This window comes from Lepidochelys kempii, chromosome 7 (genome assembly GCF_965140265.1).
Source record: "Lepidochelys kempii isolate rLepKem1 chromosome 7, rLepKem1.hap2, whole genome shotgun sequence".
Classification (NCBI taxonomy): domain Eukaryota; kingdom Metazoa; phylum Chordata; order Testudines; family Cheloniidae; genus Lepidochelys; species Lepidochelys kempii.
Window position 1 is genome coordinate 57,268,638 of NC_133262.1, and position 144,179 is coordinate 57,412,816.

At 46.2% G+C, this 144,179-nt stretch overlaps 1 protein-coding gene and 2 long non-coding RNA genes across 3 annotated transcripts; 2 read left to right on the top strand and 1 right to left on the bottom strand.

Annotated features, from left to right (window-relative positions):
• Positions 1–8,920: 8,920 nt before the first annotated feature.
• LOC140915304 (uncharacterized) lies at positions 8,921–11,720 on the top strand. Its single transcript, XR_012160128.1, has 3 exons — positions 8,921–8,958; positions 11,375–11,410; positions 11,690–11,720. It is a non-coding gene; the product is annotated as an uncharacterized lncRNA (long non-coding RNA).
• A 2,534-nt stretch (positions 11,721–14,254) lies between these two features.
• LOC140915303 (uncharacterized) lies at positions 14,255–27,317 on the top strand. Its single transcript, XR_012160127.1, has 3 exons — positions 14,255–14,520; positions 25,640–25,705; positions 26,010–27,317. It is a non-coding gene; the product is annotated as an uncharacterized lncRNA (long non-coding RNA).
• Positions 27,318–45,750: 18,433 nt separating this feature from the next.
• On the bottom strand, positions 45,751–98,456 carry ALOX5 (arachidonate 5-lipoxygenase). The gene is made up of 14 exons (XM_073352987.1): positions 98,244–98,456; positions 83,350–83,548; positions 80,904–80,985; positions 72,281–72,403; positions 62,164–62,270; positions 59,176–59,348; positions 58,148–58,294; positions 57,860–58,063; positions 57,419–57,505; positions 55,332–55,510; positions 53,269–53,390; positions 51,828–51,928; positions 48,436–48,606; positions 45,751–47,655 (listed from the first exon to the last, which is right to left on the bottom strand). Exons 1-14 carry the CDS (start codon positions 98,391–98,393, stop codon positions 47,476–47,478), a joined length of 2,025 nt encoding a protein of 674 aa, XP_073209088.1. The 5' UTR covers positions 98,394–98,456; the 3' UTR covers positions 45,751–47,475.
• Between the last annotated feature and the right edge of the window lie 45,723 nt (positions 98,457–144,179).

The following is a 144,179-nucleotide window of genomic DNA, read 5'->3' on the forward strand; positions in this document are numbered from 1 at the left end:
GGCTTCATGTCTAGTTGGCAGCCGGTATCTAGCGGAGTGCCCCAAGGGTCGGTCCTGGGGCCGGTTTTGTTCAATATCTTCATTAATGATCTGGAGGATGGTGTGGATTGCACCCTCAACAAGTTTGCGGATGACACTAAACTGGGAGGAGAGGTAGATACGCTGGAGGGTAGGGATAGGATACACAGGGACCTAGACAAATTGGAGGATTGGGCCAAAAGAAATCTGATGAGGTTCAACAAGGACAAGTGCAGAGTCCTGCACTTAGGACGGAAGAATCCAATGCCCCGCTACAGACTAGGGACCGAATGGCTAGGCAGCAGTTCTGCAGAGAAGGACCCAGGGGTGACAGTGGATGAGAAGCTGGATACGAGTCAACAGTGTGCCCTTGTTGCCAAGAAGGCCAATGGCATTTTGGGCTGTATAAGTAGGGGCATTGCCAGCAGATTGAGGGACGTGATCGTTCCCCTCTATTCAACATTGGTGAGGCCTCATCTGGAGTACTGTGTCAAGTTTTGGGCCCCACACTACAAGAAGGATGTGGAGAAATTGGAGAGAGTCCAACGAAGGGCAACAAAAATGATTAGGGGTCTGGAACACATGACTTATGAGGAGAGGCTGAGGGAACTGGGATTGTTTAGTCTATGGAAGAGAAGAATGAGGGGGGATTTGATAGCTGCTTTTAACTACCTGAAAAGTGGATCCAAAGAGGATGGCTCTAGACTATTCTCAGTGATAGCAGATGACAGGACAAGGAGTAATGGTCTCAAGTTGCAGTGGGGGAGGTTTAGGTTGGATATTAGGAAAAACTTTTTTTTGGATATTAGGAAAAACTTCACTAGGAGGGTGGTGAAACACTGGAATGCGTTACCTAGGGAGGTGGTGGAATCCCCTTCCTTAGAAGTTTTTAAGGTCAGGCTTGACAAAGCCCTGGCTGGGATGATTTAGTTGGGATTGGTCTTGCTCTGGGCAGGGGGTTGGACTAGATGGCCTCCAGAGGTCCCTTCCAACTCTGTTATTCTATGATTCTATGAAATCTTTTTCAGAGTCACTGCTTCCCAAGATAGAGTCCCCCAGCCTGTAAGTGTGGCCTACGTTATTTGTTCCTAGATGTATACATTCACATTTAACCATATTGAAACATATATTGTTTGATTGGGCCCAATTTACCAAGCAATCCAGATTGCTTTGTGTCAGTGACCTGTCCTCTTCATTATTTACCTCTCCTCCAAACTTTATCAGTGATGATTATAAGTTTTCTTCCAGGTCATTGATAACAGTTAAATAGCATAGGGCCGACAACCAATACCTGCGGAACCCCACTAAAAACACACCCACTCAATGATCATTCTCCATTTACAATTCTCCATCTCCAGTATGACCTTCTTCCTCAATTGTGGGATTGTAGTTTTTTGGGCATCTATAAAGGTTTTTCTTAAATGATTCCTATTATTCACATTTTTCAGATTAAATTCTTCCTCCCCGCTGATTTGGCTCATAATTGTTTTCAGCTTTGTAAAATTAGCCCCTTTAAAGCACCAGCTATTTATATGACTGGCCTGAACTTTATTCAGCTTGCACATTATAAATGCGATCAAGTCATGATCACTTGTACCTAAGCTACCATTAATTTTTACTTCTGTGATCAGTTTATCTGTCTTTATCTGTCAAGATGAGAGTCTAATATAGAATTCCTCCATGTTGGATGCAACATTTTTTGAGTTAGGAAATTGTCATCTCTATCATTAAGAAATTCCAAGGATGTTTTAGTACTGGCAGCATAAATTGAACAAACTGAAGTCCAAATGCTGATGCTGCTTTTCTTCTTACACATTACACATAGGAGTGCAAGGAGCTCTTTCCCTGGTGTGATTTGATGGCCTGTAGCAGACACCAATTAATACCCCATCCTTTCTCTGTTAAGACACTGATATGTAAGCATTCAAGATGATTTTCTTCTGAGTTGTCAGTGACTTGGAAACAAGTAATGCCATTTTTGATATACCATGCCACTCCCCTTCCCCCTTTGCCCACTCAGTCCTTCCTAAATAGGTTATAACCAGTGATTTTAGCATTCCAGTCATGCAAATCATTCCACCAGGTTTCAGTAAAACCAACTAGATTGAATTTCTGCTCATAAATGAGCAAATCCAATTCCTCTTGGCCATTACCCAGGTTCCTAGCATCTGTGTATAAGCAACTCAAGAATTTCTTCTCTGTGTCCTTTGGTTCTTTGATGAATGTTGTTCTCAAAATATAGATTTTGTGCTAAATAAGTGCTCACATCTTTCCTCTATTTATCCTCCCCTTTTGTTGTTAGTTTAACACCCTCCAGTCTACTCTAGCCAGCCAGTACCTGAGAAGATTGGTCCCCCTTCTGATGAGGTGGAGGCCATCCAAATTATACAGCCTCTTCTCCCCATAGAAGGTGGACCAATGTTCCACACAAATCCAAACCTTCCACTCTCCACCACTTACCTAGCCAGCGGTTCACTTCCAGAATCTTTGGCCTTGTATCTTCACTTGTTCTCAAAACAGGGAGCATCTTGAAGGAGATTGCTTGGACACTCTTCTTCATTAGCACACTTCTGAATTCCCTGAAGTCCTGTACCACCCATAGCATGAGGAAGGTAAGCTGGAAATTAAGGGGGAATGTGAAGAGAAAATAGCCACAGCTTTAAAAATCAAAATCAAACAAGCACATGCATAAGTATTGGCAGGATCAAGCCCAAGTGAAACGGGCTGTGCTTGCAGGGGTGTGACATTCCCCATGGTACAATCTGGACTGGTAGGTAGCTGTGTCCCCTCAGTTCTCCAACCTGGGGTGCCTTTTACACTGCTTTGCTGTGAGAGCAACCACTCCTGGTGTGAGTTTCCCAAACACTCCAATCCAAACACACTGATTTAGATAAAACAATACGAGAAGTTTATTAACTACAGAAAGATTCATTACTGGTAATCACTTAAAATCAGGCATAAAAGTCAGAATTGGTTACAAGAAAATAAAAGTAAATGCAACTAATGCCTAACTTAAAAAGCTAAGTGAATACAAAGCAAAAGTCTATCTCACCACATCTTCATCAGCCTTACTGGCTGGATTCCTTTCTGCCAGGATCCCTTCCTCAGTCCAAATCTGTTTCTTTGTTCCTCAGGTGTTGTGGCTGCCATGGGTAGAGAGAAAATGAGGAATCACTTGGTGTTTTCCCTCTTCTTTGATAATCATCACCTGCTGGGGTTCGGGAGACAGAAAGTCTATGGGGACAGGAACCACCAGCTGTTCTTTGCCAAGATGTAAATTTCTCATTCACACCCTTTTTCCTGCCAAAGAATGGCCACTTAACAAGATACTGGTCCATTTGATTTCATTGACACTTGCCAAGGTGTCAATTTGCCCTTTGTTTCTGAGGAACTGGTTTGTGGCTGCTTTTCTAAACTTGGAACATGTCTCAGTAATGTCATACAGTAGAATTTCATAACTTTATATACAGTATTACCACACATATTTTACCAGGACAATAATGATCAGCGCATTATGAGTTTTCAAATGATACCTCACAAGGCAGACTTTGTACAAAATTTATCATAGTCTTGTAAAAGAGGTGAATATAGGGGTACAGACTGCCACAAGGGTTTTTAACTTTGCCTATCTGGAAAGTTTAAAGTGGGGCTGTTTTCTGAAATATCCTGAGGTCCCATGAAGGATTTCTGTTGGGACAATTACAGGCACTGGCTTTCTCCTTTCCCTGGGGGTGTTCAATCTCCACTATGCCCCACACTCCACCTCACCACTCCACCCCGCCCTGTCTCTTCCCACCCTTGCTCCACTCCAGGCTCCGCCTCCATTCCACTCCTTCCCTCAAGGCTCCACCCCCGCTCCGCCTCTTCCCATCCCACTCTGCCCGTGCCTCACCTCTTCTGCCCAGTTTTGCCCCCTCCCCCTGCCTCTGGCACACCACCAAACAGCTGATCGTGGTGAGTGGGAGGCACTGGGAGGGAGGGGAAGGAGTTGATTGGTGGGGTTGACAGAGGGCAGGAGGTGCTGAGGGGGGGGGGTGGAGGAGCTGGCTGCTGATAGGGTGCTAAGCACCCACAATTTTTTTTTTCAGCATAGGAGTCAGCACCTATGGGGACAGTCTTTGATCTGACATTCCCTCCACTTGCCAATACATCCAATATTTTCTACTGAAAATATCTTTGTAAATTTAAAGGGCTAGACTGTGGCTCTAAGACACAGCCCTGCCTCGTGGGGAGCTATGGAAATGAGCACTGAGATTCCTTGGGGTGTGGCTGGTGTACCACCTTGAAAGGTACGTCTGCACTGCGTATGGTGGCATGTAGGGTACAGACACTGCATGCCGCCCTAGCATGGGTAGAAATAGCAGGGTAGATGGTGACACACTGTTTCGGTGAGTAAAGACACACCAGAACCCTATGGTATATACCTGACATGGCTCTCCAAGAAGTGCCTCCCACGTCTACACTGCTGTTTTTAGCGGTAGTGTCCCGCTGGTGGAGCCTTTCTCCATTGCAGCAGGGAGCTGCCAGTGTCTTTCCCCACTGCACAGAAAGACGGCAGCAGGGAGCCTGTCCCGCTCCCACTGCTAGAGCCTTTCACTGCTCCATGTCGCTACACACCACCATGTGGACACAGCCTGCTCTTTGCTGCAGTGCATAGCTACACACACCCTACACATCACTGCCAATGTGTGCTGTGTAGGTGTAGGGTAAGTTTGTGGAACTTGCCTCCTGCTAGACCTCTTTGCAGATGCCACTAGCCTTGTGGGCTTCTCACGCTCTCTGGGCCCTGTTCTCGCACTCATGGGGAAAAGTCAATGGGAGTTGCTCTCTTGTGTCCAGGGACCTCCTCTGTCCCAGGGGAGAGACTACCTGTGTCCTCAACTTCCACCACCATCCCAACTTGCACCCCCAGCACAGGCACTGCCTGGACCTGTGTCCACATGCTTCCTCTGTCAATCACTGGAAATTGCATTTAGTTTCCAGAGAGGTGTGAACTTAAGAGCAACCCCACAATAATAAGTAGTGAGGCACACTGACGGTAAGGCTCGCTGGTCCACAATTCTTAAGATCACCTTTGGGTAAAGGAGTTGCCGTTAGCGTTGGATCATGTGTTCTTGTAAGCAGTGCGTACACACTCAACGTCCTAAAAGTCGAACAACCCACATGAGCATTGTAAAGTTAATGTCGGATACAAAGTAAGTAAATAATTAAAAATTGTTCCCATAAAAGTGCAAGGGCAGGAGATGGAGCAGGTACTTTGTTTTAGAGGCAGAATTTATGAAAGGTCTCGTGCTAATAAATTCATATACATAGCCAGGAGGAGCATGGCCAGACACCAGCAAGATAGGAAGGAAGCAGATTCCCACAGTGTCCCAGAGACCCTGCCTTTCAGATGCTCTGCCCTGGCAGTCTGTTTAAGGAACTGCTGTGATCAGCTACTTTGGGATTCAGCCAGGTTGTCCCTGGCTTAGATAAATGCCGTTGATTGTTCTCTTCCTGGACCGGCAACTTGCTTTGTGACAGAGCAATAAGTTCCACACAAGAAGAGTGCTAACTCCAGACTCGGCCAGTCAGCGTGAATGAGAGCCAGGCTTTCTCATGTAACAGTCTGACATGGTGAGTGAGAATAATTCCGTTTCTCTCGGGGTTTTTGCATTGCAGGCTGATCGATCGGAAAGGCACAGAAAATGAAAGAGGATTTAAGAGACAGGCACGCCCTGCTGTTTGTTCAAAGATTCCTTACCAGTGTTTGCCCGCTTGCTCCTCGTCTTGATACCTGACTGACCATTGAATTCTCTCACACAGGTCCTCCTTTTGTTCTTTTTAAAAAAAGAGATTTCCCAGACACTGATATTTTAAAGATCTGGTAAAACATATGCATTGTCAGGCGGCTTTCACCTCGGTCATTTTAGTTCTCCAAAGGAATGACAGAGCATTTTCTTCCTGTAAGCGCAATAGCTGAGCAGACAGAGCAAGGTAGCTACGCTGTTCATCCCGTTATGTCTTTTTTCTTCCTTAAGTTTGTTTGTTTCAGTTCTGCACATCTGGGTGTTTCGAGCTCCTCTCCAGAGTTTAGTGCCTGTGCCCTATGCCCCTGTATGATGACTTCAGTGGAGTTATAGCAGGGATGAATATTGGGCTCCTGGGGTTGTGCAGTTCCACTTGCCCTGAGAAGATTTCCCACCCTGCAGGGTGAATGCCATTGAATCACACGGGGTTCCTGTTTAAAAATGGAAGGGAGAAGAAGAAAAGGAACTTTTTCTCTGCATGATGGGGAACTTCACCCCAGGGCTGACCAAATCGCAGAACAAATCCTTTTTGCTTCCTTTTGTTTCCTTTCCTTTTACATCATTCAGGGAATCTCATCTGAATTCACCAAATAGTATTTCCCCGGCTATGGAGCAGGGCAGATACAACAAAATATGTGTCAAATGCCTGTCAAACTGAACTTAATAGATTCATGGATTCGATTTGACCAGCTCTGCTAGCTGCTTCTCCCTGGATTTATTTTACCTTCTTTCAGTTCCTTCCCCTCCCCACAAAACCAGAATCTCTCTGCATATGCAGCATATCTCTAACTTATTCTGTCCACCTCACTCTGTTGTTGTTATTATGGTAGCAGCTAGAGGCTCCATGCAATATCAGAATTCCATGATGCTGGACACCATACAGGCATGGAGTGTATCGTTTAAACAGATGAGAGAGACAAAGGACAGGAGGAAGGGAATAACATCATTTTACTGCTGGAACACTGAGGCACGAAGCAATTAAGTGACTTGCCCAAGAAGTCTGTGGCAGAGCTAGGAACTGAATCATGTCTCCTGAGTCCCAGTCTCATGCCTTAACCGCAAGACCATCTTTCCTCCATCTCATTCAGTCGCAGGCATTAGACATGCACATCTGAACGTGTGTTAATTGCATGTACCTTATTCTGACCCTGTACCTCACCTATGCGTTTAGTTCCTGGAAACTTTTGCAAATCCCATAAAGTGTAGAGTGATTCATCAAGAAAGAAGAAGTGAAATAAATTAATTAAGCCTCAGAGAAGAGAGAGAGATAAAAATCAGGAACCAAGCGTACCCTGGTCAGCCGTCCAGAGGGTTGCGATGCACAGCTCAGGGGCTGTGCAATGTGGGGTAGAGAGAGAGAACACACATTTCTGACCCAGGTATGGAGAGATTCTGTGCATATGTTTCGCCAAGTATTGCTAGCAGCTGCCTGGAGCCCCAGCGGCACCAGCTCTCCTAGAGTTAGCTGCCCTAGTATTAGTAAGAGAAAAGGCTAACGTAGACACAACCGAAGCTTCCTGGTGCCACCTTAGACTGTGAGCACTTGGGGTCAGGGACTGTCTGGGTGTCGCTTATTTGTACAGTGCCTGGAGCAATGGGGCCCTGATCCCTGACTGGCATCCACAAGCTCCATCACAACACAAATAATAATGATGATTACAGAAAAGCCTGGGAATGGCTTATGGTTTTCAGTGCCCCTTCTCTGGCTGGCTCACTGCATCCCTGCCTGAGTACAGATACCCCTCTGCTCTTTAGTCAGCAGCAGCTGAAGCTAACACACTAGGCAGCCAGCAGTTCGTTTGGGTACCTCTCCCTCCAGGCCTGGAAACAATTCAGTCTTTAAGGAGTTAAGTGTTTTAACCTATTGCAGGGACAGAGAAATTGGTCAGGTTATTAAACTTGCTAGTTTAGGGCTCGGAACCCAGGTTCAGCTCCTTACTCCACCATAGGCTTCACCTCAGTGACCTCAGGCAAGCCACTTTGTCTCTGTTTCCCCATCTGTACAGTGGCAATTAGAGCCCTGAACCACCTTCCAGGGACGTTGTGAGGAAAAATGCGTTAAAGATGGTGACATGATAGGACGCTAGAGTGGGAGGGCTCAGAGTTACTACAGAGAATTATTTCCCGGGTATCTGGCTGGTGGGTCTGGCCCGCATGCTGAGGATCTACCTGATCATCATAGTTGGGGTCAGGAAGAAATTTTCCCCTGGGCGGGAGGGTTCGCCTTCCTCTGCAGCATGGGTCACTTCCAGGTTCAAACTAGCATAAATGGTGGATTCTCTGTGACTTGTAGTCTTTAACCCATGATTTGAGGATGTCTGTAACTCAGCCAGAGGTTAGGGGTCTATTGCAGGAGTGGGTGGGTGAGGTTCTGTGGCCTGCAAAGTGCAGGTGGTCAGACTAGATGATCACGATGGTCCCTTCTGGCCTTAAAGTCCAGGAGTTTAGGTGCTCAGCTACTATGGGGATGAGGACAGTATAAGTTAGCCCTGGTCTACACTACAAACTCACAGCGGTATAACTCTGTCACTCAGCGGTGTGGGAAATCCGCACCCCTGAGCCATGCCGTTACACCAACCTAAGCCCTGGTGTAGACAGCGCTGTGTCCCGGACAGCTCTCCCATCGGCGTAGGGAGTGTCGTCACTAAGCGCTCCAGCTGTGTCTCTGCAGCACTTTAAGTGCAGATAAGCCTTTATACAGATTAATTCTCGTTCCCAGAGCTTAAATGCCAGGGCTACCTCTCCTGTCAGTGGCACACTTGTATGCAAGGCATGACCTGCCACATACAGTGTGTGCGAGGTAACGCTCTGTGGAGGATGCCATTTTGTTCTAGGAATGCTATTATCGTTATTGCTTGAGCCCGGGCACCTCTTTCTTTACAAACTAAGCACAGCTTGTTCTTATGTATTTTTCTCTAAATAATTTGAGGGCCTATTTTTTGCTGTCTTCGGCTGGAGCACTCACTGAGGATTATCCATCAGTCACAAGTGGGCATTTCCCACCCAGTCCGTTCCCTGTGGTTGCAAGGTAGAGAGAAGCAATTGGCCAGGGTCACCTGTCTTTCTGCATGTCCTTAATACCAAGCTCCTTTGTATTCAATGTTTTTTCTTACAGACTTCTGCGAAATCCACGTTTGCTGAAAACATAACTGTAAGTATGTTGGGTATGGGTGAAAGAAAGGTGATTTATCAACTCTCCGTATATGAGAAGGTTGAGAGTCTGCTTCCTGGAACAACAAAGGCGTGGAGGAATTCTGGAGAGGCTGGCAGAGTTCTGGTCTGAATGACAGTTTTATTGCTGCTGAGGTTACGTTTTAGTTTTAGTTGCGTGTGAGGGTGCCTAGAATCTTGCATTTGCATCATTGCATTTGCATCTCAGTGAGAAAGAAGGTGAAGAGTGAGCTTATCCATTAGAACAGGGATCAGCGGCAGGGAGTTACACAAATCTTGAGTTAAATGCACATTCGGACTGACTATAATACAGAAGACACACTTTTTCTCTTCTTGGAATCTCCCCTCTCTTTACCTCCTGCCCCCACTGTTTTATCAAAATCACATGCATGCTGGCCTAATAGACCTCCCACCCTTAGTTGCCATTATATGAAAGATGGCCTGACACCATGGCCTCTCTTTTTCCTAGGCTTAGCGGTTGCAGTTTGCCCAGCCAGGCAGCAGCCACAGTTAGCTGCTGATTTACAGGTGCTGGGTACAATCCAGTTTGAAGCCTCAGCTCTCCAAAATGGAACAGGCAGGTGGGAAGGGGCAATATTTCGGTCTACTGAATTACAGAGAAGTAGGCACAGCCACAAGGAGATGAGCAACTGCTGCTTGGGCACAGCACTGCCTGGAGGGTTTATCAGCCACATACCGTCGTTATTCATGGTGCAGTTTGCGTTGCCGTGGCTGAGCATGGCAGCTCAGAACCACTTGTGTGTTCAAAAGGCCAGAGAAGTTATAGGGTTTTGTTGTGACATCAGTCTCTGGCAGTGGACTGGGGAAGCAAACACGCTCAGCTGGGTGTGCTAGCGTTGCATCTGAGAGCTGACACAGGAGATGTAGGATTTTTGAGTCTGTGGGCAAGGAATCCCTTTACAGGACCCTGCCATTGGAGTTATGATGAGAACTGATAGCAGATGTAATCTGCTATGAGGACACGTGTCCTGTTCTTACCAACAGGAGTATTGATTGTCCCTTCCTGATAGTTTTCCCTCCATTGGAACTATCATGCATCTTGTCCTAGACACAGTTCCAGGCCCCGATTTGGGAATGAGCCAATTTAAGGAATATACCTCATCTGTGCCTCCTTTTAACGAGTAGCAGTTGGCCAGGCTGTTTGGATCTTACACACTTCCAGCAAAGGGGTCATACTGTCTAAATGAGCTTTGAATTTCAAATGCTCCTGATCTAATCAGCTAGAGGAATCTTTTGAGTCAAGCCTCCGTCAGTCTATGCGCAGTGCAGGAGTTGAACTGCTGGACCAGGCCATTGTTTCCTGCCTCATGTTAGGGGGCTTATTCCTTCACCCACTTACTTCCCTGGTCCGTCTCGCATGAACAGAGAGTGACAATACCCAAACTCCGAAGGTGCAAACAATTTGATGTTTATTGGGGTGAACTTCCAGCAAGCTTAAATCCAAGTTCCTTTTTCCTTATTTTCGAATCCCAACTTACTTCCTGTTTGCCCCTAATTTGTATAGTAGTAATCTCAGCTATACCTTAACCAATCATTTTACTGAAATTTACCTAACCAATCCCAACATATTGTAACATGATTAGCTAAACTTTTATATCCCATCACCTTAATTAGTTTACGCCCAGCAAAATTAATTATGCAGCAGACAGAAACTATCACAGATCCAGACAGAGACCATGCAAATAAACAATAACAAAGTGGGAACTATAATGACAAAACAATACAGAAGTGAGGATTTTACAACTACACCTATAAAGACATGAGGGTTTCCCAGCTTTGTCTATTGATAAGTGAGTTCTTACCAAACAGAAAACTATCAAACTAAATTTCCTTTTACATGTTCTAGGCTCTTCCCTTTCTCTGGAGGTGATAGATTGGATCACCTTTCTAACAGCCCCAGATTGCCTTATTTCAATATGCCTAGTTTGGAATGTAAGGCTGTGACCATATGCTTCCCAGTATATGGCTGCTCCAATGGCTTGGCCAAAGGCCTTATCTTAAGAACAGGGCCTCAGACTGTCACAGTGAGAGAAGGCCCTTACACAAGCAGACAGTGATTTTGATTCTTTCTTTTATACCTCTATAACCAGCTAAGTGATAAACATATACCTACATTCTTAAAGTCTAGGCCTTTACAGACAGGCCTGAATATCTATATCCTAACACCTCAAACGTGGCCATGCCCGGATGCTTCAGAGCAAGGTGAACCTCCTCCCATCCCAACTGTGCTGAGCCGTGCAGTGCACTGGGGCTGAGTGGGAAAGACGTTCCTGTCCGGCTCCCCGCTCCGGATATTATTAAGCTACGTGCTGCTTTCTCGCTGGAGTCTGGTTTGTTCTTTAAGACTCAATCATTTCATTTTCTCTCTTGTTCAGGAGTCCATCCTGGTTACCAATGCCACCACTATCACAGTAAGTGTCCCAGGTCTATGGAGCCGGCCTGAAGTTTTCAGACACTATGTTTATTCCCTCTTAGATCTATCGCAAAAATGATGTAAACAGCACTAAAATTCTGATTCCAGATCTATCCTCAGTGGAGGAAGATAATTTTTACAGCTCGTAGACAGAATGTGGCCATGTTTCAGATGATACCCAGTGTTGCATATGACCTTGTCACAGCTTGTACATCCTCTGCCCTCATTCAATTTTTACAAAACATTGTAACTGTTCTAAACTCTTTCTTGTTTTTAGCCTCCGACAAGTGATAGCACAAATGTTCAACCAGGTCCTTCTGCTATGGTAAGATTTGGTTTGCTGTTGAACTTGAATAATTATATACTCCCATTTCGCAGACAGTAAATTCCCCCTGCAGAATCAGTCCTCCGTGTCTCCTGTAAATACTGTTGTTTAGTGCTGATGGGAGCTGTACAGCATTTGCCGTGTTCCACCCCAGAGGTGGCTGTATTTCTATCCCTGGTGAAGTGCATAGACAATTATTTTTATAAGCCTTTTGGGATCCCTCAGGATGAATGGCAACATTTTATTATTCATATCTGTGTATAGTAGCAGGATTAGCAGTTAAGATACTACTAACAGCGATTAATATCTTGCATTGGCTTTTGACAAATATAGTGGCTATTTGTCATGCTTTGGATGAAAAAGGCAAAACATATGCACTAGTTACTTGCAGGCTTTTAAGGAAATAGTTTCCCTTAACAATTCTAGTAGCTGTGTTTAGATGATGCAGGAAGCCCTATACTAATGGTATGTTACACTCACAATAGACACACAGGGATTGTCTACACTGCAGTTAGACACCGGGGGCTGGCCCATGACAGCTGACTTGGGTTTGCAGGGCTTGGGCTAAAGAACTGTTTAATTGCGGTGTAGAAATTCACAATTTAGCCTTGCAACCAAGTCTAAGAAATGCTAGAAAACTGCAGTTCTAAACCAAATGAAATGTGTCTCTACCATGTTTTGTGCAACAATCACTTTTCAGGCCACTAAAAGACAGTTTACCAAGTATCAGAGGGGTAGCCATGTTAGTCAGTATCCACAAAAACAACAAGGAGTTTGGTGGCACCTTAAAGACTAACAGATTTATTTGGGCATAAGCTTTCGTGGTTAAAAAAATGCATTTGAAGAAGTGGGGTTTTTTACCCCCGAAAGCTTATGCCCAAATAAATCTGTTAATCTTTAAGGTGCCAGCAGATTCCTCATTGTTTTTTTTAAAAGACAGTTTGATTCCCTGGGTTGCAAACATGTGCTTCTGTTTATACCTACAGCCATTTACTCAGGCTAGGAAACATTCATCCAGTTAATCAAGCCAGAATTTGTAGAGTTCACTTCTATGCTAAAAGGCAAATGCTGTGCTCAATCAGTGTAAACTCAGAATGCCACTGATTTCTCCAGTGCAAATCCAAGACCACTGAAAGCAGAATGTGGCCTTTAATATTGAAGCTTTGTAGTATCTTTATGCATTAGAATAACAATGGCATTTGACCAGAGGAGTCAGTTTACAGTACCTGCAAAAATCTAGGAGGAGCAGCTCCATGCAGAAATAGCTCTGAGCTTCCTGCTCCCCAGAGCTAACCTGATCAAACGCCACCTGGGCACAGAGTTCCAGATTTAAAGAGACAGTGCAGTTAAAAAAAACCCTGGGGTTTCAGCATTTTGCTCATTGTGGCGTAGTTTCAACTGAAAGGAATATGCCACGTTCACTTGTAGCTAATGGTGAATGCCCCCTGGGCTATGCTGGGTCCCAATTTTGCAGTGGGGTCATTAGGTGCCGACTCCATGGGTGCTCTGGGGCTGGAGCACCCATGGGGAAAAATTGGTGGGTGCTCTGCACCCACCGGCAGCTCCTTGCCCCACCCCAGCTCACCTTCACCTCCTCCCCTGAGCATGCCGCATGCCTGCATTTTCCCCCTAGCTCCCAGTGCTTGGGAGGGATGGGGAATGCGGCGTGCTCAGGGGAGGAGGCGGGGGCTGGGGCGGCGATTTGGGGAGGGGTCCAATAGGGGCAGGGAGGGGGTGGAATTGGGGCGGGGACTTTGGGGAAAGGGTTGGAATGGGGGCGGGGAAGGGGTGGAGTCAGGGCGGGGGGGGCACGAGCACCCACCGGCACCATGAGAAGTTGGCGCCTATGGTGGGGTCAGCCCCCAAGAATCTCAGTGCAGAGAGGGGGCCCCTGGTGTCAGTTACACTGTACAGAGGGATGATGATATTGATTTCCTTTGTAAAATGCTTAGCGAGCTAAAGATGAAAAGTGCTATAAAAGAGAAAAGTGGTGGTATTCTTTTATTGTCAGTTCTTCTATAAACAGGGCCAGGACCTGAGCTCTGGGAACTCAGCAGTGAGATTTAGGCATGCGTGTATACTGACAACTTGCCCTCAATAATTCATAGATTTAAGGCCAGATGAGACGGTTAGATCATCTACTCTGATCTCCAGTATATCACAGGTCGACAGGTCATTCATCTGGTTTTAAGACGGCCAGTCCTGTTGTATGGTTTGTCCCCTGTCCAGTATGGATATAAAACTGGACGTGGTTGAGTCCAGTATCATGCATGGAGGGTGCCATTTGGCAGAGTGCACAGCTCTGGTCCTCCTCCCCTGGAGTGACCTTGCACATGCTGTGTGTGAAGTCATGCTGGCAGCACGGCAGGCTCTGCAAAATAGCATCCTCCACGTGACATGGTCACGCCAGCAGGTGTGGGGACAGCTAACGGGATGTTGTCCTGTGTTCTGGGAATGTCAGTGGCCACCCTAATCCCAGGCCATTAAATTTCACACTGTTACTCCTGGATTGAGCCCAATAACTTGTGTAGCTAACACATCTTCCAGGAAAGCACCTAGTCTGGATCTGAAGACACTAAGACATGGAGAATCCACCATTTCCCTTATGGAAGGAGAGGATGACACTGTGTGTGTGTTTGACCTTGCACTCTTTCTTCATGAGCTAGGTCAATCCCTTGGTGTTTGGACTAGCATCAGGGATACCCAGCATTGTGGCCCTAGTCCTCGGAATCATACTGGCTGTGACCTGCATTCGACAAAGGACACGCTGCAGCTGTAATAAGGTGACTGTATGGCATTGCTATTGGCTTTGTAACATTTCAAATGGCAATGAGCTCACATTGGAATCCTGGTTCAAAACTCCACTGAGCTTTGGGGAAAGTCGGATTCAGATCCAAGTGTCTCTGCTGGCCATGTGCTCCCACCCTAGAAGATCCAAACACCCCATAACTCATGGAAAAGTTGGAACTCAGATTAATGGCTTGGGGCCACTTCACATTTAAAGTGTAGCACCCCCTCTCCACCCTGTTACCTTCTTTAATGCCAATCTGCTTACAGGCTTTGATGGACAGGTCTGGGTTCTTTTGGATCCCGCCATCCACTCAGCAGAGTGTATCTTCTTTCTTTTTTTCCTATGAATTTATTTGTGGGTGCCTCCACCCCCCTTGCTCATAGACTCATAGATATTAAGGTCAGAAGGGACCATTATGATCATCTAGTCTGACCTCCTGCACAATGCAGGCCACAGAATCTCACCCACCCACTCCTGCAATAAACCTCTCACCTATGTCTGAGCTATTGAAGTCCTCAAATCATGGTTTAAAGACTTCAAGGTGCAGAGAGTCCTCCAGCAAGTGACCCGTGCCCCATGCTGCATAGGAAGGCGAAAAACCCACAGGGCCTCTTCCAATCTGCCCTGGAGGAAAATTCCTTCCCAACCCCTAATATGGCCATCAGCTGAACCCTGAGCATGTGGGCAAGATTCACCAGCCAGACACCCAGGAAAGAATTCTCCGTAGTAATTCAGATCCCACCCCATCTAACATCCCATCACAGGCCGTTGGGCCTATTTACCATGAATAGATAAAGATCAATTAATTGCCAAAATCATGTTATCCCATCATACCATCTCCTCCATAAACTTATCAAGTTTAATCTTGGAGCCAGATAGGTCTTTTGCCCCCACTGCTTCCCTTGGAAGGCTATTCCAGAACTTCACTCCTCTGATGGTTAGAAACCTTCGTCTAATTTCAAGTCTAAACTTCCCGATGGCCAGTTTATATCCATTTGTTCTTGTGTCCACATTGGTACTGAGCTTAAATAATTCCTCTCCCTCTCTGGTATTTATCCCTCTGATATATTTATATATATAAATATATATATATTTATATATCTCCCCTCAACCTTCTTTTGGTTAGGCTAAACAAGCCATGCTCCTTCATAAGACAGGTTTTCCATTCCTTGGATCATCCTAGTAGCCCTTCTCTGTACCTGTTCCAGTTTGAATTCATCCTTCTTAAACATAGGAGACCAGAACTGCACACAGTATTCCAGATGAGGTCTCACCAGTGCCTTGTATAACGGTACTAACACCTCCTTATCTCTACTGGAAATACCTCGCCTGATGCATCCCAAGACTGCATTAGCTTTTTTCACAGCCATATCACATTGGCGGCTCATAGTGATACTGTGGTCAACCAATACTCCAAGGTCCTTCTCCTCCTCCGTTACTTCTAACTGATGGGTCCCCAGCTTATAACTAAAATTCTTGTTATTAATCCCTAAATGCATGACCTTACACTTCTTACTATTAAATTTCATCCTATTACTATTACTCCAGTTTACAAGGTCATCCAGATCCTCTTGTATGATATCCCGGTCCTTCTCTAAATTGGCAATACCTCCCAGCTTTGTATCATCCGCAGACTTTATTAGCACACTCCCACTTTTTGTGCTGAGGTCAGTAATAAAGATTAAATAAGATTGGTCCCAAAACCGATCCTTGAGGAACTCCACTGGTAACCTCCCTCCAGTCTGACAGTTCACCTTTCAGTATGACCCGCTGTTGTCTCCCTTGTAACCAATTCTTTATCCACCTTTAAATTTTCATATTGATCCCCATCTTTTCCAATTTAACTAATAATTCCCCATGTGGCACCGTATCAAATGCCTTACTGAAATCTAGGTAAATTAGATCCACTGGGTTTCCTTTGTCTAAAAAATCCATTACTTTCTCAAAGAAGATCAGGTTGATTTGGCATGATCTACCTTTTGTAAAACCAAGTTGTATTTTGTCCCATTTACCATTGACCTCAATGTCCTTAACTACTTTCTCCTTCAAAATTTCTTCCAAGACCTTGCATACTACAGATGTCAAACTAACAGGCCTGTAGTTACCTGGATCACTTTTTTTCCCTTTCTTAAAAATAGGAACTATGTTAGCAATTCTCCAGTCATATGGTACAACCCCTGAGTTTACAGAGTCATTAAAAATTCTTGCTAATGGGCTTGCAATTTCATGTGCCAATTCCTTTAATATTCTTGGATGAAGATTATCTGGGCCCCCCGATTTAGTCCCATTAAGCTGTTCGAGTTTCGCTTCTACCTCAGATATGGTAATATCTACCATCATATCCTCATACCCATTTGTCATGCTACCATTATTCCTAAGATCCTCATTAGCAGAGGTGAAAGTAAACCGGTACGCCCCGGTATGGTGTACCGGTAAGAGCCGGTGCGCCGTACCAGGACTCGCTTTCCGAGAGGGCAATTTAAAGCCCTGGGGTAGCAGCAGCAGGGCTGCGGCGGGGATTTAAAGGGCCCCGGAGCTCCAGCCGCTGCTACTGTCCCGGGGCCCTTTAAATCCCAGCCTGAGCCCTGCTGCCCAAGCCCTGGAGTAGTGGCGGTGGGGCTCTGGTGGGGATTTAAAGGGCCCCAGGGCAGTAGCAGCAGCTGGAGCTCCGGTGCCCTTTAAATCCCCGCCAGAGCCCCGCCGCCGCTACCTCAGGGCTTGGGCAGCAGGGCTCAGGCCGGGATTTAAAGGGCCCCTGAGTTTCAGCTGCCGCTACTGCCCCAGAGCCCTTTAAATCCCTGCCTGAGCCCTGCTGCCCGAGCCCTGGGGTAGCGGCAGTGGCCGGGATTTAAAGGGTCCCAGAGCTCCAGGGCCCTTTAAATCCCCTCCTGAGCCCTGCTGCCGAAGCCCTGGGGTAGCGGCGGTGGGGCTCCGGCGGGCATTTAAAGGGCCTGTTGGTACGCGTACTTTGTTGGGGCCCTTGATGACCTATGATCACAACATTCTTCTCTGCAGTGGTTTAGCAGTGTGGCTGACTGGGTTCAGTACAGCCCAAAGGACTCACAAGTGGGAGAAGGTGGTAAATCTGTCCACAGGTTTAATATGCAGCAAGTTATAAAATCCCCAAACCCTTACTCCCTGGCTTGAGGACACAGCTCAGGGAGTAAGGGGTCCCCGAAACAAATTCCCTGACTGACTGACTAAAAGATGGTGCACTCACAAACTCCATGAATGATCCTCAGGTTCAGAGATAACTCTGGACTCTTCAGTCACTGCAGAGGGGCTGATCTCTGCTGGCAGGGATCCTCTTCAGGCAGGAATCTGGCTGCTTCGGTCCCAGGATTTTCCCCTCACCACAAAGGGGTGAAGATGACACAACTGTACTAAAATCCAAACTAATCTCCTAGCCCAGTGTCCACACACACACACACGGCAGCAGCCCTGGACTACCAGCCAGAGCAGAGCTGACCATGTGGTCACTGGTCTCACCTAGGGAGTTGGAGGGTGAACTCAGCCTGGCTGGGGAAGTTTCCCAGCAAAACTCTACAAACTGGGAATCATCAGTGGAGAAGGAAAAGCCCAGCTGCGGGATCTTGCTTTCAGGTCCCTAGAGGCCAGTTCTCAGGCGGAACCCTGCATGCAGGCCTGGGATTCACCAGCCCCCACACAGCCAGTCCTGCCCTTGCCCTGGCTGGCTCCAGACTGACTCAAAAATGGCTTCTCCCCTTTCTTGAACTCCCTGGGGCATCTCACTCCCTATTGGTTGCCAGGCAGACTCTGAGTTTGCCTTGGCTCCCCATCCCTACCAGGGACAGTGTGCCTCTTCCTTAGCTGCCAGCAGACAGAGCCCCAGCAATCTAGGTAATCTCCTTAGGGGTTACAAAAGGATGTGTTGATGGTGAAAATCCAGGAGGGAAAGGCTTGAGGTGAGGGAGAGGATGAGATATTAACTAGGATTGGTCACAATTTTTCCATTGAAACAGTCTTTCAGTGGAAAATTGAGTTTTTCATTAAATTATTATTTTTTCTGCAGAAAGTATCTGCTTTGAAAAGAAAAATATGCCCCAAACTTGAAATATTTTGATTTAGGAATGCTGCTGTGGTGCCTCATGGGAATTGTGGTTTGGTTACCTCATTTTCCATTCTCCTCTATGGACCAGGCTCCCCAGCTGGACTACATCTCCGATGATGCACCATAATCAGGGACTGCCATGATGCAACACTTCCTTTTGTTATACCAATAAAATAAAAACCAGCAGGATCTTATTAAAGGGAAAAAGGCAAAATACCACATTTATTGTGAATACAGAAAGAATCATAGTAAGCAGTTAGTTATAGTTATAACATTCCATCCAATCTCATATTTATTCACATGTTCATTCATACAAACACACACACACACAGGTTCTGCAAGGTTGTTATCACAGTTACCAGCCTTAGAGTTGCTCATGCCAAGCCACTGGCCGGGTGGCCTGGACAAGAGGAGGGAGCAGGGCCTTGTCAGATGCTCATCTGATGCTCCTGGAGGTTGGTTTGCAGAATCAGACCCCAAAGTTCTCACTTTTTAGAGTCTATTTTTATAGGAATTTCTTCCTATGCCAGTCTATGGGAATTGCTTCATCATGCTGTTGCTGAATCAATCAGCAGATAGCACATTCCTGACGGCTCCAAGATGTTATCTTGTTCTTTGGTTCTCCCATTTTTGAGGCTGTTGGGTGGATTCCAGTTTGCCCTCCGGGGGGGGTCCTCTGGTTATTTCCACTTGATGCCTTCTTCAGCCGATGGACACTGGATTCTTAGGCTGGCACCTCCCTGATCATTGTTATCCACACCAAGCATCCATCCACATACATCCTCTATCTCTATTTTAATCACAATTGTTAATACAACAAAAGGGCGGGGAGTTTCTGGGTGCTGTTTCTGTTGTTAGAGTATTGTTTTGAGTCTCTCTCTCTGTGAATTGCTTTGAGAACAGACTCTGTCTTAGAATGTATTAACACAGTTAGCAGCTTGCAAGTTTCACACACAGAGGGAGAGAAACAGTACCAAAAACCAAGAGACCTCTTAATTAGTAATACCCTGGAATTTAAACTCTGGGGAATCAAACTCATTTGTGATTTTAATACAGAACTTCTTTAATATGATCCAACACTTTTTCCAAGAGGGGAGACCCTGGTGCTTCATGGGAGATGTAGTACAACCAGGGAGGCCAGTCCCTAGAGGAGAATGCGGTCATGAGGCAGCCAAACTACAAATCCCATGAGATACCGTTGCAGCACTTTTAGAATTAAAATGTTTTGAATTTTTGCTGCAAAATTGAAATTTTCAACAAGAAACCCCCAAAACTCCATTTTCCAACCACATCTAATATCAACACAAACCTTGATTTCCTGCTGCCTGAGAGAGGGCACCTACAATCTTACCAAGAGCTATACTTTCTGATGGCTGTTGCTAGTTTAGATTTAGGGCTGTCAAGGGATTAAAAAAATTAATTGCGATTAATCACACTGTTAAACAATAATAGAATACCATTTATTTAAATATTTTTGATGTTTTCTACATTTTCAAATATATTGATTTCAATTACAACACAAAATACAAACGTGTACAGTGCTAATTTTATATTTATTTTTGATTACAAGTATTTGCACTTGTATTTGTAAAAAACCAAAAGAAATAGTATTTTTCAATTCACCTAATACAATTAATGTAGTGCAATATCTTTATCATGAAAGCTGAACTTACAAATGTAGAATTATGTACAAAAAACTGCATTCAAAAATAAAACAATGTAAAATTTTAGAGCCTGCAAGTCCACTCAGTCCTACTTCTGGTTCAGCCAATTGCCCAGACAAACAAGTTGCAGGAGATAATGCTGCCTGCTTCTTGTTTACAATGTCAACTGAAAGTGGGAACAGGCATTCTCATGCCACCGTTGTAGCTGTCGTTGCAAGATATTCACATGCCAAATGCGCTAAAGATTCATATGTCCCTTCATGCTTCAACCAGCATTCAAGGGACATGCATCCATGCAGTGCAGACAGACACATGTTCATTTTCATTATCTGAGTCAGATGCCACCAGCAGAAGGTTGATTTTCTTTTTTGGTGGTTTGGGTTCTGTAGTTTCTGCATGGGAGTGTTGCTCTTTTAAGACTTCTGAAAGCATGTTCACACCTCGTCCCTCTCAGATTTTGGAAGGCATTTCAGATTCTTAAACCTTGGGTCGAGTGCTGTAGCTATCTTTAGAAATCTCATATTGGTACCACCTTTGCGTTTTGTCAAATCTGCAGTGATAGTGTTCTTAAAATGAAGATGTGCTAGGTCATCATCCAAGACTGCTACAACATGAAATATGACAGGTTTCAGAGTAACAGCCGTGTTAGTCTGTATTCGCAAAAAGAAAAGGAGTACTTGTGGCACCTTAGAGACTAACCAATTTATTTGAGCATAAGCTTTCGTGAGCTACAGCTCACTTCATCGGATGCATACTGTGGAAACTGCAGAAGACATTATATACACAGAGACCATGAAACAATACCTTCTCCCAACTTGATTATCATACACATTGTAAGGAGAGTGATCACTTTAGATAAGCTATTACCAGCAGGAGTGTGGGGTGGGAGAAGGTATTGTTTCATGGTCTCTGTGTATATAATGTCTTCTGCAGTTTCCACAGTATGCATCCGATGAAGTGAGCTGTAGCTCACGAAAGCTTATGCTCAAATAAATTGGTTAGTCTCTAAGGTGCCACAAGTACTCCTTTTCTTTTAACATGAAATATATGGCAGAATGCGGGTAAAACAGAGCAGGGGACATACAATTCTCCCCCAAGGAGTTCAGTCACAAATTTAATAAGCACATTTTTTTAACGAGCATCATCAGCATGGATGCAGGTCCTCTGGAATGGTGGCCGAAGCATGAAGGGGCATATGAATGTTTAGCATATCTGGCACATAAATACGTTGCAATGCTGGCTACAAAAGTGCCATGCAAATGCATGTTCTCACTTTCTGATGACTTAAATAAGAAGAGGGCAGCATTATCTCCTATAAATGTAAACAAATTTGTGTGTCTTAGCGATTAGCTGAACAAGAAGTAGGACTGAGTGGACTTGTAGGCTCTGAAGTTTTACATTGTTTTGTTTTTGAGTGCAGTTATGTAACAAAAAAATCTATATTTGTAAGTTGCACTTTCATGATAAACAGATTGCACTACAGTTTTTGTATGAGGTGAATTGAAACGCACTATTTCTTTTGTTTATCATTTTTACAGTGCAAATATTTGTAATAAAAATATGCACTTTGATTTCATTTACAACACAGAATACAATATTTATGAAAAATGTAGAAAAACATCCAAAATATTTAATAAATTTCAATTGGTATTCTATTGTTTAACAGTGTGATTAAAACTACGATTAATCATGCTTAATTTTTTTGAATTAATCGTATGAGTTAACTGAGATTAATCAACAGCCCTAATTTTAACATGAGATTTAATTGTCAATATAAATGTGCAAATTTGGGGTTTTCCTTTATTAAGATGAATCTGTGTCACACCAATGGGGGCAGCTACAGGCAATCCGTGCACATCGCCTATTGTCAGGCATCGGGGCCTCACAGGTGTCAACCTGCCTGGATGAGCTTGCAAGATCAGGACTTCAGTTCTTGAATGGGTTGGGCCTGTCTCTCCACTGTGTTGACATCTGTGCTAAGAGGCTGCCTGTTCAGAATGGTAGCTCTTTACACTCAGATGACTCTCTGTAAGGTGCAAAGCAGAATCAAACCCATAGTATATTTTAGAAACACAAAGCACCCACTTCTTTAACTGTATGCTCTAAGTGCAGGTCTGAGCTGAAAAGGGACTCTCTAAAAAGTCATCCTGAAACGCTCAAAAGCACAAATGTGAAGTTTGCCTCAGTGCCTTAAAATCATATATGCTCCTCTTACAAGTGAAAAATGGGACTTCTAACCGGACAGCTTCTGAAAACTCAGCTTGAGATCTCAATGTCAAGCAGGGGTTCTTTCTGGCCAGGGTGAATTGATTTAAATCATGATTTACATCACCAAGTGGAAAAAACCCAGATTTAAATCATCGATTTCCCTTTGTACTTCAGTTATTTTCTAAAGAAAGGTACATTCTCATTGGCTGATATAACCGTTAAAGCATGTTGATTTATAAATAGAGGCTAGGTTTGGTACATCTTTTTGCTACACTATAACTAGTGTGACAAAGTTCCTGCTCTACCTTGGTGGGTCTCGCGCTTATTGGCGGATTTGCTCGCCTTGGAGCTTCATGGCAGCCCTCAGCTTGGCCATTTTTCTGAATTCACAGTCCAGGTCGACTTCTCCTGTGTCTGACCAGGAGTTGAGAGGATTTGGGGGGAACCCAGGCCCGCGCTCTACTCCGGGTTCCAGCCCAGGGCCCTGTGGAATGCAGCTGTCTAGAGTGCCTCCTGGAACAGCTGTGCGACAGCTATAACTCCCTGGGCTACTTCCCCATGGCCTCCTCTCAATACCTTCTTTATCCTCACCATAGGACCTTCCTCCTGGTGTCTGATAATGCTTGTACACCTCAGTCCTCCAACAGTCCGCATTCTCACTCTCAGCTCCTAGTGCCTCGTGCTCCCAGCTCCTCAAATGCACATCACAAACTGAAGTGAGCTCCTTTTTAAAACCCAGGTGCCCTAATTAGCCTGCCTTAATTGATTCTAGCAGCTTCTTGACTGGCTGCAGGTGTTCTAATCAGTCTGTCTGTCTTGTCTCCAGAAGGTTCCTGATTACCTTCCCTGTTACCTTACCCAGGGAAAAGGGACCTACTTAGCCTGGGGCTAATATATCTGCCTTGTATTACTCTCCTATAGCATCTAGCACAACCCTGTCACACTAGATACATGAATTTAAGCAGTTATATAGCTTAATATTTTCAGTGTTATGAAGTATTTGAACATTTTTTAGTATGTTTGAAAGTGGTGAATGATATCTTGCTTATTTACTAAATAATTAACATTTTGCTGATGAGTTGTGTCAAGCTGCATTAGAATGGTAACTGGAATTTAATTAATCATACAAAACAGCATATAACATTTATTTTTGTTAAACAAAACAAGCCCTTAATACAGTACATGACCTGCTGTGCTGTTAATGTTTTTCCCCTGATTCTTTCTTTATGTAGAAAAGCAGAGTTTAACTCAAAGTTTATGATGGAGGTGCATAGATTCAGCATATTTGTTTATTATTTAAATGTTTTAAAAGAGTATAACATGTTTAGGCCTTAAAATATTTTGTATTACGTTCAGATTTTCATTTTAAGCAGGTTTATTTTTTTTAAAAGGAAAACTTCTTATAATTTGAATAACAAAATGAAGAAAAATCTGATTATTTTGATTTTAAAAAAAAGATTTGTATCCACCTGGTTTCTGGCTCATGTATCACCACTAACAAAAGATTCTGTAAACCACAGTCTGCCCTCAGGTTCATTTATGCAAGCTCAGTGTGAAGGCTTGTTGTCTGATTGTAAGAGCGGGGGCCTAGGAACCAGAACTCTTGGGTTCCTAGCTCCTGTAACCCTTCTGCCAGGCCAAGTTGATAGCAGCACGGGCCGGGTTCAGTACACAGGGGTTCCCTCTCATCTAAGCAAATGCAAAACTGGCTCGAGCCCCCACCCAGTGACCTGGGAAAATCTTACACACCCCCTGGGCGCCTCAAAGAGGCAATACTTCCCCTCTCGCAAGCACAGAGTCTCGGTGTAGTAGAGAATCTTTAATAACATGAGGTAAACAGCATCAGCATTAAATTGGGGAAACACCACAACTAGTGTTCATTAACCATGAGCAAAGACCCACCCCAGAAAATTGGGCCACATCCTTTCCCTCGGGTTCTTGAGTCCCAGAACCCAAACGTCTCTTGAGTCCAGCAATCCACAATCACCCAAAGTCCAAAAAGTCCAGCCCCAGAGTTCAAAAGTTCATCTGCAGAGTGTTACTCCCCAGTCTGGCTAAAATGTGCCTGTGTGTGGGGGAAAGAGGTAAGGAGCACCTTACGTGTCCTGAAGCTGACTGCCGCACAGGGCTCTGCTCTGCTACGCTGTCTCACGAACGGCTCTGCTCCACCACGACCGGCTCCGCTCTGCACAGCTCGCCGTCTCACGAACAGCTCTGCTCAGCTTGCCGTCTCATGAACACACTGCTGTCTCACGAACGGCTCCGCTCTACGACGACCGGCTCCGCTCAGCTCGCCGTCTCACGAACACTCCGCCAGCCTATCCACGAACAGCACCACTGCACTCTAGTTCTTCCAGCTCCCCACTACTTGACACAGTGCTCAGTGATTTCAGCTCATAGTAGTGGGAGCCTTAGTGCTGGTGCACCATAAGGCCAAAGTGAATGCAGCACAGTACCTGTAGCAAGACTCTTAATAGACCCAAAATTAGCTCTGACATTCCACAGTGGAGAGAGACAGAGGTGCAATTGGTGCTTCAGGCCCTCACAAAGGGGCCCACACCACCAGGTACTAATACCTGTCTCAAGTCTCTCTCAATTCACAGAGTTTTGGAACCCAGGTTCCTTGCCTAGCGAGTGCTACTCAGTTGATGGTGAGTCCCTCCATCATAACAAAAGGCCAAGTACAGTTCCAAGCACAGTTCCCATAATCAGGGTAATAACAATTTATTCTTCCCGCCCCAATAACAGAGACACTGGGGATCCCACAACAGCCAAAGTGACCATTTGGGCAGTTATGGCCTCATTCTAGGCGGGGTGGGTGTGCCTATGCAAATGAGATCAGCCCCTGAAGTTCTTTTCCACAACTTGCCACACCTCACCACCAGATGTCAGGGTGGAGCCCATCCTGACTCTGCTTACACTCCCAGTGTGATCTTGGGCACTTTCTTGTGCCTCCTGTTTGTAAAGGACTTTGAAATCCTCGGATGAAAGATGCTAAAGAAGTGCAGAGTATCTTTTTTTAGAATAATGACCTAGCCAAGGTGTGTCCGGAGTTCTGAAGTTTTTTCCACAACAAACCATATTAGAATTCCCCATCGCTCCTTATGTGGATGTAGGTAAATTGTTATGGGTATTATCTGTCTGTGACATTTTGTTTATTCATTCAGGCCAAGCAGGGTCAAGAGGTGCTTGAAGAATGCAGATATGAACAGACCATTCCAAAGCTTCCGAAAGTAAGAATTCTTATTGGCACTTTCTAATATGTTGCAAATGTGTGCACGCTACATTGAGGAATGGCCCCCCGAGTTAGTGACTATGCAGAGTCCTCCCTGGTGGTTCGCTTAAGGGTAATTCAGAGCCAATAACATACAACTCGCTCTAAGCTCTCCCCGCAAGATTTCCCTCTATATTATTATTTATATCCACCTATTGCCGGGGCCTTTCCAAAGAGAAAAGCTGGGATGCCTCACATGTTGCACCCTGCAGAGCCTGGGTACTTTATGGCAGATGGCTATTATTGTGATGTTTTGCTCCTAGGTCTCCTGTGTGTCCATGATGAAGGAGCCAACAAATGTTTATGAAAATGAGGATCAAAAACCACCCTGCAGGCTACCAGCACCCATCCCCAGAAAATCCAGCTGGGCGAGGAATATAAAGCAGGACATTTGTCCTGCAGGGTGGAAATCCTCGGAATTAAGTCTGGAGGCAGTCTACGAAACTTCCATACCTTCCCCCATAACCGAGAAGAGGGCAAAGAGTATGGGTTGGGACTGAAATCAACTGGCCACATGCTCTGCTTGGACACACCCACCAATGCAGCTCCACTGCTGTTAGGAAGAGGGTAATTGAGCCTTTTGTCCTTGTGTATATTTGGACTGACCCAGAACAAAGAGAAGGCAGATGAAGGAGGACTATGTCTGGACTGATGCCTTCAGGACTCCGAAGCAAAGTGCCCCCAGCCCATCCACAAGCGATAGCTTTGCTTATCTGGCAAATTTTAATGGCATTTGAGTTGATTCACTCTAATCAAGAGCAGCTTACCCTTTGCAATGACACTGTGGATAGAAACACTTTGCCGTATGCAATGTATTCTAGTCTTCACCCTGTTTCTCCAAAGGGTCTGGTAAATACACTTGTGGTCTTAGCCCGTGTGCTATAAAATCAACTCTCATGTGACATGTTGTCTATTGCTTAGAGCAGGAATAGTGTCAGGACAAATGAACTAATCCTCTGTCCCAGCAACCCAACCCCTTCCAATTAAGACCTCCACTCTCCCCCACTCCCTCGGAGTTTGTAAGGCTTACAGAGTTTCGGGGATTCCTCTCCACTCTTTCCGGACTGTCCTAAATGAATGCAATAAATGTTTACATAAGCGCATTACATAAAGTCCTCTGTACAAATCAATGCATAACTCGTCCCCCAAGTAGAAGGCACTTTGTCATGGAGGAATTTCCAAATTCTTACTGAAATCCAATCCTCTTTATTTCCAAACTTCCTGGGAACTGTGAGCCATATCTCAGCTGGTGTAAATCAGCATTGCTCCACTGAACTCAGAGCTACTCCAGTTTATGCCAGCTGAGGATCTGGCCTTGCAATTGCAAGTAACTAATTGATCTTGGATTTCCAAACAGTTGGTGGCTCAAGAAGGCAAAACTCTATTTAACTCAAAGGGTTCTCAGTCGGGAGGCCATGATAGCCAGCTCTTCTCGTGGGGCTAAATGGGAGGAGGATCCAAGCTAAATCCCAGGGAGAGATTCTCAGTTGGCAGGGGTGGGTACTAGTATGGAAAAGGAATCATGCTGTAGCAAAGGTTGAGAACCTGCTACTTTAATTTATGGATTAAAAAAATCAGGTATGTTCATGTGCCTTATTAAACATGTTTATTAACCTAACATCTATCTGTTTTTTTCATTTCTCACTCGCAGGAAAAAAATCTTTAACTCATTTACCGTAAATGTCTCCTTTTTAATTCCATCCTAAAATATATACACAAAAATACATTTAATTGTGTGTGTTTTTTTGATATATATATATATATATACACACACACACACACAATCATTAAGATACATATATAAAACTCATAGAATCATAGACTTTAAGGTCAGAAGGGACCATTATGATAGTCTCATCTGACCTGCACAACGGAGGCCATAGAATCTCACCCACCAACTCCTGTAACAACCCCCTAACTTATGTCTGAGCTATTTGAAGTCCTCAAATCGTGGTTTAAAGACTTCAAGGTGCAGAGAATCCTCCAGCAAGTGACCCATGCCCCACGCTGCAGAGGAAGGAAAAAAAACCCCAAGGCCTCTGCCAATCTTCCCTGGGGGAAAATTCCTTCCTGACCCCATGCAAACTCTACATACAAATACAAGTGAATAGCTTTAATTTTCGGGATAGTTATCCTACTCAAGTTATGAGCATTACATCATCAGAACAAGCTCTCATTGGTTGATCAGACCCAGTGGGCGGGACATGCGCCTAATTGCAGAAGCAGGTGCTTTGCACAAATTAAACCATTTCAAGGTCATGGCATAGGCCACTAAGGAAGCAAAAGGATAACTACTTTATGAAGGAGAGCCAGTCACACCTGAGCTTCCCTGTGGACACTCCAAGCTAATCATACAAAACTTTGAAAGCCAGCTGTATATGATACGTCCTTAGGTTGTCCTTTTCTTCACTTACTAGTTATTTGCTTGTTACTTGAAAAGCAAGGCACTTTGTCAGTAGGTTTCATGCCAATGAACTCTGTAAGGGTGGGACATTTCTGGCATTGAAAGTCCAGCACTCACACCAATGCATAAACATATAACAAAATGGAGGTCATTTTAGCCAGGGAGACCACAGAGCTGGTCAGGTTGGGGCAGGTTTCCTTAATCGCTCTCTGCTAGGGGTGATGTCACTTCCCTTGGGATCAAAGAGAGGTTTCAAGGTCTGCAAAAGGGTGATGAAGAGTAAAAATATCTCTGTGTGAGCCAGCCCCTTTCCGAGGCAGCTCCATTTCCCTGAAAGGAAACAGAAAAACAAAAAGGACACTGCACCAATTGCACATTTAATGCAAATGTGTTTTACTGTTAACACGAGCGTAAAATCTCCAACTTAAAGTTAGTTGCAAAGAGTACTGCAGGGTAGTTGGGTGGAGGAAAATGTTGCTGTCTCAGAGTTTGGGATGGTATGAAAGTGCTTGAGAGATGGTCGAAGCCAAGGAGGGAACGTTTGACGAGTCAGATCAACAAATCAAATAACCTCTTTGAACCATGAGAAGATAGTGGCCATAGACTTGCAGCCTTGTTCTCTCCCTCGCCTCCCTTTCCTTGGCTCCCTGCATCCAGGCTGTTCAAACATTGTGTCCACTCTTCTTGTAGGTCAGGGATGAATCTGCCTCTGCCTCCACCTCCTTGCCCTGGACATTGCTCAAACCCTGACTCGCACCTTGGTGATTTCCCATGGCTCAATTGCTGTAACTTTGTCTCTGTGGTTCTCCCCTCCTCTCCTGGCTGGGCTCTGGAGATTCCCCATCTCCTTCCTCTTTGTCGCTCCCCACTCCAATCCACCTGCCAGTAATAGCAGCTAGAGTCATCTTCCTGCCCTGCAGTTCTGACTCCATTATTTCCCTTCCATCCTCGACTCCTTTCAGTGACTCCCTGTATCTTTCTGCATCCTTGTCTGCCCATCATTTTCTGTGTCCATCTTCTGCAATCTGGTGTTAACAAGCTGTCCAAGGAGTCCTAGCTAATTTGGGCTTGAGGACTTGAAGCCAGTTGGCTTAGATCCAGGACTGTCTTGTTGCTACGTGGATAAAAATTGCCTGGAATCCTGGAGAAAGCTATCAGAGAAAGAATGACAAGAGGTTCACAGCCACAGCCCTGAGAAGGAAAGGTGACAGTAGCTGCAATTCCAAGCAAGAAGAGGATGGAGACAAGGGTTGAGTTTGGGATCTAACATAAACATGGATCCTTTTACCTGCGGAGCAGGGCATGAAGAAGTCACGCTTTCTAAAAGCCCCATTTGCAGCCAAGAAATGTCCCGGGTTACATTGTTGTAAGTCTGCCGATTCCCTGCTGTGGTATAGGACAGAGTTGAGGATTGGGTATAGAGTGGGGCCCTGAATTAACACGCTCAGATAAACAGCATATGAAGGAAGGGAGGGATTAGAACACATGATCCGATTCTCTGCCAAAGCAGGGTTGTGCCTGACAGGATGGTCCCTAGAAGTTTGTTCAGTTTAGTTTCTGCCACTTCTCAAGGCAGACTTATCCACAGCTTGAGCTATTGCACTGCTAGAACAATCGGTACTGGCATTCAGCCTGTTTTTTAACCTCTGCCTTTCGTCCCATTGATGCGCTCCTTTGTTATGTCCCTAAGTATGACTCTAAATAATTCCTGCTGAGTATCTGCTCTTCACAATAACCCACAGGTTTTCTATGGCTGATTAGCTTCCTGAGCATATTTGGCTTCTATCTCCCCAGGTGTGTTAGCTGCATCTTCCCCACGTTTTGTTCTGTTTGCTGCTCACATTTCTAATCTCGCCAGGTCCCTTTGCGTTATTTCTCTGTTGGCAGATGGGGTTGGCAGCGTCTTGCAATTTAGTAGCATCATCAGATTTCATTAGACCAGTGTACTGCCTCGTAGGGATCATTAATGAGGATGTTAAACAAGCCCTGATGGCGCGCCAGTCCCTATGGTAGCCCACTAGACGCCTTCCACCAACTCAATCACAGCAGAGCCAGCCCTTGGAGCAGCATAATTTTCAATGCCTGACTTTACAAATGTTGATTAAGCCTCTCATCTGCCTGTGTGTTAGCACTGTACCCAAAGGCCCTGCTCCCACACTCTGAAGATCATGGCTTCAATCTGCATTGAATCAAGCTCCAGTTTTCCAGCAAGTCATAAGAATTGATTTGCTGACGCTCACCGAGCAAAGCAGTAGAGGAGGCGAGAAGAGAACATAGGCATTCTGACATCCAGTTTCCCCGGCCCACCTTCTCTGATCCTCTTGATTTAGGTTAAAGAGTGTGTGAACCGCAGTGTCCCATGCTGCAGGGGGCCTCTGGAGTCCCAGCTCCCGAACTACAATAAAGAATTTCAGGGCTGCATCCTAGAGGGACTGGAGCTAATTACACCAGTAAGGGATGGGCTAAGACTGTTCCAGCTCTAATTCCTGACAGATGTGAATACCACAGATGTGACATGTAATGTGAATCTGTTTTGCACAAGACCTCAGCCTGCCCAAGAAACACTGGGAACTGACCTTGGAGATAGTATATTGTCTGAATGGAGTGTCCTGGCTCATAGTATGGGGAAGAGTTAAGGGGATGAGGGACTGAATCTCTGGATTTCACGTGTCACAGTGAGGGGCACCTGACTTCGATTCCCCTAGGCAGGGACTCTGAGTTTGGCCAATCAGTCTCTTCCTGAACTTTCTTTGTCATGTAATGAAAGAGGTTTAGCAGGAACGAAAGAGAACAGGCCGCCCACAAATTTGTCCAAATCTGTCACTTGGTCTGCAAAATGTAAGTCTCATCTGATGCCTACTGGGAATGATACGAAACTGGCTAATTTGTGTCACCCAAATTGCATTATACGTCTGGCTACATACAACTAATATAATCACAGGGCAGTGATATTACTCAGCAGTGACTAGATTACCAATATAGCCCTATGTAACATACTAGCGTTGTAGGAACGGCAGGAGCCATATCCCAGTTTCTCTAGGCAGTGCTGCTGGTGCAGCCAGGGAAGATGAGCAGTTCTGAATTGTCCATGGGGAATGAAGATATCACTGGGACCTGTCCCTTTTGGTGGCCTGTGGAGGGAAGGTGATGCCAGGAGTGGGAGTAGCTGTGACTGGAAGGGGTGGAGGTGTCAGGCAAGAGCACAGCTCCGGAGCATGGTTGGGGGTGGGGCTGTGTCCACTGTACCTTATATTGCTGGGTGTCTGAGTGGAATCAGGAGTGCATATGTCAGCGTGGTGCTAGTCACTCTGATCCCCCAGTAAATAAGTTGAACGTGGTGGTTACAGGGTTCTCTGTGTGGCATTCAGACTTGCCATTCTGATTCACACAGGATGAGGACCCCTTCCCACCCCGCCCTGGTCCAACTGTAGTCATACCATTAGTCTTCTGCAGTATAGCACCGAAACATTAGGGGCTGACAACACTACTGGGCTGTATTGGGCTGTCACTGTTCTCAAGCAGTGGCCCATGCTCCACTGAATGGTCTAGTTGTTCTGGCTTCTCCTCCTGGTTTGCAGCTACTAAATTGTGTTAAAAGCCAGCTAGAATGAATAAAAATACTTTCCTAATGTTTTTTTTCCATGTATGCAACTGATCCAATTGCCACTGGGAAGTGATTAACCATGGGAGTAGGAGGGCTACTAATGAATGGGGAGGTGGGTCCTATGATTGTGGGACCACCTCTTTAATTGGAGGAGAAACTAAATTACTGTAGTGTTTTCCTAAGAGCAGAACCAGAGTTTCCCAGCAAGTAGGTCACAGATGTATATTCAGCACCAGAACACTTAATGCTAATAGTGAGTCTGTTATGATTGTGTTTATGATTTTATTTATATTAATTACATTGGCAGACTTCAGTGTACCTGTACCAGAGTAGTAGCCGTTGTTAGTTAGTTCTATTATTGTTCAGCCAAGCAGCCTCTTGAATTCAGCCCAATGTTTGTGCAATGCTGGGAAGAGGTAACATCCTTAGAGGTAAGTGGTAAGTATTGTTGTTGGTTTGTTTCTGCCCCCCTACTACCTGTTCTGTTTTGGTGAGGAAGCAATCTATCCAATCTCAAGGGCAGTGGGGATCTAGAGAGACTTCGGGTTGCTTCACTTCCTCCAAGATGCACCCTTTCACCATCTCATAGTTTTGTAAAGAACAGAAGCTAATTTGTAAGTCCCATGTGTCCTTAAATATCAATTTTTGAAACCCTGCTCTGAATGTGCTTTTTGTGCCTCTGTCTTCACGAACAAGGTCAGCTCCCAGACTACTGCACTGGGCAGCACAGCATGGGGAAGAGGAGACCAGCACTTTGTGGAGAAAGAAGTGGTTTGGGACTATTTAGAAAAGCTGGACGAGCACAAGTCCATTGGGGCCAGATGCGCTGCATCCAAGAGTGCTAAAGGAGTTGGCAGATGTGATTACAGAGCCATTGGCCATTATCTTTGAAAACTCATGGCGATCGAGGGAGGTCCCGGACGACTGGAAAAAGGCTAATGTAGTGCCCATTCTTTAAAAAAGGGGAGGAGGAGGATGTGGGGAACTACAGGCCAGTCAGCTTCACCTCAGTCCCTAGAAAAATCATGGAGCAGGTCCTCAAGGAATCAATTCTGAAGCACTTAGAGGAAAGTGATCAGGAACATTCAGCATGGATTCATCAAGGACAAATCATGCCTGACTTATCTAATTGCCTTCTATGACGAGATAACTGGCTCTGTGGATGAGGGGAAAGCAGTGGACGTGTTATTCCTTGACTTTGCCAAAGCTTTTGATACAGTCTCCCACAGTATTCTTGCCAGCAAGTTAAAGTAGTATGGGCTGGATGAATGGACTATAAGGGGATAGAGAGTTGGCTAGATTGTCAGGCTCAATGGGTAGTGATCAATGGCTCCATGTCTAGTTGGCAGCCACTATCAAGTGGAGTGCCCCAAGGGTCAGTTATGGGACAGGTTTTGTTCAAGATCTTCATTAACAATCTGGAGGATGGCGTGGACTGCACTCTCGGCAAGTTTGCAGATGACACTAAACTAGGAGGAGTGGTAGATATGCTGGAGGTATAGGATACAGAGGTACCTAGACAAATTAGAGGATTGGGCCAAAAGAAATCTGATGAGGTTCAACAAAGACAAGTGCAGAGTCCTGCACTTAGGACAGAAGAATCCCGCTACAGACTAGGGACCAAATGACTAGGCAGCAGTTCTGCAGAAAAGGACCTAGGGGTTACAGTGGATGAGAAGCTGGATATGAGTTAACAGTGTGCCCTTGTTGCCAAGAAGGCTAACGGCATTTTGGGCTGTATAAGTAGGGGTATTGCCAGCAGATCGAGGAACGTGATCGTTTCCCTCTATTCGACATTGGTGAGGCCTCATCTGGAGTACTGTGTCCACTTTTGGGCCCCACACTACAAGAAGGATGTGGAAAAATTGGAAAGCATCCAGCAGAAGGCAACAAAAATGATTAGGGGACTGGAACACATGACTTATGAGGAGAGGCTGAGGGAACTGGGGATGTTTAGTCTTCAGAAGAGAAGAATGAGAGGGGGATTTGATAGCTGCTTTCAACTACCTGAAAGGAGGTTCCAAAGAGTATGGATCTAGACTGTTCTCAGTGGTAGCAGATGACAGAACGAGGAGTAATGGTCTCAAGTTGCAGTGGGGGAAGTTTAGGTTGGATATTAGGAAAAACTTTTTCACTAGGAGGGTGGTGAAGCACTGGAATGCATTACCTAGGGAGGTGGTGGAATCGCCTTCCTTTGAGGTTTTTAAGATCAGGCTTGACAAAGCCCTGGCTGGGATGATTTAGTTGGGGATTGGTCCTGCTTTGAGCAGGGGGCTGAACTAGATGACCTCCTGAGGTCTCTTCCAACCCTGATATTTTATGATTCTATGTGAACTGGAGGATTCCATCTATTACACACCTATTTTAGACTGCAAGCTCTTTGGGGCAGGTGCTGTATTTCCCCTATCCCTTCTGTTTTCCTTGAAGACAACACCCGTTCCATGAGTGTTAGCCATTAATAAATACCTAAGCCTTTGTTAAATGGTGTCACCAACTGGCAGACTTCCTCCGGCAACGAATTCCTCTCCAGTGTTGCCTTCGTAGCCTGAGCCAGACAGTGCCACAACCCGCTCAGATCCAATGTGCTGCATGAACACTGGACTTCTCACTTAGCTGTAAAAATACAACCAAGCAACACAGTTAGGGTGGGTGGGTCTGGCAATGAGGGAACTCAGTAAAGCAGGAGAAGGCACCGAGAAGGCAGGGGCGCCTAATGGATTTCAGGTAACCTAGGCTCTATACCTGGATGTCTCACTATCCTGCTGGGTAACCATGGGCAAGTAACTTCACCTCTCTGACTCAGTTTACCCATCAATAAATTAGGGATAATGATACTGACCTTCTTTGTCAGCTGCTTTGGGATCTGCTGGGGGAAAGCGCCATGTAAGAGCTGGGCATTAAGACCAGGTCTTGTTTCTCAGTGTTTTAACATGTTAGAAGCAATTCGAATGTGTCTTTAAACCTTCCCAGCAGGACTACTAGGAAAGCGATCATCTTTGGAATTGAACTTTTATTGGAAAGACTCAGGTATGGGGTATAAGTGTCTTTGCTTTTAAGAAGTGGCCAGAGGCACTTTCATACCTACAGTGATGAATATGATCAGTCAAATTCCACACAATGTTTTCCCATCACTATGGGAGCATCAGACCCCAGCTATTGCACAGGTTTTCCATCTGCCCCTTTAACAAAACGGCTCAGAGGGAGAATGTGCCCCTACTTCATGGAGGGTTCTGGACAAGGCCTTGGTTTTCAGCTGCAGGGCATTCCCTATGATGGGGAGAAGAGCAGGTCCTGGTGGCAGCTTCCCATTTCTGGACAACTTTCTCCATGCTGTAAAGAAAAGAAAGCAAGAGATACAAGCCACCGGGAAATAGATTTGCTCCCAGAGGTTCCATTGCAGAGTGTAGCAGTTATTCTGGGTTCTAGCTGGAGTTCATTGGAATGCCAGAATCTGGAGTTGATATACTGCTTGGTGCAATGGCAAGTGACGGCAACTTAGCCAGTAGCAGTTCTTAGTTACTCTGTGTAAATAAAGGTTAACTATTAACTAGCTTGGTTTGCATAATATTATCAGACTAGGAATGAACTTCTCTGAACCCTTATTTATGCATCAGTTTGCATCTCCAGTTCCCCCACCCCCCACATCATATATATGCTCCCCAAAGACAACAGTAGTTCCACTGCTAATCCCTCAGCATGGTGTCAAGATTTGCATGACAGTATCTGCTCTATAAACCCAACACTGCTGCAATAGTCTTCACCTCCCCGGTGCTAGCTGGAGCCTGACCATGCCACCTCTCATTCACAGGACCTGGGCTTCCTCATTTGTAAAGCCCTGCTGAAGTCCCTGAGATGGGAAATGGGCGGGGGGGAAGATTCACTCCACCCACACAGGGTCCACAAATGCTAGTTGTGCTTATTCCTGAAGCTGGCTATAAGAGGTCACTAAACTAAACCCAGATGAAAAGGGTTCATGCAGATCTTCACAATTCCTGTGCCCTTTCTTGAGCATAGTTACAGTAAGCATCTATACAATCAGAACCTAAACAAATTCCAACTAAACCATCTAACTATAGGATGTGTAACAAAGTAAAAATTATTTCGCCATGCTAATTTTCCCCCATACTGATACTCACACCTTCTTGTCAACTGTTTGAAATGGACCATCCTGATTATCACTACAAAAGGTTTTTTTTTCTCCTGCTGATAATAGTCCACCTTAATTAATTGGTCTCTTTACAGTTGGTATGGCAACAACCATTTTTTCATGTTCTTTGTGTATGTATGTCTTCCTACTGTATTTTCCACTGCATGCATCTGATGAAGTGGGTTTTAGCCCATGAAAGCTTATGCTCAAATAAATTTGTTAGTCTCTAAGGTACCACAAGTACTCCTTGGTTTTTTTACTGATACAGACTAACATGGCTACCACTCTGAAACCTATTATAATTCTTGTAAATGAGGGTGGATGGTGCTGCCTTTTTTTGCCTAATAGAGGAAGCCTCTAAACTTTCATCTTCCAGTGTGTACGTGCCTATAGGAGGTCTGTCATACTAGGTGCATGCTAAGTGATGATTTAATCATTCGGATTAAAATCCTAGCATTATACAAAATCAATCTGGAACCTCGTAAATGTTTTGCAAGATGAATAACTGAGATCTCCAAACAGAGCTGTTAATAGGGCTGTATCAACTGGTTCTGTTGGGGGGACTGGTTTCAGCCCAATGTTAGTGAATATTTTTATCACTGATTTGGAAGAAAACATAAAATCTTTGCTGATAAAGTTTGCAGATGATACAAAGATTAGAGGGTTGGTTGACAACACCAAGGACAGATCATGGATATAGAGCAATCTGGACTGCTTGGTGAGTCAGGTGCAATCAAAAAAATGTATGTTTTAATGCAGCCACCTACTAGGAACAAAGAATGTAGGACATGCTTATCTGGGGCTCTGTAGCAGATTTTATCTTAGAAATAAGTGACTCTGACAAGGCCTTAGTGGTCTTGGTGGATAACCATCACCCAGTGCGACACTGTGCCAAAAGGGCTAATGTGGGGTATGGATGTATAAATAGGGGAGTATCATGTAGGAGTAGTGAAGGTACAAACTTACCAATGTTGACTTTATGACTAGCAAACTCTTCCCTTTAGGGCTCTGGGCTCTCCTGGTCACATGGACCCTGATGCTTTCCGGGTCATAGTTTGCTTCCCAAAGTCACTGACTGTAAAGGGGCACTATGTCCTGCTGTTCTACACCCCAAACACACCAATGCAGGGACCTACCTCCTCTTTGACCTGTCCTCCAGAATCCCTACCTCTCTGGGAATTTCAGGCAATGTTTCTTCTTGAGCTGCTGGGGCCCCCCAACTCCCTTTTCCTACTGCCATCTCCCAGATGCTCTCCTGCTGAGAGGTGTTCCTCTTTGGGGCCCAGAACAGTCCCAGACTTCTCCACCATAGCATCCAGAGCAGTCATACACCTGCCATGAGAACTCTGGTCTTGAGGAACCCAGTGGCTTGCTCCACAGAATCCCAAACACTCAGTAATGACTTTGGCTAGTTACTGGACACCTTCCCTCCATCCCAACATAGCTGGAGCAAAAGGATCCCACCAGTGGAGGGCTCCATAATGCCCAAAGTATCCTGGGGGATCCTCAGTGATGCCCAAGGGGGCCAGGCTCAAAGGGGGCATGAGAGCAGGAGCACCAGCCTAGAAGCTGGTGGCAGAGGGAGGCTAAATTGGGACCGGAAGGCTGACAGCCAGGCAGAGTGACACATGGTGCCAGCAGTAGCTGTAACAGGAAGGATATGGGCAGTGGCTGGCAAAGGGCTGACAAAGAAAAAATGTTACCCTTAGGACCGGTTGGGAGACACTGTGATTCCAGTATTTGCACTTTCTGGCCGCCAGCATTGTTCATGTGACTGGAAAACCCCAGTGCACTGAATGGATGAGTTTGCCCGCAAGTCTCATCTGAATTTTCTCTTTCCTCCAGCTAACAAGAAGACTGGAAACATACAACAAAGAATCTTTAGGAAATTTTTTGACAAATAGATTCCTTACTAGGAATATTAATACAGAACTCTGAGTTATAATTAATTTAGACTACAACTGTATTTCCTGCACCCCTCAGAAACAATGCAAAGGCTTGGGGGAGTCAGGCGTAATGAAGGAGCTGAGGGAGAGGGAAGAAGTAGTAGGGGAATGAACCTGGAAGGTTGTTGGGTGTGGTAGGAGAGGTATGGAACAGTTTTGTTGTGGGGGGAGGTGGGAAGGCTTGTTGGCGAGCTTCCCCCATGCAGACCCTAGCTGACCCCCCCACGGCCTTTCTCATTCAGTCAGGCACATCTGCCCCTGTGCCCATGTGTCCCTGCAGCCCCACTCAGCCCCTGGCTCAATACTGTCACCCCATTAGCTCCTGTGCACCTGTCCCAGTCTGCTCCCCGACAAGCCCTTCTGAACCCATCTGTGACCCCCCTCCCCAAAGCTGCACGCTGTCTATCCTCCCATATTCTGTGCTGCGTCACCTGGCAGGCTGCTGTGAGGAAGGCAGCCTTTCCTCCTCCCTCTATGGGGCTGGTTGCCCTCTCATCTGGTGCTACAGCAGCCTCTGGTGGGTGAAATGCATAATTGCAGTGCTTCCCTGGTAGAATGTATTTTCTGGGGCGGGGAGGGAGGGGAATCTGCAGGGGACATGAATTCTCTGCATGCACCATGGCACAGAAGTCTAAGTATAAGAGAGTATAAGTATAAGAGTATATACTCTTATAGTATGAGAGAGAGAGCAGTGATGGGATGAAGTGTGGGAAATGCTTCAGGCAGAGTGTATCCCCCTTTGTACCCATCACTGAATTCACGCAGAGGCAATAAGCTATCAATCCCCTGGCTGTGGGCAGGCCACTCCATGCTAGCCCCAGCCCTGCCCTGCCTGGGCATCGCTGACGCTCCAGGGAAAAGAGACTGCTGGGCCCCAGCTGTGGGAAACGTTTCCTGCAGCACCTGGCCCTTCTCCAGCACTGCAGCCAGATGAGCCGCAGGGGACACTGGGCGGCTAAGGATGCAGGCATGTTGCCTCCACCAACTTGCCCCAAAGCAACAGGGTCTTTACTAGTTTAATGCATCTGTTTCATTTGTGAAACAGGAATCTTCCCCTGCCCTCCCCGCTTAAAATCCACTCTCTGTCTCGCTCCTCAGTCTCTTTTCTCCGTCCGTCGCCTCTTTTGTCAGGGTATTTGTACAGCCCCATCACTGTAGTATCTAACCACTGGCCCATTGTTAACAAGCGTGTTCTCACCATCCCTTAAGAAGGCAGGGAGCATCAGCATTATCCACCTGTATGATGGGGACAGAGAGCTTCAGCTGTGGGCACATAGAGAGCCCCTGGGAGAGCTGGGAACTCAACTCCTGTCTCATAGGCCAGTGCCTTAGCCACAGGCCCATATTGCCTCCTCCAGCCCCTCTGAGCACAAAACAGCAGTAAGCCAAGCTGATGTTAGCAGGATCTCACCTGGGCAGAGCCCTCAGCCTCCCACTAGCTTGTGACTGAGCAAAGGATGGTCACTGGGCAGCAGGCCCTAAGGGTGGTCGCTGTTGTTCTGGGACTTTTCAAGAGATGGTGGTGCATTTCAGTGCTGGAGAACAGGCTCTCTGGACAAGATGCAGAGGGCACTGCCCAAAGAAGTCATGCTGGAGAACTATGGGAACGTTGTGTCACTTAGTAAGGCGTTTTTGCTTTCCCATTTATGAGATGCCGGGAGGGCTCTGAGCCTTAGAATCCCTGGGGGTCAGCCCCTGCGATGGGTGTGAGAGCCACGGCGGCCTGAGCCCTCTCAGAGCCATAGTGGTGATGTAGCCACAGGAGCTCTGCTGCGTTAGCAGCGGCAGTTCCTCTTCCCCAGGGCCTGGTGCGGGACTGGGCTCAACAGGGTAGATACAATCATAGATGTGTAGGGCTGGAAGTCCCCAAGTCCAACCTCCTGCACAGAGACTCCTCTGTCTGCTCTACTGTACTGCTTCTCCAGTGACTGGGTTCTCCCACATCCATTAGGAGATTGCTCCCCACAGGGGGAGCTTGCACTGCTGGGAAGTTTCTCCTGATATTCAGCCTAAACTTGCCTTTCCCGTTAGTCTGCCTCTAGCGCCGACAACCCTTCTTACTGCCCTGACTGCTCCCTGGTGCTGTCTGGCAGTTACACCCATTAAATATTTGCAGCCTATTCCCATGGCCCTACTTACAGGGCCGGATTAAAGAATTTCAGGGCTGTGTATTATGGAAATTGCCCCCCCTTCCTTTAATTCTACAGAGAATGGGATTTACAAATATGAGAAGAGCTCCATTTATTTGTGTAACTAGATCATATGGACTCAGCTGGGTATTGTGCCAGCACTCTAGATATTATATTACATAGAGGGATTAACATTTTCATGTGTACCTAGTGTGTGTGAGCTAGTCAGACATCTGAACACACACACACACACACCCAGCCACCCCCAAACAAAAAAATGTCTCTGTCAGCCAACCCCAAATAACATAGGAGGTTTGCAACAAAGTAGCCGTTGGCACCTCAGGTCACCACAGGATTTAGCGTGGTTGTTTTTTCACTTATCAGAAATAGTAACGTCTCCGCCTTTCACTGGGAGCAGATCTGTCCACCAGGACCTTCCCAAAATAGCCAAATGAGAGACTTAGTCAAAATGGGCAGGGCAAGATTGCGGAAGACTTCAAAAAAAACGTCTAACATGAAATATTTTAATATTAATAGAGCTAGACTATTTACTGTAAATATGAACAGCAATTTGATTTTTAAACATCTACTAACCGCTCTGCTCGTCTTTGTGCGCTGAGAACCATTGGCTGAGCTGGCTGACTGCTTGGGTGGGTTTATGACCTGTGCTTAGCAATGGCGTGACCAGCGCCCTGCTAGCTCCCCACCTAGAGGGGAAAGGGTTCCTCATGAAACCAGAATTTGGCAGAGGCCCTATACATCAGAAAAGAACACACAGTGCAGGAAACAGCTGAGCCAGAGCGGCTTTGTTGCCTTTTGGACAAACAGGCAGGGCAAAAAGAGGAACTTTACCAGCTTCTCAGGAAAAGGGGTGCTGAGTCTCAGCTGGCTCGGGACACAAGTGTGAGCTGAACCAATACAAATCAGGGCCTGGCTGAGACACTGGGGTTTGGCAGGCAGGCAAGCAAGAAAGCTGGGTCTTTTCCCCTGGGAAAGAAGGGTGGCGTTGGGTGCCATGACGGGCACACTGAAAACTTGCCAGTTTGAAGGAGCTGGAATAAGCATAATACACCTATCTCCCTCCCTCCTGCTCGGATCACCGTTCACAACTAATGGTGCTGCCTCTCTCAACCCCACTCAGTGTCTCCTGGGTGGGGTGGGGCACAGCCCCAGTTGACTCAATGCAGGGGAGCTTTGGAGGAACGGGGGTTAGGGGACTGGAGACAGAGGATGGGGTGGGGTGGGGAAGGGCAAGTACTGCCACACTTTCTATAGAGCAGGATTTCGGGGCTGCCACTGTCTCCCCCAGACAGTGTTTGGGGCTCCTGGCCTTAGCCCCATACAATAGACTATACCACTGTATTCACATCCTACACACTACTGGAATAATCATTGTCCAAAGAATGCCCGATGAGGGTTTTTTTTTTCTTGAAAAGATCATTTGCAGGCGTGGCCTGGTAAAATATATGTGGCAACATTGCATGGGAAGTTATAAGATTCCCCAGTATGGTGCGCAAACAGCCAAAGGAATGTGTGCGCTGCAGTAACCAGCATCATCAAGCAGGAAAGGGGAAAAAAGAAAGTTCAAACAGGTGGAAAACCAAGCAGGGAACATCCTTCTACATAGACTCCTAGTGCTAGTTCTCAGCTGGAACTGTTTTTCAAGAGGGGAACTTAAACTATAAAAAAAAAAAAAGAGGAACAAAAACCCCAAGGCACTCCTCTGGCTCTCCCTGACCACCGCAATCACTGCACCTGAAGAGATAAAGGAAGTAGCCATTGGCCGGGACAGGGGAGGGTGGGGGAAGGGTCTTGACTTAAAGAGTTTGGTCAGAAAGCCTGCTGAAAGCATGTGGTGACAAAACTTTGCTTTGAATTGAAGTTAGGCACCAGTAAGCATTTTGTCTTTCATTTTCTTGTACCCTTTTATGCCTCATTATCTGTACTCACGTAAAATCTCTCTCTGTAGTTAATAAACTTGTTTTAGTATTTTATCTAATCCAGTGGCTTCACATTAAAGTAGCTGGCTAATGCCATTTGTGGGGGTAACAAGTTGTGTGCATATTGTGCTCTTAAAGGAGTAACGGCCTCAACATATTTGGATTGGCCAGGAGAGGACGGGGCAGTACAGGACATACATTTCTGGGGGAAGATCTAGGATTGGGGCTGTGCTGGGGGTCACCTTGCAGCATACCCAAGGTTGGTAGGAGCCCAGACCTGGTTGGCCGGCTGCAGCACACCCAGACATGGCTGGGTGTGACTTGCATGCTGGAGGCTGTTTGTGAGCAGTCCAGGGGCTGGGTGTGACTTGCATGCTGGAGGCTGTTTGTGAGCAGTCCAGGGTGGAAGGTACAGCAGCAAGGCATTGTAAAGGGTGCCTGACTTACAGGGCGAGGTGACACAGCTACTTAGTCTGGCTTGGAACCCCAGTATGTCATACTCCCTCCCTGGTTCATGGCCCATGGGACTGGACTGCGGGAGCAAGACACCCCCAGGCCAAACTGGGGGAATAAAAACAATTTGTTTGATTGGTAACAAAATGCAAACAGCAACAGACAACAAAAATTGTCCCCTCCATCCTCCTGGACCCACTGCTCCACCCCATTCTACCAGGGCTCACCCCTGCCCCTCTTCCCCCTGTTGGGGTTAGGATTGCAAGGCTTCTGTTTTTCCACCAGAACACCTGGTCGAAGAGGGACCCTGGCAGCTCCAGTCAGCACAGCTCCGCAGTGCCTATTGGCAGGGAACCGTGGCCAATGGGAGCTGTGGGGGCGATGCCTGTGGGTGGGAGCAGCCCAGGGAGCCTCCTGGCCGCCCCTCCACCTAGGACACAGAGGGCATGCTGCTGCTTCTTCATGAAAGTTGCGCAGACTTCCTTCATCCCTGGAAAATGCCAGGGGCCACTAGAGGTCTGCACTGCCTGGAGCCTGTGCCCCAACACCCAACCCCTTGCCCCAGCCCTGAGCCCCCTCCCATACTCTGAACTGCTTGGCCCCACCCCAGAGCCCTCACCTTCCCTCCCATACCCATACCCGAGCCCGGAGCCCTCTCCCACACTCCGAACCCTTCAGCCCAGAGACCCTTCCTGCACTCCAAACCTGCCAGGCCCACCCCAGAGCCCGCACACCCCCAGACAGAGCTCTCACCCCCTCTTGTACCCCAACGCCCTGTCCCAGCCCAGAGCCCCTTCCCACACTCCAAACCACTCATCCCCAGCCCAGCACCCTTGCCTGCACCCCAAACCCCTCATCCCCATCCCCACCCCAGAGCCCGCACCCCTCAGCTGGAGTCCTCACCCTCTCCCACTCAGCCTGGTAAAAATGAACGCGTGAGCAAAAGTGGGGGAGAGCGAGCGACAGAGGGTGGGGAGATGGAGCAGGGGGTGGGGCCTCAGAGAAGGGGCAGGGCCTCATGGCAGGAGCTGGGCAAGGGTGTTCGATTTTCTGCAGTTAGAAAGTTGGCAACCCTACTTGGGGCTGGGTGCTGTGGGGCCAGCGCTGGGGATTGTTAGGGCCTCATGAGCTGGGCAGATGAGTGACAATCCCCAGGTGAATCCCTTCTCCGAAGGTCCCTCGCTCCCTGGCGCGTGAAAGGTCTCTGAATCCTCTCTCTGCCCCAGCCAGCAGGGGGCTTGAGACTGAGAACAGTGCAGGAGAGAGACCAGCCCCCACCTCATGCTGCCCCCCTCAGCTAGGAGAATCCTCCAGCTCGCTGCTGAGCTATGGAACCACGGCAGGGGTGCGCAAGTAGCATCAGACAAGCCATCACACAAGTTAGAAACCAGCTGCTGCCTTTGGGCCCATGGGGCAGCATCCTCAGCCCAGCTGAAAAGTGACTAAGACCCCAGCGCTCGTGGCTAAGAATGGATGCACGTCTCCCTGTCACAAGGTGACACTGGCCCTGTCTCTTAGCCATACATGCCAATTGGGCAAATTAATTGGGTTTAAATGAAGGCACCTGGAGCCTAGGGAGTGAGGAGCCATGGTAAGGCAGGCTGGAAGTTTAAGCTAGACAAATTCAAACTGGAAAGTTGGTGTAAATTGTTACCAGTGAGGGTAATTAACCCTGATATAATTTACCAAGGGTTGTGGTGGATTCTCCATCATTGGCAATTTACTAAATCAAGACTGGATGTTTTTCTAAAATATTTGCTCTAGGAATTAGTTCGGGGCAGTTCTCTGGCCCGTCTAATCCTGGATGATCACAGTGGTCCTTTCTGGCTTTGGAATCTATGAAGCTCCAGCAGCTACAGAGCTGATCATTGTACCTTGGTGTGAGAGCCCCCAACGGTCCCTTGGTTCTCTGTTCGCAGCGGCTCCTAGCACCTGTTGCTGGGTCCCTGGGCCTGACCCATCTCTGTAATGTCAGTTGAAAGGACCTGGATCAACTTGGTGAGCAGGAATCTAATAACCATCTTTGTAGGTCATTTGGTTGTTAGCATATGAAGAGAAAATGTAGGGCATTCACTCGCAAGTCAGTTTGCACCTGTGACATTCTCTCTGGTGCCAAGAGGGAGGATTGGGGGGAAAAGGTCAGGTTCTAGGTGTTTTGCCAGTGTGGACACACATCACACTCGTCATTTAAAAGGCTGGGGAGAAAGTCTCCACTGAACGGCATGGTTTATGCACTTTTACTTCACTGGTCTGAAACAAATGAGGCAGGAAACTTCTAGTTCACCTTCATGTAGCAAGCCCCCAACCAGTTCCAAACCACTGGACACAGGTGGAGGCCCATAAGCCTTTGGCTGAGAGAGAGAGAGAGAAGGTGCATCTGGGACTGAGGATCAGAACTGCTCTGAGCCAGTGGGTGAGGAGAATTCCTCCGGTCCACTGGCTGGAGGCACAAGTAGGCTGAACACTTGGAGCATGGTTCTCCATAGCAGCATATAGACTCTTATACTGACTTGCTTTCCAGTCCGTAAGGAAGGAACGGTCTCTTGTCCAGATGTGCTCCAGCATCAACCAGCTCCCTGGACTCTGGAATGGGAGCGCATCAGGCAACCTTGGTTCTGCTGGGGTTGGATCAGACTGGCCATTATCAGTTCAGTGCCAGTGCTCTAGGTATACCTCTATTTTTATCCTCCCTCAAGTGCCAGTGACAGGGAACAGGAGTTGCAAGTGAATGACTGTCTCCTCTGCTTGTTTTTTAATTTTTGTAATTAAAGAAATACAATTTTTGACAGTGCAAATTAGTTTCATAATCAGAATGCATGCACCGACTATACCAGAGCGCGTAGTATCTGCAGTATTTCCTAGTGTAGCTTGGTTGTAGTTTGTTTTGTGCAACTTGCCCACAAAGACATCTGATCCCCTGATAAATACCCCCCGATTGCTAAACAAAGACATGGCTTTACTCCTGCAGTCATCACTTTTTAGGTACTGTGGTCAAAGAAAGGCACATCAACTTTAAATATACTATCGCCCAGCAGGAAGTGGTTTTATCGTCTGCATTTGCTGATATTATTTGGTGGGGGGAAAAACAATTTGTAGTGTAAGGTGCATGAAAGCTATTCGGCTTTCCCTTTCCACAGACCAAGGTGGGGAATATGCAACATAGCAGGATATAAAACATACATGTTTTAATGGCACCGTTTTCTAAAATTCATTGTTAATAGTGAAAATGACCATATTTCTTTAACTGCAGAAGCGTGACTGTCTCTAAATTGTGAGCTGTACTAATTCATAAAGTGCCTCTCCATCTGTTGGCTTTCGGTATATATGGATCCTCTGTAATAGTTGATCATGGTCGATATTGAGAAATAAAATATTCAGACCTATTTTCTTGTTCAATTTTATTCCATTAACAAAACAGACTTATCTATGGAGAATACATTCAGTAAGGGCACAAGGGTATATTTCAGGCAACAAAGTATGGGAGAAATAACCAAGAGTTTTATTAACAAAAGCACAAACCTTCCCTTTATGTTTCCCTAATCTCATTTCTACATACATTATTACTGTGTTTAAAAAAAGAGTGGACCAACTTCATTCATGGTGTAACACCAATGAGGTTACACCACAAATGAATTTAGCCTTTTGTATTGAGTTTCTTTATAACCAACGGTAATCTCCATTTTCCAAGAAGTAATTTGCAAAAATGCATAGTGCCATGCAGTGGCAGCCAGGTCACATATTATTCAAGCCTAGTGACTTCAATGCAGAGCAAAGCGGAAATGTCGAACTGTGTTAGATGACACCAAATAGCCCTGACACAAACCAGTCCAGGGGCTTTTCACACACTAGTCCCACTCCAAGCTCTCAGACAGAAGTTGTTCTATTTATTGATTCGACACTGTGAAGATCAAGGTCAAGGTTTGGGGTTTTCAGCTAAAAGGACATGGAGGCAAAACACATATTGTTCCATGTTCCTGATCCTCCTAACACTTAGGTATCCTTATAAGTGCGTGATGGGGGAAGGGGAGGGGGCGTTTCTGCAGTTTATATACATGCACACAGCCAGTGAAGCTGGTCTTAATTACTCAATGGTACTGACAAAAAATAGTTACTTAACGAAAGAGGCCTTCTGATAAAGATGGTGAACGGTGCTGATGGGGCAGACATTGAGAAGCTGATTTCAGAGGCGCTGGGGCCCTTCTATTCCCATACCAGCCCTCTTGATCTACCACCTCAGATTTTTATTTCTAAACACTGAGCCATATTGTACCTAAACTAAACAAAACAAAAAAAAGGAGAACCAAACCCTGAAAACGACCCACCTCAACCAGGAAACAAACTGAGCAAAAGCACTTCTCAGTCTGCATTTATTGCTTTGCTAGCAAAAAGTCTGTCCATACGCAACAATACAAAACATCTGTTGAAAGACACTGAAAAGAGAACTTTTAAAATTTCATGTAGAAAGACAACACCCTGATTCAAAAAAATTACTGAACCCTCCTTTCATATGAGACCACACCACTTCATATGAAAGCACAGTGATATTTTCTGGCTTCTATTTCTGGTTCCAAATCAGGAAGTTTATGATTAAGATTAAAAAATACACTGCAAATTGGATTTAAAAGCCCAGTTTTAAAAAGTGAATTTGCTTTGTTTTGTTCCTGATGTCACCATCATTTATTAAAACAGAAAGAATTAAAATCTAATTTACTTGCTGCTCGTGATGATGTGTATTTTCACTAACCAAGCTGAGTGAAACGTGAGATATGAATAGACCAGTCAGTTTCTGTGTTCAGTCATTTTCTAGTCATCCGAACTTTCCTGATCTCCTGCACAATTTGGCTTGCAAACGCTGCCGGGTCTGAAGATTTGTAAAAGCCTATTTTTAAAAGACGAACTTCTAAACACATTTGAACTGATGTTTCCTGATAATAATTAACTTGTGAAATGATTAAAGTAATAACCAAACTTATTTTGTAACTCAAAAACCACTCAGGGTCCACTCTGAGTGAGGTCCGAGTTGCTTCTTGTTTTGCTGATGGGCCTGCTCACGGGTGACGTGTGTCATGGAGCTTTCCAAACCTTCAGCCTCTCATGGAGCTCTGCTCAGACAGCGACGCTGTTGGGGATGCGGTTTGGGGAAAGGTAATAGTAGGGTAGTTTTTTGTTCTTGTTCCGTTCAGTGATGACGCTGACGATCTCATCGAGGTCCTTGCAGAATTTCATCATGGCCTGCTTCACCGGCTTCTCTACAAAGTGCTCATCTGGGTACATACCCAGGAACAGCTAATTGTAGAAGACACAAAGAGATCACTCTTGGAGCAGGCTGGAGATAAACCCTGGAGCCCCAACTGTTCTGTCTAAACGTCCCATCCTGCAGTAATGCAACCCTCTCTCCTGGGACACATCAGCACAGCTGCTAGAGACTTTGGTCTGTTTGGATTCTAAAGAAAAGCCGCACAACGTACCCTTTTGCCATCATGCAGCTCCCTGCTTTGGGCAACTACTCCAGAGTGTCCCTAGGAGGCTTCCATTGTTTCACCCTTTGAGTTGAGGCTCTTACAGAAAGGTATCACTGTACATACCCTCACTCAACCCCCATCCCTTCAAAATGTGTTCTCCAAACCTGCATGGATTTGGCCACACAGCCCCTTTGCAAGGTAGGTGAGTATCATTATCCCATTTACAGAGGAGGAAACAGGCAGTGAGAGGCAAAGTGATTTGCGCAGAGCCAGGAACAGAACCCAGATCTCCTGCTTCCCAGTTTATGTGGTTTTGCCATGACCCCCCTTCTGCCCTCTCCCAAAACTCTAGGTCACTGTACCCTCTTGGCTGGAGCCATGGTAGAGACACAGTAATTGGCAGTGCACAGCCCACTTGCCAGTGGGACCGGCAGGCGTGATATCACTGCCCAAGTCGTTTGAAGGATTGAGGTCACAAAACAACCAGTTCTGTGGTTCTACAAGTAGTCAAGTGAAGAATGTTAACCCCTTCCCTGCCTTGTGAGATGAGTGACCCCGGAGCAGTCACACTCCTGAGAGAGAATAGACAAAGTCTCGAACTTACTTCGTTCTCCTGGAACTGGCTTAAGGCCCAGACAGCTCCAAGATGCCAACAAGAGCGACCCCTGTCTGGCAAGCTCTCGACAATGTGCTCAATTGTGACTGTCCCCTTTTTTGTAGGGGGAGGCTGCCGCATGGTCGGAGGGGAGTTGGGAATCCAGGAACACCAGTCATACTGAGCAATGCAAAACAAAGCAAGAGAGTGCAATGAAAATCACAACCATCAGCATTTAGGAAAGTCACTAATACAGCATTATCGTAGCCACGTAGATCCCAGGATATTAGAGAGACAAGGCAGGTGAGGTCATATCTTTTTTTGGACTAACTTCCGTTGGCGAGAGAGACAAGCTCTCTTATACAGAGTTCTTCCTCAGGTCACCTGAAGAAGAAGAGTTCTGGGTAAGCTCGAAAGCTTGTCTCTCTGGCCAACAGAACTTGATCCAGGGAAAGATATTACCTCTTCTGCCTTGTCTCTCTGGTGTCCTGGGAGCACATTGTCAAAACCAAGGAAGATTTTGCTTCTTACTGTGAGTCTTTCCAGTCCCTCCAGAGCAGAGGTATACTGGCCTGGGATGTTTGGGATACTGAAAGCAATCTACTTTATACAGTAAATTGATGCTATTTTTCCTGGCTGGGCACAATTTTTAATTAGGTTCTCCCAGGCCAAAATGGGTCTGCCTACATGAAGAAAACAGGGTGTGTGTGTGTGTGTGTGGGGGGGGGGGGGATAGCAGTGGGGCTGGGGGTTAGAGTCAGGTGACTTGAAACACCCCGTCACCTAGTGTAGATGCAGTTTACCACGTTTAAAAACATGTTAGCCTTGGCTGTAGCCTTGACTATCCCTCAAAGTTATAAAAGGACAAGGTAATAGGATTTTAAAAGGATTAAATTGTGTCTACACTAGGTATTAAGGGGCATTTTCAGTCATGTTGGTTAACTTGAATCAACTAACTGAGTTTAGGAAAGCACTTTTTTTGTAGTCCAGACAGACCCACTGGAAGACTCTTCAAGTCTGGTGAGACACTTAATTTGTTCCACGTAGGTGATAAGGGGAGATTATTATACATTTTGTTTTCCAAAGCTGTTCAATATTGGAGAATAAAAGGGATTCTAAAGGTAGGCTGTTTTGTGGTGGGTATACTGCCAGCACAGGTCATGCTGGGATACCCGTTATCATGAAAGAATATATAAACATAGGAACAGCAATACTGGGTCAGACCAAAGGTCCATCTAGCCCAGTATCCTGTCTTCTGACAGTGGCCAATGCCAGGTGCCCCAGAGGGAATGAACAGAACAGGTAATCATCAAGTGATCCACCCGCTGTCGCCCATTCCCAGCTTCTGGCAAACAGAGGCTAGGGACACCATCCCCACCCATCCTGCCTAATAGACATTGATGGACCTATCCTCCATGAATTCATCTAGTTATTTTTTGAACCCAGTTATAGTCTTGGCCTTCACAACATCCTCTGGCAAGGAGTTCCACAGGTTGACTGTGCGTGGTCTGAAAAAATACTTCCTTTTGTTTGTTTTAAACCTGCTGCCTATTAATTTCATTTGGTGACCCCTAGTTCTTGTGTTATGTGAAGGAGTAAATAACACTTCCTTATTTACTTTCTCCATACCAGTCATGATTTTATAGACCTCTACCATATCCCCCCTTAGTTGTCTCTTTTCCAAGCTGAAAAGTCCCAGTCTTATTAATCTCTCCTCATCTGGAAGTTGTTCTATGCCTCTAATAATTTTTATTGCCCTTTTCTGAACCTTTTCCAATTCCAATATATCTTTTTTGAGGTGAGGCGACCACATCTACATGCAGTATTCAAGCTGTGGGCGTACCATGGATTTATATAGAGGCAATGTGATATTTTCTGCCTTATTATCTATACCTTTCACAATGATTCCCAACATTCTGTTCGCAGTGTACCACGATGAGTCCCATCGTGGGACCTAAAAACAAGCAAGTGTCTCAGTAAACTTTAAAATGGCCTGAGATCCACTTCCTCATTGGTTGAGGTTATTGAACTTTTAAAAATTTTACCCAACGTGACCTAAGAGTCTAAGTCCCATTGACTTTCCATGAAAGTTAGCCTTCTAAATCCCTTCTGAAAATGGGACTTAGGCATGTTTGAAAATTTTACCCATAAATCTAAACACTGTAGCCAAAATGTTCAAATCTGGGACCCAAGTTAGGCACCAAAATCCATATTTAGGCACTGAAATAAGTGGCCTTCCAAAAGGCACGGTTCCCATGGACTTTGATGGCGTTTGCAGGTGGCTAGGCGGGTATTTTAGCATAGAAGGGCAACTGAGCATGTAACCATACATTTAAAAAAAAAAGTTCCCAGTCCAAGCCACTGTGGCTGCACATCCCAACTGATATGAGCACTATTCTTCTTGAAAAGAACCTGTGAACCCCAAGCAGGAAATGAAGGGGTTAATGAGGGTCCGAGAGGCCAATTAACCCACCTGGATGCATCTGGAGAGTGAGCCAGGCTTAATTAAAGGTGAATCTCAGCTGCGGAGGAGCTGGCTGGTTGCCTTAAAGACTGGCAGGCTGGGGTTGCTGCAGGGAGAAACTCTGCAGTCACTCTCTGGGACTAGAGAGTGGAGACAGTGGGAGGATCAAAGAGGAAGTCTGGGAGAGAGTTGGCCTTGGGACCCACTCCTGAGTAGAGAAGTCTGGCTAGAGGCCCACAGAGACATGGAGCAGCTGCTGGGGGTGGAGCAGGCTCCGATGGGGAGCCCTCATACTGGACTAGACTCCTGGAAGAGAGCTCTTTCAGGCGTTAGATTGAGAAATGAAAAAAGGCAAGTCTGAGGAAGGCAGAAGTTGGTTTTAAGATTCTGCTGTTGGTTTGGGATTATGTTGGGAGAGTCCAGTGAGTCCTGGCCCTGAGAGAAGGGTGAACCTAGGGATGCAGGGGGGAGAAGGCCTGGGAAAAGACCACAGCAGGAAGAAGCTCAGGAAGGAAGCTGGGGGTGGGTCTGAATAAACAGACCCTGCCTGCTCACCAGAGGGTCCCTGGGCTGGAACCCTCAGGAGAGGGAAAGCCTGGTGTCTCCTACCAGCCACTGGGGAAGGAGGCATGAAGCCCCCCCAGATATAAGGGGATAGGGACACTGGAAAGCCCTGAGCCACGGGTGTGCAAAGCCCAGAGGACCCAGTGTCGGGGCCAAAGACTGGACATAAGGAGATTGGACATTTGTTAGACTCCCTGGCAGGGAGGGGATTAAACATGACCTGGCCAGGGGGCTGAGTCGCGAGAGGAGGCGGGCCACTGTGGGACTGGGGCGATGGTCAACAGGAGACACCCCACGAGAAGAGAGCTGCTGCTCCACACCCAGCCATGAGGGTGGTGCTCCAGCAATGCGTCCAACTCTTCTACACCCGTACCTGACCAAAATTCACAGCCGCGTGCTGGGCTGACGCCGTGAATATCGCCACAGTGAGATATTCCGATAGCTTCTCACGGGTCTTGATTGTCTTTGGAAATCCTAAAAGGCGGAGGAGAAGAAAGCTGGAATTAAGGTTTGGATCAGTTATGGCGCACCTGAGTTATTGGCCAGCGGTAGGTCAAACAGTGCACCGTTTTCTGGTCCTGGCTTCTGCTACTGATCTGCCGGGTGGCCTTGGGGCCTCTCTGATCCTCAGCAACCCATCTGTAAAATGGTGGATACACTGGCCCACCTCACAGGGGGCTTTTAAGACTTCACTGATGTTTGTAAGGCCCTGTGAGATCCTCAGGTGAAAGGTTCTATATGAAGGCAAAGGGTGTTTTTATATTTAAAAACAATTCCACTCTATACCTTCCGACCAGGCCCCCAGCAGCTAAGGACATGAATGAGAGCGGAGAACTCTCAGCCATTCCCCTTTCACCTCAGTTCACAATGCAAGCTGAGCTATGTCTAAAAGGTCTGGCGGGTAAATGACCTAGGAAGCAAAGGGACAATGATGTGTGATTAGCCTGAAGGCAGCATTTAAGTGATGGTGGGAGGTGGCGAAATGACCATTCTAAACCTGCGTGGGAAACAAGGGGAGGAGGAACAGAAATATTCACATCAGACACCTTTAAGACTAGGTATAACCAAGTGGAGCTCCAAAGAGGTGATTGCAGAGAAAGCCACACTTTTGTTAACCTATGGGAGGCAGCTGGCGGTAGAAAAGGGAGTAGAGGGGTCTCCTGTGCAGAATGCTCTTCCCGCCAGCACAGATTTCCCCACCCTTCTTTGAGGCCAGACTGTGGAGGGAGGGGGAAGGGGAATGCATATATAGGGTGGTGAGACCAGAGTCACATAATCTATGGGCAGATCCAATTCCAGCCAGCTACTTTCAAGAACGGGGAAGCAGAGAGAAGAGAAAGCGAAAGTGAATCCAGCTTTGAAAGCGTTGAGGGTTGCACACCTCCAAGTGTGGAATACCTTAATAGCAAGGCAGCGATGGCATGACACTGGGTGAATCTGAAGGGCAGGGAGATACAGGTATAGCCAGTGCCCTCCCTGCTTACAGCAGGGCTTGGACTAGATGAATCGAAGATGCTTTTCTATTTATTATATGCATTGTCCTGAGGCCCCGACCATAATAAAGGCCCCATTGTGCACAAAACTATACCTGTCCCAAGAAACTTACAAACCAAACAGACAAGATGGAGCCCAGTTATCCCCAATGTACAGACAGGGAGCTGACAGACAGATTAGAACCCAGATCTCCTGAGTTCCAGCCCAGTGCCTTAACCACAAATCTGGGAGGGAGGGACTCCAAGGCTTTGGGGTGCGTCACTTTGAGTGTTGGCTGGCACCATGGAAGTCTCAGCCCTGTCCAGGCTGACACATCTCACCTGAAGACTTGTTACCGTTCATTCCATAGACATAGACGTCTTTGACGAAGGCCTGGAGCTCGATGTCCTCACACACGACCTCATCGCTCTTGTAGTAGATGTCAATCACGTCCATCATGAAGCTTCAGCCACAGCAAGGGAACAAAGAGCAGAAGGGAAGCCCTGTCATTCCCTGGAGACCCTTTGCCGAGGTGTCTCAGAAAGCACATCAAACATTGCACTGGCAGGCGGGCACAGCCGCAATCTTCCAAACGTGCATTTGCTCCCAGGACAGGAGGCAGCAGAGGGTGCAGGGCTCCATGATCTCAGAGGGCCTCATTGATGGCAATGTGGCTTGGGTGGGGAGTCCCTCTAGCAGCTCCAAGTCATCTGCAGCTATGGCATTATCTCTGGCCTTTGCACATCTCCTTCAGCCTGCTCAGAATGACATCACTCCCTGATTCCCCCACCCCTGTTCTTTGACTCCCTCCATTCATTCTCTCTGGCCTCCTCAATCAAGTCTGCATTTCTTGCCTTCCCCTTTGAGGCTCTACTCCTGCCTAGATCTCTGATGACATTTCTTCACACTCCCTTCTGCCCAAATCTCCCTTTCTCTCCTTCTCCATCTTTACACTCTTTTCCTGGAGCTCCTTCCTAACCCGGTGCACTAAGTGATCAGCCTCTCTCTATTCCAACACTTCCATTGAACTCCCTCCCTCTGCAAAGGCTGCTGACACAAAGTGCTCTTAAACAAAATCCTGCAACAGCTGGAGATAAAGCTCTCCAAATTCTGCACTTTGAGAGTAGAGAAACTGAACTACTCGTTAACGAAGGATGATTCACTGAGGACCAGATTCTGACACCCTCCCCCATGCCATTTAGCACCTGCAAGCACTCCCATTGGCTGCCATGGGGCTATCAATGGAGTAAAGTACTATTCAGTATTTGTAATGGCATATAAGCAAGATTAATCAGTAAAGGGGAGAAAAACACCACCCAGCGCATCAAGAAAATAACCGCATGAAAGTTGGGACTTCCTTGCCTATCATATGGGATCTAACAGTGCCGGGATACTCAAGATAAACAGCTGCCAAACCAAGAGCTGAGCATGGGAGAGAAGAACGTGAACCGGAGTTTCCAAATATTATGACTATTAATAATGTGCACTAATGCTTTTCATATGAAAGAGTCCCAGCAATCAGTAAGATAAAGATCTTTACTGAATTCACTTGAAAAAGTCATGTGATCAGAGACGAAAGGGCTTTAAAAAAAAAAAAACCTAAAGGGGGAAAAACAAGAATTTTTGAAAAGCAGAACATGAGGGAGAACAGCCATATGAATCAGTCAGTTCTGCGAGTGTGATTCAAATGACTGTGTGAGAATGCAACTTTTTACGCAGTGCATCTGCCCTGCTGTGCGTGTACACAGTCCGAGCTGCTGGCAAAACTCAGGCCTTGTCCACACGAGAAAGTGGCACTGGTTTAACTTAAATTGCTTTTTAAACTAGTGCAAATCCTGGTGGGGATCTGCTTTCAGTTCAAGAGGGCTTTAATTCAGTTTAGCTGAAGCCTAGTTTGGTTTAAGCCAGAATAAGTCACTCTGAAACCAAAATAACGGCCTGTCCACACGTGAAATCACAACTCTCTAGTGTGAATGAGGCCTGTTGGCCCTGCAGAGCTAACAGCTCTGGGACAGGAAGATGAATTCATCCATCATTGACAGAACAGTTGATTATGTTCCATCTTGTGGACAAATTCCACCCTCGTTTAACCCCGTGCAAACCTACTGAAAAGCATGTGGCTGCACAGGTGTCTCTGGGGGCAGAATTTGGCCGGCAGAATCTCTGTCGCTGGTCAAGACACACAAGAAGGAAAGTACCTGGCATGACTCCCAGAGCCCAGGTTCAATTTGCAGGGCTGGCAACAAACTTCCCACCTCTCTCGTCTCCCCCCGCCCCCAACATTTTTACTTACAAGAAAAGACAGGCAGGTTTGATCCAAAGTGACAAATAAACTGGAACCCCAGGATGGAGTTTCTGCCCCTCCTTTTTAGAGCAGAAGTGTCACAGACACAGTGTCTCTTACCTCTTGATTGCCTCCCAGACTTTGATGCCATCATCCCGATAGTAGTAATATGGAATATCTTCCTTGCTGTCCATCCCTTTGGCTTTGATTTCCATTGGGAAGCAGAGGGAACTGTAGGTAAGTTCTTTCATTGCTCGCTGGACCATCTGCACATGTCCACCTCCGCCAGTGGCATTCGCCTTCAGTGTAAAAAACGAGACGCAAGAGCATTAGGAGAACATGGCTGCCCTTGCCAAGGCCTCACACGCTGTCTTGTCTGCCTCCCAGCAGCTGGTATGGGAGCAGGTCCGCACATTTTTCTGCGGGAGAAACTCAAACCTCCATGCGAATTACTATTGGCTTAGCCAGACTGAGTGAGACTGCACATTTGGGTTTGGCTGTTTCACACTCATTTAGCGGATAATCATTCATACCCAGGGTTTTTCCAGACTGGTTTTCTCCCACGTATAGCATCTCCTAATAATACCTTTCATTTATTGCCAAAGGATCCCAAAACACTTTACCACACATGCATATGCACACGCACCCCAGAATCACCTGGCCTGTCACTAGAACACAGTCACTTCTGGGGTGGAACATGCCAGCAGCTTAACCGTGCACCATAATCGTACACAACAGTTTACGACAGGAGGCGAAGATGGATACAGCATCCAATTCGAGGGGTGGTAAGGGTGGCAGTATGTAATTACTCAAACTGGAATTTGGCCAAAACAACTGGATCACATCTTACGAAATGTGCTATGGGACCAAATCAGAAGTGGCCAAGGCTTCAGTTTACATCTCATGTGGAAGTATGGCATGCCCGTAACAAGCTGCATCATAACAGCATCAGATTAAATATTTTGAAAAAATGTTCTTCCCTCTAAGTTTCTCTCTGTCTAACATATGGCCCCACCACCTTCCTATCACTCATCTTATATTTACTGAATTCTAGCTGCTTTTTAACCTAATCATCTGCATCTGACCCCAAATGGAAACTGCTCTCAGTGGAGGCTCATTTATTGAAAGACAGCAAAATCATTATCTGCAAGCATCCCAAGCTGCAGTAATTCACACAACACTTATCTCATTTTCATTGGTTACCAGCTGGCCTCCTGCCTGCCTGATTCTCTGCCAACATAAGGCTGGGTTTTTCCTTCAGTGAGCAGTTACCTGTGAACTTCTGCGTGGAGTTGCCTGCAGTGCATACATGATGCGGTACCACAGACACGGTGCTGAGAAGTTCAGAGCAGATCCAGCCATGCTTAGCTAGTGAGATCTGAAACAACTGCAGTCCAAAGTGGAATGGCTGCAAGTTGATAGCAGCAGCAGTTCCAAAATTCATCATCACAAAGCCATGACTCTACTGTTTTTTGCAATTCAAGGAAATGGTGGTCAGGACTGACACAGGGGACTGGTGATCCATAGAAACCTATCTTGCTTTCAGCATCGCTTCTAGCAGGGTGTTTAGTGAGACCTGGTTTATCTCCTTGTCTTATCAGACCCTTACACTATTTTTCATAAACAAGCCAGTTTCCATGCAAATAATTAAACACTTCAAAAATGAAGTCTAAGAGCTACATTTAAATAACGTTAACTTTTGGGCACAAACAACACAGCAATGACATCTAGTATTCAACACACAAACACCATGAGTAAATATCTTCACAAGCGCCTAAAGTCCCATTTTTACTTCTGAAAATGGGCCATAGCCTCCTAAATCACTCAGGTGCTTTTGAAAATTTTACCCTACAGCCCTATAATGTACAAACATACCATGTGTTTGCCTCTATATCTATAAAATTATACACGTCTGCATATAATTTTGTGCATCTGTATATGCACACATGCACTTGCATATTATCTAAGCTCAGTTCACATAATCCAAACAGCCATTAGTGCCTATGATTACTACAGACCCCATTCAGTTTTGAATTGGTCAATTAAAGGTGAAAGGCAGTATCTTCATGTTGTCTCGTGCAACTTTTTGAATATCTAGCACAAGAAAAAAACCACAGCACAACAGGGAAGGGAGTAAGCCTTACAGTCAGAGGAAGGGTTGCAGGGAAGTAGACGGGGGAAGGAAAGCAGAAGCATGATTGTCTCACCTTGTCAAAGAGACCACATTCACAGATGAGCTGCTCTCGGGCTTTGGTGTTGATGGCTATTGTGAAGCGCACATGGGGTACCAGGAGCTGTGTAGGGAAAGAGAAATGAGAAAGGAGCACAGTTTGATTCACCCTTTATGATTTCATCTCATAGCAACTGTCTGACAAGTATAAAGACCTGAAATTCCAGACTTTGATGTGATGTCACCTTGGAGTACAACCAACCAACCAACCAACCAACGAAACTAATACAACTTTGTTTTCTCCTGGTTCTTCAAAATATTCAGCCCACAGAAAGGAGAAAAGTGCCCAGAAAGCTGCAAACCTTTGTAAGTTTTGAGCCACTGCTTCTCAGTCAGCCCTTGTTGAAACAGAGGGATCATCTCTCCGGCACATGCTCTCGCTAGAATCTATTATTATTCCTTGAAAGCAATTACCTACCTTGAAAAGGGGGTGCACAGCAGGCAGCTGCCGGAACATGGCTATACCAAACACTTCTGAAATTAAGTGTGTCCGCAGAAGATGGGTCACCGTCTGATGCATGTGGAAATCCGAAGAGCGAACCCAAATTTTGGCCAGTAACCAGTCGTATTTGTCATCTGACGGGAGGAAAATGGGATTGTCTGGTCCAGGAGTTTGATTGATCTGAAAGAGTTAAAAAATCATTTTTTAAAACACTGCCCATAACAATGCACAGTGTGCCATTAATAGCTCAGACAACAACCATACCTGGATAGCGATGGGCACTATCTTATCCTCCATGTTCTTATACAGTAAGCAGATGGGTGCAGACAGGTACTGTAATGTGCAAGGGTCTGTTTTGTTGGCATCAACACCATCCAGCAGTTCATAGTCCACTAGGAAAATGTTCCCTTGCTGCAGAAAGAGAAGAGGGGGCAATACATTTAAGCAGAGAGGGGGAAGGGGGCACAGGAACCGACTCACCAGACCAGAGCGTTCTGCCTCGGACAGTCTCAGATGCTTTGGAGAAGGTGCAAGATACCCCATAGTGGACTATTACAGAATAATTTGCCCATGTGGGAAGTTTCTTCTAACCCCCATCAGGTCAGAGGTTGGTTTATGCCCTGTAATCATAGGCTGGCAGTTGGATCAGGTTAGCCCAAGCTGTGCTTCGTTTAACTTACCATTTAAAGACCTAACTTCTTTCTAGGAGGGCTGTTTGCTTTACTGACGTGCATCTTGCTGGGGCTCAACAGCTTTTTATCCAGCTTGGCTTTTCTTATGCATGAGATACGATGATCATTTGTAGAATACATTCGCCACATCTCTGTGGTACTTGACCGGGATCAACTGGGTTGAGTCCGCACAGTCCAACATTCCCAGTTTGCTTTAGCAAAGAGTTATGCTCTTTTTAGGCATTTGCATTATGGTCACTTGGCACGTGCCATCACATCACACTGCCAGCCCAGGACAGATTATATACCAAGAGCAATGGCTTATCCCCACCCCCAGGTTTCTTTGCCATTGCGACTCCACTCTGCATGATGTAGGAGAGCAATTTCTCTAATAGGAATTGGACTAAAACTTGCCTACTCAATACTCAAACTGTAGGTGTTCGCCGAGGAAGTGAAAAAAGTGAGCAGAATTGCTCTAGTCTCAAAAGTTAGCTTTGCCATTACAAACCACATGAAAGAAGATAACTGAAACCATGCCAGGATAGCACAGTGATTGGAGTGTTGTTATAAATATGGAGAGACAAAGTGAAAGAACGAGTCAATGCTCATTCAATGCTGTACCTTTATTTCCTCTTCCAGAGTCAGGTTCCTTTCCAGACTGCATTCTACCATATCGGTGGTAACTGGAAGCTTTTTGGGTAGCTCTCTGCATCTTTTGATCATTACAGGATTGCATCCATTCAGGAACTGGTATCCAAACATAAAATCTTCCTGCCAGTGCTGCATCACGTATTCTGAAGGAGACACAAGATGACAGAACAAGGAGTAATGGTCTCAAGTTGCAGTGGGGGAGGTTTAGGTTGGATATTAGGAAAAACTTTTTCCCTAGGCGTGTGGTGAAGCACTGGAATGCGTTACCTAGGGAGGTAGTGGAATCTCCTTCCTTAGAAGTTTTTAAGGTCCTGCTTGACAAAGCCCTGGCTGGGATGATTTATTTGGGGATTGGTCCTGCTTTGAGCAGGGGTTTGGACTAGATGGCCTCTGAGGTCCCTTCCAACCCTGATATTCTATGATTCTATACAGCACCCATATCACTACCTGTTGATGGTTTTTGCATTATACTGTGCACAGACCCTCACTAAGTAAATGAGATATCCAGAAAAGGATTGTTTTTCATGATCTTTTGTGTCCTACATGTAATAGGGATTTATAACAGACACTCAAATTAAACTGCCCTTGTAGATAATAAAATATCTTCACTGTTCATTTTCTGTTCTAAGCTATTGCACACTGTGTCATTAAACAACCACTCTGTTCCCACCCACTTGTGGCTGCATTTCAGTAGGGAGTGAAGCAATTCTTGAACACAAAAAGTTTGCAAAGCATTTTGGAAACCTTTTGGTGCTGTAGAGATGTAAGATCATTAGGTATGGGAATGAATTGTAACCATACATAGAGATTCTGCATCCACTTGTACTAGATTAGGCAACATTACACTAACAAAATGCAAAATTCATTCAGCCTTTGTATTTTTTGCCATTCGATTACTTTTGTGTTGCCCTTGCTGTTTTCCACCATTATCTTGTGTTGTACATTTCATAATGCCATGCTGCCATTCCAGCCAATGAAACATGAGAAAGGAACACACAGTATTCAAATTTCAACATCAGGTTACATCAAAAGAAAGTTCAGTTGATGCCTCATGGGGGGCGGGGGGAGATTTCCAGGATTTCTTATTTTCAACCAGACAGACATTTTGATGAAAGCTCCTTCTTGTCTACTCTAGCTTAAAGCAAGAAGACCACAGACATATGGAAACATAAAGATGAATGGATCTGAAAAGTAATATATTTCGAGACAGCAATTGCTTTCTACCAGAAGTAAAATATTGTGGATTGCTTCAAGATTATATTTCCATCATGTCTGCAAATTGCACCATGATTTTGTATCTACACTGGAAGTTGGGATGAGGTGGCAACATTTCTCATGTTTGGGACAGAAACCATGGGATTGCAAAGAACAGTAACTTGAACTCATCCTCATATTGGTCCTGATTCTGCAAACACTTACACATATGCTTAGCTTTAAGCAGGGGAATGGTCATATTAAGCATTAATCCTAATTAAATCAAAGTCAAGAACACACACAAATGTTTGTAGCACTGGAGAGCCTTATTAGGACAGAAAAGTTATTAGTTAATTTATATGGCTTTCATTTATAATAAAGTAAAGTACTTTAGGAAGCAATCTTATGACATGTAACAAAATATTGTAATCAGGTTGTAACAGCTCTGCATGCCCTTTGTGGCATTGTTTCTTGTATTCAAGGGATCAGAGGCATTACCCATATTTTTGTTAATTCCCTTTTTGCTCGACTAAACAGTTAATAGCTTCAGGGAATCTATGTATAAAATTCTTAACTAGCACCTGAGGAAGTTTAAAGGGACACCATCAATTTAAAAAACCTAAACATTTTTCTGTCTGAAAATTTTTTACCTACTATTGTTTCAAGTAACAGTGGAGATTATTACAATTAACTGAAAGGGATCAGAGAAAATGTGTTTTATTTTGGTATCTGACAGCACTTGGTGTAGAGTCAGTTTCACTGTTTCCCTTTCGTGGTCAGGGAGGGCCGTTTCCCCTGTTTGTGTGGGTCTTTCACACAGCAACACAAAGAGAAAAACGTAAAACAAATGTGATTGTAAAACCCCAAACATTGGCAGGAGAACTTGGGAGCGGGTGTAATCATAGAAATATCAGACTGGGAGAGGCCTCAAGAGGTCCTAAAGTCCATCCCCCACACGTTAAGGCAGGACCAACACATGAAACTACTTGTGATTCATTTTTGGAAAATGACTAGATTCCGGGTAGCATTTTCACAAGTGTACTTAGGTTTCTATATCCCACTAATTTTCAGTAAGAATTAGGAGCCTAAATCACTTTTGAAAATGGGGCTTTGGTTCTCTGGCCTGGGCCAAGCAGGATTTCCATAACAGTCCCTTCTAGCCTTAAATTCGATGAATTTGAAGTGTAAAGTTTTCAGAAGTATCCAAAGGACAGATTTACAAAGGTATCTAGGCATCTAAAGATGCAGACAGGTGCCTGATCAAAAGCACTTGAACAGGTTACGTGCCTAACCCTCCTTGAAATCAATGGAAGTTGGGTGCCTGACCTGCTTAACTGCTTTGAAAAGTCCCATTAGGTGCCAATGTGGATTTTCATGTACCTAAATACCTTTGAAAGTCTGTCCCTAAATGACTTAGGGACTTTTGACAGTGTTCATAGATTTCCTAAGAGCCAGAAGGGACCAAAAGTCTGGCCTCCTGCCTAGCATGGGGCAGAAAACCTCCCCGGGGGAATCCTGCCTCCAGCCCAGCTATTTGTGTTTGAAGTAGCGCCTGATTTTCGAGTCGAGGGGTGTCCCTTTGGCCCCATAAACTCGAATTCTAACTGCTCATCTACACTGTGAGTTTCAGACAGCGTGTGGCTGAGGCAGATCAGAACAGACCAGACGCTCAGGCGTGAGCCACTTCCGTTCCAGTTAGTACTAAGAAAGGGGAACAATTAGTCACTCTATGAAGCAAACACCGACAAGTGAAGACAAACCCACCAGAGATTGTATTGCTGATTCGGACAAAGATCTTCTCGAAATCTGCAAAGTCACTCCAGGAGGACTGGAACATGTGCATGAACCGGTTGACATAAAGATTCTCCATCCTATGGAAAAGATGACAACACTAGAAAGCCATTTGCAGCCTCCTCATTAGCCCTTCTTATACTTCTCCCCTTACCACACACACACAGTAAATTTCATGGTGGTGAAATGTGTGACATTATCCTCTCTAAAGACTGAACTCTGCTGGGCTGCATCTACACCCATCTATAGAACTGTGTTCAAATATTTGGTCTCAAAATTTCCCCCCACACACTCCCTCTTGGGAGAAAGAAAAAGGCAGAACCACACGTGACCGATGCTAGCCATGTCACTTCATCCATGGGACGGGGCTCGGGTGCTGGGCGCAGAGAACCTGAATGGAACAGACTGGGGGGGGGGTGCTTAGGAATTCTCTCACTGGTACGTTGGCAGTCCAAATCCATGCCACATTGTTTAACCCGATCAACAGCAGGTCTAGATGGCCTTGTAGTAAAAGTGCTATCAGAGCGAAGAACACCTGCCACTGGTAGCACTGGGGAGAGGCATTGGTGTTAGACCAACACTGGGAGAACTGTTGAAAACATTTCCTGTAGATGAGACACTATTTATCTAGCTATGCTAAGTACATCTATGGCCCCTCATCACTGTGGAATCTGAACACCCAACAACCCTTAATGGATTTATCCTCACAACTCCCCTTTGGGGCAAGGCAGTGCCTTAATCCTCATTAAACACAGGGGGAAGTGAGGCCCAGAGTGACTAAGCCATAGCTTCTCAAAGGGATTTAGGTGCCTAGCGCACACTGATTTAAATGGGACTTAGGCAACTAAGTATCTTTGAAGATTCGGCCCTAAGTGACTTCCCAAGGTCACAACACAGGAAGCCTGTGGGAGAGAACACGCTTGAAGCCAGGTCTTCCAAGTCCTAGATCAGCCCCAACCACCTTGCCTGGAATTTCACTCAACCTGGTCTCCAGAATACAAGCAGCACCAGCAGCCGCAGAGCAAGTTTCTCCACAGTGTCCCATCAATAAGCCTCAGCCCTAGAGCAGGAGGGGAGGGAATTCAGCTCCTGTGCAAATTCAAGAGACACCCCGGGGGGTTTTCGCCTTCCTCTGCAGCATGGGGCATGGGTCACTTGCAGATTTAAACTAGTGTAAATGGTGGATTCTCTGTAAGACATTAAACCATGATTTGAGGACTTCAGTAATCCAGCCAGAGGTTAGGGATCTATTGCAGGAGTGGGTGGGTGAGGTTCTGTGGCCTGCGATGTGCAGGAAATCAGACTAGATGATCACAATGGTCCCTTCTGGCCTGAAAATCTCTGAGCCTATGAGTTTAAGGTCAGAAAGCTCCACCAGATCGTCTGGTCTGATCTGTATCCCACAGGTCACTAGCATCACCCAGCACCCACACACTAAACCCAGCAAGTGACATTAGTGCTAATTGTAGGGTGGTGTATGATGTGGCCAGCTGTCTTCTGGGGAGTGGACTAAGGGTGGAGTTTTCAATCACACCTATGTGATTTAGGCACCTAACTCCCTTTGAAAATCCTACTCGTCCTGGGTAGGTCTCAGCATAAGAGTCTCATGCTTCTGGACACAAGGTGATTATTGCAGGAGCTACAGAGGATCTTCCCCTTGTGCCTATTACCGAAAAACCAGGATGTGTTTGTTTTATGGTTACCTTCCTCCACCCCCCGCCACATTCCTCTCTTCCACTGCATTCTGGCTGACCTTGTGGCCTGTCAGCTCTCTGGCCCTTGTCTTTACAACGGGATCCTGATCTCTGATTGGGGTCCCTAGATGTTACTGCAGTAGAAATAATAGTATGCCCATTTTGTTTTGCCTTCATCTGTAACAGGTATGTGCCAAGGACAGAGGCAGGATACTGCAGTCAGAGGACCAATCGTCTAAACAAGAACCACAACCAAAACCTACACCAGGAAAATCTAATCTCGGAGTGGTAGAAGAGGGAATGCTGTCAATGGGTGTAATCTAGTAGAGTTTAAGCGAACTAGCCAATAATACATCATGTGGGAAGCCAGGCCAGTAGATAGCATTCCTCAGTCTGGCGCTGACATTAATAACTGGCTAAAAGAGAGGACGAAGAAGTTATAATAAATGGCAACATAAATTCATAAAACAGGAAGGGTGGGATGCATTGAGAACTCTCTGTGTTATTCAGTCAGTGGGATAATGTGATGCTCTATTTAATTAAGTGAAAATCTCAAGAACCAAATAATCTGATTTAAGAAATAGTCTGAATGCAGGCCTGGAAGTCAGACTCTCCCCAGTTCTAATCCCAGCTCAGACACAGGCTTCCTCTATAGCTTTGGTCAAGTCACTTCACCGCTCTGTACCTCTGTTTGCCCACCTATAAATAGGGATAATCAGATTGACTTACCCCATGGGCTTAAAGTTAGTGAAGTGCTATGCACATGCAAAGCTTTAGTATTATTAAAAAGAAATCACTTCTTTCAACTGAAAGGTGAGGAGCAGGCTGGACTGGAGGAGGGCTTTGTCCTGACACTGGGGCTGGAACGGAGGGGAGGCTTTGTGCTGACATTGACAACCTGTTGAGAAGAAACTGACCAGCAACACTAAGGTGAACCAGGCAATGGACAAGGGACGTCTGCGGAGACTACCTGAGGATCCGAAGTAACAGCTTGTGGGAAAGTGGCCAGAAGAGTGAATTCATTGTCAGTCAAGGCAGATTCGTGCCCCTAGACTAGGACAGCACTAGACACTGCCAGGGAGGGCAAAAGGCTGGGGTGGCAGGAAGAAATAGTTTGCAAAAAGGGCCCTCAGAATGTGATGGCAGAAAATGAGGCAAAAGAAAAAGAAAAAAGGTGCTTGGCTGCACTGGGAGGGGAATTTATCCATGAATCAGGGAGATAAGATGCTGAACAGGGACAGGTGTGAAACAGTCCATTTGCTTCTGGGTATCAAGATTATAACAGAAGTAGTAACAAGAGGCACCTGAGGGTGTGCTAAGAGGGAAAGCTGGTGGATCTGTGTAGCCTGGAAAAGGAGGTGATTTACAGGACATCTGATCCTAGTTTATAGGGAACAGAAAAGATCATACAAGGACCAAGAGAAGGCCCTTCTCTGAGCATCAAGAAGGGAGACTAAAGCATGGACATGATTTTAGGCTAAGGCCGGATAACAGGAAGGGCTGCTTCCCCCAGAGGGTCATTGGATGAGTCTCAGGAAGAAGCAAGAAGTGAGCAGAATTATAAGCGAATTTACAGTCCCTACTTGAGAGCTGCCATTCCAGTTTAAACTTCCTGTCCAGCCAGACCCAGCAGGTTCTAAAGCTCTAACTAGCAAGTTAACAAAGCACTTAACTTTACAAAGCTAAATAGGCAGAAAATCATTTCAAACCCTACTTGGGTTGCCAGTTTTGGCTGGACATATTCTTGGAGGTTTCACCACATGACATAATCTTTAATTAAAGACACATCACATGACATAATCTTTAATTCCTGGAGGGTTGACAACCCTAACCCTACCAAACTGCAGCTACCTCTGGGGTGGAACACTGTTGCTTTTTAACAGTGCACAGCAACCACACATGATCCAATAGTTCAGTTGAAGATAGGAAGTGCAGAATATCATACCTACTTGAAACTGTAGAAGGAGAAGAGGGAGTGAGAATGTAAATCCCCAGATGGGAACAGGACACCAGGATTAACTCCCATATACTTCCATGATGTGCCATGGGATCTTTAGATTCTATAGGTGCTTTTGCATGAGACATAAAACAGAAGGCAAAAGACAGCACCTCTAGCAGCAGTGGCTCCTTCTGGAGCATCAGATCAGTACAGATGCTGAAGGAACTGTACCACCTCCAGAATTAATACCTCCCTTCATATTTTTTCTGGCATTGTAGGTCTCCCACCCAGGTACTCACCTGTCTTGATCCTGCTTAGATTGGGAGAGGCCAACATGGAGGTGGCGTAGCTGTTGAAGAGCTGAATAAACGAGTCCAATAGAGACATTAAAGCACGTTTTTTCCAGAAGTGGCCATTGATTTTGGGTACCCAACTTGAGATCCTTGGGCCGGATTTTTCCGAAGGTTTGAGCACCCATGTCTCCAGCTGAAGCCAGTGTGAGCTATAGGTGTTCAAAACCTCTGAGACTCAAGCCCAAAGCGCATTTAGGTTAGGCGTTCACAAATGGGGGCACCCAAAATTCAAAGCTACTTCGGAACCCTGGTTGTATGCGACTCCAACATACTGACTGGACAAACCCACTTTGCATTCTGAAGAATGGAGCTGGGGTTCTCTCCATAACTGTAAAGTCTTCTCCCCACACCTGGGTTCTTATGAAGTTATACACGTCACTCCTAATGATGCCAACGGGCGTAACAAACTTGAATCCCGAGGCAGCGGGAGGAGAGTATATAACCCAGAGAATTGAAAAGGAAATTATTGGTCTCCGAAGACTCAAAACTAGCACGAGGATCCCAACTGCAGAAACAGTTATTTCCAGCTGCCTGCTTACACTGATGCAACTTGCAATCATTGTGTAATGGACGGCAGCCTCCTCTACAATTCCTGGCTTTCGTCTAGAGCATGAAATTACCAGGCCCCTTTGCTCTGCCACAGGGAGAGACATGCATGCAGCCATGCTCAGCTATTTAAAAGCCAGTTCACTGGAAAGGAAACCACACTGCTTCCTCTTCTTGAACAACTTCCCCCGAAGATACTCGAACAAAACTCGTCTCTCCATTGGCAATCAGGGCACCGCATAGGAGTGAGGTAGACGTGGCTGGGAATTGTTTGCAATATGGCATCTTCACATCCAGGTTGCTAGCCCAGCACAGCCATACACTCTGGGACTCTGGAACAGAGTTCAGGGCGAGCCTTGCCGTTTGCCAGACCTCCACACCTTCTAGATTAGCCATCCTGTGCTCCAAACACCGGCTTACACATGACTTTCCTCAGTAACCTCCTGAGATTGAGTTCAGTTTTAAATGTTCCATGTGATGGTGCCTACACCATGGGACTATTCCATAGTTAGCACATTTTCCCTTGGCTCATGTTCACCCCATTCCTCCCAGTTATACCCTAGCAGTTGTACTCTGTGCTTACAAACACCCTTCACTGCCTTTCTCTACAACACAGACCCTCACCTGAACACTAACCCTGTCGTGGGTTTTCCAGTTCTGGGTCCCAGCCACTTCCAGAGACAGGCATCCCAGCCCCCCAGCACTGGGATTTTATTTCTTCCATAAAAAAAACTGTTTCCCAATTTCCTTTCCTTGCATGTGTTTGACATATCACATTCCTTCTGAAGGAACAGCTGCCTTAAAGATTTACGTTCCTAGGAAGTGGGGGTAACCAACTGGAGATGCTAGCTCTCCCCACTCTTCTAAATGCTCTGTGTAATTCTTTTCACTGTTATCAGGATATCTGGTAACATGCTGCAAATACCACAGCTGGCTTTCACATGTGGCTGCTCTTACTATGTCACCAAAGGGCCCTGCAATGTAGCCCCTTGAGGTTGGGGAGCAGGCATCTTGCACTAGCATAGGTAGCATCTCCTTGTGAATATGTGCTTTAAAAGCTTGTAATAACCTGTGCAACAGTTAAGGGAACTGGCACTGATCCTAATAATAATAGAATAAGGAACAGGTTCCTGGACCAGGGCTGGCTCTGTAATGCCTCTTTAGGGGATCCTCCTGAATGCCTTCTTGAGCATTCACAGCCAGTGTCTGGACTGAGGGAGTAGCTGCAGGACCTTTTGCCAGTTTCTCTTGCATGGATCTCTTTCTGTGGGGTTGCCCCACACTTTGTTCCAAGCCCATGTCGTGACTATATAACACTGAGTTGCCTGTTCTGTGCCAGGCACTGCTCCCTGTAGAGCAAGCAAACATCATAATACCATCCTTCCTGCAGGCTTCTCCAAACGGCATAGTTACAAACACGCATGGAGCCTCCTCCCTGACTTCCCATGAGACTGGGAAGGTGAGCCACAGAGCTGACCTAGGCAAAATGTTCGCAAGTAACCCCGAAACCAGAAGAGGCTTGCCTGGTTTCATCACAAACGCTGAACTCATCGTTGGTTTGCTTGTAGCTCTGCTAGAGATCATTCAGAGAGCTTCCGAACCAGCCTCAGACTGCAAAAGGTGTCACTTCCCTTGGATCCAATGCAAAACCAGGGGCACAGAAACTGTTTTCACTAAGCTTCACAAGCTAAACCCCAGTGGTATCACAGACTGGAACAGCCAACTTTCACGTGGTCTGGTTAAGCATCAATGATTCGCACGTTTCAGCCACCAGACCCAATTATCTGAGGAATCCCATACCCCACGCTATCAAATGCTGGGCTTGGAACCCTGGTTTTACAGTCCCCAAAGCTCTACCACCTGAGCTAAAGGAGAACTCCCCTAGCTGTCAGCAGTAGCAGGTCCCTTCCCCTAACTTTGGATCAGGCACTAGAGCAGAGTATTGCATACTGCTACTCACATTCCTAAGGACACAGAGAAAGCCAGTGGCAGATCTGAGAACAGCGTTTCTGGGGTGAACTCCTGATACCACTGAAGATCCCCACCCCCTTTAACCACAGAGCTCAGTCCCCCTCAAGAAAAGAACCCAGTACTCTGCTCTAACCACCAGAGCGTGTCTCTTAAGCAAAATATTCAGTGCCTAAGTGACTTCACTAAGTGAAAGCCCATGGAACTTGGGCTTCTAGGGACTGCACTTACAAGGATATTTAGGTGCCTGAACATGCTGCTTTGCACCTAGTGGGATTTATGTAAGCATCTAAATGGGTTAGGCACCTAAGTCCCATTGATTTCAAAGGGAGTTAGACACTTCTAAAAATCCCACTAGGCATTTGTTTGCATCTTTAGGGGCCTAAATACCTTAGAAAATTTGACCCCAGGTTACTTAGGTGCTTTTGAAATGTTTACCCTGGGTCTTTAAAAACCACCTCCAAGATTCTCCAGTAGTACTGATCTACAGTACTTTAGAATATTTTGGACACTGTCACTGCTTATTGCACATTCTTTCCCCCCTATGTCCTGGCAGCTTCAAATTGTATTTCTCTTCCCTTCTTGTCCTAAAGAACTGAGCCATTTTGTTGTGCACTGCTCAGCCGCTGCTGCATTCTATCCCAGAGGTGGCTGCATTTCAGTGGTGGGTGAAATGATTCTTGTATCTAGTTTGTAAACTGCTTTGGGATCCTGCAGGCTGGTTGGTGCTATATAAATGTAAGATGATATTGTAAAGAGGCCATCTCACCTCCTGCATGGTGAAATAGTGGCATTTGAAGGTTGATAGAGCAGTTACTAATTCCACATCAGGCCCGCCTATGGTACCAAATGAGGAACTCAGAAAGGGATACATTGCAAAACACCTTAAGACCTGAAGAAGAGCTCTGTATGGGTTTGAAAGCTTGTTGCTCTCCCCAACAGAAGTTGGTCCAGTAACAGACATTACCTCACCCACCCTGTCTCTCTAAACACCTTATGTCACTGACAATAAATGAAACGATTGTTCTTTAGAAACCCAATAAATATACAGAGAGAAATAATGCAACTAACAACTTGACAACTGCATGCAGAGTTATGCTTGACACAAACAGATCCACTTTGCTGGAAGTCAAATTCATTGACAAATCTGGCCTTTATGGAGAAATGAAACTCAATAATCTGTTCAGCATTTACAGTCTGTTGGCAACAACTGCAGACTTTAGTTACACTCCTTCTTTTAGAAAGAGAAAGCCTATCAAAGCGAAGGTTAAGAGGCGATTTGATCACAGCCTCTAAGTACTTACATGGGAAATATTTGCGATAAGAGAGGACTCTTTAATTTAGCAGGTAAAGGCATAGCCAGAAGTTATGGGTTCAATGCAAGAGCAGGAATTCTCTGGCCTGTGTGTTATACAGGAGGTCAGACTACGATCTCTGGGGTCCCCCTTCTGGGCCATTTCCAGCAGTTGACAAGAATGTGTGAGGAACAGTGTGTGTGTGTGTGGGGGGGGGGAGGGAATAAACATGGGGAAATAATTTTACTTTGTGTAATGTCACATCCACTCCCAGTCTTTAGTCAAGCCTAAGTTAATTGTATCCAGTTTGCAAATTAATTCCAATTCAGCAGTCTTTCCTTGGAGTCTGTTTTTGAAGTTTTTTTGTTGAAGAATTGCCACTTTTAGGTCTGTAATCGAGTGACCAAAGAGACTGAAGTGTTCTCCGACTGGTTTTTGAATGTTATAATTCTTGATGTCTGATTTGTGTCCATTTATTCTTTTACATAGAGACTGTCCTGTTTGGCCAATGTACATGGTAGAGGGGCATTGCTGGCACATGATGGCATATATCACATTGGTAGATGTGCAGGTGAACGAGCCTCTGATAGTGTGGCCGATGTGATTAGGATTATAACATTCAAAAACCAGTTGGAGAACACTTCAATCTCTTTGGTCACTCAATTCTTCAACAAAAAAACTTCAAAAACAGACTCCAGCAAGAGACTGCTGACCCTTGGTTTGACTTCTGCTCCATCTACTTGGGTTGACCATCCAACTCCCAGTTATAACATTACTCAAATATTCTCTCTGAAACTAATGGGACCATGTGACTAGTAAGGTACTATGCACAGTGAGTAGGGGTATCAGAATCTGGCCCTTAAGCAGAATAGCTATTTACTATCCATGAGCATCAGTCAAAGGGGAAACATTTGACTATGATCTGTAACATCAACTTAATCACATGCTGTAACACCCAGATATCTCTGCTGCTGCCATGACCGAGGTAGCAATAAACCATAAGAGGGGGTACATTAGTCAGCTATTCATTCATGCCTTGAGTACACTGGGTAGCATAAGATGGAAGGCTAAGTGCCTGCAGCTGCTGGAGAAGAATCCCAATAGCCTGTTTGTGGATACCCTGGAGGGGCTCATTGCTATGTAGAGTCCGGCTCCTTCTCTTCAAGGGCCATATTTGCATTTCAAAAAAAGTTTTAAAACAACCAGTGTCCATCCACTAAGAAAAATCCTTCCTAGGAGAAGGAAAAGTAGTAGGGAGAAGAAAAAGAGAAATGCCACTGTGGGACCATGTGTGGCTGAGTGGGATGGATGCTCTCTCGTGCTCCCACCCTCCAATTTAACAACAATAGAATTCTATGTAACACGATGTGCAAAGGCATTTTCCTCTTGTTTTGGTGGTGAAGGCCAAACATGCATTGCTGTGAGTTGGGGCATGGCTGTGACATCATAAAGAAGGCCCAATGAGATCATGGCTTGGGACAATCCACGTGCCCAGCTGGACTCTGGGAAATAATAGTCCTTGGTTTGGATCAAGTCATGTTGGCTGACATTAATGATGTCTGGTTCCTCTAACCGGCAACAGCACAGATTTTAAAACAGCATTTAAAAAATTAAGATACCAAATGATTAATAGAATCAGAGATGGAATGATACACTGGCTTGTCTAGTCCAACCCCTGGTGGGTAGGACAGGCTTATTCTCAGTGAGGGCTGTCCATCAGCTGGTGACTGTCTCATTCCCCCTGTACTGAGTTCCATGGGATCTTTAATGCTGATGAATGGTCACGACCATGTTTCATGAGTGAGGTGAGAGATGCAGGCGCTGGTAGGTTGGCTGGAGATTTCACTAACCCACATGCTTCAGAGAAGTTATGCTTAATTGTGGGTTATCCCACCAAAAGGTATTGTACACTGCATGCCAGTCTTTGCTCAGCAGACATTCCCTGTACCTTGGCTTGTCAACAATGTCTCTTTTGCTCCCCTGTGACCCCCAAAGCACGATTTAGTGAGATGCCTAAAACTTTTCCAGCTCAAAGCTCCAAATGTTTCAAATTTTGAAATGAAAAAAAAAAAAAGGCAAATTTGGGGGGAAGGTTTGCAGTATCTTCCCCATTTATTGACCAACCATAAAACCACTTCCAAATTTTCAAACTTCAGTATCCCAATGAATTTTCTAGTTTTTAAAATTTAAAAGAAGGGAAACATCTTTAATAAAATAAAATTTCACGCATGGCTGCCACCCCCAGCTTTTCTGATCAGAAATTCTGCAGAATTCTGAGCCCCCAGAAACACATACGCTTTGGAGTAGTTCAGAACGAAATCGACTCCCTTCTCACTGTCAAACTGGATGTCGCGAGGCAAGTCACTGTGACAATTCGCATCGATGCTTAAAGGAAAGCCGGGATGCCATTCCTTCCATCTGAGAAAGGGAAGAGGAGAAAAAAGGAAAAGGAGTGGTGTCAATTAGGTAAACAGCATAGCATAGTATCTTTAATGTCATTATTATTATTTGTATTACCATAAGGATAAAAGAGCTGCTATACTGGGTCGGACGATGGGCCATCTTGCCCAGTATCCTGTCTCCAACAGTGGCCAGCACCAGCACTTTAGGGGAATTGCACAGAACACGGCAATCATGGAGTGGTCCATCTCTGTCTTCTCCCAGAGCATGGGGTTGGCTAATAGCCATTGTTAGACTTATCCTCCATGAACTAATCCAGTCCTTTTTTGAACCCTCTTATACTTTTGGCCACCACAACTTCATATCACCTCCATGTTGGTGCACATAAAATTCATGTGGTGAGGGTGGGCCCGAGGGGTTCGGAGTGTGGGAGGGTGAGGGCTCCGGTTGTGGGTGCAAGCTCTGAGGTGCGGCCAGCTATGAGGGGCTTAGGGCTGGGGCAGAGGGTTAGGTGCAGGGGGGAGGGAGTCAGGGCTCCAGCTGCGGGCTCTGGGGCAGGACTGGAGATGAGGGGCTCAGGGCTGGGGCAGAGGTGCATGGGGATGAGGGCTCCGGCTGCGGGTGTGGGCTCTGAGGTGGGGCCGGAGATGAGGAGTTTGGGGTGAAGGCTACCCCGGGGCTACAGCGGGGAGAGAGGACTTCCCCACAGCTCTCTCTCCCTGCGGCAGCTCCGGGCCTGGAGCCGTGGGATAGGTGCCTCTCCCCTGGCCGCAACAGGTCCAGGGCTGCAGGAGAGCATCTCTCCCTGCCTCTCCCCGCTGCGGCAGCTCCAGGGTTGGGGCCACAGGATAGGCACCTCTCCCCTGGCCACGGCAGGTCTGGGCCGGGGCTGAGGGAGGAGTGCCTCTCCTCCAGTCACAGTAGGTCCAGGGCTGGGCTGCATCCATGGCATAGGCGCCTCTCCCGAGGCCGCAGACGGTCCAGGCTGGGGCTGGGTTGGGGCCGCGGGAGGGGCGCCTCTCCCTCAGCCGCAGTAGGTCTGGGACTGTGCTGGGGCTGGCAAGGAGAGGTGCCTCTCCTCGCTGTGGCAGTTCCGGGGCTGGAGGAGAGGCATCTCTCCCCGCTGCAGCGCTGAGCAACTGCACAATGCTTAATAGGCTGCCGTGCAGCCGTGCAGCTTACAGGGAACTTAGGGTCAGACCTAATTTAGACCCCATCATTGTATATGTATAGTTGGAATGATTTTTTCCACTGTGCATTACTTTGCACTTATCACCACTGAATTTCATCTGCCCTTTTGTTACCCAGTCAGTTTGGTGAGATCCCCTCTGTGATTCCCTCCGAGTCTGCTTTGGACTTAACTATTTTGAATAATTTTGTATCATCTGTCAACTTTACCATTTCACTGCTCATCCCCTTTCCCCTTAATTAATACGTTGAACAACACAGGACCTGATACAGATTTGTGGGGGACCCTGCTACTTACCTCTCTCCATTCTGAAAACTGCCCATTTATTCCTACCCTTTCTTTCCTGTCTTTTAACCAGTTAATGATCCATGAGACGACCTCCCATCTTATCCCATGACTACTTAGTTTCCTTAAGAGTCTTTGCTGAGAGACCCTGTCAAAGGCTTTATGAAAATCTAAGTACACTATATCCACTGGATCACCCTTGTGCACATGCTTGTTCACTCCCTCAAAGAATTCTAATAGATTGGTGAGGGATGATTTCCCTTTGAAAAAGGCATGTTGACTCTTCCCCAACATATTGTGTTCATCTATGTATCTGATCATTCTGTTCTTTACTATAGTTTCTTTACCAGTTTGCCTGGTACTGAAGTCAGGATTACCAGCCTGTAATTGCCAGGATCACCTCTAGGGCCTTTTAAAAAAATTGTCATCACATTAGCTATACTCCTGTCATCTGGTTCAGAAGCTGATTTGAATGATAGGTTATAGACTACAGTTAGTAGTTCTGCAATTTCATATTTGAGTTCCTTCAGATCTCTTGGGGAAATATCATCTGGTCCTGGTGACTGATTACTGTTTAGTTTATTAATGTGTTCCAAAACCTCTTCTACTGACACACCAATTTGGGACAGTTCCTCAGATCTGTCATTCCAAAAGAATAGCTCTGAGGTGAGTATTTCCTCCACATCCTCTGCAGTGAAGACCGATGCAAAGAATTCATTTAGCTCCTTTGCAATGGCCTTGTCTTTAACCATTTTGTCGTCTAGTGGCCCTGCTGATTGTTTGGGAAGCTTCTGGCTTCAATTTTGCTCTGAGGTTTTTCCATCTTTAGCAAGTTGCTTCTCAAATTCTTTCTTGGCCTGCCTTATTATACTTGTACATTTTACTTGACAGAGTTTGTGCTCCTTCCTATTTTCCCCATTAGGATTTGTGTTCCAAATTGTAAAGGATGCCCTTTTGCCTCCATTACTCTTCTGCTTAGCCATGGTGGCATTCTTTCGGTCCTCCTATAGTCTTTTTTTTTTATTTTGGGTATATATGTAGTCTGAGACTCTATTATGGTGTTTTTAAGTAGTCTCCAGGCTGCTTATAGGCATTTTACCCTTGTCACTGCTCTTTTTATTCTCATTTTTGCGTAGCTCCCCTATGTGAAGTTAACTGTTACTGTGGTGAGTGTTTTTGGTATTTCTCCCCCACCGGAGGAAGTTAAATTTAATTACATTATGGCCGCTATTACCAACAGGTTCAGCTATAGTCACATCTTGGAAGACATCCAGTATGCCACTTAGGATGAAATCAAGAATTGCCTCTCCCCTTGTGGGTTCCAGGACTAGCAGCTCCAAGAAGCAGTCATTAATGGTAATCTAGAAATTTATCTCTACATCCTGTCCTGAGGTGGCATGAACCCAGCCAATACATGGGTTGAAATCAGCCATTATCATTGTGGTTACTGGTTTTGCAGCCTCTCTAATCTCCTTTAGCATTTCACAAACACTGTCACCATCCTGGTCAGTAGTATATTGGCTCTGTTATATTCAGGCATGCAATTCCTATTCGTAGAGATTCTATGGTACACAGTTTGAAGCATTTAAGATTTTCACCTTATTTGACTCTGCTTGTCTTTTTAACACGTAGTACCACTCCCCCACCAGCACGACCTACTCTGTCATTCTTATATCCTGTATTTTGTATCCTGGTATTACCGTGTCCCATAGATTATCCTCACTCCCCCAAGTTTCCATGATGACTATTATATCAATGTCCTCATTTAATGCCAGACACTCTAGTTCACCCATCATAGTACTTAGATGTAGAATAAATAGGATATTAAAGAATTAGCATTAGCTTAAGTTTAACAAAGGAAATATGTGTGTTGTAAAGAAAGGCCTGACTAGCACGTAGAAGGAAGGCCTTGAAAATAATGAGTTATCAGGCCAGAAGGAATGGAGTAGGGAGGATGTCTGATTCAAAGAATAATTAATGAGCTAACGGAACGGTTCTAAAAAGAAGGTCTCTGACCAACAGAGGAGACTGCAAATGGTTTTGAATTAGGCAAAAAGAATCTGTCTTAAAAGGAGCCAATATGGACCTCCCCACCCCACACACCAGTGTTATCTTACAAGAAGGAGGGGAAAAGATAGGAAGGAAAGGCCTTGGGGAGAAAGAAGGTTGCAAATCTTATCTGGATTAAGACTGGAAATAAGAGTGAACTGCCTCCAATTGGTTTTTAGCTGAGGTCAGCAATTGACCATGACATCACTTGTTTGTTAAAGGGTATAAAGTTAACTCTTAAAGGGTTCATCGCTAATATCTGCCTGGTCAAGCTAGAGCCAACCAATATGGGTCTAAACACCTCTCAGTTTAGCCCGTTTGTAAGTATCTTGACCAAATTCTTATCAAGGTTTTGTTACTGTTTGGATGTAGTACACTGCTTATTCTTTAGGTTTTTTAGGCACCTTTAGAGCAATTGTATAAATAGTATTCAGTCTTTGGATTCAATAAAGGGGTTTATGGTTAAATTAGTGTCATGGTAATACCATGCAGAAATTATAACAATTCCAACAGTAGACTTCTAGCTTTTGTATATAAGCACTTGTTCATTTGGTCAATATTCAGTTGCTTGCCTTCATGTGTTATGTTTAAAGTGGAAGCTTTTACGTTTGACTGTTCCTCACTATCTCCTGCCTGTGCTTTACCAACTTCTTTTCTATTGCCTTTACTAGGATATAGAGTATTCCCTTTAATAAATTCATCCCTAATAGATATCCCTGCCCAAACCACATGCTCTTCCACACCAGTTGACATTTGCCCAGAACCTTGTTTAAAAAATCCTCCACAACCTTTTTATTCTACATGCCAACAGTCTGGTTCCATTCTGGTTCCATTCTGGTTAAGGTGGCGCCCATCCGTCCTGCATAAGCTACTCCCGCCCTAAAAGTTTCCACAGTTCCTAATCAACCTAAATCCCTCCTCCCTACACCATTGTCTCATCCATGCATTTAGACCATAGCACCTATGGGCTCTAGTCAAGGACCAGGATCCCATTGTGCAAGGCACTGTACAAACACAGAACAAAAAAGATTGCATTGCTCACTGCTGTGAACCATATGCCTCAGTGCTGTGAATGGTATTTCCAGCAGACTCATCAGGGATACTGATAATGTCATATTTATAACAATGCCTTCCATCCTGAAGGAACCCAGTGTGCTTTATTTACCCCCCCACACACACACACCCCATAGGTCTGATTCCCCATTGCCAGGCACGGCCATTGACACCTGTGCAAAGTGGTGTAAACACACTACTCGTTTCATATCCTCTCACGCCCGCTGCATGCAGAGGTCAATGACTACACAAGGTGCAAAGCTGTGGAGAATCAGGCCCATAATGTATATATAGGGCCACAACCCAGAAGGCACTGAAACGCCCTTTGACTTCACTAGGAGCTGCAGTTGCTTAGCACCTCTTACGATTTGGTTCATAGGATATGGGTATGCAGGTATAACATATAGGACTCACTCACCCCACCCTTTCATGCAGCTAGCACAGCAATACACCAGGCCAGCGCACAGCAATACACCACTATTTTATTAATAATAGAAACACACATTTCAGATAAGGAAACACATGGAAAGGTGACATGCCTTAGAACTGGGATAAGTTCTCAGAAGTCCCTGCGGTCTCATCCCATTCCCAGTCCATTAGACCACATTCCGCCTCTAGGCTGGAAATAAATAGAACTGTATCCAGCTGGAACTGCAGAAATCATTTAATGGGATATACATTTGGCTGGCATGCCCCACTCTTATGCAGAAAAAGGGTCACAAAGTTTCTAGCAGCTTAAAGTGCTCAGACTAAGTTTAGTCTCTTCCATAAGGCAACACTGCCAGAGACATAGTACCCCCTTTGCAGCTCTTAGACTTAGAAGAGAACTAACACTACCTAAAGGTACGCTGGGGTACTTTCTACTTTACTAATGTCCTTACACCGTGCACATCATGTTGGCATCTGAGTGGGGAATTTTTATTTCAAACCAAAGGAAGGTGGTTTGCGAAGAAGGAAGAACATTAGAAAGCCTGTCAGATTGCCAGTCAGATACAGATTGTATTGTTTGTTTCCTGTCCTGATAGAGCTGTCATTTCTACCTCTGAACTTTAAACAGCCATTACCCTTGAATTCCAAAAGGCTTTATTTGCATTCTCTTTTGTGCATGTAAAGCTGGTCTTGTCCAGAACTTTTCCTTGGGAATTGTCCTGGTAGCTGCTCTTTTTATTCTGTTTCCCATCATTTTGAAGGAAGTCTCTGTCTCATTACAGACCAGTCAGCTTAACTTCTGTATCCGGAAAGATAATGAAGCAAATAATTAAGAAATCAATTTGCAAACATCTAGAAGATAATAAGGTGATAAGTAACAATCAGCATTGATTTGTCAAGAACAAATCACGTCTAAACAATCTGATATCTTTCTTTGACAGGATAACAAGCCTTGTGGATGGGTGGGAAGCAGTAGATGTGGTATATCTTGACTTTAGTAAAGCTTTTGATATGGTCTTGCATGACCTTCTCATAAACAAACTAGGGAAATACAACTTAGATGGAGCTACTATAAGGTGAGTGCAAAACTGGTTGGAAAACTGTTCCCAGAGTAGTTATCAGCGGTTCACAGTCATGCTGGAAGAACATAACGAGTGTGGTTCCGCAGGGATCAGTTCTGGGTCCAGTTCTGTTCAATATCTTCATCAATGATTTAGATAATGGCACAGCGAGTACACTTATAAAGTTTGCGGATGATACCAAGTTGGGAGGGGTTGCAACTGCTTTGAAGGATAGGATCAAAATTCAAAATGATCTGGACAAACTGGAGAAATGGTCTGAAGTAAATAGAACAAAATTCAATAAGGACAAATGCAAAATACTCCATTTAGGAAGGAACAATCAGTCGCACACATACAAAATGGGAAATGACTGCCTAGGAAGGAGTACTGCGGAAAGCGATCTGGAGGTCGTAGTGGATCACAAGCTAAATACGAGTGAACAGTGTAACACTGTTGCAAAAAAAGCAGACGACATTCTGGGGTGTATTAGCAGGAGTGTTGTAAGCAAGACACGAAAAGTAATTCTTCCGCTCTACTCCACACTGATTAGGCCTCAACTGGAGTACTGTGTCCAGTTCTGGCCACCACATTTCAGGAAAGATGTGGACAAAATTGGAGAAAATCCAGAGAAGAGCAACAAAAATGATTAAAGGTCTAGAAAATAGGATCTATGAGGGAAGATTGAAAAAAACTGGCTTTGTGTAGTCTGAAAAAGAGAAGACTGAGAGGGGACATGATAACAGTTTTCAAGTACCTAAAAGGTTATTTCAAGGAGGAGGGAGAAAATTGTTCTTCTTAACCTCTGAGGATAGGACAAGAAGCAATGGGCTCAAATTGCAGCAAGGGAGGTTTAGGCTGGACATTAGGAAAATCTTCCTAACTGTCAGAGTGGTTAAGCACTGGAATAAATTGCCTCAATGAATTCAGCCTCGGTGAAACGTGTCATCTAGACAATATGGGCGAGTGAAGGGTTTTGTCTGCTCACAGAACTGGTATGGTATTTGCAGCATCAGGGCAAGCCTGACTGCACTGTCCTTCCAGACTGCTTTAACCCTGACCTGCAGAGACCTGCTCCGGGAGCCAGAGGGATGTTCTCTCTCCATCCAGTGCTCGGCTGCCTTGTGGAAGCTGCCAGTTTGTAACCCTTCTCCCCAGAAGAGTGGGAAGCAACAAGGGCCAGGTTCAATAGCTAGGGGTTCCTCTCAACAATGCAAAACAGAACCGGCTTGAGCCCCCACCCTGTAATCCAGGAAAGCAACACACCATCCCTGGGTGCTACTAAGAAGCAACACTTCTCCACTTGCAAGCACGGAGCCTGTGTATAGCAAAAGAAAACTTCTATTAAACGAGGAATTGGAACCAGCGTTAATCTGGGAAAACACCACAATCACCATTCAAAACCACGTAACCATAAGCAAAAATCCACCCTACAGTAGATTGGGCAGCATCCTTTGCCTCAGTTTCCCACCTTGCATTGTGAAAGTCCGATGAACGAATGTCCCTTTAATATGCCACTTCCCTTTCCGTCTGCTGCTCCCCACTCTCAGCTGATTGTCTTTGGTCAGTTTTGACCCAGAGTTCAGAGGTGCATTCACATGGATTCACCTCCAACCCCTGGAAGGAGGGGGGCATTGAGCAATGCCTCCACAGCTGCTGCTATCTGTGCGGCCGCTCACCACGGCTGCTATTCTCTCTGCTACCGCTGGCCGCTTGCTGCCACTGTTCTCTCTGTCACTGATACCACTTCTCGCCACCACTTCTACGATGCCATGTTCTGAGGTTCCACGCTTTAGCTCAGCTCTTAGTGATTTCACTGCCTAGTGGGGAACCTCACTGTGGCTGCCTCTTCATTGTAACACTGTCCCCATACCAGCTTAGTCCCAAAACATGCTTATTAGTGATTTAAGTTCTAATAATCACTGAAAAGAAACAAGGATCTCAGCTGAATCCAGTCAGCACTGTCTTTAACCACTAGAAAGGGGAGTGGGATCAAATGACATCTAGGACTCTTTAGGCAGAGGCCACACCAAGAAGTAGGAACACCTGTCTTCCCACCCCCCTTGACTTTCGTTGGGATTTGGCATCCCCACCTCCCACTTAGGTTTGGGTTAGGGTGACCCCCTCAATCAGGGCATGATAAGTACAGTTCTGCTGCCCTTTACTCATACAATAAGGTAACAACATTTTATTACCCCAGACCAGCCACGACTGATCAGTTTGGCAAAGAAACTCTGTGTGCTGAACACCTATGCAGAGTAGGTGTGTCCATGCAAATGCAGTCTGCTCCTGAAGTCTTTTCCCCCAGTTCACCACTAGCTCATTCAGACCCTTCTTACAAACACGTGCCAGTCACCATGGTGGTTTTGTGCCATGGACACTCACCTGCTAGGAACAGAACTAGGCCTCCCTAGGCAGCTGACATCACAAAGCAGGACTGTTATATGAAACTCACCGATACATTTTTTGCCGTTGTTCAAGTTCTTTGCGTCTGTGCTGCTTGAGGATCTGAGTCTTGTCATCCCGGTGCAGCTTTGCTGTGAAAAAATGAAGAAACAGTGCTATGAGGTTTCTTTACCCTTCATTGTCTAATTCTCTAGCTGGGTAATGGGACACAAGGATTCAGTATCTGTCATTATCTGGGTTCTCCTACTACGTGCTGTAGCAAATCATCTGCAGTTCTCTCTTGTACTCAATTATAGCAGACAGTTTGCCCCCTGCCCAGAGAAATACAATGGGTCTGAACAGCAAAAGAGTTGTTTTCATCCTGAGAATTACTGACCTACAGCCATGGATAGTGTCTCTAAGAATAACCTTTACACATCAGGCTACAGTGGAATATTCATCTGCTGTGCTAGGGAGCCAGGCACCCTCAGTACAGGGAGGAGGTTGGTTAAGGCTGAAGAGTGACAAGCAACTGAGGAAGGATCAGTAAGGAGAGTATGAGGCAGAGATTGCAATCCAGGCCCCAGTGAGAGTTGAACCTGTTACCCCTGGATTCTGATACCACTGCTCTAACCCCTCAGCTATGGAGCCAAGCCCCAGGTCCCCTCAGTACAGGGTGGAGGTTGGTTAAAGGCGAGGAGCGACAAACAACCAAACAAGATACAGCCTTGTTAAATCTCCTCTGTTGAAGAATGCTGATGCTAGAAAATGCCTTGACATCCCTCTCCTAGGTTCATACTCTCTGTTCTTACACTGCAAGAACAACTGTTTCTTCCACTCCAAGTTCCATGCCGGGAGCTTCGGGATCAGAAGAAAGAGAGAGGCTTTCCAAAACTGATAACTTGATGCTTTGAACATGTGGCCCTGATGTTACTGAATGAGACAGAGTCTTCCTTAGAAAGGATGGGGAACAGAAGAGAAAGAGCAGCTAACAGGACAACCCACAAGGAAAAGTGATGGACAAGACCGGATCTGCTTTACATACACAAAAAAGAATGCAAATAGAGCCATTAGGAATTTTAAGGAAATGTCTGTTTAAGGTTCAGAGGTAGAAACGGCAGATGGAACAGGGCTGATAACAGACAATGCAGTCTGGGCTGGCTGGCACTCTGGTAAGATACTGCCAGGATCTTGCGGACATTCTTTACTTCTTCACAAACTGAAATCCACACCGTCTTCCTCTTTTGAAAGCAAGGGTTGAAATAAAGCCAACGCAAGTTGTGGAGAATCCCTCTCCTCCCTGTGTGGGGTATTCGGAGGGGCAGAGATCAGTGAGGGAGCCAGAAGCTGAGAAACAAAGTTGGCACCAGACTGTTAAGGGCCTTAACCACTGAAAAGCAAACTCCTTAGGGCTGCATGTCTAATTAGGCAGCCAATGACCTGAATGCAGCAAAACTGGCTAAACCCTTGGTTCCCACCCCATATCTACAGGCACTAGATCAGCATTTTTAATGGTCCACAGTATAGCATATTGCAGCAGTCAAACTTCATTGCCACAAAGGCACAGCTGTGAGCAACTGGATTATGCAGCCAATGAAGTGCCTGTCTTTGGCCACGGTACTGTACTGGCAGTAGGTAACCAAAGCCAGTTAAAACACAGGGGTAGCACTCAAGTGCTAGGGCACTTTTCTCAGCACAGCACCAACAGCTATCTCCAACACATTTCACACCATCAGCCTGATCCTGGCTCTTGCAGGATGAAACAGCTTAGTTGAATTCTACTTCCGAGCCAGCCCTAATGCTCTCTGAACTGGAATTCCATTGCAAGCTGCCTATTCCTGGGTTTTAGAAAACAGGACAGTTTCCAGGTGGATAATACTTGGAAAACTGACATATTTTAGAGCCTCAAGGTTAGGCAGCCAGGGAATGCTCGGCCAAGGATCCATGGATCAGCCAGAATGGAGCATTCTGCAATGGATCAGCAATGGATCAGCCAGAAATTGAGCACTGAGGGCAGCCTGCAATTTAGGACCAGTGTACTGACCATCCCCACTGCTGGAAAAAAAATCTCCTTAGCATGTGTCCTCAAAGTAACCCAACTCGTTTCCAAGTGCCAGACCCAGTGGACAGTTCATAAACCAGCACTGAGGTCACGGTCATCCGGGAGCATAAATCCTACAGTGCACGGATGGGAGTTAGTAGCAGAGGGGATGTGGTAGGTTTGCAGGTGGGAGAGAAGGAACTGGAGTTGGAGAGAGGGTTTGGGTGCCTCTGGGAGGAGAGGGAAAGATAGGGGGAGTCCTCATTGCTCTAGGGGCAGGGGTGAGCACAAGGGGTGGGGAGCAGGGGTACGGATCCCCCCCAATAATCAGCAGGGGCACAGAACTTCTCTGGCCCTGGGGCTGGATAGATCCTCCAGCTCTGGGGCCACAATGAGGGCATAGAACATGCCCCCCCCCCAAAAAAAGCAGTGAGCACACCCGTCTAGGGGTTAGTAGTTCTCTCATGGTGCTCACCTCTTCCATCTCGGAGGACAATTTCTTTATCCTCTGTAATCCATCTGTAACATGGGAATTCCAGATAGTCACCTACTGGTGTTTTCACAGTGATGTACTTGAGGTACCAGTCATCATGAACCCAGTACTTTCGCTTCTCAATTTTTAGCAGCTGGATTTCTCCCAGGTCTTCTGCCACAGTCACATCGTAGGAGTCGATCTGTGGAGAAGAAAAATGGTCTGTGAGTGGCTGAACACACAGAAAGCACACCAGCTCCAAATGGAACTCTTGGGATATGTAAGGGTTAAAGCAGAAAACTGGGAAATTGCTGGTGAACAGAGATGGCATTAGGGAGTAAAGGCATGGGCAAGCACCATTTCTGCCCTTGATAGATCAAGTGCAGGCATCTTTCTGTGTTTGATAGATTTAGGGTTACTCCTCTCCCCTCCCTTCTCCTTGTTAAGGGTTTAATAAGGTTGCAGCTGCCTGAGGAATGTGGGGATCTAAAGAATGCCTTTTCGGGTAAAGTAGTGTTATCTCCTGCTCCATTTCTTTCCCAGCTGCACAGTCGAGTTTGGGGTCATGGCCCCTTTCTCTCTTCTCTGCAAACTGCTGATCCAAGGAGTTCATGACTACAATTATAGCAAAGAAGTGTATCTTCAAAGTAAAACTTATTGGTAGAATATGCTAATAAGGTAAATAGTAATCAGGGGTGGGGATAATTATATTCAGTACAGGGTTATCAATATTCATTGTATGGGCGTTCATATTACTCCATGAGGGTTTTGGGGGTGTTGTAATAAAAGCAGGGATTTACATACTAATGTAAATAAAAAGAGTATGTTGTAACTAATCCAGGGCTTACTGGACAATTGGGTCCAGGGGAACAAGTACCGCAATAAAGAAGCCCACCTACTCAAATCTGCCTCTGGGTCAGCCTGTTTTTCTTCCAACAGGAACCTCTTGTTTGCAAAGGGGAAAAATGAAGGGTTATTTTCAGACTGCAAATTAACAAATAGATGGGTAAGGGAATATGTAAGAACAAGCCATGCACAGATACCCTAGAAATATGGAAAGGGTGAAATTTCTAAGTTCGGGACTTGATAATGCTTTGAGTCATTTGTGATTTCTCAACAAATCTACTGCTAGTAAAAATATTTAGAACTACTCCAACAGCATCCCAGAAAAGAATGGTCTGGAACCCAAAGTGTGTCTCAACCCATTTTAATGGGGTCACCAAGGCTGGCTTAGACTTGCTGGGATCCGGGGCCAAAGCATGAGCCCAAGGGCTTCAGCCCTGGATAGCAGGGCTCAGGTTACAGGCCCCCTGCCTGGGGCTGAAGCCCTTGGACTTCAGCTTTGCCCTCCCCCCAAGCGGTGGAATTTGGGTGGGCTCAGGCTTTAGTCCCCTCTCCTGGGGTCTTGCAGTAATTGTCAGAAGGGGGTTGCAGTGCAATGAAGTTTGCGAACACCTGAGGTAGACTGATGGGATATATATCCCATCCTGGCTTTATAAGTGTTAAAGTGGGCCTGAGAGGCCAATTAATGCATCTGGCTGCACCTGGAGGGTGGGCCAGGCTAAATTAAAGATGAGTCCCAGCTGGGAGAGGAGCTGGGTGGTTATTATAAAGGCAGGAAGTCTAGAGCAGATGGGGGCTGTTGGGAGAAACTCTGCAGTCACTCTCTGGGATGAGAGAATGGAGAACTCAGGAGAAGCCCAGGGTGAGACCGAGACCTGAGATCCTCTCCTAGGTAGAGATGTCTGGCAGGAGGCCAGGAGAGACATGGAACAGCCACAGGGGTGGAGGGAGAGCAGAGAGGAACCCTGATAAAGGTGCAGGATCTAGACTTCCAGACAGTGTGCCGAAGAGGTGTCCAGTTGAGGAATGGGGCTGAGGAGATGTGAGGGATGACCAGTCAAGCTTGAGGAGGGCAGAAGCTGGTCTAAGTTGATATTTTTGGTTTGTGATTTTGTTAGGAGATTCCAGGGCAGAGCCCTGCAAGTCCTAGCCCTGAAAGAAAGGTCAACCTAGAGAGGAAGACTCTGTCAGGGTGAGGAGAGAGCCCAGGGAAAGGCTTGGTTGGTAGAAAGATGCCCAGGGAGGTGGCAGCAAGGAGACTGGCAGAATGATCCCTGACTGCCTGTCCTGGGCTGAGTCTAGGATAGAGGGAAGGCCTGACTTCGCCATCAGGAACTGGTAAGGGGTGTGAAGCCCCTGAGAAGGGGATACAGACTCCTAGAAGCCCTAAGAAAGGGTGTTCGGACCACTGGGCCCAGAATCAAAGTAGCAGACCAAACAAAGGGATTGGACACTTGTATTTGCTGGATTTTCTGTTACCCGGGGATGGGGAGGAGTGATTGTGATAAGCCGACAGACCGAGTCACGAGATGAGGCAACTGTCACAGAGCCATCGGCAGGGGGCACAAGAAAGCAGACAGCGGCCACGTCCAGCTGCACAGGGGTGCTCCAGCAGTGAGTTCACCCTTCTGTACCTAGTCATGCAAACTGAGAGAACAGTTGGTTTGGAGATTAAGGCACTTGACTGGAAATCAGATCTGGGTTCATTGTACAGCTCTGCTATAGAGTTGGTGCAGGTCCTTGGGCAAGTCACTTAATGTCTGTGTGCCTCAGTTCTCCAGGTGTTAAATGGGGATAACACTCTTTCCTTTCTCCCACCCCTTGTCTGCCTCGTCTCTTTAGAAGGTAAAGTCTTTAGGGTGAGGACTGTCTCTTATTCTGTGTATGTGCCGTGCTTAGAATGTTGGGGCTCTGATCTCAGAGTCTCCAGGAACTATTGGAATTCCAGTCGTTAGAAATGCCTCTCTTTGCTTTTATAGCTCAGCTGAGATAAACAGTGATTCTTTTGTGTTTGGCAAGTCAGAATGGCAGCATCTTACACTCCCTTTGCACTAGTGTAAGCAGCTGCACAAGGTGCAGGACAATAGGCCCCTTGCCATAGCTAAGCTGAACTGGCTAGGACCATCATGACACTAGAAGCAAGAGCCCAATCTGTTCCCATGACCCCCTCAGAAGAAGTTATGCTCTTGTTAAGATAGAGCATTACCAGGAAGACAAGCCTGGTAATCCAATTGTTCGGCAGTTTTGGAATCACACTCTGTTTAAATTTATTGCTTGATGTGGCTGCAAAATGAAACTTCCCTGGTTTGTGGTTTTGAACATTTTCGGTAACCTTAGAAACCGACATGAACTCCACCTCTTCCTCCACTGAGTTTAGTACTGTCTGAAATGATACTGCATGTATATGCCCTGTCATTCTGTCGTCCCCGCCCTCCCCCGCTAAAAACCACACAACTTGTTCTTTTCAGGCACTTTTTTTAGTAACACTTCCAGTCAATAGGAGGTCATTTGACTCAAGCCCTCCCATTATTTTATACGTTAAGGCTAAGTCACAAAAATCAAGTCAAAAAAGTGAAGAAAATGTAGACAAACATGGTATGGATACCAGTTGCGATAGCTGTTTTGTAATGAGGACATTTGTCCACAAGCAACCGGGCTAAGAGCCCCAACTTCCTCAAAAATCCACTTCATGCAGCCACAAGATAGTAACAGCTGCCAATCACACATAGCTATAAGTAGGGCCCCACCAAATTCAGGGTCCATTTTGGTCAATTTCATGGTCATGGGATTTTAAAAATCATGAATTTCATGATTTCAGTTATTTAACTCTGAAATTTCACAGTGTTGTAATTGTAGGGGTCCTGACCCAAAAAGGGGTTTGGGAGGGAGGGGGGTTTGCAGTATTGCCACCCTTACTTCTGTGCTGCTGCTGGCGGCGGCGCTGCCTTCAGAGCTGGGCAGCTGGAGAGCGGCGGCTGCTGGGCGGGAGCCCAGTTCTGAAGGCAGCGCCGCCGCCAGCAGCAGTGCAGAAGTAAGGGTGGCCTGGTATGGTATGGCCACCCTTACTTCTGCATTGCTGCCTCAGAGCTGGATCCTCGGCCAACAGCCGCCACTCTCCACTTGCCGAGCTCTGAAGGCAGCAGTGCAGAAGTAAAGGTGGCAATACTGCGATGCCCCCTAAAATAACCTTGTAACCCTGCCCGTGGCCACCTGTTGGGTCAGGACTCCCAGTCTGAGAAATGCTGGTCTCCCTCATGAAATTTGTACAGTTTATGGTAAAAGCATACAAAAGACCAGATTTCATGGGGGAGACCAGCTTTCATGGTCCGTGACGCATTTTTCATGGCCATGAATTTGGTAGGGCCCTAGTGACTCAAAAGTTTAGAGATGAGAGAGAATGTTTTAAGCCCTCTAGTTCATCCTTCAACCAATGCGAAATGGTTCCCTCCAGTTCATGCATAAGTGTTTTGCCCAATCAAGTTTTAATTGGTTATCGGACTCTTAACACTTCTCTTTGGAGATCATTTTGCAGGGTGAAAAATCTCTTCAACAGGAAATGCCTCCTGATATTCAGCTTAACTTTCCCTTTCCTTAATTGCATTCCACTGTTGCTAGTTATCCTCCTGCTCCCATCCTAGCAGTTCCACTCTCGACGTGAAGACCATCAAATATCTGGTTATGACTTCCCCTCCCTATCCTCCTGCTGTACATCCCCAGCCTAATTTAACCAAGCTATAATCTTGAGTCATTTCACCTTCCCGCCTGACAATCTCCCTCACAACTAAAAACTCCTTTAAGCCAACCCACTAGAGGGCAGTGACACTGTCTTGGCTTTCAAGCGCTTCCCTGAAGTGGTTCTTAGAAGACCTGTTGGAGCAGGTTTCCGAGACAGGTCTGACTATTCCTTCACTCCTGAGGTGCTAGAGGGCAAGTCCTGGCTCAGACAGCGGCCAGAGCCAGATGAGCTAAGAATGTGCTGCTGCGTCTGAGGAACACGAATTATCTCCACCAATGAGAAAACATAGCTAAGTTAAATTAGGCATTCAGGCGAGGAAAAGATGACAGCGGCATTGAGGTGTCCAGGGTGGGGCTGTAGGTGGCTGCCCTGACTCTGAGGCACATGGTAGAGGAACTGCAAGCACTGATCATGATTATTTAAGCACCAGTGACATGCCTGGCCTGGTGTAAGATGAACATAAAGACTGTCCCTACCCATCAAAGAGGTCAAAGTCCAAAAGATACAGGAAATAGCCTGTGCATGTTCAGTATGTAGGTTGTGAGAGCACCCAACAGGAGATGGTCCACAGCTAGAGTCACCTCCACCTACCGCTGTCTCCCATAGGGCACAGAAATACATTGGTTTGGAGAGAATGAGTCAGTATGCTCCCCAACAGGCCAGCCAGCAGCCATCCTGCTTAGATAAATGCAACAGGGAATGCACTAGTCTGCAAGCTACAAAAAAGAAAAAAAAAAAAAAACAGAAATGTGAACTAGAGCTAGACCCGAACCAAACCCAGCTCTCCCAATCTATGGGGGAAGTTTGGATCCAGATCTGCATCCGTAGCTTGCAGCACCTCTAAATACAACAGCTGCTAGATAGTGAGGCTCAAATTTTCAAAACTGGACATGGATACTGGATGCCTTGATTTCTGAGATACCGGGGCCCTGGTTTTCAGCTAGCACCGAGCCCTCACCGCTCCAGCCAAGGCAACAGAAGGTGCAGTGCATGGCAGGTCCAAAAATCAGGCCCAAGGTGTCTCTGCTTAAGTCAATGGTCACCTCAGGAGGAGGCTCAAACCCACTTGTATTTAACAGGCAGTGGGCACAATCCTGCTCTCACTGAAGTCAATGGGAGTTTAGCCACAGAGCTTAGTGGGGCCAGGATCTGTAAGTTGTGCCCGTTATTTTCCCCCCATAAGTGACCACATCTCCTCAGTGGAACAGAAATGGCCCTTGCAGCCACATCACCAAGTGCATTCCTGTATTACTGACTCATTTGATAAATGTCTAACTCCGTATTCCCCACTCTACCACCTCCTGCCATAAGTACTAATGTGCAGATTGAAACACGCTTTAAGGCTCCTCCAAGCTCTACAAGAATCCTCCTAAAACAGCCACAATTTGTGCCCAGCTGTGGCAGTAGCAAATTGCAGGACACCCCTCCACTGTATTCCTAGCCAGACCATGTCCCACCCTCCCAGAGCAGCTGCCTTCCAGTGCCCTCCTGATCTTTGCTTATCTCCCACTCAACCTTCTCACTTTTCAGTTCAAAAACAGCTGCATCCCTGCATCTTCCAACACCAACACAAGGCCTCTCTTCTTTATTGGTCAACCTGTGCCAAGGATTCTGGGTCACATCTTGGAACTGAAGGTACCAGGCTGCAAAATGTTTCTCCTCTGCACTTTTCAATTTTTTTGTCAGAAATGACAATGCTTGACTCATTTCTACTTCATGCTCCTCTTCCTGCAGCTCCCAGTTTTCTCCATAGGCACTCATGAAAGCACATCTGCTAGAAGCAGTTCCTGACTGGGCCTGTATTTCACATCTAGTGGGTACTTTTGCAATATCATGATAATTTTCTGAAGTCCAGACCATGCTACGCACAGCGGTTTCTATAATATGGCTTCCAATGCTTGGCGGCCTATTTCCAGCTTGACCCATTCATGTCTATAAACAGCTTCATGAAACTGCACAAACACATCTTCTTCTTCTTCTTCCATCTCAGCATGTTTCTGTGGTATTTGGAAGAATGTGGCCCAGGGCGACTAACGTTCAACAGGACAATCTCCAACCCATGTGAACTTACCAGTCTGCACCGGCACCAGTTTGGTTACTGCTATACAGACATCATGAAAGGGAATTCAAATACATGAATGTTTTCCCGATATCATGTAACGTAATAAACACAACTGTATAGCAGTTCTACCTGAAAGAACCCGACTCAGCCAACTGGTATGTCCTACGTGAATGGACCTGTCATGTTCTTGGCACGCTCAGTGGGTGTGTACTAATTAGCATGTTCTGTAGGCATGTTCTCCTTAACTGCACTTGGCAAGGGGTATCTGGAGGTACATGGCACATTCATCAGCCACAGACCTACCTGGCATGCTCAAGCAACACAGCAACTAATAGAAAGGTTTCAGTTTATAAATCCAAGTAGGGTTTTGCTAATAAAAATTTCACCTTTCCTTTCCCACATTGGTGCCCTGCTTGGAAATAAAGAAATTCCTCTCCGCCCCCCAGCACCATTCAGTACATAAGAACAGCCACACTGGATCAGACCAAAGGTCCATCTAGCCCAGTATCCTGTCTTCCAACAGTGGCCAATGCCAGGTGCCCCAGAGGGAATGAACAGAACAGGTAATCATCGAGTGATCCACCCCCTGTCGCCCATTCCCAGCTTCTGACAAAAGTAAGCATAAGAGTACAAATAAGAGGTTTTTATTATGACTATTACTACTGATATTTAACATTACTGCTGGTGTTACACAGCCACCAAGAGGTCCCGGTTGCGATCAGGGCCCCATTGTACTGGGCACTCTACAAAGACAATAGGGTACGTCCACACTTCAAGCTGGAGGTGTAAATTTCACCTTGAGGAGACTTACCTGTGTCAGCTCTGATCAAGCTAGTGTGCTAAAAATAGCATAGCCACGGCATTGTGAGTGGCGGGTGGGACTGGCCACCCTGAGGACATGCCTACCATCTCAGATGGGTATATACACGGGGCAGCTAGCCCCTCGTGCCACCATGGCTGCACTCTAATTTTAGCCCACTAACTCAGAGTCAACAAGGGCACGTCTCCTTAAGCTGGAACTACCCGTCCAGCTCAAAGGGAGACATACCCATGCAGGCAACTTGCTGTCCAAATGGACAAGACAGGCAAAGTGTGGGTGGCAAAGAGCATTATTATCCCCATTTTAAGGATTGTGGGGAACTGAGGCACACAGAGAATAAGTGGCATTTCCAGACGCTAACAAGAAGTCTGTGACAAAGCCAGGAATTGATCTACTTTCATTATCAACATGAAACAGAGAATAAATGAATCATAGATTTAAAGTATTATAGAACAATGTCAATTAGACCTAACAAACAGTTACAATCGAAATAACATAACCACGACTGATTAATTGCCACAAACTCATTCAGCTGATGGAAAACCTACAGCTCTAAAATACATTTATATTTCACAAGTCCAAGTAATAGAAAAAGGCTGCCCAGTTTGCCTAAACAGACCTTAATTTTTTCCATCTTTTCATGTATGTTTTGAAAATGTATCTCAGGGTGAATCAATTTAAATTGGGATTTAAATTACCAACTGATTTAAATCAGCAATTATCACCAACTTTACCATTTGTACTTAAGATATTTTCTAAAGAAAGGTGCATTCTCATTGGTCGATAGAATCATTAATATGTTGATTTACAACTAAATAGATCCTTTACCCTAGATTTGGTACATCTTTTTACAACCTAGGAAGGTACACTAGAACTATATACATGTATTTAAGCAATTATATAGCTTAATATTTTCAGATTCTTATTAATTGTATGTTTTAATATGTTAGAAAATGGTGAATGATATATTGCTCATTTACTAGATAGTTAACTTTTTGCTCAAGATTTGCATCCAGCAGCATTAGGGTGGTAAATGGCATTTAATTAAACGCACAATATATCATATAACATTTATTTTGATTAAACAAAACAAGCCCTTAATACAGTACATGACCTATTTTGCCATATTTATAAAGCTTAACCCCCAATAGCTAGATATTTTCCCCCTGATTACTAACTCAAATCATGCCAAACCAGCTTCATTTCCTTCTTTGACAAGGTAACTGGTTTGCTGCATAGGGGGAATGCGGTGGACATATTATATCTGGACTTTAGCAAGGCTCTTGACTCAGTCCCACATGACATTCTGATAAGTAAGCTGGAGAAATGTGGGGTCAGCAGAACTACGATTAAGTGGACACATAATTGGTAAAACAACCGCAAACAAAAAGTAACTATTAATGGAATGATGTCAGATTGGAAGGTGACCTGGGATTCTACAGGGATCTATGTTCTGGGTCTGGACTTGTTTGACCTAGATGTAAGTATAGAGCATACTGATCAAGTTTGAAGATGACACAAAGCTAGACAGGAGTTGCCAACACTTTGGAGGACAGAGCTAAGATTCAGAGGGATCTTGATAAACTGGAGAACTGGGCTATAAACAGCAAAATGAAATTCAAGAAAACAAAGGTAAGGTGCTACACTTAGGGAAGAAAAGCCAAATGCACAAACACAGAATGGGAGAAAACTGGCTTGTCACCAGCACTGCTGAGAAAGATCTAGGAGTCATGGTGGACCAGAACCTCAACATGAGTTAACAATGTGATGCTGTTGCAAAAAAAGCAAATACAGTTTTGGGTTGCATTAACAGAGGCATAGCATGCAAGTCATGGGAAGTGATAGTACCGCTCTACTCGTCACTGGTTAGGCCTCAGCTGGAGTACTGTGTCCAGTTTTGGTCACTGCTGTATAGAGAGGATGAAGAGAAACTGAAAAGGATCCAGAGGCAAGTGACAAGGATGATCAAAGGGATGGAGTGCAAGCCATGTGAGCAAAGGCTGAAGGAACTGGGTATGGTTAGTTTGGAAAAGAGGAGATTAAGGTTGGGGGGGGGGGGGGAAATATGATAATGGTCTTCAAATAGTTGAAAGGCTGCCATAAAAAACATGGTGAAAAATAGTTCTGTCTTGCTACAGAGGGCAGGACAAAAGGCAATGGGTTCAAACTGCAGTACACCAGATCAGATTTAGATTAAATCTCAGGAGAAACTTCCTAACTGTAAGAACAGTAGGACAATGGAACAAACTACCTAAGGAGGTTGTGGAAGCTCCTTTACTGGAGGCTGTCAAAAGGAGGCTGGGCAGCCATCTGTCTTGGATGGTTCGGATATAACTCCTGCATCTTGGCAGGGGGTTAGACTAGATGACCCTTGTGGTCCCTTCTAACCCTATGGTTCCATGATTCGATGATTCTTTCTTTGTACAGAAAGCAGCCTTTAACTCAAAGTTTATGTTAGAGACTCGTGGATTCAGCATATTTATTTTTTATTTAAACAGTTTAAGTGATTATAAATGTAGGCCTTAACATAGTTGTATTAAATTCAGATTTCATTTTAAATAGGTTTATTTTTAAAAAGAAAAAACTTAGTATAATTTAAACAAAATATAAAGACCCATTTAAATTTAAAAATGATTTATTTTAGATCATCCCTTTTTATCCATCCTGATGTATCTACAATAGTTTTCTACAGGTACATGGTTAGTGCTTTGAAATAGTTGCTCCTCCAAATATATTAGCCATATATTTCAAGTATGTCAAACCAGAGCTAATATATACCTTTCAAGATAACTTCTTATTGTAGACCCACCACATCTCACAAACGAGTAAATCTTGATTTGGGCCCCAATTCTGCAAGCAGATGTGTGCTTCACTTTAAGCACATGGAGTAGTTCCATTGCCTCCCCAGAAACCACGTGCTCAATGTTGAAAACGTGCATGTTTGCCCAATTCTGCCATCTGCTTCTTTCTCTTCTCGCTTCCTATCATTCTCCCTCTCAATCATTTCTTCTTCAGGTCTCTTATTCTTCCTCCTTCAGCCTTCATTCATACACCCTAGCAAAACGTTAACTATATTGTTGGCCTACATCCCAGTAAGGTAGTGGTCTCATTTTTTAACGTTTGGGGCTAAAAAATGACAAGCCCTTTGAACTTTCAAAGTTTCTCTCCACATTGTTACTTGTGCATATACCCAGTGAACTCTTTGTATGCACTTTGGGTAAACTTTACAGATGGGACAATGATCGCATTGCAATCACAAGCACTGAGCTTAACCAAGGAACCTTTCAAAAATCTGACTTGCCCAGCTAGATGGCAATACGGTAGTTGCACAAAACTGGGATGCGAAAGCTAACAATATTTTTAGGTGAACCTGGCACGTTAACTGCACATCTGGACATTGTCTGCAAGACTTTAGAATTGTTTTGCAGCCTTACCTGCTGTACTCTTTGAAAATTACCCTCCTTTGTGTCTCATAATTGGATGTTAGGAGGTGGCAGAGATGGCCAGAAATGTGATATGGCAATTACTCCTCTTGTGCAGGCTGGGGCTGTCATTCTCAGCCAGTTTGTATTGGTGACAGTGTTGTGAGCCAGGGAACTGGAAGCCTTTATACAGAAAAGCTCAGAATGAAAGTACAGAACTAACATTTTATTGGATCTATCAGACATGGCTGAAAATAAACTTGAAACTAAGCCCCCAAAGTAGCCTGTCCAAGCAACTAGTTCTCCCGCAAAACCTGGAATGAGTTGCTGAGGTGCAGTCTGTAGTCGGCTGTTCTAATTCTCTGCTCTGGATTAAGGAGCGGATCTTTCCAAGGCATTAAGAAGGACACAGATAAATCCGCCCCAAATACAAATTTGAAATTGAAAAGATGGATTTCTTCTCTGGAAGTACTTGCAAGATGGGTTTCTTTTAATGACAGCAAACAGACAGGGCTTAAATGGGAAATCAGAAGAAAATGGGGAACTGCGAAGTGCTATGCAACATTCACTATGACACCAACAGGAACTTACTCAAAAATAACTTGATAAAAAACCAGCTTCTAAATAGTTTGTATCCAATACTCAGAGTAAGTCCCAGGAATAACAGAATCAGGGCTTTCATTGTACAAGTCTCTTTGCGCTTTCCATATCTCCTCCCTCTTGGAACATTTGATATGCAAATCTCTTACACAGAATTTGTCCAAGACTTCGTTTATTATACCCAACAATAACCATGATTTGAATGAATTCAGAGGAAGCAAGTGTCAGGATAATGCAAACAATTGACCTGTCACCAGTTGCACTGAAAAGCATAACATACAGAGAGACTTTGTGTCAGTTCAGTTTTATTTTTGTTCTGTGTGTCTTTTTAAATTTTCCACTACTGTATGAGTAACAGGTCTAATAAGTGTTGCTGCCTTTGCGACAGTGCTTCTCATGCCTAACAGCACGTGCCTAGACAGATATACAGTATTCTACATTATAATGTAGACTTTAACCACAAAACCTGAGCACATTGTATTCAAAGATCTGCCAATATAGTTGCCTATAGGAACATAGGTTTATATTTACTCTAATATAGCACGTAGTAAATGCATGCTGTAAAAATGGCAGCAAACAGATAGTGTTAAATGAACCATTTAAAACAGTTTGAGATAGTAAATACGTATGGAAAGTAAGTTTTTTCAGTAGTAACCAGAAGCGTACAACAGAGAGCCACTCTGCTGGGTGCTAGACAGACATGTGGTAAAGAGGCAGCCTCTGCCCCAGGAAATTTACGACCTACCGAAATGAGTATGTGATATAAAATATAGGACAAAAGGTACAATTTTCTAAAGTGCCTAAGTCTCATTTTAAAAAGGGGCCCAGGAATTTAGGAGCCTAGTCTCATTGAAAGTCAATGTGACTGCAGCTACTAAAGGTAACATTTTCAAAAACACCTAAGTTCCACTGACTTTCTATGAGACCTGAGCTGCTATGTGCCCATGTCACTCCTGAAAATGTGACTTAAGCTCCTAAATCACATGGGGTACAATTTTCAAAAGTGCCTTGCCTAACACCAGGTCTACACTAAAAAGTTTGGTCAACCTCACTGAGCGACACAGGTAAGCCAACCTAATCACCGGTGTAGACAGTGGTAGGTTGATGGAAGAATTCCTCCCTCATTTTCAGGGAGGTGGATTAACTACACCAATGGGAGACTCCCATCGTGTCTACATGGCAGCTGCACCACTGTAGCATTTCAAGTGTAGACAGGCCCTAAGTCTAGTATTTCCGCACTACAGGATGCAGAACAGATACTGAAGCCTACTATTATGAAACACAATAGGGACTTTTAAAATAAATAAATAAGCCAACAGCATGGATGCTGAGGTGTGACCAGCCAGACAAGGATAAGGGCAGAATAGGACTCTCACAGAATTGTAGAAATTAGGGATACAAAGTATATCAGTCCAGTTCTTCAGTCCCTCATTTTCCTAGCACCTAGTGTGTGTGATATCCCTGTACTGTTCTCCTAGTTCCATTTATGGCATCTCAAACATCTCCCTTAGCACGTAGCTCCCTTGTCTTGGTCTAGAGCAGCGGTTCTCAAACTGTGAATGGGGTCGCCCGGGCTGGCTTAGACTTGCTGGGGCCCGGGGCTGAAGCCCAAGCCCCACTGCCCAGGGCCGAAGCCAAAGCCTGAGGGCTTCAGCCCTGGACAGCGGGGCTCAGGTTGCAGGCCCCCTGCCTGGTGCTGAAGCCCTTGAGCTTCAGGTTTGGTTCCCATGCCCAGAGCGGTGGGGCTCAGGCTTTGTCCCCCCTCACCCTGGGCAGTGGGGTTTGCATGGGCTCAGGTTTCAGTGTCCCCCCCGGGGAGTCGTGAAGTAATTTTTGTTCTCAGAATGGCGTCGTGGTGCAATGAAGTTTGAGAACCTAGAGGCTTGATAGTTATCTAATTTCATATTTAGATGGGCCAAATAAGAAATTAGACAGTTTGTGTATTGTTCAGCCAATTAAATAATCTGTTGGAATTATGCTGGCTGTTCAAGACATAGCTCTGGTACCTCTCTTGAGTAAATAATACGCATCCAGAAAACATTTTTTTCTGGAGAGCCACTTAAAATATGTTCAATTAATGCTAAAGTCATAGCACAAAACTTACCAATGGATGAAAGATCGTGCATTATCTCTTTGTGCTTTTCTTGTATTCCAAATGGCAAGGTAATACTTTAACTTTCCATGTAGGCTCTCAAAGCACTTTGCAAATCTTAACAAATCAATCACCACAACACTCCAGTGAGGCATGATGACACCTTTTACAGACTGGGGAAACTGAGGCAGAGTGACTCACTTATCATGTCTAGCACCCATGGCAGAAGAGGACACAGGATGCAGGAGTCCTGACTCTCAATCCTCTCTGCTAAGCCCTGTCACAGGCAAAGGGAACCACGTTAGATTCTTGGGTTTGCTGGTTCAGGAGACATTATTAGAAGCAGTTCCCATGGGGCAATAAACCATGTCCATTATTCAACTTGAGAATCTTATCCAGAAGGGCAAGGAAACATCATGCCCCTTCATCTGCTTTAGTGACCTAGGAGCAGATCTTTCCCTGCATTGCAGCACCAGGTACGCCAAGAACTAGCCCGTGTCACCCTTCACTCCAAATCCCATCTCAGAGACCTCCTGACTCAGTCAGATCCCAGCCCTGCTGGTGTGGGCAGCAGGTAGGATGCCGGTGCCTTCTCTGCTCTAGATCATACGGGTGGGAAGGGTGAACGGGTTTAGGGGGGGATGGAGTGTCAGGGTAGGGGCATAGCACCCCCCGCCCCCATGTCCCAGTCCCCTTCCTGCCGACAGCACCAAGACAAAGGTAGATGCAGAGGCCCGCCATGGTTCTGACCCTACCAAGGGGGCAGCACTGGGGAAGGATAAAAGAGTGATGGAGTGCAGGTGCTCACATCCCATTCCTGAAGGAAGTAGTGGGACAGAGAGAAGAAGAGGCAGTGGAGGGTTCCTAAGCCCCCTTTACAGCTGCTTCAAGAGATGGGGAAAAGGGCATTAACAGGTAAAATGCCCTCCGCTGTCCTGAGAGCTGGAGCACCCACAGGATGCTATCCCATGGCCAGGAGACAGAGCTGGGGACGCAGTCCTAAGAGGTGGGCGTCTCAGAGCCGGGGAGGCCGCCGTCCCAGGGCAGGGGGCACAGAGCTGGGGCTGGACTGGGAGAAGTGGGTATGGAAAAGGGGGTGCAGGGCTTGGGCTGTGTGCAGCGGGCACAGTCACAGGGAGGGGACTGCCCCAAGGGACAGGGGGCTGTGCGCGGGGGAAGCGAAGGGGGCGCGGCGCGGGAACTGGAGAGGAGAGCGGGGGGCGGGGGGCAGCGGGACGCAGCGCTGGACTGGCCGGAGGCGGGGGGCACGGGCCTGGCCGGGCAAAGGGGTGCGGCGCGGGGCCGGCCGGCTGCGCACTCACCGCGCCCCGCTCGAAGTCGTTGTAGAAGGGCTTGTCCAGCAGGTGCCTCTCGCTGCAGCCCGCGGTGCCCTCCAGGCTCACGTAGATGTAGTCGTCGGTGCCCGCGAACCACTGGGTGCCGGTGGCCACGGTGACGGTGTAGGACGGCATGGCCCGGCCGGAGCGCGCAGCCACGAGGAGCCGAGCTGCCCGCCTGCGCCGGCGGGGGAAATGAGCTCCGGGCCCCGCTGCTGCAGCAGCAGCACCGCCCCCTCGACCAAAGCCCCTCCCTGCCCCCGGCTACACCCCTCCCGTGCACGGCCCCCAGCTACACAGCCCCTAGTTAGCCCTCCGTGCCCCCGGCTACAGCCCTTCCGTGTACAGCCCCCGGCTACACCCCTCCAGGTACACAGCCCCCAGCTACCCCTCCCTGCCCCCGGCTACACCCCTCCCGTGCACGGCCCCTAGTTACCCCTCCCTGCCCCCGGCTACACCCCTCCCGTGCACGGCCCCCAGCTACACAGCCCCTAGTTAGCCCTCCGTGCCCCCGGCTACAGCCCTTCCATGTACAGCCCCCGGCTACACCCCTCCAGGTACACAGCCCCCGGCTACCCCTCCCTGCCCCCGGCTACACCCCTCCCGTGCACGGCCCCCAGCTACACAGCCCCTAGTTAGCCCTCCGTGCCCCCGGCTACAGCCCTTCCGTGTACAGCCCCCGGCTACACCCCTCCAGGTACACAGCCCCCGGCTACCCCTCCCTGCCCCCGGCTACACCCCTCCCGTGCACGGCCCCTAGTTACCCCTCCCTGCCCCCGGCTACACCCCTCCCGTGCACGGCCCCCAGCTACACAGCCCCTAGTTAGCCCTCCGTGCCCCCGGCTACAGCCCTTCCGTGTACAGCCCCCGGCTACACCCCTCCAGGTACACAGCCCCCGGCTACCCCTCCCTGCCCCCGGCTACACCCCTCCCGTGCACGGCCCCCAGCTACACAGCCCCTAGTTAGCCCTCTGTGCCCCCGGCTACAGCCCTTCCGTGTACAGCCCCCGGCTACACCCCTCCAGGTACACAGCCCCCGGCTACCCCTCCCTGCCCCCGGCTACATCCCTCCCGTGCACAGCCCCCGGCTACCCCTCCCTGCACCGGGCTACACCCCTCCCATGCACAGCCCCTAGCTACTGCTCCCTGTACCCCAGCTACACCCCTCCAGTGCACAGCCCCCAGGTACTCCTCCCTGCACCTCAGCTACACCCCTCCAGTGCACAGCCCCTCCCTGCCCCTGGCTACCCCCTCCCAGTACACAGCCCCTAACTAACCCTCCCTGTACCTGCTACACCCCTCTTGGTGCACCACCCCTAGCTACCCCTCCCTGTACCCCAGCTACACCCCTCCTGTGCACAGCTGCTAGCTACCCTTTCCCTCACACAGCCCCTCCCTGCACCTGGCTACACCACTCCCAGTCAACAGACCTTAGCTACCCCTTCCTACACCCCTCCCGGTGCACAGCCCCTAGCTACCCCTCCCTGCACCTGGGCTACACCTCCCATGCACAACCCCTCCCTGCACCCCAGTTACACCCTTCCTCCTGCACCCCAGCTATACCCCTCCTGGTGAACAGTCCCTAGCTACCTGTCCCTTTCCGCAGCCCTTCCCTGTACCCTTAGCTACAAACTCCTCCTGCACACAGCCCCTAGCTACACCGCTGAGCTACACCTCTCCCAGTGCACAGTCCCTAGCTACATCCCTGAGCTACACCCTTCCTGGTGCAGAGCCCTTGCCTGCACCCCAAGTTACACTCCTCCTGCACACAGCCCCTTAATGCACATTCCTACCTTCACCCCACTCCCTTCCCCTCACCTATACCCAAACCTGCACTCAGCCCTTTCCTGCACACCCACCTGCCTATACCCCAACTACTGCACTCAGTACTAACCAACCACTATCTATACCTCACACCACTTGTACACAGACCTGCATGCCCCAACCACCACCTGCACACACAGCTCTGTATACTCCATATATCACTACACACCCTATGACTCCTGTCCTGTTACACCACCCCATAGCCCTACATACCAAAATAACCTTCTCCCACATCTATATCTCATATCCCTTCACTCACAGCCCTACACACCGTAACCACCCCAACAGCCACACTAGCCAGATGCACCCTCCACAGCAATCACCTCTGCCTCTACATACACACCCCAACCACCACCTAGACACGTACACCTATACCCCCACTATCTATATCCAGTACCACTATACATCTCTTATGTATAGCCCTACATGCCCTGCTCACACAGCTCTGCACACCCCCACCCCATCCACACAGCCCCCTACACACACCCTATTTATACCCCAGAGCCCTACAATCCCTAACTACAGTCACCTGTACACACCCCAACCACCACCTGTATACATCCTTACATCCCCATATGTACCCCACACTGCACAGCCCAAAACATCTCCACCCCAACACACAGCTCTATGTACCCCTGACCACCATGTTCACACACAGCCCTAAACACACCTCTGAAAATCAGACCCAAGGTCTCTGAAGTTGGGGACCTAAAACATGGAGGCACTCAAAATTAGTGGCCACTTTTGTTGGCCTAAATTACTTGCCAATGTCACACAGGACAGCTATGGCAGAGTCAGGAAGAGAACCCATGATAGTTCTAAATCCTGCATTTTAACCGGGAGATGGTCTTTTCTGCCATATTAAATATGTGACAGCAAAGGTGGGTGAGATAATATCTTTTATTGGACCAGCCTTTTGGTGGATTGAAAGAGACATGCTTTCAAGCTTCATGAAGGTGGGGCAGATTGTGAAGCATAGGGGGTTAACACGTTGCAAGAAACCACTTAAAATGAAGTGATCAATTAACACCCTCTGCAGTCACAGGACAAAGGAGGGTTAGTGGGTTCCAAATTACTGTAATGAGACAAAACCAGTGTCTATGTTTAGACTATGATTTTTAGTGTCTAGCAGAGTTATGAATTTAATTTCCCAAGCTCATCTTTTGAAGGTGTTGTGCAGGTTTCCTTTGAGGACAAGGATTGATAGGTCAGAGCTGGAGTGATCACTTTGTGAAAAGTACTCGCTTAGGGGTGATACGATTAGGGTGTTTTTTTCTTTTTTTTATCATTTTTCTGTGTGAGTTCATTCGAGCGCATGGTGATTGTCTGGTTTCACCCACATTGTTATTGTTGGGACGTTTGACAACTTTGCAAATATTAAATCTGTGGTCACTTAGGAAGTTAATGCATGTGTCTAGGAGGTATCACAGCCTTTTTTGTTGTTGTATTTTATTCTCATCATAACTAGAATTCAGTTGGCAAGCTGGAAGATAATGATTCATGAATTTTAAGGCCAGAAGGAACCATTGTAACCATCTAGTCTTATATGGAAGATTTGGCCACTGGAAGGCTGCCGCTGTGCCACTCGAGAGCCACACTCCGCTCCGGTAATTATCGAGGGTTGGGGGTGTTTTACTAACCTGTTGCGGACGTGTGTAAGTGTTTGAGACTAAGTAAAGTTTAGCTTTAAGTGAAAACACTATTGTGTTGCCCTGTTTGTGCCAGCCATCTATCGGTTGGACAGCCGTGCCTTCCTTGATTTATTTCCTGACACCACCTCGCACAGAGTAAAAGTTACCAAGAGCTTTGTGTTGAAAGAACCCCAGGTAACAGTCTGACCTCCTGCATAACACTCACAGGCCACAGAACTTCTGTGAATTAATTCCTGCTTCAAGTCCAGTGGCTGTGTCTGAAGTAGAGCTAATCTTCCAGAAAAAACATTGTCAATTCAAATATTTCCAGTGATGGAGAAACCATCGCAGCCTTTGGTAAGTGGTTCCAGTGATTAATAACCCTCACTGATAAATGTTATTTCTAGTCTGAATTATTGCCTAGTTTCAACTTCAACTTTCTGTTCCTCATGCAACTATAAACTGTGATCATATCACCCCTTAACCTTCTCTTTGCTATGCTAAATCGGTGGAGCTCTTTGAGTCTATCACTATCAGGTGCATTTTCTAATCCTTTAATCATCTCGTGGCTCTCCTCTGAACCCTCTCCAATTTATCACCAAGCTTGAATTGTGGGCCCCAGAACTGGACACAGGATTACAGCAACAGTCGCACCAGTGCCAAATATAGAGTTAAAATAACCTCTCTGCTGCTACTCAAGATTCCCCAGTTTATGCATCTGAGGGTCACATTCGCTGTTTGGTCACAGTGTTGCACTGGTGGCTCAGGTTCAGCTGATTATCCGCCAGTACCCCCAAATCTTATTCAGAGTCACTTGCTGGATGGCCTTGAGCAAATCACTGAACGTTTTTGTGCCTCATTTTGTCCATCCACACAATAATAACTGTACTTAGCTACCACACAGGAGTGTTGAGTGGTCTAATTAATTAGTGTTTGTAAAGTACATTAGAATTACATTCTTTGTTGATAGATGCATGTATGGCCTTACATTTGGCTGTTTTGAAACATATTCTTTGCTTGAGCCCAGTTTACCAAACAATCCAGATTGCTCTGTATCAGTGACTTACTCTCTTCATTATTTACCTCTCCGCCAATCTTTGTGTCTTCTGCAAACTTTACCAGTAATTATTTTATGTTTTCTTCCAGCTCATCCGTAAAAATGTTAAATAGTGTAGGGCCAAACATCTATCCCTGTGGGACCTGACTAGAAACACACCCGCTCAGTGATAATTACCAATTTACTATTACATTTTTAGACCTATCAGGCAGTTTTTAATCCATTTAATGTGTCATGTTAACTTTGTACCATTGTAGTTTGTTAGTCAAAATGCCATGCGGTACTAAGTCTGACTCCCGCCCTGCGCCCCATGACATTAGCATATCTCACTGATGGGCCGTCTGTTATCAGCCATCCCTTGTGCCAGCTACAAAATTCAAATTGGGCTCCCACAGTCCACCTGCTTGGCAGGCCCTTCCTACATGGACAGGCAGGGAGAGCCAAATTTGAATGTGTCTAGCTGACACACACAAGGGAGCTAAGATACTAATGCAGTAGGTATGATAAGGGAGAAGACATGTAAATGGGGATCTGCCTACCTCAGCTTCCAGCATATAGGGAATGCGTGAGAAATGGAAGAGGCAGGTTCAGGCATGAGGTGGACCGGGAATAACATGCTTTGGTTTCTTCTTCCACGTCACTGTTGATTTATCTTCTAACTTAACATCAAATACACCAAAGGAACTCTCCCTAAATCAACAGCCTAGTACAGCAACACTACACAATGGTTAGGAAGGAAGCAAAAAAGAATGCTGTGTGCAATTGCAAATACAGGGGAAATTTAAGATAAGAAGAGCATCATTTGCCAATGAGAAGTGGGCCAGAATGCTGTGTTTAAAACCCCTTTATAAAACCATGCAGTGGGATCTTTAATGACTGCAAGACATCAGCATCTCTTATTATTGCTTGTCCAAAAGTTGGCCTCCTCCAGCAGAACAGTGCCCTTAACCACCACCCTGGGGCACTTGTTTCTGGCTCAGAGGAAAAAGTGCTGCACACTGAATCACCTCCGAACACTTCTACCAGCTAATCGTTGTTCTGTGTAGGTTTCCCAGCGGAATACTGGCCCGGCCTGAGTTGGCTTAATTTGTGAAATCTTTGGAATCTTGTTATACCAAGAAAATAAAAACCAGCAGGATCTTATTAAAGGGGATAAGGCAATACGCTGTTTTTATTGTGAATACAAAAAGAGTTAGAGGAAGCAGTCAGTCATAGCTATAACATTCCATTCACTCACACATTCATACACACACACACAAATTCTGCAAGGTTGTTATAGTTCCCAGCCTAGGAGTTGCTTGTGCCAAGTCACTGGCCAGGTGGCCTGGACACGAGGATGGAGCAGGGCCTTATCAGATGCACATCCGATGCTCCTGGAAATTGGTTGGAGAACCAGACTCAAAGTTCTCAGTCTTCAGGGCCTGATTTTATAAGGATTTATCCTCATACAAGTCTATAGGGTTTGCTTCAACATGCTATTCTCATGTTTGAAGTGATAATTAATCACTGTTCTTACATTAGAAGTGGTAGTCAATCACGCAGATAGCTTGTTGTTATTTGTTCTTTGGCTCTTCGGCCCCCGTCCTTGGGGCGGTCGTGGGTGAATTCCGGTGTGCCCTTGGGGTTATCGGACTATCTTACCCAGCTCATTCTTCGGCCAAATGGTCCTGGGTAGTTTTTTTATTTTTATTTTAAGGCTGGCACTTCAACCCTTTATTATTCATTAAACATCCATCCGCAATCACTCTCTATTTTCTTTAACATGTTTTTTATTACATCTACATTTTATTACCTATTTATTTTTTAACATAACCATTCTAAAATCATTGGGGCATGACAGACTTCAATAAATCCATTCATACCATTTGTCACGTATGGGAAGAAAACAAGCAAGATAATAGTAAGAGAGTGGTTTCAGAGTAGCAGCCGTGTTAGTCTGTATTCGCAAAAAGAACAGGAGTATTTGTGGCACCTTAGAGACTAACAAATTTATATGAGCATAAGCTTTCGTGAACTACAGCTCACTTCATCGGATGCATTCAGTGGAAAATACAGTGGGGAGATCTATATACATAGAGAACATGAAACACTAGGTGTTACCATACACACTGTAACCAGAGTGATCACTTAAGGTGAGCTATTACCAGCAGGAGAGCGGGGGGGGGGAAAACCTTTTGTAGTGATAATCAAGGTGAGTCATTTCCAGCAGTTGACAAGAATGTCTGAGGAACAGTGGGGGGTGGAGCGGGGGGGGGGGGAAATAAACATGGGGAAATAGTTTTACTTTGTGTAATGACCCATCCACTCCCAGTCTCTATTCAAGACTAAGTTAATTGTATCCAGTTTGCAAATTAATTTCAATTCAGCAGTCTCTCCTTGGAGTCTGTTTTTGAAGTTTTTTTGTTGAAGAATTGCCACTTTTAGGTCTGTAATCGAGTGACCAGAGAGATTGAAGTGTTCTCCGACTGGTTTTTGAATGTTATAATTCTTGACATCTGATTTGTGTCCATTTATTCTTTTACATAGAGACTGTCTATGTAGTGGTGGGAGTCTGCTATAGACCACCGGACCAGGGGGATGAGGTAGATGAGGCTTTCTTCCGGCAGCTCACGGAAGCTACTAGATCGCATGCCCTGATTCTCATGGGTGACTTAAATTTTCCTGATATCTGCTGGGAGAGCAATACAGCGGTGCATAGACAATCCAGGAAGTTTTTGGAAAGCGTAGGGGACAATTTCCTGGCGCAAGTGCTAGAGGAGCCAACTAGGGGGGGGCGCTTTTCTTGACCTGCTACTCACAAACCGGGTAGAATTAGTGGGGGAAGCAAAAGTGGATGGGAATCTGGGAGGCAGTGACCATGAGTTGGTTGAGTTCAGGATCCTGACGCAGGGAAGAAAGGTAAGCAGCAGGATACGGACCCTGGACTTCAGAAAAGCAGACTTCGACTCCCTCAGGGAATGGATGGCCCAGGATCCCTAGGATTCTGGGGTCCCTTCCAACCCTGATATTCTATGATTCTATGATCCTCTGGGGGACTAACTTGAAGGGGAAAGGAGTCCAGGAGAGCTGGCTGTATTTCAAGGAATCCCTGTTGAGGTTACAGGGACAAACCATTCCGATGAGTCGAAAGAATAGTAAATATGGCAGGCGACCAGCTTGGCTTAATGGTGAAATCCTAGCGGATCTTAAACATAAAAAAGAAGCTTACAAGAAGTGTAAGGTTGGACATATGACCAGGGAAGAGTATAAAAATATTGCTCGGGCATGTAGGAATGATATCAGGAGGGCCAAATCGCACCTGGAGCTGCAGCTAGCCAGAGATGTTAAGAGTAACAAGAAGGGTTTCTTCAGGTATGTTGGCAACAAGAAGAAAGCCAAGGAAAGTGTGGGCCCCTTACTGAATGAGGGAGGCAACCTAGTGACAGAGGATGTGGAAAAAGCTAATGTACTCAATGCTTTTTTTGCCTCTGTTTTCACTAACAAGGTCAGCTCCCAGACTGCTGTGCTGGGCATCACAAAATGGGGAAGAGATGGCCAGCCCTCTGTAGAGATAGAGGTGGTTAGGGACTATTTAGAAAAGCTGGACGTGCACAAGTCCATGGGGCCGGACGAGTTGCATCCGAGAGTGCTGAAGGAATTGGCGGCTGTGATTGCAGAGCCATTGGCCATTATCTTTGAAAACTCGTGGCGAACCGGGGAAGTCCCGGATGACTGGAAAAAGGCTAATATAGTGCCAATCTTTAAAAAAGGGAAGAAGGAGGATCCTGGGAACTACAGGCCAGTCAGCCTCACCTCAGTCCCTGGAAAAATCATGGAGCAGGTCCTCAAAGAATCAATCCTGAAGCACTTGCATGAGAGGAAAGTGATCAGGAACAGCCAGCATGGATTCACCAAGGGAAGGTCATGCCTGACTAATCTAATCGCCTTTTATGATGAGATTACTGGTTCTGTGGATGAAGGGAAAGCAGTGGATGTATTGTTTCTTGACTTTAGCAAAGCTTTTGACACGGTCTCCCACAGTATTCTTGTCAGCAAGTTAAGGAAGTATGGGCTGGATGAATGCACTATAAGGTGGGTAGAAAGCTGGCTAGATTGTCGGGCTCAACAGGTAGTGATCAATGGCTCCATGTCTAGTTGGCAGCCGGTATCAAGTGGAGTGCCCCAAGGGTCGGTCCTGGGGCCGGTTTTGTTCAATATCTTCATAAATGATCTGGAGGATGGTGTGGATTGCACTCTCAGCAAATTTGCGGATGAATCTAAACTGGGAGGAGTGGTAGATACGCTGGAGGGGAGGGATAGGATACAGAAGGACCTAGACAAATTGGAGGATTGGGCCAAAAGGAATCTGATGAGGTTCAATAACGATAAGTGCAGGGTCCTGCACTTAGGACGGAAGAACCCAATGCACAGCTACAGACTAGGGACCGAATGGCTAGGCAGCAGTTCTGCGGAAAAGGACCTAGGGGTGACAGTGGACAAGAAGCTGGATATGAGTCAGCAGTGTGCCCTTGTTGCCAAGAAGGCCAATGGCATTTTGGGATGTATAAGTAGGGGCATAGCGAGCAGATTGAGGGACGTGATTGTTCCCCTCTATTCGACATTGGTGAGGCCTCATCTGGAGTACTGTGTCCAGTTTTGGGCCCCACACTACAAGAAGGACGTGGATAAATTGGAGAGAGTCCAGCGAAGGGCAACAAAAATTATTAGGGGTCTGGAACACATGACTTATGAGGAGAGGCTGAGGGAGCTGGGATTGTTTAGCCTGCAGAAGAGAAGAATGAGGGGGGATTTGATAGCTGCTTTCAACTACCTGAAAGGGGGTTCCAAAGAGGATGGCTCTAGACTGTTCTCAATGGTAGCAGATGACAGAACGAGGAGTAATGGTCTCAAGTTGCAGTGGGGGAGGTTTAGATTGGATATTAGGAAAAACTTTTTCACTAAGAGGGTGGTGAAACACTGGAATGCGTTACCTAGGGAGGTGGTAGAATCTCCTTCCTTAGAGGTTTTTAAGGTCAGGCTTGACAAAGCCCTGGCTGGGATGATTTAACTGGGAATTGGTCCTGCTTCGAGCAGGGGGTTGGACTAGATGACCTTCTGGGGTCCCTTCCAACCCTGATATTCTATGATTCTATGATTCTATGTCCAGTTTGGCCAATGTACATGGCAGAGAGGCATTGCTGGCACATGATGGCATATATCACATTGGTAGATGTGCAGGTGAACGAGCCTCTGATAGTGTGGCTGATGTGATTAGGCCCTATGATGGTGTCCCCTGAATAGATATGTGGACACAGTTGGCAACGGGCTTTGTTGCAAGGATAGGTTCCGGGGTTAGTGGTTCTATTGTGTGGTGTGTGGTTTCTGGTGAGTATTTGCTTCAGGTTGGGGGGCTGTCTGCAAGCAAGGACTGGCCTGTCTCCCAAGATCTGTGAGAGTGATGGGTAGTCCTTCAGGATAGGTTGTAGATCCTTGATGAGGCGTTGGAGAGGTTTTAGTTGGGGGCTGAAGGTGATGGCTAGTGGGATTATCAAAACTTTTTTCTGAGTTCTGGAGAACAAAGTTGTAATAGCAGTTGTCCTAATGTTATCTTATTACTTTAGAGCAGACTCTTTGTCTCAGGATATTTTCCTGCAATTAACACAGACCTTGCAAATTGACAGGCCTGCTTCAATTAGGACAAACTCAGCAGGCTGAAAGAACAGGCTGAGGGACATATTTCTTTCTAATAATACAAGTCAAATCTGGGGTCTGTACTGGGCCATACTTTCCCCTAATTTTCACAGTAACAGCATAAAATATATTAATCATTATTTTCATTCATCATAATCCCCCTTTTGACACTAAGATTATTAATCGCCAGTGTCACTTTTTATTTAATTTGCACAATCGAAAATACTGGGAGACGATTTGGGCCCCTGGCTCTAGCTTTACATACTTTTTTTTTATTTAACAGCACATTTGATATATTCCAATTATACAAATACAATTTAAAACCAAAACAATTAGTAGGGGGTGTAACATTACAGATAGTATGCCAGTAGTTGTGGGGGACCATCCGGAAAATATGTCATACCAATGATAAGCCGTTATTTGCTTTTGTGCATTGGTAGTTTTGAACATATCCCCTTTTTCATGCATACTATGGATGGTTCGGTTTCCCACATTGCCTTTTGTTTGTTCTAGGAACTGTTACCTTTTTACCTTTTAACGGGTAATTGGTGAATTCCTGCCATTCAATGCCAAGATTGACAGGGAACTCGGCTAAATCGGTGCTTACAGTAAACTGGGATTTTTCTGGCTGTGGCAAATAGTAAGTGTGGTTATTGGTAAACACAGTACTTACATTGCATTTACATTTGTTTACTGGTGGGTTGCTAACACTTTCATTCCTCCAAAACATCTCTTCCCAGGAATTAACACATACACATTGCCCATTATACAGTACTTTGGTTTTATTATTTAATTTATTCCACATACAAGATCCTAGTGATATATCTTTGCTACAGGGCTCTGGAGCAACAGGTAAGGACAAGCATACCCACTTTTGAGGAGTCCATTCGGTGCAACCTTGGGTGTCCAATAGCTTTCCTCCCTCCCCAGCCCACTGGCTTGAGATCCAGGGTAACCAGAAAGATCCCATGTGCAATATGGGGAGTGGGCTGACTTTTTATAGCTTTGCTTCCAGAGACTGTTGATGTGCAATTCTGACAACAATTTCTCCAATTAAAAGATCTGGTTTTACCATGCTGGAAACTTACTGCATCCTCTCATATTGATAAATATCAAACAATGACCTTTTTTTTTTTTGCTTTAACAAGTGTATTAAAACCTTAGTGTTTCCCGATATGACCCAAAACATTTTGTGTTTCAAGGTGGACAAAGCAAGTATTTGCATTTCAGTACATTCCATGACTATAGCAGTATGGTTTTACATTTTCATCTGTTTTTTTTTTTGCAAAAAGAAAAGGAGTACTTGTGGCACCTTAGAGACTAACCAATTTATTTGAGCATGAGCTTTCGTGAGCTACAGCTCACTTCATCGGATGCATGCCGTGGCCCTTTTTGCGAATACAGACTAACACGGCTGTTACTCTGAAACCTGTTTTTTTTTGCAGCCACCAGGTGGTAGCATTGAGCTATTGTCACATGTTCCATCTAGCTTTTAAATTACCAAGACCTACTTGACTAGATCCACATTAGCATGTATCTCTTTTTGTATTAGGCTGTCCTGTAGCTGGGACAGAGAGCTTAATTTATTCTTAATTGCTTTTAAATTCACAGAATTTGTAAGTCCCGCTCCCACCCCAAAACTTCCCAGCATTGTATCCATAAGACCGCTTTTGGCCCTAGTGGGAGGGGAATGGTGGTGCGGTCTTATCCATGCTGAAAGAATGGAAAGGGAATAAGGTATACATTTGGGCTATATTTTGGAAACATTTAACAGTGTCCAATCCATGTAAATTTTCATGTTTACCAGAAGGGGGCTTAGTAAAACTTTTACCGGTGTGGTCTGGACCTTGAACAGTGCAGGTTTTTTCATGGACCTTGGTGTATTTCTTATAAATACATACCCCACCCCCACCCCCACACTTTTATGCACAAGTATCTGGAAATAGCCATATCTGTGATTTTTTGACTTTTGGACAATATTCCACAATAACTGTTACCAAGGTTCCTGATTTTACAAATCCATCCCAAATGTAGGGGAGTAAGTTAGTATTGATTTAAGCAAATAATTTAATCTGTGAAACATGTACCTCCTTCAGTTTACTATTCTTATTAATACAATAAAGAAGAGGGCTGAGGAAATCAACTATGGAGTAGGGACCAGTCCACTTTGACTTCAGTGTGTGATGCCTTTTGCCCAATTTCAAATACATTACCTGATCTCCTGCTTCCCATAATTGAGAATCCCCAGCTTTTTGCTGGTCCAGTTTTTGTGTTTATTAGCTCAATAGCTTGATTCACCCTGTACTGTAGGGTGGTTTTATTTTTCTGCAGCTGCTTCAGCCATTGCCAGTGCTCGTGAGTCCCCGTTGGGTTTTCCCCTGTCGATTCCACAGTTTGCTCTGGGTCAATAACCAATTTCATGGCTTGCCCAAAGAGAATTTGATACAGCTGGATTCTGGTTCTCAGCCTATTACTGCTACGAATAGCAGCCAGAATAAGCGGCAGCTTCTCAGGCCAGTCTCTGCCAGTGTTATCTACAACCTTTTTTAGTGCCTCTTTAATAGTACGATTCATTCTTTTCACTTGGCCAGAAGATTGAGGGGCCTGCAGGGTATGTGAAATTTGTGGGTGATTCCCAGAGCACTGAGCACAGAGGTGAATACCTCCCCTACAAACGCCCCTTCGTTATCAGAGTCGATGACCTCGGGCGTTCCTTACCGGCATACCACTTCTGAGAACAGCTTTTTGGCAGCCATCCGAGCACTGTTGTTTCTTGTGGGGAAGGCTTCAACCCATCCTGAAAATAAATCTATAATCACAAGTAAATACTGGAATCCTTCCTTACTTCTGGGCAACTTATTAATAAAATTAATTTGGATTCTATGCCATGGGCCCAGTTGTCATTGGTGGAGCATCTGAGGTTGATGTGGGGGTTGAGCTTTATCCCTGGCACATTGTACACAATTCTTAACCCACGTTTCTACATCATTTCTTGTGCACTTTTATTCTGCTACTTCCTTTAACCTTTTCAGCATCCCCGCTACTCCTTCATGCATAAACTGGTGAACTATGCTAACTAGCTCTTGTTTTTTAATTCTCTTTCATGACTGGCCACACAGGCGAGTTGAAAGGAGAGTTTGTTTTCCTGACAACCCCCTTTTTCTCCAGGTCCTCAATGATCTGGACCAGCTGTGCCTTGGCTTCCCTGGGCTACAGGTATTGCTTCTGTGGTGGTACCAATTCACCTACAATTTTAACACAAGCTTTCATTTTGCCACAATCCATTTTCTTTTGGGTCCAGACGGTGGTGAACTTTGAACGCCATTTCTCCGTCCGTTCGGAGGTGAGAGCTGTGATGAGTCTCCTTTTCCTCCTAATTATAATTCTGTTATTATTTTCCATTGGCTGATAGGGAGGGAGGATTTCTAACCTCCATAGGGCACTTCGGGGTAAATCAATTATCATGTTATTTTTAAACAACCAATCCGTACCCAAAATCACATCACTGGTCATATATTTAGTTTGAATTAAATTTCCAGTTGTATTATAGTACTGTATTGAGAAGGGAAAACCTTGTACTGAGAATGGGACTTGTACCCATTCCTGCCCGGTACTGGGCTTCCCTTGAAAAGATTGCAGGATGACAGTTTGTCCTTTGGTGCTGGCTTGGGGAGTTGCTTTAATTAAGGAAACTGCGGCTCCAGTATCAATTAGAGCCAGTGTAGGAGCTTGGTTACCCTGCTGGACATATATATGTGGTCTTCCTCCTGGATCCCAGGTCAGCTTCCCTGTGAATCTCCACTGTTGTGCTCCTATATTGGGTGGGGATTCTACATCCAGCAGGCCCCTCTAAAAGAAACCCACCTCTACACGTGGAGGTGGGGGTATAATCTTCCTCCTGCTTTGGTGTTTCCTCTGCCTCTGGACCTTCCTCTCGAGTAACCTCCACATGGTCCTACCACCCGCTTCGTTACACTCTCATTGGAGAACGTGACCCAATCCAGGGTTACAAATGTAAGGAGCCCAATCCTTTGTTGTGCCCATGTGCTTCCTGATCTGTTGAACTTGGTCCCTTAAAACAATGAGGTTTGCAGGTTGCCCCATTGCCCATGTACTAAACCTGGTGGAGTATTCGGGTAGCACAGAAGCAGCGCAGTCTCTAAGAGAGTCACCTAAGTACGGCAGGGTGTCCATGGAATGCTGTGGACCTGCTTGGACCTGCCCTGCTATTACTTGTAACAGACCCAACGAGTTAGATATAGTTTGGGGTCTTCATTGGGCTCCTGGGCAGTGTTCAGAGTGGCTGCCATCATTTGTCACCAGCCCAGAGATTGTCCCAGTACTCCAAACAGGTGTATAACTGATGCTACTTGGACCCCAGTCGCCTGCTCCACCATTCCCTGGATACTGGATTCGGCGCAAGCCAGCATCAGCCTCTTAGCCTTCTCTATAGACATATTTTTTCTTAGGGAGATCTGTAACACTTTCACAACCCATATGGAATAATTTTCTCGGGTAAGGGGCCCCAGAGATTGAGCTAGTGCCTGCAAGGCAGCAGCAGACATAGGGGCTATCATGACGGTGGTGGTTCCTCCACTTGGTTGGGTGACAGTGGTGGAGGTTCGAGTTACAACCGCAACCAGTTTGAGTTCCCTATGGGGAATGTTATCCCAATCAGCCCTAGTCCATTCCTCTGCATAATCACCCCACGGGGTGTTATCTTCATAGCTGGGGGAGCTGTACATACGACCTTCTCCCCCTTCACCCACTGTAATGGCTGCCACCTGCAGAGTGGCAAAGCCCAATTTCTGTATCAGGCTCTTAATTAGTTATTTGCAACGATTATGATTTGCGGGTGCTCTGCTCTGCTCCAAGGTTAATTTCTTTACCATGTCTTTGAGCACATGATTTTCTCTTTCAGTTTTCTCAGAGGCTTTTGCCTGGTCTGCCAGGACACACACTCTCTCTCTCTCTCTCTCTCTCTCTCTGCATTCCTGGTGTGCCTCTTTTACTATTTCCAGCTGGCTCTGAGTATTCATAGCCAGCACCTTCCAATTGTCTGCTCCCTTTTCCATTTGGTTTAGCTGTAGAGATGCCTTTTCCTCTTTACAGGAAGCTAAGCGGAGGTAAGAATCATTACATGCCTCCCACAACTACCAAATTGCTGCTGCATCTCTTTTGGCAGCACTAGAAGATGTACTGAGCCAATCTATCCTCAAGGTCCAAAATGGTGCAGAGATCAGCTAGGGCTTATTCAGCCCAAGGTCTCTGCCTGAAGTTTTGGAGAATTTGCTTAAAAGGAGTGATCTCCTTAACAAAAGGTGAGGTTGGGGCTACCTCTGGTTCTATTTCCCCTTTAGGCAAGAGCTTATTCTGCCTTTTCTTGAACATTTTCTTTTAAAAGCTTGTTCAAACTTTCCCGTCACACCTGACAGTTCAGCAAGTGATACAGCCTAGATTTCTGGGCTCATCACACCTGAAAGCAGAGATCCTGGCCAGATCTGGGGTAACAGCTGCAGTGTGGGCCCAGTGGTATCACAAGTGGAGGTACCAGGAAAACAAAACCCCGCGGTCCCAATTGTATGACCTCCTCCATCCCACACGAAAGTGGTTGCAAACTGAGTCCCGGAGTCCAGAAGAGATACTAGAGGTTCTGGTCATTGACCGATACATGAGGGGACAACCGCCAGACATTCATGCATGGGTAAGCCAGAAGGAACCCTCCACCTATGAAGAGGTTGTTGCACTGGTAGAGAGGCGAAGGACAGCAAGAGAGCTGACCCGACCAATTAAGGAAGAGGCACCCCGGGTTAAATTAGCAGCACCAAGCCCTACAGCTTGGGTGACTGGGCCACGAGGAGAGCCCAGGTGGAAAAAGAGAGGGGCTGAAGGCCCATCAGAAGCCACAAAGAGTCGGAGCACTGAGGGAGAAGAGGATCGTGATGTTAGAAGGCCCAAACCAAGAGTCCGGGGAATGCCTAGGGCTCCATACAGATGTTACACCTGTGGAGAGTGGGGACACATAGCTGCACAGTGTCCCAATGCTGAGGAGCCTATGCAGTGTAACCTGGGGAACTGGGCAGACCCATGCTCCCTAATCCACCTTGTGGGGGTCTCACTAACCCCACATACGTACACCAGACCAGTGAAGCTAAATGGGGTAGAGACCAAGGCACTGGTTGATTTGGGGAGTGCTATTACACTTATCTCGGGGAAGCTTGTGAAGCGTAGTCAGCTGCTGCAGGCTAAACATGTGGGGATAACATGCATTCATGGGACAGTTAGTTACTATCCCAGTAAAAATTGAAACCCAGGGGAACACTTCTGAGGTAGCAGCAGGTGTAGTCCCTAAACTCCCATACCAGTGCTTATAGGAAGGGACTTCCCAGGGTTTGGAGACTTACTCCCAGTAGGGGGATTGGAGAGAGAGGGGGACCCTGAAATTAGTGAGGCATCCACAGTAGACTGTCAACCCCCAATCTTCTCTGAAATATCCCCAGATTTGTTCTCCGCTCCCAGACGGGGTAGAAAGACGAAAAGGGAAAGAAGGGCAGCTAAGGCCTTGGGAAGCAGAATACTGACCCAAAGCCAGAGGGTTGCTCTTGTATGTAGGCGGACCTGAGCAGCTGAACAGGAGGTCGCCCAGGAGGGAGAAGCACCTGAGTCTGACCCCCACCCTAATGCCTCTGAACCAGTAGAGGCAACAGAGACTAGGCCCCTAGAACTACGGCAGATTAGCCCCGGGAGAGGAAATTTTGGACGGGACCAGGCTGAAGACCCAAGGTATGACAACACTAGGAAGGAGATGACAGAAATAGATGGGGTTCCTGTGGAAGGGAAAACCCAGGAACCAGGACCCTACTTCATAATGAAGAAGCATCTCTTATACCGGGTTGTACCAGTACAGGGACAGAAGATACACCAGATCCTAGTACCTCAAAAACACCAGAACGCTGTATTAAGTCTGGCCCATAGTCATCTTTTTGGGGGGCATTTGGGGGTAGAGAAGACCCCGGCATGGGTCCTATGACGGTTCTTCTGGCCCGGAGTACATGAAGAAGTACGGAGGTACTGTGCGTCCTGCCCAGAATGTCAGCTGCACAGTCCCTGTCCCAATTGAGGGCACCTTTAGTACCCCTTCCCATCATAGAGGTCCCCTTCGAGTGAATAGCCATGGACCTGATGGGACCCCTGGAGAAGATGGTGCGGGGCCACCAATATATACTTGTTGTTTTGGACTATGCTACTTGCTACCCAGAAGCTGTCCCCCTGTGGAACATGGCCTCTAAAATGATAGCCAAAGAGCTGGTGGGGACCTTTGCCCGAATGGGGCTACCAAAGGAGATATTAACAGACCAAGGAACCCCATTTATGTCGAAGCTAATGAAGGATCTCTGTACACTGCTCCATATACATACCCTGATGACTTCGATCTATCATCCAGAGATCGATGGGCTGGTAGAAAGGTTTAACCGAACCCTCAAGGTTATGATAAGGAAGGTGGTAAGTAGGGATGGGAAGAATTGGTACACCCTACTACCTTACCTTATATTCGCGATCCGGGAGGTACCTCAGGCCTCAACTGGGTTTTCCCTCTTTGAGTTATTATATGGACGCCACCCCTGTGGCATACTGGATATCGCAAAAGAAATCTGGGAAGAGGAACCCAATGAGGGGAGAAATATAATTGACCATGTGTTGCAGATGTGAGACTGGGTAGCCCAGGTCACCCCTATTGTACGGGAACATTTGGAAAAGGCCCAGGAGGCCCAGCAAAACCATTACAATCGCCAGGCAAAAGTCCGACAGTTCCAACCAGGGGATTGGGTGATGGTGTTTGGTACTCACGGCAGAAAGCAAGCTTCCGGCCCAATGGCAGGGGCCCTATGAGGTGGTTGAACCTGTGGGGGAAGTAACCTACAAGATGCGGCAGCCAGGACACCGAAAACAAGAACAGATTTATCACATTAACCTCTTGAAACCTTGGCACCAGCGAGAGGCATGTGTAGTGGCCCAAGAGGCCCCGATCCAGGGAAATAACCTATATGAGAAGATCAGGATATCCCCTGATCTGACACCAAACCAGAATAAGGAGGTAACTGAGATGATCAACCGACACCAGGACGTGTTTTCAACCAAACCAGGCTGAACCACCGAAGCATATCACCACATTGTCACAGACCCTGGGGCAAAGGTAACTTTAAGGCTCTATTAGGTCCCCGCGGCAAAAAGGGAGGAGATCAAGGCAGAGGTAAAAAGGATGTTGGAACTGGAAGTCATCGAAGAGTCCCACAGTCAATGGTCGAGCCCGATTGTGTTGGTGCCCAAACCCGATGGCACCACTAGGTTTTGTAATGACTTTCACTGGCTGAATGAGATATCCAAATTTGATGCATATCCCATACCCCGTATGGATGAGTTAGTTGACCGCCTGGGAAATGCCCGATTTTTGACCACCCTTGATTTAACAAAGGGATGCTGGCAGATTCCCCTTGCCAAAGATGCAAAAGAAAAGATGGCATTCTCGACACCAGAGGGTCTGTTTCAATATACTGTTCTTCCTTTTGGACTGCATGGGGCACCTGCCACCTTTCAGCGTCTTATGGACAAGCTCCTGCGGCCCCATACCAGTTATGCAGCTGTATACCTGGATGATGTAGTGATCCATACCCCTGACTGGGAGACCCACTTGGAAAAGGTGGAAGCAGTTCTGGACACGCTAAGATGGGCTGGCCTCACAGCCAACCCAGCCAAGTGTGCCATAGGGCTAGCTGAGGCTAAATACCTTGGCTACATTGCAGGAAGGGGCATGATCAAGCCCGAACTGAACAAACTGGAAGCTATCCAAAATTGGCCCTGGCCGAATCGGAAAAAGCAAGTCGGGGCATTCATGGGCGTGGTGGGGTACTACCAGCGATTTTTTCCCCATTTCGCTACCAGAGCGAGTCTCCTGACAGACCTGATAAAAGCCTGGGGTCCGGACATGGTGAAGTGGACAGATACCTCAGAGAACGCATTCACGGATCTACAGACAGTCCTCTGCAGTAACCCTGTGCTTATATCCCCCGACTTCAACAAAGAATTCATTTTACAAACAGATGCATCTGAAGTAGGATTGGGAGCTGTCCTATCGCAGATAGTCGGAGACGAAGAACACCCAATCCTCTACCTCAGCAGGAAACTCCTCCTGAGAGAGCAGAAGTATGCCGTGTTGAGAGAGAGTGCCTTGCTGTGAAACAGGCCGTGGAAACACTATGTTATTACCTGCTGGGATGACGGTTTACCCTTGTGACCAACCATGCACCCCTCCAGTGGATGCAGCGAAATAAAGAAAAGAATGTAAGGGTGACCAGATGGTTTCTATGCCTACAACCTTTCCAATTCACCATACAACACCGGGCTGGAAGCCACCATGGCAATGCAGATGGTTTGTCACGGGTACACTGCCTGATGTTCTAAGTAGCCCAACCCCTTGGTGTTGAGCAGAGCGGGGGGATGTGTGACAGGGTCAGGCCAGATGGCTACAGGAGAGTGAGAGAAGACAGAAATATTAGCCCCAGGTTAAGTAGGTCCCTTTTTCCTGGGTAAGGTAACAGGGAAGGTTCCAGAACAATCAGGAACTTTCTGGAAACAATTAAGGCAGACAGGCTGATTAGAACACCTGCAGCCAATCAAGAAGCTGCCAGAATCAATTAAGACAGGGAGGCTAATCAGGGCACCTGGGTTTAAAAAGGAGCTCAATTCAGTTTGTGGTGTGCATGCGAGCAGCTGGGAGCAAGAAGTGCAAGAAGCTGAGAGTGAGAAGGCATAATACTGGAAGACTGAGAAGTACAAGCATTATCAGACATCAGGAGGAAGGTCCTGTGGTGAGAATAAAGAAAGTGTTGGGAGGAGGCCATGGGGAAATAGCCCAGGGAGTTGTAGCTGTCATGAAGCTGTTACAGGAACCACTGTAGACAGCTGCATCCACAGGGCCCTGAGCTGGAACCCAGAGTACAGGGTGGGCCCAGGTTCTCCCTATCCCTCCATTCCCCCAACTTCCTACTTGATACCGGAGGAGTTGACCTGGACTGTGGGTTCCACCAGAGGGGAAGGTCTCTGGCCTATTCCCCGATCCACTAGGTGGATCAACAGAGACTGCGGGGATTGTTCTTCTTCCTTTTCTCCATGCTGGCCAGTGATGAGGCTAATTGAGTGAATGGTAGATTTGAGCCACAAAAGTGGCCAAACTGAGGGCTGCCGTGAACCTCTGAGGTGAGCTAATCCGCCAATAAGTGCAGGACCCACCAAGGCAGAGGAGGAACTTTGTCACTATATATATATATATATATATATAGTCTTCTGTCTGGTGAAAAAAATGTCCCTGGAACCCAACCCCCACGTTTACATTAATTCTTATGGGGAAATTGGATTAGTTTAACATCGTTTCACTTAAAGTCACATTTTTCAGGAATATAACTACAACGTTAAGCGAGGAGTTACTATAAAAGTGGCCTGATTTTCAGAAGTGCTGAGCAACAGCAAACACCTGAAGTCCTTGAACTGCAGGTATTTTGACAAACGAGCCCACTTTTATTTGGGTGCCTAAATATGAATTCAAGTGCCTAGGTTTGAAAATGTTGGCCTGTTCATATTACTTGTAGTACTCATAGTTTGCACTTTCATATCAAATTTCGTCCCAGGATTCCAATGTACTTTACGAACGCTAATTAATTAGACCACTCAACAACTCCTGTGTGGTAGCTAAGTACAGTTATTATTGTGTGGATGGATAAAATGAGACACAAAAACGTTCAGTGATTTGCTCAAGGCCATCCAGCAAATGACTCTGAAAAAGATTTGGGGGTACTGCTGGATAATCAGCTGAACCTGAGGCAGGCCAGCCCACAACATTTTGGCACCTGAGGCAGGGAGCTCAAATGACACCCCCATGCCCACTTGCTTGGGCCAAAACTTTGAAAGGTCTCAATTCTGCCTTCTTTCTGTTCTACTCCTCTCATGGTACTGCTCAGCTACCTACCCCAATAAAGGAGAACTAACAACTTAAAATGCCTTGTTCAAAAATTTTAAGTGACGCTTAGCTTTCAAACGCCTGAACAGCAAATGTAACTTTTCTTGTCTGCATAGGAAACACCGGCATTTTTATCTGTTTGAATATCAAAGTGGTGCTTTCCGTGCCTTCTTGGTCGCAAGATTTGAACTGCTTCCTGAAGGTCCACAGTCTGGGCCAGCTCATGCTCTATTGAGATGGTTGCAAGGCCGACCAGCCTCTCCTGTGTCATTGTGGAGCGTATATGTATTTTTATTAACCTCATCTTGGAGAAGCTCCTTTCTCCACTGGCAACTGTTACAGGAAGTGTTAGAAGTATGTGCAGAGCAACAAAAGCATTTGGAAAGAGGGTGGTTATCTTATTTGTGCACATATATTCCAGAACAGCCTTTGGAGTTGATCCTGCTGAAATGTATCTAGAAAGGGCTTTCAGTTCATCACCTAAATCACTCACATCAATATCAAGCATGTCATCATGTGTCAACACTGTCTCTAGTGCCCTGTATTGCTGGTGTAGGTCTCCTTCAGGTATAGCGAGGAGTTTTGGAATATCATACAACAGCCCAAATATACTGCTGTGTTCCTTGAGCTGGATGAAACGTTTTTCAGCTGACTGCATTACACAATCTAGCACCTGGTTAAAGAATTCAACTTTGAATTGTTGTTTGGGGTCTCTTATGGGATTATCCCATGCCTCGTAATCAAAATGTCTTCTTCTTCGGTGACTCTTGTATTTTTGAATGGGTGGGAAAATAGCTTCAGTGTGAAGTTCCTCTGCCAACTTCTGTGCACTCTTCAGAACCTTTTGATATCCCTCATCTGACCGGTAAGACTGTAGGTATGACTTTGCTTTGTCCAGTTGTTCCGTTGCTCCAGATATATCAAGGTCAACACCTTGGAGTCTCTTGCTTACAACATTTATTTCAAACAGTATGTCATGCCACAACACTAAGCCACACAGAAATTTGAAGTTATGTATGTTTCTGGTGATTCCATTTCCCTCTGCCACTGTTCTCCCACGAACAGTTCCTGTCATAGCATTATCCTCCATAATGGCAACTATGGCATCAACTATCTTCTCAATTTGGTGTTTGATAGGCTTTATCGCCTCCACTCAACTTTCCCATCGTGTGGCACTCAGTGGTTTCAGTGTCAGAGAGGATGTTCCCAGATGTTGATTCAAAATTTGCCATTGATGAGTTGATGCAGAGAAAAATACAAAGGTGCTTTGAATTACATTAAAAATTCAGCAGCCTCACTAGAAGCTGATGCTGCATCACTGACCACCAAGTTCAATGAATGAGAACTGCATGGGACAAAAAAAGCTCGAGGGTTTAACTCTCGGACCTGTGTCTGCACTCCTCTGTTCTTTTCTCTAATGTTGGCACTATTATCATAGCCCTGACCTCTCATGTCAGCTATCGCAATTCCCGTATCTTCCAGCTTTTTAAGAAGCACATTTGTCATACCAGCTCCTGTAGTATCATCAATGTCAATAAATTCTAGAAAATGCTCTCTGACAGTCACCATTGCAGGGACATTTTCACTAGGTTCTGTTGTTGTTACAAAAAGCACCATTAAAGTCATTTGTTCCATATGACTGATGTCAGGAGTGCAGTCCAGAATAACAGAGTGGTATCTTGCTGACTTCAGATCTGCCACAATCTTCTGTTTGACTTTTGTTGCCAGTAACTGTATGATCTCATTTTGAATTGTTTTTCCAAGGTAGTGGTGTGTGTACATTTCTTGGGTGGTGACTCTTCTTAGATGCTCCTTGAGTACAGCATCAAACTCAGCCATCAGCTCCACAATTTTAAGGAAGTTTCCATTGTTTGGCACATACAGCTGGTCTGAAGTGCCACACATTCTCACAATGGCAATGAGCCTTTCCAGAACATTTTGCCAGTAAAGTGTCTCTGATGCTATCTTCTCTTGATGCTGATCATCTATGGTGGCCTTTAACCTTAGTCTCATCTCAAGCTCTTTCCACCTATGGAATGCTCTCTGGTGATTTGCTGCCTTCTCATGGCATGCCAGATTTCTAGCCAGATTTTTCCAGTCCTTTGTTCCTGTAGAACCCAGTGTGGCTGGAACATTAGACTGGAAGAGGTTGCAACAAAAACAGTATGCAGCATTCTGGGATTTTGAGTACATAAGCCATGTCCTCTCCACTTTGTCACCATTGGGAATTTCACACCAGTAATGTGTTGGACGGAAACTTCTATTTTCATTGTCTTTGGGGAACATGAAGTTTTTCACTTGCTGTGGCCCATGCAGTACAAGGAAGTCCCTCAGGCTACTGCTCAAGTGGGTCCATGGTCCTGGATCATCTAGACGTAAGGAACTAAACTCAGCAGCAGCTGTTTCTTGTGCCTCCACCACACTCTTCTCTGATCTACACTTTTCTTCAGAAATGTGCATGGTTACATCCATTTGACATGGAGATATGGATGCTGCAGTAGCTGCCATGTCACCTGCACTCTGACTAACTGGAAGATCAGGCACCTCCTCACCATTCACATCCTCACTGGGGCCGGAAGGCTCACCGTGAACATTTGTGTCTATGTATCAGGAAAGCTCCTTCCTGCTTAGATAGAAAAGCTCCCTTTGCTTTTTCTTTTTCTGAATGCTTCCCCAGAGGGGCATTTTCTTGGTTCACTCATGACTGCTGTTCTGTGCCAGCTATAGTGGCTCTCAACACTCAATTGAAGGGGACAACTAAGCAGGCTGGTAGCAGAGCCTGAGAGAGGGAAGATATCAGCGTCTTAAGGTCCTAACTTGCTCCTACTACTTCAGTTGTCTGCCTGTTCTCCTCAAGTGGGTTCCGGGAAGCAGCAGGAAACAGGAAGCTCCCAGAGAAGCTGGTGTTAATCAGTCCAGGATCCTGGGGGTGCTAGAGAGGTACATAAAGAGGCTCCTCCTCCTCTCTCTCCCTGCAGCTGCTGCTGCTTTCTGTTATTCCCTCTCACCTTTTCTCCTGCCTGCCTGTTATGTCTCTTGTGCCCTCCTTCCTCCAGCACAGCACTCCACCCTCTCTGTGCGTCTAGAGCAGAGAGAATACATATGCACCAGCAGCAGACACAATTTTCTACACTCTGGGTCCCAGTGGCGCCCTCCCCCCCACCCCACAGTCTGGCACCTGAGGTGGCCGCCTCAGTTCACCTCATGGTAAGGCCCAGCCCTGACCTGAGCCACCAGTGCAACACTGTGACCAAACAGCGAATGTGACCCTCAGATGCATAAACTGGGGAATCTTGAGTAGCAGCAGAGAGGTTATTTTAACTCTATATTTGGCACTGGTGCGACTGTTGCTGTAATCCTGTGTCCAGTTCTGGGGCCCCCAATTCAAGAAGGATGTTAATAAATCAGGGAGGGTTCAGAGAAAAGCTACGAGAATGATTAAAGGATTGGAAAACCTGTCTTATAGTGACAGACTCAAGGAGCTCACTCTACGCAGCTAACAAAGATAAAGTTAAGAGATGACTTGATTGCAGTCGATAAGTATCTACATGGGGAACAGATGTTTACTAATGGGCTCTTCAATCTAGCAGAGAAAGATGTAACATGAGCCAAGGGCTGGAATTTGAAGCTAGACATTCAGAGAGGAAATTAACAGTGAGACCAATTAGCCATTAGCACAATTTACCCAGGGTTGTGGTAGATTCTCCATCACTAGCAACTTCTAAATGAAGATTGGATGTTTTTCTAAAAGATCTGCTCTAGGAATTCCTGTGGGCAGTTCTATGGTTTGTGCTGTACACAGCAGCATATAAACGCCTAGGCCAACAAGGCCAAGGCCTAGGCCTAGGGGAGCAAATATGCAAGGGCGGCAAATTTATAATAGCAGCCAGTGGCTGCTTCCCCCGGCACCGGTCTGTGCCCTCCGCCCCTGGCCCCGCCTCAACTCCACCCCTTCCCCGCCCCCATTCCCTGCCCCCTCCCTGCCCTTATTGGTCCCCTTCCCCAAATCCCCGCCCCGGCCCCACCTCCTCTCCTGAGTGCGCTGTGTTCCCCCCTCCTTTGAGAAGCTGTTTCACGCCCAAGCACTGGGAGGGAGCAGGGAGAAGCAGGACCTAGTGGCGCACTCAGGGGAGAAGGCGGAGGCAGAGTCGGAGTGGAGGTGAGTTGGGGCGGGGAGCTGCTGGGGGGCGGGGGCGGCAATTATTTCAGGGCCTAGGGGTGGCAAAATTATTAATCCGCCACTGGCTGTACAGGAGGTAAGGCTAGATGATCACAGTGGTTCCTTCTGGCCTTAGACTCTATGGATCTAAGTCAGTGGCAGAACCAGGGAAGCTAGATGTCAGTTATATGTTCTGGCCAAGAGATTCCCTTCTGTTCTGGTGTTAGAGTTGATGTTCAATAATATTAGAACACATTTATCATTCGTGACAATGGAGAGACAGGTCTATATGCCATCTAAAAGAACTAAACTCCCGTTGGAATGGGATATGGAGAGCTTTGGGGGTGATAAAAGTAACTGCCCCTCTGCAGAGGCAGTAGGGATGAGGGTGCTGAAGGAACAGGGAATTGTGGTCGCTATTTCTGCCACCTGTCTGCCAGAGATGATCTGATTTTGAAGCATGCTCTAAAAAGTTGGATTAAGATGCAATGAATTGTTCAGAAACAAATCTGATGCATCTATAATTTCAGCTTGGTTTATCTTGGGAAACTCATAGCTGAAATTTGATATTGTTTTCAGAAATAATAATAAGAAGTAACTGAGGTCAGTATTTATTTTGCTTAGCAGAGATTAGCACAGATTATTTTGAATATAATTTATTTTAGCTGGAGTGAGGAGACTGAGAGAGTCTCTTTCTCTATAGGACAGGTTTCAGTCCAGGTGGATTCTTCCCAGTGCACCTCAATCCGTGACTTGAAGTTACTATTAGAATGAGAAGAGAACTCAGCATTCAAGGCCTATTCAACGCTTACCCTTTTGGAGAAGCTTGCCAGCCAAGGGGTCAGTCGGAGTGGCTGTTGGGATGGTGGTCTTTATGCTGCAGACCATTTTCAGAAATGGCGTGCTAGGCGCTTGGTTAGTATGCAAGGTATGGAAATGTCTCTGTGAAAGTTACAGAGCAAGGGATCTGAGCCTCCTGAGCTTTGCCATACTCTTCTCACCTGCATTGCTCTTCTAGTACTTAGGCCTGGTTGAAAAGGGAGCTGTGGTAAGCGCTGCTGGGACCCTTCCCACATCCAAACTCCCTCCCGGAGCCTGCACCCCCACCGCAACTCCTCAACCCCCTGACTCAGCCCTGACCCCCTCCTGCACCCCAAACCGCTCATCCCCAGCCCCCCTCCCCCGAGTCCACACCCCCAGCCAGAGCCCACACCCCCTCCTGCACACCAAACCCCTCAGATCCAGCCTGGAGTCTCTCATCCCAGCCCCACCCCAGAGCCTGCACCCGCAGCCAGAGTCCTCACCCCAACGCCCTGCCCCAGCCCAGAGCCCTCTTCCGCATCCTGAACCCCTGATTTCTGGCCCCACCCAGAGCCTGCACCCCCAGCTCAGAACCCATACCCCGCTCCGCACCCCAACCCTCTGCCCCAGTCCAGAGCCCTTTCCTGCACACCAAACTCCTCATCTCTGGCTCCACCCCAGAGCTCGCACTCCCACCCAGAGCCCTCACCCCCCCCCCAGCACCCTAACCCTCTGCCCCAACCCGGTGAAACTGAGTGAGAGTGGGGGACAGTGAGCAATGGAGGGAAGGATGGAGCGAGCAGGGGTGGGGCCTCGGGGAAAGGGCGGGGCAAGAGTGTTCAGTTTTGTGCTTTTAGAAAGTTCGCAACTTTACTAGTACTCTGGTCTCTCCTGAAAACAGCAATGTTTTAGTAGAAAGTGCTGGGCAAGAAGGTCCTTCCTGAGGTATATGTGTTCCTTAGACTGTGTTTTATATTTCTGTAAGCAGAGTCAGGATGAGCTCCACCCTCGTGGTGACACATCTGGTGGTGAGGTGTGGCAAGTTGTGGAAAAGAACTTCAGGGGCCGATCTCATTTGCATAAGCACACCCACCCCGCCTAGAATGAGGCCATAGCTGCCCAAATGGTCACTTTGGCTGCTGTGAGATCCCCAGTGTCTCTGTTATTGGGGCAGGAAGAATAAATTGTTATTACCCTGATTAGGGAAATCAAGGACAGTGGAACTGTGCTTGGTCTTTTGTTATGATGGAGGGACTCGCCATCAACTAAGTAGCACTCACTAGGCAAGGGACATGGGTTCCAAAACTCTGTGAATTGAGAGAGGTTGGGACAGGTATTAATACTTGATGCTAGGGCCCCCCTGGTGAGGGCTTTACATGCTAATTGCACTTTCTCCTCTCTCCACTGTGGAATATCAGAGCTAATTTTGATCCTATTAGGAGTCTAGTTACTGGCTGCTGAGCTGAATTCACTTTGGGCTCATGGAAAAGGAGTAATGGTGCACTGGCATTGAGGTTCCCCTACTACAAGCTGAAATCACAAAAGAGCTAAACTTACTAAGAGCTGAGTGTTGTGTTAAGTAGTGGGGGAGCCTGAACATATATGGCAGAGCAGTTTGCGGGACGGCGAGCAGAGCAGCTTGTGGAGCAGAGCAGTTTGTGGGACGGCTGGCAGAGCATTGCAGTTTGTGGGATGGCAAGCAGAGCGGCTGGTGGAGCAGAGCAGTTTGTTGGATGCTTAGAGCAGCTTATGGGGTGGCTGGCAGAGCAGAGCCCCATGGAGAGGTGGGGCCATCAGCTTAGGACCATGTAAGGTGCCCCTTAACTTTCCCTCCCCCCCATCTCCACCCAGGTTGGGAGGTAAAACTCTGCAGATAAACTTTTGAAGTCTGGGGCTGCCCTGACCAGGGACAGAGACTTTTGGGTTGTTGGACTTTTGGGACTTTGAGTGATTTTGGGTTGCTGGACTCAAGAACCAAAGGGAAAGGACACACCCCAATTTGCTTGGGGTGGGTTTTTTGCTCATGGGTTGTGTTATGAATCCTGTTGGTGGTGTTTCCCCAACATAATGCCACATTGTTTCTCTCTGTTATTAAAAGGCTTTTTGCTACACTCAGACTCTGTGCTTGCGAGAGGGGAAGTATTGCCTCTTGGAGGCGCCCAGCGGGGGTGGTATATATTTGTCCCAGGTCACTGGGTGGGGGCTCGAGCCAGTTTTGCATTTTGTTATTAGAATGGATCCCCTAGATATTGAACCCAGCCCTTGTTGCTGCCAACTCTGACAGGCAGAAGGGTTACACTGCAGTTATTCAGACAGGGGCATCAGTGCTGATTGGCCTCTCCTTAAAGATCCTTTCTATTTGAACCATGCCAATGAGAAACCCAGAGAGGAGCTGGGTTTTGCTTTTTGTAACTGGCCAGCTCTTAGCCTGGGCTTGGTCTTCCTCTCTTAAAGTCTCTTGCCCCTAAACCTAAACCTGCACTGCACTCCCCTCCTAAACCTGCACTGCTGGGAATACTCACTGTTCCCTATAGGAGTTGAGCTCACTCCTGGGGGCCTTTCTGAGTCAGGTCCAGCTACAGATACTGACAGCTCCAGGGATTAAATTCAGCTGGAGCTGTCCTGAGCAGCACTCCGATAAATATTTTCAGACGTTGACTCCAGCCTGATGCTGTTGCAGTTCTCAGCTGGGGGTCCACGGCCCTCTGTGGGGCCGCAAGCCAATTTCAGGGGGCCTACTGGTCTGAAAACCCAAGCCACTGTGCGCTCTGTGGAGAATCGGCGGTCTTGGTGGTGTGGTGGTCTCTGGGAAATTATGAGAATTTAAACCCTGTGGAGAGCAGACATCCAGGTCCCCTCTCAGGGCTGCAGTGTCTGTCTGCCCTAAACAAGGTGCAGGGAAGCTAGTCACTGCCTTCGGCTGGGCTCCCAGCAGCCTCTCTTCTTAGGCAAACTTGTTCCCAGTCTGAGGCCAGTCTCACTTGTTTAAGCTCCCTTTCTCCAAACCGAGCATGCCCTACAAGTGTGCTAATTGGCGCTACCTGGGTGCAGGGACGCTGGTTAGGCTTGATAGCAGTGGGATGGGGCTGTGTCCCATCATGGTCATCCCAAAGAGAATGCTCTTTTTTTTTTTAATTTACTCTTTCTGGGGAAGCTCCAGAGCAGGGATAGGAGCTTCCAGAGGAAGAGAAGCATCCCAATTTGGAAAGCCCTGGAATAAAGACCAGGACTTAAACAATCACATCAGGCCAGATCCTGTGTTCAGGAGGATCTTGGGGTTTGTCCATAACATAGGCTTGGGCCAAAACAATAAGCTTGTGTTTTAAATTACATAGAAAAGTAAATTTAGGTTTGTCTATTTATTGCTAATTAACTTCACTGCGCTGTCCTGCAGGTCTGAGAGCACCTGTAGTATGTTCCATAGGGCTCACACTGAAATGAGAGTTGGGCCCAAACTGGAAAGTTAATGTCAGATCTGAAGAGACCCTGAATTTCCCATGTCTAATTTTGAGGTTAACTTTGGGAACATTTTTGTTCGGAAAAAAAACGCCTTCCCAAGCCAAATCATTTGAGGTCATCCACCCTTCATTGGCTCCCTTGAATAGTGCGCTAAAAATACTATGTCCACAAGCTCCTGTTTTATGGAAAAAGAGTCCGGGCCAGGAGCTGGCACCATTTTTCATCCTCTTCTTGAGAGTGCAGGTCGTTTGGACCACAGGTGGGACTAGCCTGACTGAGCCACCTCTCTAGTTGCTGTAATTAGCAGGTGGGGAGAGGAGGGATTATGGAGCAGGACTATTGGGTCTGGTAAGGAGAAGGGCTAAGAGGAGATCTCATAGAGCCGTAGCAAATAACAGTTGGCATGAAGGAGGTCGATCACATACTCCTACATACCCTGCGTTCGTCGTTGAGAAAGAAGGGGCCAGTCAATGACTTTACATGGCAATTGGCCTGTCATGGATTGGACTCACTCTAGAGCACCCCCTCGTGCTCTCCAGGCACACCCATAGGTGCTGGAACTAGGGGTGCTGCTGCACTCCCTGGCTTGAAGTAGTAATAACAACCCAAATACATGGTTTCTGCCTTCAGCACCGCCCCCCGTTCCAGCACCACTGGGCCCACCCCATGCCATACAGCCATGGCCCTCCAGCCAGGTTCTCTCTAACATCTGGCCCATTTCTGATGTTAGAGCTTTAAAAGCTTTCACCTCACCAGCCTAGCAGTATCCCATGGGCCAGTCCGTCAGTGACTGGGCATTTCAGGCCTCACCTCTCCATCCTGCTGGCTTCCTCTTAGTCCTGACTCTTCCTCCAGGACCCTGGTTTCCTTTAGTCCTGCCCTTCTGTCAGGATCCACTGTCCAGGGGTGTTCCCTTCCCCTATAGCCTGGCTTCCTTTTCTAAGCCTGGTCTCCCTGGCTTTCTATCATTTCCCTCTTCTAACTCCAGCACTTCCTCTTCCCAATACCACTCACCTCCTGAACCACAACACCTTCCCCCAGAGCTTTAGACTCTCTCCTATATCCTGGGCCCAGCATCTTAAAAATAAGGGCTGAGACCTTGAACTTGATTTGATAACCTATGGGAGGCCAGTGTAAGAGCAGAGGACAGGTGTGATGTGCTCATGGTAGCCTGTGTCTCTAAGAGATGTGCTGCATCATCCTAGACCCGTTCTCTGCTGAAGGCTTCACACCCAGGTCTATCACACTGCTGTGTAACCGTTTGGCCAGGTGGAGTGAGCAGCAAGAAGGGCCGGGTTGAACATCTAGTGGTTCCTCTCAACACTACAAGACAGAACTGGCTCAAGCCCCCACCCAGTAATCTGGGAAAACTAAACACCATCCCAGGCGCCTATCAGAAGCAGTATTTCCCCATGTGCAAGCTCTGAGTCTGTGTACAACAAAAGAAACCTTTTCTCAAAAGGGAAAGGAAACAGAAAGCATTAATTTGGGAAAACACAACCACATTCAAAAACACGTGACCGTAAGCAAGCCTGACCCCACAGTACCTTGGGCAGCAGCCTTTGCCTCAGTTTCCCATCCTGCTGTGGGAAAAGTCGGAGAAATGAAACTCCCTCCCCTGCACCCCACTCAGATTCGATGGTCCAGATCCAGATCCAGAGTTCAGATGTGCATTCACAGGGTTCACCTCCCACCCTTGGGTGAGGGCAATCAAACAATACCTCCTCAAGTGGTTCACAGCAGCTGCTGTTTCTCTGCTGCTACTCTTCTGAACAGGAAACGGGGAAAAAACGTGGTGCAGCCCGGCTGAACAATACAGATTCTCCCCTGCCACCGGGAATGTCTGCCCCAACTATGACAAGATCTGTGGGTCCTGGACTGGTTTCATTAGCCACCTGTGGATCTACCAGTGATAACTGGCTATCATTTTTTGGAAGACAATCATCCTCGAAGTCTGAGGGATCGCCTCCGCCACCAGATGTAGTGCAGCTGAGAGGTGGTGAAGGCAGACATAACCGAGGCCAGATCATCGTGGACCAACATAGAACACAGCCTCCTAGCCAATCAGAGATGAGAGAGAGCACTACTCATGGATGATGCTGTGTGAGAGCTTAGTGTCAGAGAGGAATCAAACAGTACAGAAGTCTGTATACAAGTTCCTGTGTTACTAACCAGGTAACTTTGTTTTTAATTCCTGTGGCTGTTTTCCTGTTCCAACCTTTGTGAATGCCACCCTGGCTTATTAGCAGGAAGTTTAACATAAGAACTACAGTTCAGGTAAGCATTCTTACCAGAGCTGGGCTTGAACCAAATGCCCCACTACTAACCTCTGAACTTCGGGTGTATCTGAAATCTGGATCCAGATCCAAATAGTCTAGTGAGCAGAACCAAAACTGTGCATCCAAACCACCCCCCTCCCCTGCCATAATTTTGATGTGTTTAAAATCCAAATCAGAGTCTGAATTTGGTGGTTAGAGCCTACCTCTAATTCAGTTACTTAGCTTCCAACTTGTAAATACCAAAAGGTCATATGAAACATCAATAACATCTACACTTAATGAGCCAAATCCATACTTGGAGTAACTCCACTGAAGTCAGTGATGCTAAATCAGAGGTGAATCTGGCCTGATTGCCATATTTGGGGTTGGGAAGGAATTTTCCTCCAGGGCAGATTGGAAGAGGCCCTGGGGGTTTTTCGCCTTCCTCTGCAGCACGGGACACGGGTCACTTGCTGGAGGATTCTCTGCACCTTGAAGTCTTTAAACCATGATTTGAGGACTTAAGTAGCTCAGACATAGGTGAGAGGTTTATTGCAGGAGTGGGTGGGTGAGATTTGGTGGCTTGTGTTATGCAGGAGGTCAGACTAGATTATCATAATGGTCCCTTCTGACCTTAATATCTATGAATCTACTATGACTTGTTTGCCAGCTCAAAGAAGCAATCTGTTAACAGATCACAAATTCTTGACAGTAGAGTACAAAGTTCATAGCCCCATCCTTGCCCATCACTGAGTGGGCTTCTTTGCAGAAAGGTGCCGATTTGTTGACTGTTCACAAACTGTTTCAGTTTCATTTGCACTGGTTCTGGGGCCTGGCGCCTGGCTCTTTAGCAAAACACCATCTATCATTTTGACAAAATGCCATTTTGACTATAAAAATCAAACTTTGAAGTTAAACAGTATCAAATTTTAATATAGGTGAAGGTAAATGTGTATACACCTAGTGACAAAGAATGGGGGGGCCATACTTACAGGATGGGAGACTCTCCTGGGAAGCAGCAACTCTGAAAAAGATTTCAGCATTGTAGTGAATAATCAGCTGAACATGAGCTCCCAGCGCAACATGGTGGCAAAAGAGCTAATGCAATCCTGGGAAGAATAAACAGGAGAAACTTGAGTAGGAGTAGAGGCGACATTTTACCTCTGTATTTGGCACTGATGTGGCTGTTGCTGGAATCCTGTGTCCAGGTCTGGTGCCCACAATTCATGAAGGATTTTAAATAATTGGCATTCAGAGAAGAGCCATGAAAATGTTTAAAGGACTAGAAAACCTGCCTTATAGTGATAGACTTAAGGAGCTCCATCTAGGCTTAACAAAGAGATGGTGACTCAGTCACAATCTTTATGTACTAAGGAACATAAAGTTGCAGTTAGACTTTCAGACTAGAAATTCAGATTAGAAATAATGTGCAAACTTTTATCAGTGAGGGTTAGTAATAATTGGAACCACTTACCAAGGGCTGTGGTGCATTCTCTGTCTCTGGAAATATTTGATTGTAAGATTGTATTGAAACTGAAACTCTTTGTGAACAGTGTAGGGGGTTGACGGAAACATCTGACCTGAAAAAATTTGGTAAAAATGTTTGGAGATTATTGAAGGTCTCATTTTGATACTGTTTAACTTGAAAGTGTGATTTTTTGAGTAAAAACTGAAATGAAACGTTTGACTCCCACTTGAATTTTTTTTTAGAGTTTTGGTTTGTGAAGTTTTTAGACTTTTTAGAATTTTTGCTGACTGGGAAAACTACTCCCTGCCAAGCCCTCATTGTGTCCCAGGAGAAGGCTGGGTGGAAGATCTGTATTGTTCAAACTTTGTTACTAAACCAAGCCTCTGGAAGGGGAGGGTTATTATGAAAACACCCTAACTGGGGAAGAAGGGAAACTGAGGCAGTAGGGTGTCTGAAGACAGACTGGGTGAGCCCTGGTCCAACAATGAAGTAATACCACTTGTGTTATGCTTATGTTACATGTTGTGATGCATTTCCATAAACAAAAGAAACCCAGACTTCAAATGTAAATAGGAATAATGGCTCAGAGCATCCTTTTCAGTGCAAATACCAGCAGGGCAAGAAAACTCTGAGGATATCCTAGCAGAGTTTCCCCAAAATCATTCTAAGGAGTGGGGCGTTCCCCCTACCCAATGAATAGGGCCCTACCAAATTCACAGTCCATTCTGGTCAATTTCACGGCCATAGGATTTGAAAATTGGTGAATTTCACGTTTTTAGATGTTTAAACCTGAAATTTGACGGTGTTGTAACCGTGGTGGTCCTGACCCAAAAGGGATTTGTTGAGGGCGGGGAAGGGGTTTGCAAACCTGTTGTAGGGGAGTTATGGAGTTGCCACCCTCATTTCTGTGCTGCCTTCAGAGCTTCCTGTAGCTGCAGGAGGTTCCCGGAGGTGGAGGTAGGTCTGATCTAGAGGGACAGGACTTACTCTTCCCCTGCACAGCTGATCTCGCGTGGGGGAGATCAGACCAACCTCCATGTACCTCTCCCTGCTGCAGGAAGCTCTGGGGCTGATTCTGTCACCCCCCAGAGCAGCCATGCAGGGGAAAGACAAGTCCTGTTCTTCCCCAGCCCGGCCAGGACTCAGAGCTGGGAGCCTCTGGCTGGGGCGCTCCCAGCAGCATAGGGGAGATAAGATTTCACAGGGAAGGGCTTTTTTCACAGTCCGTGACATGTTTTTCCCGACCATGAAATTGGTAGGGCCCTACAAATGAGGCACTATGGAATCCTGGGGGATCTGCAGGAGATGCAAGCACCATCCATGTGGAAGCTCTATGCCTTTGCACTGGTTCTGGGACCCTTCGCCTGGCTGTCTAGCAATATGCCTTCAGAGTAAAAACACAGGACCTCACCTGGGTCCATCTGCCCCAGGAGTTAAAGAGGAACTCTGTGGAAGGGGTAATAGTCTGCAACTGGCAGGAATCTCCCCTGATCATCTGTGCTGGTGAGTTTTCTGCCACTGGAGTTTGAAACCCACAGGCTGTTCTCATGAGATTTCTACATGGCCAACCCCAGTCCTAGCCGTGAACTCACTGTCTAACTCTTTCCCTCAACCTGTCTTTGTTCCCTTTTGAACCCTAGCTAGGTTGAGCCACTGGAACACCAATGCCTCTGCAAGAACAGTGAGAGGACAACTGTGGGGGAGGGAAAACAAGCGCATACTGCAGTCACCTACATTTGCAGGGGAACCACATAAGCAGACAGGGAAGGCTGGGTGAGGTCAGCAGCCAGGATGTGGAAAGGAAGTGTGGTAAGGGACTCTCCAAACCACCCTGTACTGTGATGCTGCCTGGAGAGGGGTGGGCTGCACCAGAAAACAGGAAACCAAGCCTTCAGCATAATTATCAAGATTTGCGGCATTCCTTAGTCCCCCTAGTCAAAGGGCTGATATTCCCCACCAGGCTCAGCCCTGCAAGCATGGTGTAGCTCAGAGAGAGGTGGGGGTGGGGGGCAGTTCTGGCAAGTGTTTTACCTCACCTGATAAGAGGAAACCAGCAGAGACCTGCAGACCAGCGTTGGATAGGTCTGAGCCTCAGAGCCTGGAGAGGAAAATTTTCAAAAGCACCTAAGTCCTATTTTCAAAAGGGACTTAGGAGCTGAAATTCAATGGTAGGTAGGCTCCTAAATCACTTCAACACCTTTGAAAACTCTACCTTGAATCCAGATTTGAGCCCTTTCAAAGTTTGAGGTGTTCAGATCCAGGGCTTTGGGCTCCTCTTTACATCAAATGCTCACAGCTCAGGTTTGACAGCAAATGCAGCATTTAGTGTGCCCTGGGCCTGATCTAAAACCAACTGGAGTCAGTGGGACTCTTTCCATTTACTCTTCTGAGCAACTCCATGAAGCTTAAGAGTGAAGCTCAGCATCACCAGAATCCTCCCCCTGCATTTTGGCTCAGTTTGATGAGACCATTGAGCCTATGTGATCATTTACAAAGGATGGGAACAAAGGAGAACACTTACATTTATAAAGCCTAACTTTCGTTCCAAACTATGTCCCTTTCATTGAACTAAAGCGTAGTACAGAATGAAGTAATAATGCAAGAACTAAAAACAATATTCACAGAATATAATCCATAATTTCATTTCTTAATATATTTATTTTCTTTCCATTCTTGCATTAAAAGCTCAGGATTTCACTTCTATTTAACACCTCTTTAAACACCACTTAACCTCTTGGCACTGCCCAAATTCATTTCCATTAAGCAGAACTGATGCTATTTATGTAGCTGTATTTGCCATTCTCTTTTATGTTAAATTGACTCCCTGATGGGAGATGTCCATATGGAACTGGTGGTTCCAATTAAGCTGAGCATGCTGTATGTATATTATTAACTTCATATCATTTCAGGTGACAACATTTTTCATAAGCTGTACTGCTATGACCTCTACAGCTTATCATTCACTGCACCATAAAACAAGAACCAGGTTGAGGTAGACAACTTCATTCACAAAAAAAGACTGTGGAAATCCTTGAGAAGGGTGGCTACCTTTGTTACTATGGTTGCAGGAATTTCACTGGTGGGGATACTGTCATGCAAGCCATATGCAAACCAATGATAATTATCCTGGTTACTCCTGTACCAATCTACAAAGACCAAGCTTTCTTAAACTTTCAGATCGGCTCATAACTCCAGATCGGTTGAAAAGAATTGTGCTGCATTGTTTGATGCTACCCATGTCAAGCTCGTTCTGTTGCAATGTTGGTTTCTCAGTGGAAGTGAATGACCCACAATGTTTACTCAAAATAATCAAAAACATAGCTCAGCATGGGAAGCCATTTCAGTGAACAGAAGGAAACAGATATCTTTGGGGGAATCTGGCACAGGTAAGGTCATAAAACGTAGAATGTTTGACTGATCTGATTGGTTGATTTAATTTACTATATTTAATTTTGTGCTGGCGAGATGTGCCCAAAGACAGCCCTGGAGACTGAGGTCCTCCAGTTACAGAAGGAGGGACACAGTCTGGGCAGTGTCCATGCAAATTTCCCCCATGCACTAGCATGCCTTAGCCTGGATATGGGCATAGGAGGGCTGTTCAGCCGCCATGCCTAATCCACCCATATATCTTCTGCTGCGTCTTCTATGAAGGATATCAGTTGTGATGGTGGGTTTTGTAATGTGGATACCTGACTTCTGGCAGTTCAATTGAGATTCACTGGTTCACTTCACACAGGTCTCTGGGTTCCTCTTTCACTTCCCTTACAGAGAAAGTATTTTTTGGAAATGTCTGCAAAAATAGTCCCAGTGCATCTTTTAAAATTATTCTGTCTGCGAAGCTTGGAGCCAGCTAGTGAGCTCAGATAATTTACAGCAGCTAAGGATCTGCCCCCATGAGTCCTACAGTCCAAACCTCTGATGGGCAGAGAAAAAAATATATCACTGCAACTTAAAGCACCTCTAAAAATTACCTAAAGCAGCTTCTTTAGCTGGCACACATCTATCATGACTATAGAATTCACCATTGTCCACCTCCTTCTCTTTGGCCTTGTCAATTGCAGTCTTGCCTCCTGTGTATCCATTCAGAATGTTGCTGCAAAGACCATTCTCCTAGCCTGTCACCCCCTCTTTGCATCCCTCCACTGGCTCCCCCTTCTCTATTTCATCAAACATAAACCATGGTGGTTGTGGCCCTTCATAGCCTCTCCCTTCCCCCTCTATCCTCTCTCCTGTGCTATTGAACTGTCAATGCTCTCCGCCAATGGGCCCACGATGGAAGCCTCCATCACCCACTTGTTAAATTTCCAGACGAGTACTTTTGTCCTTTCCCACATTGCCCCTCACGCTTGGGAAGTGCCCTCCCTTAGGAACATCCACAAAGCTACATTATCTTCCTTTAGATCTCTCCTTAAAACTCTCCTTTGCTGTGACACCTTCAAAAACACGTTAACAGGTCAGCCGCTTGTGCGCTAGGACCACAGCCTATCATGCTGGTCAATATTGTTGGATTGTTCCCTTGTACTCCCCCGGTGGTTGGTCTGTATCCATCTATTGGCTGTTGTGTTATACTAAATAGTAAGCCCCATGGGGCAGGGACCATATTTTTGTTGTGTTTATACAGTACATAGCATGGTGGAGTTCTGGGCTAGGCACTACATAATACAAACAATACGTAAGCCCAGGAGAATTCTGAGAAACTTTCATAGCTGCCCAGAAGGACCCGCAAAGCTTGTTTTACCCTTAATCTCTCCTTGCCAATGGTATAAAGCTCTCCTTTGTATTTCTAACCATCCAAGAGGATATTACCTGTCACGGGTGCAGGCGTGATCATGCAATTATGGGGGAAGGGGAGTGTGCTAAGGCACCTCTTGGAAAATGCTCAGAGTCTGGGGACATTAGAATAAATCTTGGGAATTAATAGTATTTTACAGCACGTGGAAGTGTGCTAGCCACCTTAGAGAATGGACAGAGACCCAGTCCCTGCCCACCAAGAGAGTTTGCACTAAAGCTGAGATCCTGCAACGGACCCATGTGGCTGCAGCTTGATGCACATACAGCACCGCGCAGACTCCAGTACACACTCACCATTGGTAAATCCCAAATATGCAGAGTACATGATACTAAATAGTCCTTGTTGTTCATTTTACAGCAAATTGTTTTAGATCCCATTGTGATGGGTTAGGTCACAGGAACTTCCTCAAGACTGTCACTAGATGTGCTGGGATACCACTAAGAGCAAACCCCCCGCCAGAGAAGGCTTCCCTCCACTCCCATCTTGCTGAGTTAGACACTCCGGTCAGCTATAGCACAGACGAAGAGGTTGGGCCACACACCCCTGCAGTGCGCAGAAACTAAGATTCACTTAGCCCAGGGGTTTCTCAGTTAACGGGAACTTTCCCAGAACCCAGTATTCAGTCTTTCTGGGAGCCTAAACCCCTAATAAGTCCGTTTTACTTTGTATAAAGCTTATACAGGATAAACTCATAAATTGTCCACCCTCTATAACACTGATCGAGAGATATGCACAGCTGTTTGCTCCTCCAGGTCTTAATTACTTACTCTGGGTTAATTAAAAAACAAAAGTGATTTTATTAACAAGTAGGATTTAAGTGGTTCCAAGTAATAACGGAGAGAACAAAGTAAGTCACCAAGTAAAATAAAGCAAAACACACAAGTCTAAGCCTAATACTTCTAAGAAACTGATTACAGATGAAATATCACTCTTGGAGATGTTCCAATAAGCTTGTTTCACAGACTGGACTCCTTCCTAGTCTGGCGTAATCCTTTTCAGACCAACGTAGTTTATGGCCTGGGTCCAGCAATCACTCCACCCCTGTAGTTACTGTCCTTTGTTGCAGTTTCTTTCAGGCATTTCTTTGGGGTGAAGAGGCCACTTCTTGAGCCAGCTGAAGACAAAATGGAGGGGTTTCCAGGGCCTTTTATATTCTTTCTCTTTTGGGGGGAAACCCCTTTGTTCTCTTGTGCAAAATCACAACAAGAAGATGGAGTTTGTAGCCCCTGGGCAAGTCACATGTCCATGAATGATTCAGCTTTTCGCAGGCCGGTGCCATTGTTTACCTGTTAGCTTTCCTGGGAACGTTCAAACTCAGATGTGGATTGGCATCTCCCAAAGTCTGTTGTCAGTTAAGTGTTTCTTGATTGGGCACTTACTGAGAATAGTCCTTTCTCAAGAAGCTGACCAAATGCTTCACTGAGGCTATTTAGAATCAAACACATTGAGATACAAGTGCATATCCAATATTCATAACTTCAAATACAAAAACAATACACACATACAGACAGCATTATCATAACCAGCAAATTACAACCTTTCTATAGACATCTTACGTGACCTCCTTTGTAAAAGGTTTGGTTCAACTATAAGACCTTGGTTGCAACAATGATTTATACAGTCACAGTTCATGGCAATAATGTCACACCCATGAAGGAGGGCTTCCTTTGATTTATTGTCAGAGCTATGCTGGTGAAGAGTTCAATAATCCTGACTTTCTGATTTCTCTTTGCAGTCTACTTTATCTTCTGCTTTCAATGCAGACAGAGACTGTAAGTTCTTCCAATGTACTATATGGGTCCATCACGATATATACCCAGCACTTCAGAGTCTAGAGATGAGCTTAGTGTCTCAAATAATATGTCTGTACATCACATTTGTTTTACAGCTCCTATCAGGAGCTCAGATAGATTGAGGACAGGAGGAAAGTGCCATTGTACCCTTCTCTCTAGCAGGACTGTACCCTTGGAAACTAAAGTACACAGCTAAGGGGCCTGGACTTTACAAAGCACAAGGTCCTCTTGGAGGACAGAACTTATGAGCATCTGTGCTTTCAGGCCTACCAGCCAACCACAACCTCAGTCTGCATTGCTGCCAAGAAACCCCAAACCTGGCCAGATTTCATGGAAACAGATCTGATGCATCCAGAAAGGTTCCTTTGGACAGTGGAGAGAGAGAGAGTCCTGCAGTTCCATCCTGTCCAGAAGCAGCTACTCAGAATATGCCGGGTGATCAGTCATATCTTTATTCTGGTTATTACTGAGAAGGTGGGTAACAAACCAACCAGCCAGTGACTGGTTTACTCTAGAGGTTCCACCTCCCCTGGCTTTCATAGAATCATAGAATATCAGGGTTGGAAGGGACCTCAGGAGGTCATCTAGTCCAACCCCCTCCTCAAAACAGGACCAATCCCCAATTTTTGCCCCAAATGGCCCCCTCAAGGATTGAACTCACAACCCTGGGTTTAACAGGCCAATGCTCAAACCACTGAGCTATCCCTCCCCCCCCATAGTGTCAAAGTGTCCCCCCCCTTTGACACTATGGGGCTGGCTACACTAACATTAAGGCCACATCTACACTTGGAGTTAGGGGTGTGATTCACAGCTCATGTAGATACTCTCATGGTAGTGCTCATCAAGCTAGCGAAAACCCTCCAGGGCCTTCCAATCTGCCCTGGAGGAAAATTCCTTCCCGACCCCAAATGTGGCGATCAGCTAAACCCTGAGCATATGGGCAAGATTCATCAGCCAGATACTACAGAAAATTCTGGGCTGAGCGGGCTGGCGGCATAAGATCAGCATTTTAATTGAATTTTAAATGAAGCTTCTTAAACATTTTGAAAACCTTGTTTACTTTACATACGACAATAGTTTAGTTATATAATATATAGACTTATAGAGAGAGACCTTCTAAAAAACCGTTAAAATGTATTAATGGCACGCGAAGCCTTCAATTAAAGGGAATAAATGAAGACTTGGCACACCACTTCTGAAAGGTTGCCGACCCCTGGTCTAGTATACTAAAGGAGCTGCTTTAGACTCAGTTGAGAGTCTTGTACATGGTATAGAGCTCAAATCACTGAGATCTAAGTATTAGATCTACTTTGGGACAGTGTCTCTATTGCAAGAGAGTGCCCAGTGTGTACCAGCAGTGAGGCTCACCCCCTAACAGCTAAAATCACTGAGAGCTGTCTTAAGTGGGGGGCCCTGAAGACATCTTGGCAAGTGGGTGGCTGGTGGAGAGATGCAGCAAGTGGTCAGCAGGGAGGCTTGCAGAAAAGGCCAGAGCAGAGCCCTGGGGAGGTGTGGCAATCAGCCACTGGGGCAATGAGTGAGTGCCTGAGCAGCAGCATGTGTAAGGTGTCTTCTTACCCCCCTTCCACACAGGGTGAGAGGTGAATTCTGCAGATGAACCGCTGGACTCTGGGGCTGCACTGGCCAAGGACAGCAACTGTAAGTGGGGTGCAGAGAAGGGATGGGCACGTTAAAGGGACTTTTGGGTTGCTGAACTTAAGAACCTGAGGGGAAAAGGAAAACTTACTTGGGGGGGTGTTTTTTGCTCATGGTTTATGTTTATGAACCCTAGTTGCAGTGTTTTCCCAAGTTAATGCTGGGTTACTTCCCTCTTTTTATTAAAAGTTTTTGCTACACTCAGACTCTGTGCTTGTGAGAGGGGAAGTACTGTTTCTGACAGGCGCCCAGGGGGTGGTGCGTAATTGTCCCAGGTCACTGGGTGAGGGCTTGAGCTGGTTTTGTGTTGTATTGTTGAAAAAGAACCCCTAGATACTGAACCCGGCCCTTGTTGCTGCTGGCTCCACCTGGCAGAAGGGTTACACTTGTGATCATCTAGCCTGACCTCCTGTAGAGCAAATGCCAGAGAACTTTCCCCAGAATAATTCCTGTTTGAAGGAGAGCAAATCTTGAGGAAAAACTTCCAATCTTGAGAGGGTTTTTGTTTGCCTAGATCTCTCTTGGTCTTGCATTCCTCTGGCGGTGATAGAGGGACACTTCTAGATACTGCCCACTCCCCACTGATAACCACCCATGGCACCAGTAGTACATGTGACAGAGCACTGGACATTACCAGTACAAAACCACCGAGCCACTCTGTTTTTGCCAGTGATATCCTTCCTGGGAAGCTGGTGAACCAGCCATTGGGGGAGGCTCGCCCCCCCGTCCCCTTCCCTTCTGTCCCCCTCCCACACAGGAGTCCAGAGCATCCCACACGGCGGCCACCAGCCCCGGGCTGCCTGAGCTTCCCCAGCCCAGGAGTGCCAGGCAGCTGGGTGATGCGGCTGCAGAGCCCCCAGCTTCGGGCAGCGCAGTCCCAGCCCCCTGAGCACTGGGCGGGTGATGCCAGCCCGGCCCCAGCCCCAACCAGCCTGGGCCACGGAAGAGCAGGAACTGCAGGAGGTGGGCTGGGGATGGAGTGTGGGCGGGACCACACCAGGCTGTTTTGGGAGGCTGAGCCTCCCTTGGCCTATGATACCCACTGCCCCTGATTTCCTTTCTCTGGCATGGTGCAGCATCTTTCCTTGAAGGAGTGAGTCCCCCCACCAGTGACAGAGATTATAAAGCCTACAAGATTAAACAAACTGCCCCGAGTGTTTCCTGCAGGTCAAAACACTCTGCACAAGAAGGTGCATTTCTTTCTTAGCCATGGAACAAACTACCAGAGGGAGCTGTGGAAGAGCCATTCCTGGGATTGGTTCAGGCTAGCCAAAAGCTGTGTCTACACTTACAGCAATGCGTAGAACACAGGCACTACACGTGCATGTAGCTACACACTGCGGCCGCGTCCACATTTGTCACTGTGGCATGTAGCTACGTGTAGAAGTGAGAGATTCTGATATGGGGGAAGCAGTGGGACATTAGACTGCTTAAAATATTAGTGTACATGTGAGAGGTACTGCTTGGTTGTGTAGAGAACAGTGATAAAAAACATGGATGGTGGATTTGGGGGATCTGGAGATGGTTTACCCCAGTGGGAAGTGTTCTTCCTTGCACCTTCCACCCAACGAGTGTTAAGATTGCATGATCAAAACAGAACGTGTTCTGGAAACCACCTTAGTAAATCTCTGCATCTTTAACTGAACACTAGGATAAGGTGCAACGCAGAGAGACTATCCCAGAAAAATGCAGCTTCTTTCTTGCTAACAACCTGCTCTGACTGCACCTGGGGCAAAAAACGCGACACACGCCGCTTCTGATAATGATACTTTTTTCTGCTTTACGTTATCTTGAATCATTACATCGTCAGTTGTCGTTGCACACAGTACTGAAACGGGACAATATCTTCCTTTTCCTGAGTCCAGTCCTAGTCTCATTGGCATTAGTCAGAGATCTGCCACTGACTTCAGTGGGACCAGGAATTTGCCTCGCTATGTTCACAGTGGTTAGTGTTAGTTTTTGAGAGACACACATGGAAATACAGTGTGTCCTGTTGGCCATCAGACCCATCTGTAATGACTCTTCCCACCCCCGTTCATATATGTGGAGAAAGGGATTGGGTAAGTTTTGTCCATAGGCAGAAGCAGTAATGGGATTTGCTTGTCTGTCTGTCTTTGCTTCAAAGTATGAATGGAGTGCATGGAATGTTGGAATAGTGACTTTTTTCTGTCTACAGCAGAACACCCACTTAGGGACCATTACAGACTGCCCTATAATAGGTATTCTAGAGATCTTGGTGTGGGCTCTTTGGTGGGCATAGGTTCATATTACAGTGGGCCACAGCAACATTCATAGTACCCATGGGATGGGCTATAGACTGGTTGCCATAAAAAAACAACTTTTAACACAGTGGCATCAGACAGACCCACTTATTTCCAATTCCATGTATAGAGAAACAGTGTATTCCAGGTTTCAGAGGAACAGCCGTGTTAGTCTGTATTCGCAAAAAGAAAAGGAGTACTTGTGGCACCTTAGAGACTAACCAATTTATTTGAGCATGAGCTTTCGTGAGCTACAGCTCACTTCATCAGATGTTTACCGTGGAAACTGCAGCAGACTTTATATACACACAGAAATCATGAAACAATACCTCCTCCCACCCCACTGTCCTGCTGGTAATAGCTTATCTAAAGTGATCAACAGGTGGGCCATTTCCAGCACAAATCCAGGTTTTCTCACCCTCCACCCCCCCACACAAATTCACTCTCCTGCTGGTGCTAGCCCATCCAAAGTGACAACTCTTTACATAATCAAGTCGGGCTATTTCCTGCATAGATCAAGGTTTTCTCACATCCCCCCCACCCCCATACACACACAAACTCACTCTCCTGCTGGTAATAGCTCATCTAAATAATTCAGAGGAACAGCCGTGTTAGTCTGTATTCGCAAAAAGAAAAGGAGTATGAGCTATTACCAGCAGGAGAGTGAGTTTGTGTGTGTATGGGGGTGGGGGGGATGTGAGAAAACCTTGATCTATGCAGGAAATAGCCCGACTTGATTATGTAAAGAGTTGTCACTTTGGATGGGCTAGCACCAGCAGGAGAGTGAATTTGTGTGGGGGGGTGGAGGGTGAGAAAACCTGGATTTGTGCTGGAAATGGCCCACCTGTTGATCACTTTAGATAAGCTATTACCAGCAGGACAGTGGGGTGGGAGGAGGTATTGTTTCATGATTTCTGTGTGTATATAAAGTCTGCTGCAGTTTCCACGGTAAACATCTGATGAAGTGAGCTGTAGCTCACGAAAGCTCATGCTCAAATAAATTGGTTAGTCTCTAAGGTGCCACAAGTACTCCTTTTCTTTTAGTGTATTCCATGTATAGAGAAAAGACCACAGCTACGCTACAGAAACAGTTGGTAAATTGTTGACTTATTTTTGGAAACCACTCTTGGCTGTGGAGGAGAGTTGTTTCTCTCTCTCTCTCTCATCTCATTGCAGATGTACATTTTTGGAGAACTCACATCTACTATCTCTCTCTCTCTCTGTGTGTGTGTGTGTGTAAGAGAGAGAGAGAGAGAGAGTAGATGTGAGTTCTCCAAAAATGTACCTACATCTGTAATTCAGCATATCCCCTCAACTAAAGTGTACCAACACAATTTCTTTCAGAACAACAGAAACAGAGCAATAATAAATGGTTTATGTGTATTTCCGATATCTTTCTCCACAGGGATGAAGGGAATGCACCTCTTCCTTCTGTTTCAAACACAGATGTGTCTGAATCAGTGTACTTCAGCAGCAAAATACAAGGGGTGGATGCACACAGCAATATCTACAACAATCTTAGAGCCCAGTCCTGACCCAACTAAAGTCAATGGCAGTGCTCCAATTTATGACCACATATGCAGAATCAAACCTTTAGAAAGGAACAACTAATTTCATTTCTCCAAGAAAGAAAAGGGGAGAGATAATTTATGAATTTGAGACAGGAAGAGGAATAGGTAAGAGCCCAGCCTCTTTATATAACCCCAAGGAAGCCAGCATATAAATTGATACCAGCATTAACTGGCATAAGAGTAGGAAAAGTAGGATGGTATAATTCTATACTACGTTGTTGGCCTCTGGTTGCAAGAAGTCCTAGCACTGGCAGGACTAAGCAGCAGGGGGCACCAGTACCCATCACCATGGTTTGTGGCTTATGAACGTTCACTAGCCAGACCAAGCAATAGAGGGCACCATCTACCCAGAACATTTTTAAATACACTTATGACCCAGCAAACATTATTCACTAGCAGGGAGTAGCAACAGAGGGTGCCAACCACCCATAATATTTAGTCTCCCATCAAATAATAGTCACTAGCTGGACCAAGCATCACCCTCTCATAATTTCATATAGCCGGGTCTCA

Coding starts and splice junctions, on each gene's coding strand:
- ALOX5 (XM_073352987.1), bottom strand. CDS start 98,393: ATGCCGTCCTACACCGTCACCGTGGCCACCGGCACCCAGTGGTTCGCG. Junction 58,295..59,175: donor CTCTGGAAGAGGAAATAAAG/GTACAGCATTGA, acceptor CTCTTTCTGCAG/CAAGGGAACATTTTCCTAGT. Junction 48,607..51,827: donor CGGCTGTGAATTTTGGTCAG/GTACGGGTGTAG, acceptor TGCATTGCTCAG/TATGACTGGTGTTCCTGGAT.